The sequence below is a fragment of the Lepisosteus oculatus genome, chromosome 21, assembly GCF_040954835.1.
Source record: "Lepisosteus oculatus isolate fLepOcu1 chromosome 21, fLepOcu1.hap2, whole genome shotgun sequence".
NCBI lineage: Eukaryota > Metazoa > Chordata > Actinopteri > Semionotiformes > Lepisosteidae > Lepisosteus > Lepisosteus oculatus.
The window spans coordinates 10,384,053-10,528,231 of record NC_090716.1 but is presented as its reverse complement, the minus strand read 5'-3'; the positions used below and the strand labels follow the sequence as shown (position 1 = coordinate 10,528,231).

At 34.5% G+C, this 144,179-nt stretch overlaps 1 protein-coding gene and 1 long non-coding RNA gene across 4 annotated transcripts in view; one reads left to right on the top strand and one right to left on the bottom strand.

Moving 5' to 3' along the window:
- The window catches only part of LOC107075812 (uncharacterized), a 157,102-nt gene extending 112,856 nt beyond the window's left edge, over positions 1 to 44,246 (top strand). Inside the window, exon 3 of the long non-coding RNA XR_011182952.1 lies at positions 44,184 to 44,246. This is a non-coding gene — a long non-coding RNA (uncharacterized lncRNA). The remainder of the gene's footprint in view (positions 1 to 44,183) is intronic.
- A 35,910-nt stretch (positions 44,247 to 80,156) lies between these two features.
- On the bottom strand, positions 80,157 to 143,645 carry LOC102690369 (INSC spindle orientation adaptor protein). 3 transcript variants are annotated; one of them, XM_015338088.2, is made up of 14 exons: positions 143,447 to 143,645; positions 129,882 to 129,930; positions 120,468 to 120,562; positions 105,410 to 105,755; positions 102,584 to 102,636; positions 102,025 to 102,148; positions 99,353 to 99,466; positions 94,279 to 94,404; positions 86,823 to 86,994; positions 86,186 to 86,364; positions 83,138 to 83,204; positions 82,201 to 82,356; positions 81,683 to 81,759; positions 80,157 to 80,852 (listed from the first exon to the last, which is right to left on the bottom strand). In XM_015338088.2, exons 3-14 carry the CDS (start codon positions 120,521 to 120,523, stop codon positions 80,724 to 80,726), a joined length of 1,599 nt encoding a protein of 532 aa, XP_015193574.1. In that variant the 5' UTR covers positions 120,524 to 120,562; positions 129,882 to 129,930; positions 143,447 to 143,645; the 3' UTR covers positions 80,157 to 80,723. The 3 variants fall into 3 exon arrangements, with proteins under 3 accessions (XP_015193574.1, XP_015193575.1, XP_006642549.2); XM_015338089.2 differs by having other exon boundaries at positions 129,893 to 129,930; XM_006642486.3 differs by lacking the exons at positions 129,882 to 129,930; positions 143,447 to 143,645 and adding an exon at positions 126,126 to 126,210.
- Positions 143,646 to 144,179: the final 534 nt, after the last annotated feature.

Genomic DNA, 144,179 nt, shown 5'->3' with positions numbered 1-144,179 from the left:
ATGGATTGTGTAAAGTTGGTCATGGAGAGCCTCTATCCAGCAGGCTTTATGGATCACCCTCAAATCATCAATTGACTTTAGAAGCATAGTCTATTATTATTGCTATTATTATTATTATTATTATTATTATAGTTTATTTATCCTTTAGTATTTTAAATACCAAACCCTGTAGTTGCAAAGGAGGAGAATTGTCCATTCATAACTTAATATGAACAATCAACTTGCTATATTGATCATCACCCATCTTTGTTCCAACCCCCAGCGGTACAGGTTTCCAAGATCAGGATTGGACAACCCTGATTTATCAAAATCTGGATCTGTTTAAAAAACTTTTCTTTGCAGGATCACCTTTCTTTACCTTTTTATGAACTTGTTGTGTTAACTTCATAACTGTATTAACTTGAGTTTCAAAATTACTCATTACAATGAGTTTCAAAAGTGCTCATGTAGCACAGTAGCAATACAGGTAGTGCACAGCAGGAATGGAGATCTGTATATTAGCCTTCCTTTTGTACAGTTTTGCACAGTAACACTCAGAAGATAAAGACTAGGACATAGAACCTCTGAACAACTGCTCACCCATACATTAGGGTTCATACAGGCGGTGTGCTGGAAAGGCACTCAGTAATATTCACTAATTCAATTTAATGTCCTTCTTTTTATTCCTCAAGAGAGCATGTCTCTTGAACATAACTGATGCTCACAGTTGTCATGCCTTTCAGTCATATAGGGTTTTATGTGACTCTTAGGGTAACTTACATCCTAAATGACAATGGTCACCAGGAACTGATTCAATGAGTTTTTGCTCTTTAAAAATCAGTCAGTGTTCAAGAGTCACACATACAGTAGCTTTTAAAATCTGTATGTATACTGTATATCTGCATGTCTGTTGGCTATCTGTTGCTGTATATTTAGAGCAACATGTACTGTATGTCTGCTCTTCAAAGCTGAGTTAAAATAATGGCAAGTTTTTTTGTTATTTCTTCCTGGTCTGTCTAACCTTTTCCCTTTTTTATGTGTAGTAAAGTGATGTCATCTGGTTAGTTTTGTTAGATTGATACTGTTTTAGGCAACACCATGGTTTACTTTAGCATAACCCACCTTGTCATTACTTGACAATGCATGCATGAAGGTTATGTATCAAAGCAGCATTTAACCTAAATATTCTTATGTTTAGTTAAAATGCTAAATTTGCGTTCTCTTAAATTGGTCGGCAAAATATCATTACTTTGTGAAACACAGAGTGCCTTAAATCAATATTTAGATGTTTAATTATTTTGTTCGTCTTATTTGAATATATTAGTAGAGCCTAATAGAGCTATTAGGACTATTAGTGATTACCATGGCTGATTCAGGGATAGGTAGCAATTAAGTCAGAAAATCTTCTCGTTTCATAATCTGCTATTAAGAGGAACATAATTTTAGCAATTATTAATCCTTTTAAACACACTGTAAGCTGAATAACTTGTATTAGATGTGTTTTAAATGCAGTTTATTTTGACCACATGTAGCATGCTCTTTTGAGTATGCAAATGCAATCAAAGACACTTGTTTGATTTGCTTAATAATGTCCCCTGAGGGATTTCATCTTATCAAGTGTCACAGTCCTATATATGTACAGCAAACAGTCAAGCAGTATGTTGGCATGCCAGGTGAGTTCAGGTAGCTGCAATTATTGTGAAAAAAGGTGGTAGGCTGTGCTAATTATGTGCTAAAGAATGTTTTTTTTTATGGTAGCCATTTTCAGAATCATGCATGGGCAGAAGCATTTTTATTTGACTGATTTAAAAAATATTTTGTAAACTTGTGTATTTCATTGTTTTTACTCAACAGCTCCAAATTTTGGCTGCAACTATAAAGCAATACCTTTGTGTATTGTTAGATGTATTATTCCTTGCAGCTTTACGAATTGTATCAGTAGATCTTTTTTGCTTGCCTGTAAAGCAAGAAAAGTACATACTTTTATTCTTTGGACTCTAAAAGGACTAGAAAAAAACTACATTATATAAGTAAATATATAATATATAAATATATATTATATAAGGAAATGACAGCAGCACACTCATTAAGACTTTGTAGTATTCCACTTACTTTAACAACAGTAGGAGAAGTTTGAAAGATATCCCATCAGCCATAACAGTGTTTGATTTTCAATTAACCAGTTCGTAAAGAAGAGACGTTCACTTTCCCAAGGAAGGATTTCTGTATAGTTCGATGTAAGTAGACATTTATGCTGCTGTAGCTTTGTGCTGCAGCAGCATGCAGTCTGTCATACATTGTTAAAAAAAACACAGCAACAATGCTAAGAGAGTATTTTGAAAAGTGCTTTAGATTTATTTATTCTCCCATTCTTATACAGTATGAATGACAGCCTTATGGCTTCTCTGCTCAAATGCATGTACCAAACATTTTCCCAAAGTATTTTAAAATAAACAGTATACACTAGCATTTATGGAAGAAGGTCAATACTGTGTAGGAATGCCAAGACTAATAAGGTGCTGGTATTGGGTCCCTTGGTATTAGGTGGGTCTACTAGTACTGGCACGCGCTCTGCATGCAGGATGGACCATAGAGACATGGCGTTGCTGGTTGAATTTAGATGGTCACTAGACAATTGAAATAGTTTTGATCCTGTACCATTGGCCCAGCAGTGTCCTGGGATGAAAACCATGTGGCAGAAACACTGTGGCTTATTGGGGCTTGTGAATTTGAGAGAGATTGAAAGTTGAAAGGGATGTTCTGCTGTTGCTGCTTTAGGCCTCATTGTACAGTACATGTCAGGAGGATGCATATTATCTCTTGTGCTGATGTTGTAACAGATAGTCAAGGTGAATAGTGGTAGATGATTCCAGATAGATCAACATTTAAAACAAAAACAGATTGTTTTGATTTTTTTAAAGAACTGGCAATTCTCCATTAACACATAGATTTTTTTAATCCTAGAATTAGGTTTGAAAATACTTTTCCAGTTGCACTTTATTAAACATATTTTAATTTCAGGTATCAAGTATGGAGATCCTAAACATATTTTAATTTCAGGTATCAAGTATGGAGATCCTAATATCAACATTTGTGTTCCTAGTAGAAGGTTGCATTTTCAGATTCTTGTTTTCTGTGTAGGATGTATACAGTATTTGAAAGACCTTTCCTGGCCTATTACAGTGTTGTATTTCATTATTCAAGTGATGACAAATGTTACTGCAAGGTCTGGCCCATGCTGTAACTTTGGAAGCCTCAGAAAAAGTAAGCAGATATTCTCTAATGGAACACCTGCAAAAGGGAAAGTTATTGCAATAGAGTGCCAGCCATTTTCATTTTTTATGTTAAAACACAGCTAAAGGAATGCTTTCTGTCAGAGCATTTTTTCACTTTTCAGTTCACCCAATGTATATCTCTCAGGCTACAGATACAGTGAAATTGCTGTATACTATAATAGACTCAGGCATTTGGACCAGCATACAATGAATGCTGTTGTAATTTCTGCTGTCACAGGGCAATGAATGTTCCATGTTTTTTTGCTTGTTGCCTATGTGTAGAGAGCAATTTACATGGAGACATTAATGTAACTGTCATGTTCCATCTAAGAGCACTGATGCAGAACTGCTTAGAGACAGCAGCACTGCAGTATTGATGTTCATGGCAGAAGAGATTGAGATACGATAGAAAGTTAATGGAATTAAGTAAAGAATTCCCCAATTTACAACAGAAAAAAACATTTAAATAAGCATTGGTTTGGAAATAAATGGCAAAATAAAACATGCAGAAAACCATCTGAAAATGCAATTTGTTTCTATTGGAGATTTTATATTAAGAATGATAAGTCAGTGTTCTGAAATATCTATATTACATTCTCACTGCAAGTGCTCCTTTAGCTCTTAAGCAGTGGTTCTTGCATTTGCCAAAGTATATTGTTACAAAATGAAGAGGTATGGAATAACAAGACAGTCATCTTTTAAATGAATTGTAATTGTCTTTTGCTGCAGGATATAACTCTTTATATGTACCATTTTGAGAATCATAAAATATTTCATAGAGTAACTTTCATATTTTAATGTAAGCAAACCTCTATGTTTTCTTCTTGTAAACTGAAGCATCAGCTGTTAGAGCTAAAAATATCAGTTACATACAGTATGTGCGCTATAGTGCCTGAAGGCATGCTCTTCCTTCCACGCAAGTGAACAAAGGCCTTCAAATATGAATAGCGTTTAGAGGTAACAGTCTCCATCTGGTTTCCAAAATGTGCTGGAGCTTCTCAGCTAAAAGAAGTGATCTCGTGCTTGAAAGAATGGTTCACTGCAATACTTAACCAAAGTTTGAAGTGTTGGGTTCCAGTGGGCAAACCGTTTACAATGACAACCTGGAGTAACCACTTTACACGGGACATTTACTGAAGTTATTTGAGTGATGTACCTGTACTTTGTACAAGGCTGCAACATCAGAAAGCCTAAACAGTGGACAGGCTACACAAATAAGTACATTAATATTGATTGAACACTTTTCCCATAATTAAAATTTAAATGTTATTAAGATATAAAATACTGTATATTATTAACTTCCATTACTTTTCAAGTGTTATACAACCCATTTGTTTTTATGTGTTTTACCACACTCCCAAGGAACAACATTTGTCTCTGTACTGGCACTCCTTGTAGCAATGCTCAAAACCCAGTAACTGGAATAATAATATATAATGAATAATTACAATAACCTTTCATTCTCTATAGCTGCAGACAATTTAATGTGCAAACATTTCTAAATGTTTTAGGTTAGCAGTTCTGAATGTAAGGGCCAGTGAAATGTTTGTTAAATACCGTTTATGAACCTCTCTGCCAAGACTTGTAAAAGATTAATCACTAGAATTCTGTTTAAATCCTATGGGGGAAACTGATTAAATAACAATGTATATTCACCACAGAAAAAAAATGTCGTACAAGATACTCTGCTATTATTCATTTATCTGGAAGGATAAATGGATTAAATGCTCTATTGTTAATTGAAGTAATGATGTGCTGCTAATTGAGATAATGTGTCAGGTTTTTAATAATATAATAATTTCCATATGATTGCTTAACTTCATTCACACAATTGATTTAGCTGTCCTCATCTTCAGTCTGTGCTGTTATGTAAAGCCCTCCTTATCAAGATAGTGTTTGTTCAGCGCCATGACACTTTGTAAGTTATTGATGTTGTGGTGGTTGAGTGATATGTACAGTAGACCATGTACCCAAGAACACTCAAATTCAATTTTGTTTCTGACCTTTCTGAGAAACTGGGGCAGAAGTTCAGTTTTGTAAAAGTAAAGAGTGCAAAATCCTGTCATGTTAAGAGAAAAATAACATTCGAAACGAGGGCACCCAGAGAAAACTATTGTACAGAAAATTTGATACATTTGCATGGTTTACAAATGACATTAAAAATAAAATTGCAAGTTCCAAAATGCATTTTTGTACTAGTAAAACCTTGCATGGTAATGTACTGTACATGGAATAGAGTAGAAGGTTTGTTATCAAATGACACAAACCCCACCTCAACAAAATGAAGTGTCATTTTGATATACAGTAAAGGTGATTTAATTTTAAATGCAACCTGGACAGATGTTTGCTATACTGTAGGTTACCGATGTGTCTGAACTGTTGAACTGGTGTTAGAGATTCCTGTTTAATAACTTTTCTACTTGTTTTTTAAAAATAAACTCATAAACACCCCTTTCTGAGAAAACACTTATTCTCCCATTAATTATTTCATTTAACTGTATGACTAGCTATCCATCAAAGTAAATTATTCTTATGACTTGTGCATTTCAGTTACATTTCTGAATTCATCAGTCAATTTCTTATTTTGTTGAACAATGTGAATTCTGAAAACAGTTACTGTATGTGTGTGCCTTTGGTACTGTTTGTGTAATGTAGCAGCTTACAACATGAGCTTTTTGTGGAGAGAGCAAATTATTTTCCAGTTACATGTAATCATATAAAAAAAAACAACCAAGCAGCAGTTGAAAAAGCAAGTCAATGATGGGCTTTCTATCAAAGCCAATATTAACTCACATTTAGGAGAGCACACAGGAGGGTACACACATAAAAGCACATGCTTATTGTGTAGTTTCTTAAGTACTGTAGTTGACTGGGGAGCAGCTGAAACATTTTTTAATCCCTTTAGACATTTGAGTGAAGAAAAGGAAGCCTGGCCTTGTATTCTTACATTAAATGTCCATGGCATTGGTTGTTTTCAGGAGGGACGTATGAACATGCTCTAGCAGTAAATGGAATACATGCTGTGGTGGTCTTTTAACAGTGATTAACACTGAGGACAGCCGGCTGGGGGATGGGATTTTCCTCACATTTATGCTTTTCAGAGGAAAAGAAGTGTTGGTAAAATGACTGCATTTGTCTTTTTTAAAGATGTGGAGAGTTTAGAAAAAATGCAGTAGTTTGTTTTGAAGAATACATGACCAGCTTTTTTATTTTTGAAATGCTTTTCATTTTTTATTAATGATACACCTGGAGTATTTCCCTTAAGTTTAAAAGCACGTTTTCGATTTCATTGTGCTCATCCCTTCCTTGCAGTTTTACAGTAGTTTAGACTTGGATTTAACTGTAAGTTAAGTTGGTGAGAAGCAATTGACATTTGAGAAAATTCAATCAATATTTATGAGCACATGGGAAGTTGTGTAAGGCTTTCTCACTTTGTTAATTTGATTGCTGTAATTGTATTTTTTATATATTCAAAGCACTTGCAAAACTTGTTCTATCTGTGTGGATGTTCTCCCTGTGTTGTGCGGGTTTCCTCCAGGTGCTCTGGATTCTGGTGGCTAATTGGCTTCTGGAAAATTAGCCCTGGTGTGAGTACCTCCATGTTTGTGTCTGCAAGGGACTGGCGTCACATCCAGGGTGTATCCTGCCTTGTGCCTGTTGCTTGCTGGGATAGGCTCCGGCTCCCACAAGACCCTGGATTAGATAAAGCAGTTAAAAAATGGATGGATGATGTGCGGGGCTCAACTAACAATTTTTTCAATCAAAATCTTAATTTCATGGCAGTCTTTTCAACTTGTGTTAATGTTTTTTTAAGCATTACTTCAAATTATTGTTCTGAAATAATATTTTGTATGTTTATGTGTACTTTTTGTAAACAATTTTTCTTAAGTGATCTCAATATTGTTAGTGAGTTTGTGTTCTCATCTGCAACTCATATGCTGAATTTATTCCTAGCAAGTGAGTGGAATTTATGTATGTCTTCAATGTATATGGGTGTACAAAGCAATTAACATTGAGAAATGTATTAATGTATGAAATGTCTGAATAATGATTTAAAAAATAATTATTTACTTAATCTGGACAAGGTATCAAGCAGTTGAAAACAAAGTATTTTATTTGTTGAACAATGGAAATATTGACAGATTAATTCTGGAACTAATACAGAATACCAGTTTGGGAAATGCAATAATGTCTCTGCAAATTAAAACTTTGCCCCTGCTTTATGAAGCTAAGCAATGCTTTGCTGTAACGTTAAGTATGTCCAGGTGCCTAGATATATTGTTCTTTCCTGAGTACTTCTAGAAATACACAGTACATGTGGAGTACAGTACTTGTTCTTGTATTCAGTACAAGTACACAATACCAGGAGGGACTTGTTCTGCTTTAATGCAGATTTTAGGCTTGAAGGCTCCAGGGGATATTCTGAGTTTACAGAGTCCAAGCATCAGTACGTTAGGTTTTTGGGTCAACTTTTCCTCCTCCCCAGGAGAGTCTAGATAGCTGTTAACATTGTTATCTGTCTGGTTAACCCTGCTATTACTGCCTCAGCTACACCGGGCAAGTGTCAGGATAATTGCTTGTGTTTATCTTCCTTACTACACCTGTAGGGGTTCAACCTCTATTTTCTGTTGCACCTGGGACCTTCACTTTCAGGAATCGGAGCAAAACCAAGCAGCAGTACTGTGTTTGTACCCTGTGTTTTAGCTCATGTTCTGCTGCAGTTTCTGCATTTGTTTTGTTGTCACAAATTCTGAATTCATCATTTATTTCTGCTGAACGATTTTCTTCAAATTCAGTTTACATTTCAGCTCTGAAACATTTGTAGTGTGGTGTAACCCAGTGACTGAATAACTGTCATTTTAGAAATTTAGAACATTTTATAAATGATTCATATTATCACTAGTAATTCTGCATATTCTGAATCATGTGATGTGTACTATGGCTGAATCAACATTCAGTTTGGATACATTCAGTCGATACATAGGATCACAGTGTCAGAGACAACCAGTAAGTGCTCACATGCCCAAATGGTTTTAACTTAGACTTCCTTTATTAATACAGTACTTAGCTTTATAGAATTCTAAGCTTTTGCCCTGGAACTTTGACAGAAGAGGCTGGTCTGGCAAAAAATACAACTGATATGTGCTGACAGTTTATTTTTTCTGGCCATTTTCGGTATCAGCTGGCTTGGCTAACCTTTCTGAGATAATATTTTGAGAACACTGCATCTACTGTACTCCTGCGGTAACTTCAGTATAAACATTTTCGCAGACATTAGAATAAATAAGACATGAGAGGAGCCAAGTATTACTTCAGGATGAAAAATGTAGCTCTTCACCCTTGGACATTAAACATTTGTGAGGGATCACCTAATTTTGAAGTGATACAAGTTATACTGTACAATGGGTAACGTGTTTGTTATTCATACCTAATTTAGTAGAATCCCATGTTGGAACATCAGAAATGTTTTGTTACAGATGCAAAATCAGTGGCATTTCTTGAATTTTATGATAATCCTGATATTTCCAGTTAGATATTCAAAGTATTCAAAGCAGTTCAGAACACTTCTACAGATGAAATGCACGTTAAATGTGGGTTTGTGCAAAGATGCTTAAGCATATCATTACTAAATGTTATAAGAAAAATGTGCATATTGAGATTGAGTATTATGAAAATAAATAGAATTAAAGGGAAACTGCAATTCTATTTTCATATTTTGGGGTTAGAAAGAATCAGCATTGATGAGTGATTTTCAAACCACAATTAAAGTAAAATATACACAGTAACTTGTAAAACCTCCAATTTACATAGCAAAATTGTCATTTCCAGTATGTGCAGTGCCATGTTCTGTGATTCAGAATAGGGCAACAAAACATCTGGTAACGTGAAGTTGCCCTATTACATTGTAAACGAGCAGGCTTGTGAATACATCTCTTTTAATCCAACAGAAATATTGCTTTCACTTTTGAGGCAGTTTTCTACTTACATGTTAACTCTGCATCCAGATCACGTTGGAACATTTCTGAGGTGAAATGTCTACAGCATAACCTGCTTGTACATCACAGTACAGTAGTCACTATGGAGACTAGTGAACAGGAAGGGTCGCTTCACATCGTATTTCATGGGAACTCGAATGCGAGTTTGTGACAACATGGTGACTTGCAGTACTTTCACAAAGTTCATGTTTTTGTGATTAATTTGCCATTTCTAATTTTTTAATTAGAAATTTCTGGTGTGAGAAATTGGGACTGCAGTTCCCCTTTAACACTTTACCTTTAAGACTGTTTGCATATGTTGTTTCTTTGGATTTCTATTCTTTGTTTAATGAGACCAGTAGTTTGATTTTCACATAATAAATGCCACTGTTTCTTTTCATAGTCTAAAGCTTATTGTACACTGGTTTACAGTATGTTGTAGTTAAGAGCTGATGTAGTCCCTTGTTACACCAATTTGATCATGAATCTTAGTTACCTTTGCGTAACTGGAGGGTAGCATGAATCATGCAGTATTGTGAAAATAGCAAGCAGGAGGTGAAATGGCACATCAACACTTTTTTAGATGTTTCATTAAACTGAATTGCCTTGCACAATAGAAAATGCATTAACCAAAGTGCCAGGCTTGCATGTGGATGGCAAGTGCTGTAACTGGAATGCAGATTACTTAAAGTTCTAAAAAAAGCAAAACTGAATCACTATATTCTGTATCCACCTATTCACACTTGTGCTCTTGTTCTAACTTTCTCATTCTCTGCAGAGTCCTGTAGGTTCAAAAAGTATTACCAGTTCACTTTGCGGTGCATAGGGTATCCTTTCACCCAAAAGTTACAATACTTTGAGGAGTCTTTATAAAACTACAGATGTTACACAATGTCTGAGCAGTGATTGACTGTTCCTCCACAGGTAATTTGAAAAACATTTAATATGTGTTTTATTTTTTATTTTTTCAAATTTATACTAATAGGGTAATCACTTAAGATGCAAAAGAAGATTGTGAAAAGCACCAGTTTTTATAATAAAAGTTGATTTATATTTATAGAGTTCCTTAAGTGGATTTCTTAGGACCTGCAATGAAGAAATTAATAATAGAGACTATATAATGTACCACCTCTCTATAATCATTAAAACATATGTATGAAAACAAATACATAGAAATATTTGTTTTTGTCTTAAAATATGTTTTAATCCATTTTAATCACATGCAGTATAAGTATAATAGCAGTAAGAATCTATTGCAACCATTCATAAAGATGCTATAATTTTGTCTCTAGCTAATAAGCATCTCTGAATCCCATCTGTACTAATCGTTTTCCGGCTTTTAAAATTAATCTGTGCAGTTTCCCTGCCCTGTTATAGATAGGACACGGTTAGTTAAAAGAGGAAAAAGGAAAAAAACACCACCCTTTAAAGTGTCTTGCTTTGAGCACATCACTTAAATGTAATTCAGTGTTTTATATGAGATTTATTCAGAATTAAGCATAATAAACAAAGCATATTTCTCTGTGCATTTCAATAAACCAAATACATGTCACATTCCCCCTCTGACAGATCTGACTTCAAAGGCGTAATGTTGGCAAAAATAAATAAAAAATCTGATTATCATGGCGCTTGGTTTATGTCTTTTGAATATGTGCATAACAACCTCGATCAAATCAGCTAATTAACTATTTCAATACAATGTAACAAAGTGTGTCTCTTTTTAAGCTGTTCCAGGCATCTTACAGTGACACTAATATGTCATAAGAGCGTTTATAATCAAAATTGATTTTGAAGGTGTGAAAAATACTATTAATACCTCCCAATTTCAAAGTGACCAGCTATTTTCCATTAATTATAGTGTGCTTGTTACAGTGATGGTGGAAGGGGGGAGTCATTATGATAATATATTTAAATGCTTAATGTGTCCTGTAAAGTGCATTTTACACTGGATTAATAAGAAAATTGGATTACCAAAAAGGGACAGATAGAAATCTATGATATAATACATTATACATTTTTAATTGATTTGAACGATTAGATTTTTCTATACTGTATATAAATGCTGTAACAAAATGTTGGTTCATTTTCAAGCACTTGTTCTCATTGATTTCACATTAAATTATGTTTTCTGCTGTTTGATTGCATTTAAGACACAATGTTAAATGTCATTTTAGATTTTATTTAAGAAACACTAATCCTTGTTAAATGCTATATACTTTGAATAGAGCTTCAGAAAGGTCCTGCTTTGCTTAAATGTGAAAGATATCAGAAATGGACATGTCCTCCTGTTTCTAACATTACAGTACATTCCAGAAATAGTAACATTTCTCATTGTGCTGAAGTGTTTTATTATTCTAAGGAAGCCATTCTTATGTCTTGTGTTCTAGGGTTCAAGTTTGAAAAAACTGCATATATATATATGATATACTGTAGATAAGATATGTATTTGTCCCTTCCTAGCTTCATAACAATGGAGTCTAACAGCTTTTAATACTCATAATAATCAGATAAATAAATCAGCCTGTATGTTCTTCTGGTACAACTGTTTGTTTTACATTCCTGAGGGCCACATGATCAATTTACAGAATTATTATACTTTTTTTGTATCTGTGCATAGTTGCAGCTCATTCTACTCTGTCTACAGACCTGCAGATTGTTTTTGGTTTATGTTCACACAGTATTACAAAAGCAAAATAAAATGCTGGAGGTACAGTACAATACATTTATTAGTAATACCGTAAGTTATCTACAGTATTTATTAGATTCATGAATAACAGTGATTAGCACAATAAAAAATAAGTTAACCATACAGGATTCTGTTCAGTAGAAAACAAAAAGAATGTCCTCACATGTAGCCTGCATTTCCATTAAATTCTCTACAAAAAGTTGGACATTTGTAAAGTCATAAAACAACTAACTGTTGTTGCAATTAACTGGATCAGTTCGAATCAGCTCTTACCTTAAAGTGAATAAGTTGAATGACAGCACAGCTTCATTTTTCAGTAACAGATGTGTACGTTATGTGCTGAGTGAAATTTTAAAGGAGCATTTAGAGGCTATCAAAAATAGCAGCATCACAGAATGAAGAATGTACTGTATGGGTTGCATCTAACACATTTAACACTTTGTTGAAGACATTGGTCTTCCCACAGGGGCTGATCCTGCATGGTGGTGATAAAGGTGCTTGATATGTTTCATTTTTGTTACAAGCAGTTAAACTTGCAAAATCATTAGCTTACCATCGGCAATGTGTTATAATCTGAATAACACCCAACTAAAAATAGATACGTAAGGGTAGCCTTTTTCTATGATTTAGATCAGGGGTCTGAGACTCACGTTCGTGTTGAGTCCCGCAATTTAATTGTTCATTTACCTGCATAATTGTGATACTTCTTACCAGTTTCCAGGGTGTTTTTTGCTGATTGTACTATTAATAAAGTCTTTTGTGTAATCTACTGTAAACGATCTTAAAACAAATCCCATATATGTCTAATTGAATTGTTAGAAAAATTGTTTAATTGACTGCTCCGGATGGGACAAATCCCAGATGAAGCTAGGCCCCCCAGGAACAGACCTGGAGACCACTTGCTGTAATTCAGTGCAGAATAACCGAGCAGCTCTGAGTCTTTTGTCTCCCCTGCAGGACACATGGAGTAACCACAGCTTTCACTTTTGATATCTGGCAGAGTGTCCATACAAAAATTACCTCTGAGCGACGTAACATTACCAGAGGGCATCAGTTCTAACAAGAGGTGACAGCCTCAAAGCACTTCGGGCAGCCCTAACAATGGAGCCTGCAAACACACACAGGTGGAGATCATTTTCTTTTGTCTCCAGGCTTATATCTAGTTGCAGCCAGATGCAGGTACGGTTTGTGCAAATTATGGCCTAAGGGTATACTTTTTTGCTTCGTGTTCGATGCTGTTTGAAGCTGTCTGACTGGAATTTATGAAATTCCCAGTATCACAGGAGGAGTTTGTTTTTCCCATGAACTGCTTGATACTATCTTAAATTCAAAAGCATTTGCATGGAAAATATATTCTATCTGACACTTTCCATGTGATAAAAATGGTAGCATGTACAGCATTGTTGCAATATGGTCCAGTAAAGATTATGTTGGTTTTGATTTATTACTGATAAAAGCCATTAAAGACAGGTGTATTAAAGTTCCTTTTAAATAAAAATCATTTCAAATTTCAGTTTGAATTTTTTATTTAACTTTTCAGCTGCAGATTGTGTGTATATTTAATAAATGAAGGGTATGATGCTTTAAGTTCTGCTACTCAAAATTAAATCTTGCAGTGTATGTTAATATTTTTAGCTGACTGTCAAATATTCACTGTGCTGTTAAGGAAGCATGCCACTCAAGTATATTACATAATATTTACAAGTAAAAAAACTTGCATTCCAAACTCAGTTTGATGGATTGAAAATAGTACTAATTTTTAAACAAGGTTACTGAATTTGTTTTTGTAGAGCAATTCAAACACTAATTAACTTTCTTTATCTGTCTATGTGCCATTCCTTCTAGTAACCTACTGTATCTACAGACCACCTAAAGGTTCATGATTTGAGTTTTCCATTACTAGTACAACTTAAGGATAATTATACTAGCTTTAGGGCTGGATATTGTAGGAGCTTTTATCTGCAAAATGGGTTATTCACCTGATTGTAAATAATTTGTGTGGGTGTCTCTCCTATTTTCCATGATCTCCTGTTTTCTTACAGGTAATTTATGTATTTACTGCCTTTGAGAAATAGATATTCATATTCTTGTGGATATTTTTAACGTGGATGCTCTTTGCTTGTTCCAAGACTTGCAATCTCAAGTGGAGCTGCCTGGCTTTTCTTTCTTTTTTTAATTACATTTCCCTTCTACCATATGCAACTGTGACCTCCACTGTCCCTGTTAGAGATTGCATAAAAAACATGTAACAGGTATTAATATTTGTCAAGGAATTTGAATGTTACAGACCGGTCTGGGTGGTTAGCACTATTTCCTTGTTCTCTCAGCCCACAAATATTATTATAACTATTACACTTCCCTTCTTCCTGGTGAGTTTCATTTCTCTCCATTCAAGCACAGCTGCAATGCCATTTACCCCATCTGTGTAATACATTGTAGCTAGGCAGTATACCAATATCATCTTATACATGTGCATGGTAGCTGTCAAAGGTCAGCCAAGCAACAAAGGCTGTACAGTATATGAGCAACATGATTTTGTTCATCTTAGTCTTCCATGACTTATTTGCAGAAGGACAATAAATATTTTTAATCATTGTTTAAATATTATAATTAAAATATATAAATGTAATGTATTTACTGAAAAAACAATTAAACAAAAACCATTAATTTTTAACATCTTTAAATACATTTGTTTTAGTATTGGCACAGGTTATTCTTTGTTTTTCACTAACCTACTGTATACAGAGAATCTGCTGATTCCTGAAAATAAAAACTATTACACTGTTAATTAAATTATAGTTTTATTCATTTAGCCTTAGTTTAGTCTTCCATTATAAAGTGTTATTTCTTACAGTTCTTGAACATATTGATTCAAGGTCACTATAATTTGAAATAATAACTGCTCACTTCAGTATTTAAATCCCTTTTTTTTTGTTTTGCTGGAGCAGTCTGGGTAAAGTAATGTGCCTTGCTCAGAGATATGGCTTGGATTGACCCTCAATTTATGTGCAGATCCAGCCATTCAGAAAGGTCGAGGCATAATGCGCCATCAAGCAGAGTCCATACTGCTTTTTACCGCATGGCAATACGCAACACCTTTTTATTATTTCAAATAATCTGTTGCAGGGCTGTACTACATTGTAAAGCCAGCAGGTGGCTCAGTGAATCCTTAACATTGTATGTCTAACATAATGTACAGTATATAGTATTTTTAACAATAAAAATTAAATGTGTATTAATCCATTAATGCTTTCCTGAGTACAGTAAGTGACCGAGTTACAGAGGTTTACAGTATGTAAAAAAAAATTATGAAGAAGGTGAAATACTGTCATGTACCTTATTTTTTTATTTTAAGCTACCACTACCAGCTATATACAGCATATATAATATTTTTAAATTCAGAAATGAATATGGTTTATGACAGTCATTATACTTCTGTTATTTTTATTTTCAGCTACCAAAATATCCACATTGAAATTACATATTAAGTGGATTTAAAGAAAGACAATAGGAAAATAGCTTAAATTAAACAATTGTTTCACTGACAACTGATGCACCAAAGTGCCATCTATCGATCATGTTTAGCCAGTGAACCACACTGCTGCAGCACTTCTGATACAACAATGAGTATTATTACGCGTTCTGAGTGGCTGTCTGCCCCTCTGTCCAAAAGGCATTCTGGACACCTTTTCACACAAGTTTTAGGAGTTTCCAGATATGGTTATAATTTGAGTATGGTTGAAGTTGATTGGTGGGGGAGTTTTCTGTGTTGTTTTTGAAAATTTACAATGAAAGTTCACAAAAAATAAAGTTTGAACGAGTTTCAGGAGCAAGCTTACATTGTATTTATATAAGATGAGAGAAGAGATGTTGTCTTGGACAGAGGTTATGTATTATAATATCCAACTATATACAGTAAATCTTTAAAAGGCTTGTATTTGTATTATTATTGTTGTTGTTAGTATTTGTGTTATTACTGATATTATTTTTCAACACACAGTAACACATTAGCTTTTATATATTTAAAAGCACGCTGTGTTGTGCTTTTATTTTCTTAATTTCTAATATCAGTCAAAACACTGAAACAGCTATTATGCAGCATAGTGTCATTGCTTTGAGTCGCATCAAAACTTTTTTTTATAAAAATGCAGTTGATATCCTACTGTTTGTAGGAGAATGAAACTGAACATTGATGATCCAAATATATATTCAAGTTCTAAATCTACTTGGCATGCTCTACACCTCTCCTTTTTCTGCTATAGGCTCTGCTGGCTATAGCTTGTGGCAGTCCCAGCAGAGTTAGCTCTTTCCACTAACAAAATGCAAAATACAAAATTAATAAAAACACCCTTTGAAACTGACAAATATGCCTTAGGCAAACTATCGGCCCGCCAGCTGGTTAAAATTTAATCAGTATTTTTTTTCCTGAGCCATGCTCATCTTTTTAATAACATGGTACGTAGACTTCATGTGCACAAAGTTTTTATCAAACAAAAATTACATTTTTAATGGGGCCTGACAGTTCATAGACTTTGTCTTCCTAGGGGGGCATTTCACTAATAAAATAAACAGATATTCCTTATCTCTTAACCCCATTTCTTGTCTCTTTAAAATACCTGCAGGTTATGTACCGTATCTTGCAGCCTACATAGTAAAATTAAACACCCTAAGCAAAAGTGTCTGTGTATGGCATTATGGCAAGATTAGCAGACACCTTTCAGCATAGAACAGCAGCGTGTAGGAGTGGTCAGGGCTCTGGGTTCCTAACTGGAAGGTTGTGGGTTCACAGGTGAGACACTGCTGTTGTATCCTTGTGAAACTAGCCTGGCTCCAGTTGCTCCTTAAATACATACTGTAAGCTGCATACATTGGTGCAAATGCAAGTGGATTTAAGTGAAAATATTAACCAGCTAAATTACTATAAATAATAATAATCTCCTGTTTAAAATCAAAATCTTGATTGGAAAAAGGCCCTTAACAGACTAGGCTTAAATAGAATATTTGAATCACTACTAAATCATATCAACTACAGCTTGTTTTGGCCTATACTCTTGCCAGTAGGCTAACATTTGCATTTTATCTCATTTATAATTGAATTATGTTAACATAGATGTCATTAGGGAAGAGGGTGTTATTATTATTTATTTATTTGGCCTAAGCCTTTATCCCAGGCAAAAGAGGAATGCAACAATAAGAAAACACAGTACAATACATTCTGAATACAAATTAACTAATGCATTTTTGATAAATTGCAAAGTTCTGAAGTTTGCATTAGTACCAACCTGAACCTGTACAGCAGCCAATAGGGGTGCAGGAAGCAGGCTGCATGATCAGTAGATACAGTCCATAATACATGTAAAACCATTGGGCCATTATATAAATCCATGATTATTTAATTAAAGAATGCACAATGGCTAATGCCATGTTGAATGATTCCATCTAAATCACTGGAAATGTGTGTTTTTTCCTTAAGCTAAGACAGCTATTCAGCACAAACTTTCTTTCAAAAACCTGAAAAATACCAAAAGGTGCACAATGCTATTCATCCATACATTTTGTAGCCACTTTACCCAGTACAGGGTCTCTTACCTGGATAGGTTCCAGCTTTCCCTGGAGTTGGAACCTATTCTGGTAAGCAACAGGTGCAAGGAGGGATACACACTGGATGGGACGTCAGTCTGTTGCAGGGCACACACAGGCATAGACATGCACACACTGACAACAGGGCAAGTTTTTCCCAGAAGACAATTAACTTTCCAGTATGTCTTCGGACTGACAAGAACACCCAGAGGAAATCCACACAGGGAGATCCCAGGAAGAAAATAGACACTTCATGCAATTGAACCTTGGAGGAAGCAATGCTAACCACATGCACCACTGTGCCACCCCTGAAGAATAGTAATTCTTTAAATTGATCAACTTATGTTTATTATGCTGGTGCATAAACACAGCAGAGAAAAACACAGCAAAGACACAATACCGTGCCAAGGTTTTCAGTGTTAGGAGGAAAGTGCAATTGCACTGTCCAGCCAAAAGGGAAAATACGTACGTGGACATCCTCCAGATGACAAAATCATCAGAGAATGAAATATCCTTGCTTAATTTCCATCCCTCTGAACTGAAGGACAGAAATCTTCACTTTAATTTGTGTAATGTTCTGTTGGAGGCTGTTAAGTAAAATGATTTTCCCTTCTTGTATTAATTCCGTACAAATAAAATGAGGCTACGTTCTCCAGCCCCTGCCACACCCTTTGAAGAATTTAGTTATGGGCTCCAATGTACACTATAAAGAGAGACTACTTCACTTCTTCACTATACTGGTCAACAGGTCATCCTTCAGGCAGCCAGATGTACAGAAGATGCCGTATCTCATCATGATGGAGCCTCAATGCTGTTCTTTCTGGATGATTCCAATCTGACAGCACAGATCAGAAATGTTTCACCCTGGTCCAGAAATCCCCATGTCATCCTTAATTAGGGAGGTTCCTGATTTTTCTGACAGTTTGTCCAGTGACTAATCCAGCCTGTACAAAGTAGCATATAAAACAGAAAGGTGTCACAAAGGTGTAGTTCACAGACTATAGCCTTTGCCTTATTCTAAGACTTTGTTTTTCTCTCACTGTGCATTGTCTTGTTCATATATTTTGTTTCATATTTTAATAATGAAGACATGTCAGTTTGATTTTACAGAAAGACATATACTGTAGTAATAGCCAGGTACATTTAATATGTAATGAAAAAACTATCACACCATAGTGCAGTGATTTTTAGGAGTCTGGATTCTTCAGCATGTGTTTAATTAGACCTATTTTTGTGTTAATACATTTAGAAATTTGTTGTTTAATGTATTTTGTTTGGTTTAAAAACTGATAAAAAAAAGTTAGAGAATTGGCATCACACAGAAGTAGAAGAAAATTACAACTACAGCTAAGTTGGATATGACTGAAAGTTCAGGAAAACTATGTACAGTACATTCTTATTTTTTAATAGAATGAAAACAGTATGCAAAGCTGAAATTGCTAAGATGGGGTGGCACTTTCATGAAAAAACCTTGCAGAAAGTGCCTCATATTACATTTTCTTTTGTGGCAACTTACAAATCAACCACTTTAATCAGAATGTTCTGATTACTCTGACCACAAGTATATAAATATTGTGAAAAATATTCTTTAATGTACTCTTGCAGCACAGACTTGTACTCCATATCAAAGTGTTAGTCCCAATATAAGTTTATTTCCCTACAGTGAAAACATAGAATTATGAAGGAGTGCTTTATATACTTTCAGCATTTTAAGAAGGGCAGTGGAGTGAGCCAAACACCGGTTATTGCTTCTATAAAAGTTGTTCGACTTTTTGTGATATAACAGGTCTAGTAGGAAAGACATTACTGATATTAAACATTTTTAATCAGCAAAATTATGGATGGTTTATTTTAATTTCATAGTATCATCATAGTATTTTATTCAAGTTTTGTTTTTTTTTAATATAATGTGTAGTCCAATACAAATGTATAACTTTAATGTTGTTAATAATAACTGAATTTAATTACTAATAAGGCCTGACTTTCAGCCTGTATCTCCCTCATCAGAGCACTTCTTGCTCATAGGTAAAATTGTCCTTGAAAAAAAATTTTAAAACATCAAACTTTCTTGCACATTTAAAAACCTTCTAGTTTTGTAGCTACTTTCCAGCTTTTTTTAAGTTTCTCATCTCTTAATTGAGATCTTGAAAGTCAAAGCTTTCAGTTCCAGTGTAGCCTGGGACAAGAATTATTTCAAGTTCCTGGGTCATAAATATTAATTTACAATATATTATGCATATCATTCTTTAAATACCACATAAAATGCCTTTTTTGTGACTGATCTTAATTTTGCATATGCTTTTAAGTAATATACATTAAATAATAATTGCCATTAAATTGACAGCAGGAGTAGCTTTAGTTTTGTCAGTCAAGTTCTTTCAAACCTTCTGTGACATTTTCTTCTCCTCATCACTTAGTGTTGTAGGAACATCATTGTTCATCACTCTGTGTTTTTATGTTTTAACCTGAGCAACCCCAGCAGTATTTATGGGCACTTACATTAAAATCTTACAGAGTAATGGAATTACTGAAGTTATCTTTCACTCTAAAGTGTGGCACTCAACTTAAAATGATCAAATCAGGATCAAAACAGTCGTTGAAAAGATGCAGAACACATCCTTTAAACTTTATTTACAATTTATGACTAACATTGTGATTAAAAATATTTAATATTTAACTGAAACAAATTTACAGCTAATTAACGCTTGTAGACTGGAGTGCACTACACCTCTTTTATATTACTTTATGTAGAGCTTCAGAAAAGAATGTTAACAGACCTATTTAAAGTATAGCCTTTTTGATATACAGTAGGACATCTGCTTCTGCTACAGTACCTTTTCGACTGTAATGCAAGCAGATGCACCATTTAATGCAGCTGGGAATGATGGGTGAATATACTAATATTGAATTGAACAAATTAATAACAAAAGAGGAGGAAACATGTCATACCCCCAAGAAAGCACAATGACTACTGCAGAGAATTATACTGTATATTGTAGCCAAGGGTACAAGAGTTTCCATGTTTCCTCTGCTTGCCAGCTTTGCTGTTGCATAGGCAATGCTAAAAGCCTTCTAAAATGTCTATTATCCACATTACCTTTTAAGACCTGAAGGAACATGGGATTATTACAATGGTTGTGATTTATGAAGGTTTTCAGGCACCTAAATCTTTAAGCAAAAGACTTCATTGAGATGAAAGATTTCTAACTAATTATACTGATTGGGTGAAAACAAAGAAAAAACCTACAACAAACACTAAATCTTCTGTATTCAAATTCATTTTCATTCTAGAAAAATACTTCTCATGCTGTTGTGCATTAATAATGCAATACACCTTTAACTATCTTATAATGAAATATTATTACTTGATATACAGTAATTAAGCACTGTTCTCAAGCCTTCTGGTTACAAAAGGTGTTATTAATTACATTGCTTTATCAGTGAAGCTTGTGGTCCTACAGGTTTATAGATCTATAACTATATTCTGTTTCAAGGTAAAGTTTAAATCCTTAAAACCATTCTGAAATTCTGAAGCTTGTTATGTATGGATAGTTAAGATACTGTATAGTTACTGTGATGTTACTAAGCTTGTTAGTAACCTTTCCCTGCAAAGTGCTTAGGTTATCATAGCACTTCCTATGTACAGTATGTAGATCTAAATTGATAGAAATTGAAGTGACAATCATTTGCTAAACAATAGAAATGTAAACATGTACATTTGCATTTTTATAAAATCATTAAGTATTTTTTACACAGTTAAGTACTGTTTGACTATAGTCTGTTATCAGTAAAAACAGTCCATGTACTATATATTTACAGTACATATTAGATGAGGTTCAAGAGTGGTATTTCATTTTTTAAAGCAATAGGTTGTTTCTATTCTGTTCCGGTTTACAACACAAAAGCAAAACATTAATTGATCAACTGGCATTACTCAAAACTTTATCCCAACATTTCTTTAAGTACAGGATTATAGCTGTTATGGTATTCTTGCATTTTTCTATATATAACCAACAACTCAGAAATTTTTATTAAAATTATTTTGCCATAACAGTAATGTATTTACTTGTGTTCCCTTTTTCCTTAATACAAAATTAGCACAAAAACAATACTTTTTACTACCTTCATTGCACAGTTGGGGAGACGGATCCACTGCTGTAGTTGTGGTAATAAAATAACGTAACATTTCATTTTTTTATATGAATCAAACCATTTTTTTGTTGGGCAAGTAACGAATACCTCGTCATACTCCGTTAAGAGACATGATTACTAAGAGGGGATTTCACTCAATGCATTAGGGCTGCGTAGCATTTGGAATCACTGCCCCTCTTTGAGTTCAGATAATGAGCACTTAATTATTGACAGCAGATTAATTTTTAACAAAGGCACAAGTGTTTTACTTCATTGGACTAAGATGGAAAAGCATTAAGAAAGACATGTGGCATACAGTATACAGTATGACCCAGAAATGTACATCTTTTCATGCCAACCACCTACAGTACATACTGTACTTTTGCAATGTGAGTTCGAAAGCAAAGGTGCATTATGGCACATGTCGTGCCCCTGTCTTCACCACACAGTGAGGTAAAGAAGTTGTTTTGTGGAAACCTTCCCCAGAAGTGCCCACAGTTCTTTCTTAATCATGCACTTAGGCTAAATAATACATTGAATATGTCATAACCAGGAGGACACTCTTGATAAAATGTGATTTAACCCCCTTTTTTACTAATGAAGATAATACTTTATTTTATATCTAGGGACTACTTGTCATTTATAATTTCTGAACTAGAGAGATATAATGGACTTACAATGAAACCCAGAAGCCGTGCTGAAGAGCACTGAGAAATGGAGAAAAAGTATGTTTGCCTTCTGTTTCATATATAGTGCATCTATATATATATTTTGAGCAGTATGAGAACTTCCTAATAGTCATGGTGTGGAAACCATTACTCTTTTTAGTAGTGTGTATTGTCTAGTAAGAGAAGCTTGCTGATTAATGCAAGCTGTTGTGTGGAGATTTTTTTCTTGATATCTGTTTCACATGTGTTTTTATTACTCACAGTCTACTGTATAAGAGAAGCTGAAACGTATGTCTGTGATTGCAATCAGAATCAAGCTAAGACTGCTTCATAAACATAAAGACCCATCCACAGGAGAGGCCTATACTCAGTAAAGAGTCTGCAGTGAGAAGAAGCTTGCTGCTATTCCTTCGGCCTGCCCCTGGTGTGCTACACATCTCCGTCTTAGTTCTTGTAACTCACTAAGATGGTACATTAAGAAGCTTGCTCTTCAGAAGGACAGATCCCTAAGATCCAAAATGAATTGCAAAGGCAGGAGATAACAAGATAACATGCCGTGACAGGAAGAAACAGGGTACTGATTTAAGAATGGGTAATGTTTACTTTCCTTTGCCATAAACACTTAACATATTGTAGCTACAATTTACTGCAAAATCACAGTGAAATTATTTAACTCAGATCAGGTTTCAATAGACTGGAACCATTTCCAGAATTTGATATGGAGGAGCTCAATAGTAACTCATCATCATAAAGTCCTGGAATGATGGAAAACAAGTTGGGATTTATATTTTACTGTTTCTTTCTGATTCATGTGTCCCATTGATTTGGGAAGAAAATGAAATGTTCATAATTATTTTACAAAGTGCTGATATGAGATGCAGCAAACTTTTAAAGCAGTTAAAATGTCATTGTTTTACTACGAAATATACAGTACGTTGTAATCTAATGTCAGAAAATGTGCCTCAGTGTCGCTGTGCTGTGGTGTAGCTGTGTGTAGAGGTATATTACATCTTGAAATTCAATTCCAGTACTTCAAGTAACCCACACCAGCTGACATCTTAATTAAAACTACACTGTGTCCTCTTTAACCTTTTTATTAGACAGTGAAAAAATAGTTTTGTTCTGGAAACAGGAAGGTCGTGATCCTCCTTCTCATCCGTATCTGAAGCTATATTGTATCCGTATTTATCCTTTTTGTTTTTATTATGAATGCAACACATTATGCTTTAACACTCCACTTCACTGATACTCTGCCTCTTCTTTTTGTATGATCGTTTATTCATCAGCCAGTTTGAATTTATGGCTCACAAGGGACCCCCTGGAATGCTTTTGACAGTACAGAAATGCCGTTACAGTACTGTACATAATAAATAATGAAATCAGTAACACTAATAACATACTTTGTGCCCAAAATTTAATTAACAGTATTGAAGGTCAGCTAAATGTTTCTAATAAGAAATGGTAAATTTATGCATTTTCCAAGTGTGCCATGCTATAAAACTACATCAGCTGATTAATGTAATTTTATATTTGCAAGTGTAGTAAGATACAACATTTACGTACATTTGTAGGAGAAATTGTGTAATCTAATCAACCCCAAGCCCTGCAATTTTTTGCTTCTATGTTGTGGGGTGTGGTGCAGCATAAAAACTGATGGAATTAAAATTAAGTGAAAAAGGTTTTTGTGTAATTTCTGTCAGTTTTCTGCACACAAATGTAGTCAATTGAAAATGAGTGTTTATGTGCTACAATAAGAGTTAGTAAGATAGCACAGCAATGTTGTCTGCTTGGAGGTCTACTAATTTTGTCTTTTCATACACATCTTTCTTTAGTAAAACAGCAGGAATCAAAGCGTGGGAAAGATGAAAATAAAAAAAATGTCATGCAAATGACTTTTGTTATTGCGCTATGATTTTTATTTAAATTTTAAGTGATCATTCTGCCTTTTAGTTACAGCTGTCACCCCTCATTAATGTGGATTACAAATTGCATCAAACCGCATAAGACTGTGTGTGATTAATTTATACAGCACTTCATATAGGAGTTAGCTGTGCAGGTGCAGTAGTTAGAAAGCTTATGGCTGTTAAGGAGAATTTAATGGCATAGACTATATAAATTGGGTTTCAGCACTGAGGCACTTGTTATATGTTGTGTTTTTATATCTAAATGGCAGTAAAGTTTATTTCTAGGGCTTTGATTAAGAAAGGCCAAAATAAAATGCCTGGGTGCTTTTCTCAGGGGTTTAGAGTAACTATGGGGTTCAAACAATATTTTCCTCCCTTCAGCAATTAATTAGGGACTTCCATTGATTACAGTGAAGCAATCATGCCCTGTATTTTAACCTCCTCTAATTTTTAATCTACATCACTGACCAGGAAGCTTTAATTTCCATATTAGTATATTTTTTGTGTATTTGCAATTAAAACACAACTGGGTTTATGTACGCCTCCCATTACTAGCAAATACTTAATGCTAATATATAAACGGAAGGTTAATTCTTTAATTGGCTGTCAAACAGGTAAGAGACTGTTCTCTGTTAATTGGTCTTTTAAATAAGGACTACATTTAAAAGCTTTAATGATGAGTAATTATTTTGGTGGTTGTGCCAGTTTTTATTCAGGGGGTGTTTCTACAGGAGAAAATGTGAATTAATGATGCAGTCATCACCTCCTTTTAAAAAGAAAGAGTATTCCAAGCCATTTCCTGATGTACTCATCAGTTGTGTTTTATTTTATAACTTGATCTTCAAAAACAGTACAGTGGACAATGTTATTGATTATTGCTTGGCTCATTGAAACATTGTGACCGTTAAAGTGTGTGTATTATATTACATCATATGCTGTATATTATATGATGTTATAATAATAGTTCCACAATTCCATACCATTGTGTAAATGTGAGCCTTAGTAATGAATGTTTGCTCCAGGCTCTGCATGATACACAAGGTCAGACTTCTAGATTGTATTGTGTTTGTGTCTGTTGATATGTTTTGTTTGGTGTTGTGGTTCTTTATGCATTTATGCTATAACTTTTATATTATTTTAATTCGTAGGACTTAGTGTGGTCCTTCATCGCACATTGATTTTTTCCAGTGTTCGGAACTACAGATTAAAAGTAAGGATTTATATACCATATATAGAAATATGGTATTCGTATATACTGTATATACCATATTCAAAATAATGGATTTTGTAGATAAATGATAACCTAATTTAATGTATGACTAAATAGGTAACATGCTTTGCAAAAGTAAAGAGAATTTATTTGGAGACTTGACACCAACAAAAAAAATGAACTGGGCATCTTTATCACTCTATCCATTTTAAAACAATGTGAGACGCAATAGTAAATTTATTGTGCATGTGTTTCATAATGGACTTGCACATGTAAAGTGGAGATTCATTTAAGCAGCATGGTTTAAATAAAATAAATAGGCATGAAAAATTCAATTTACAATAAGGTTACTCAACGCTGCAAATATGCAGCACTAACTAGGTCTTTAAAAGCTCAAGGGGGGCAATAGCAGTAATGGCTGTTATTGTCACTGGGTGTTAGAGGCTCTGTAAAAAATCTTTTGAGCTGCAGAATTTCAGACGTTCAGTTGCTGTTAGACATTTTCTGTCAGTTTTTTGTAACAATTTAATATTCTGGAGCCGGGATTAGGGGTACCTTTTAGAAATATTTATGAAAATATCTACACACTATTTGAAAACATACAAACACTATTGAGTCCAGTGCTCATCTGTTGCATTTTCTCAGTATAATTTTCATATGACATTTTTGCTATGCCCACTACAGAAATCATCACTTCACTGCAGTAGTAACTGGGAAATAAACCTCTGACCTATCCAGGGGGAGCATTAGGTTGGTACCCTTTTCCCAGGTACATTTTGTTTTCATTTTTCATTTTCACAAGATGTACACGAGACATGATGAAGCCGTCCTAATGGAAAGACCATTATTTGAACAGTCTAGAAAAAAAAAACCCAAGAGATTTACTAAAGACCTTTTCTGTGACTGGTGACACAGTGAGCTGGCAAAGACGTAGAGCTGTCGAAAAGAACTGTGTCAGTCAGGTTGAATCCATTGACATCTTTCTTCTCTATTTTCTTGGGGTTATGATCACCATTTTGGCACCAAGAATTCTTGAAAAATCTTATATTCCTTCTATTCATGAATCCACATATTGCCAGGCAGAATGAAATGGGTTAAAGTTATTAAGGTTGGACTACATACAGTACAAATCTGAATTCTTGTGTCCTGGCATGCGCCACTGATTTAGCAAGACAATAGCATTTTTTGACTTGTCAAGCCCTGTAACGAGCCTGGTTAAGACATGGAGGCATTATGCTCATCGCTATCCAACAGCAGCTTAGGAGCACAGTGCTTTATTTCCCCCCTTAGCTTAGTCTTTTCTGTGATGTGAAATAAGAACCTGTGAATGTGCTTTTAAGCGCTAGAGTGCACCAAAGAATGAGATGTTTTCAGCTAACATCAAGCTGCTAATGATTTTAATGAGAGTGCCTTCTAGATTCATATTTTTTTCATTGAATACATCACACTAAAACAAAATCAATGAGCAACATTAATTAGGGTCTTTTTAGACGCCTTCTGTGGTATTTTTTCGTTGAGCAGCGCCAGATGAAGAGCGCTGTGCTTTATTTAAACTAAGTTATTTGACATTTAGATGTAAGAGAAAAAAAGGAAGAAAAATACTAACAAACACAGGAACAATTTTTGACAGTTCTTTGTCATGCAAGAGAGAAGAAAGGGGCTGACTGTGAGATGGTACTTTGAAGCCCTGGAAATTTGTAATGAAAAATTTAAGATACAAGAGAGAGAAAAAAGATGAGCTATTCATTTGGCTCTGCATACATTAGCACTTGTAATTCAAAGGTTTGCTATGTGTTTTTGTAATTTTGACTCTAATAAATATCTTAGAGAATTGCTTTGATATTCCAAGATTGTCTCTGTAGCTTGCATCCATTAAGAAAAAAGGGAAAAATAATCATCAGCCTCCTGGCTCTAATGAGAAGGTCATTGCACTCTAATTATCACAGGCAGTTAAGCTGGAACATTTCAAAGGCACCCATGAATGCACAGGCTGTAGACAATACTGTTTATTCACTTGCCTTTACCTGTCTACCAGCCCTCTATAAAAATGTTACCATTTCTTCTACCTTTCCTCTTAAATTCTTTCTTTAAATATTTTACTACCTTCAGTTTTCCATTTCTGTTTATAAAATGTGTATAGTCTAAAAGGTAAGAGGTTGTGTATACATACAGTACTGTATGTTGCTGTGATTAGATGGCATTTTGGATAGCATAAAAAAAGTGCAAAGCATTGTCTGCATTTATTGTATACACCCACTGTTTTGTTTCGTTTTTCAAAAAACTTTTCTTATAAAAAGAAACTTGGACTCATAAAACCCTTGAAGTTTAATGTAGTTATAGTCCAGTAAGCGTTTAAACAAAAGCTTATAATGTAGTTATATTTTTCAAATGACTGTTTAACAGTTATTTAAAACTGTTGTTAAACGTATATTTTTATGTGTTTTAAATGATCCAGCATTGCACCGATCAGTTAAAAATCCACCATGCTGTTTCCCCCTTATTAGAAATCATCAGTGTGACATACTGTACAGTAGCTAGTATTCACCGGTGAAAACAGAATACAGTACATACTGTATATATTAGAGTACCTTACAGACATTTTCAGCCTCTGCTAATGATGTCCGAGTTTGTTTAATTGAATTGTACAGTATATAGTACACATTTGTTATTTTAACCCTGGTTTCTCAACAACTGAATGATATTATCCTTGAGGTGTTTTAGATACTAACACTCAATGTAATTTGTGAAGTTCTTTTGAAATTTTAAAATTACAGCATGTGTGTGTTCTGGGAGCCTTCTTTGATCATTTTAGGGGTTCATTCATATGGCCAGGCATCATCCCTCAAACCAAGCAAGTTCAGGGAAGTCTGTTACTGTATGTACAGTGCTCCATTATTCATGCTATAATGTGTTTTCATTCTGCAGGGAAGATGGACACTCACTTGCTCCTCCCCTGCCTCATCTTTATGGCTACTTATTGAATAAAACAGACTCATGCGAGATATCACTATGGTTCCTGTAGCAACAGTATGGGATCTATCAGAACTATTGATCATCATATGCCTGTTCAATTATTAAAAGGTTTTTGCAATCTTGACAGTTCCAAGAGTGCATGTTTGGAGCTTGCTTGGGATGCTCTTTTGAGTCTTCCAACTTCATTGTCCAAGTGGCCAGGCCATCGTCTAATAATAACAGACTCTTTACATCATCACAAGATTAGTTTGTCTGTATCATCTGAAATTACAATATGACAGTTTTACCTGTTTGAGGCTTTTAAACACCTATTGATCATGAAAAGTGTTAATTAAGGTGTTCATAGATAGTTCATGGATAACATACTACTATATCTGTAGATATTCTTTGGGCTGACAGTATCCTCTCCTTTTCTGGACTCAGTAGGTATATGGCAGTTGCAGTCCTTGATACTTAATGTCCATGAGTCCTTGATGACTTAATAAAGTTAATAAATTCTAATATTGGGTTTTGGCATGTAATTAGCACAGGACTGTACATTTGCCGAAAACTACAATGATGATTAAAGAACACATTTTTGCATACTTAAATAGAAACCTGAAATATTTATCGAAATATTTTATGTTTATTTTCTCTCTGTGACAGTAACAAAGGTCACTAAATATGGCTATTCTACTGTAGATACCATACAGTAGAAAGAAGCCTCACCCAATTTATTCTGCCAAAGCTGAAGTTGACTCTAGTTATGATGTGACAGATGTGCCCCTGCAAAATGTTGTTTACACATTAAAAAGTCATGTTTTACTGAACCTCCTAAACCACTCAACAGACTTTTGAATCTAGAGCCGCAGATTAAACAGATTTTTCATCACAGTCATTTTGCCATTTCACTAATTATTTACTGGTCATTGACCACCCCTTGCATCAACACCAGCTTCGTTAGGTGTGGATTTTACACTTTCCCCTTTTCTGATAAATGTTTTGTGTCATTTGTAAATGAAAACAGACTTGTTACATTTATGGCACATTTATTTAAAATAATTAAAATATGTGAAAATATGCCTGAATCCTTTGTGCAATGATGCTGAAAAACAAACGATCATTTATTTATAAGGAGGAAAGAGGATTTATAAAATAGCACAATGTTTCATTATTAATGGCATTCTTTAGACAGTCTTAATTTATACATTTCCTTTTCAGACGAGGGCTGCAATGAAAGAAAAGCATTTGTTGTAAAGCTTGTTTTGACACAAACACCTATAAAAATAATTTAAATAATTAAATAAAATAATATAAGGTGCAGTATTGCGAGTATTTGTACTGTATTATATTTGTACTTATTTTAAGTAAATTATTAACTTTAATTGTAATGTCTTATAATGTATGTGAAATATAATTTAGAAGCACAGTTGAAAATGTGGTTTGTTTGAGGAAAAGTGAATATTTTGACCCCTAATCCTAAATTTGTAAAATATTTCTATATGCTGCATCAACTATTGTTAATGCTCATAATGCTTTCCAGCATATTAATATAATTTGACTTTGATGGATTGGATTTCATAGTGAAAATCCCTATCAATCCCACTTTATCAGATAATCTTACTAATAAGGGATAAATTAATATAATTTGAGAATTAAAGTCAGTTTTAAGGAAACTTTAAGCAAAAAAAAAAAACTAACCTGTTCTTAGTGATAGTGTGTTCATATCTGATGCATTAATATACCTGTATTTGGTATGTTTTCATTTTAAAATGAGAGGCACTTGCATTGTTGATAATGCTTGACAGAAAGGCCTAAGTTGTAGGATACCACCTGAAGAATAGACATACTGTACAGTGAGAGACTTCACTAACCTTTTAACTACAGGGTTTCATTTAGTTTTCACTTAAATAATTTGTGCTTCAGCTTGACTCTCAGGGATTCATTGCCTCCATGTATAACCTCTGCAATTGTCACAAGGCACCTGTCACCAGTTTTTGAAAGAGGAAAGGGACTGAATGGATGTACATGGACATTGAACTGCTCTCTCACCCCCTATGAGAACTGCGTGTCCAGTGAGGGTGTACTGTAGATAATGCAGTATACTGCTCAATGGATCAATGAAAAGGGGATATTTTTTGTGGAATTTTGCCTGTGTAACATGCTGAAGAGCACAGGAAAATGCACATTAAAAGTAGCATCCTTGCTTGAAAAGCTTTTAAAATGGAGTAAAGAAAGAAAAACAAAATATTTCCTTCAAACACCCATTCTTGGCTGAGAGTGACAGTTTAGCTACTAAGAGGTAGTGTACACAGAGCAAAGAGAGTTAAAATCTAGAAATAAAAAACATCTGAAGACCCTGCATGTTTTTTTTTTAATCTAAGCTGTAAAATCGCATGGGTGATCATTGTTTTTATTTTATTTCATCATTGTTTCTGTTGTGACACAAAACAATTGGAAAATCTGTTTCTTTAATAATTGAAAAACCAGCAGGGATTCAGTAACGTGCTGTGTGGGCTGTTCATTCACCTCAAAAAGGGAGAGTGTCTTGGATAATGCAATATATGAACATGTCTGTATAAAATACTGTTAATGCCTACCATAATAATTTATTTCATACTGTACATGCTGTATGTCTTTCCATTGCAAATGTTTCATAGCACAGTGATTTATTTAATTAATTTTCATTTGAGGTTCAGCACAAAGCATTCTAATACTTTGGGTGCTACAGGAGGCCATTTTTAATAACCTACTGTATGTAGCAAGTACTTCAGGAATTTAATTCCTGCAAAAATAAAAAACAAACTGCTCACTGTAGTCTCTACTGCCTTCCATAACGCAAGTTATTTTTAAAATTGGTTTCCAGTTGGTTTCAGCCAACAGAAATGGGCTCTATAGGATATTGTTAAATAACATCTGACAAGTGCTGAAAGAGCTACATTTTCATCCCTTGTAGAATAGTTCTGCTTCTGCTTCACTTCCCTAACTACCTTATCAATTGACTCTGCCTTGTTTAGAGGAGCTGTGGCTCATCTGTGTTCATAAATGATGGATTGAAAATGACATTGGTCTTAAGCCAGAGACCCTTCTGCGACCCCAGTTAATAATTTCATCTCTTTGCCGTCTTGCAGTAAGCAGTTATGATAGGTACAGTAGAACAAAGTTTGGAATCAGTTTCATTCTTCTCTGTTTTGTATGTTGCTGATTTCTCAAAAGGCTATTTTTCCACGTATCTACTCAAAATGAAGAGATGATTGCCATTTCCTATCTCAATGGGCATGTTGTTCTGTGAATATTTTGCATTTTGAAATGGCACATAAAAGAATGATCAGCAAAAGGTTTCAAATGGAAGTGAGCTGTATAGAGGTGTTTTTTCAAATGAAACGTACAGCTGAGGGCTCACCTCTTGAAAGCACCTGTAGAACTAGTAGTTTGAGAACAGTATTACATTAATATTTTTGCCTGCTAACATTTATCTTTAATATGCTTCCCAAGATTATTCTTTTCTTAAAGTCATTTTAGAAAGCGTGGCTTGCAGTTGTGAATGACTAATTCTTAGGTTGATATGGTGCTTTTGGACCTATTTGTCTTGTATGTACAGTATTTAGTTCTAAAACTAATTTAACAAGTCATTCCATATATATTTTGTACTTATAACACAAACTTCAATTTTAAAAGTAAACTTCCTTTAAGATTCTGAAATATATTTATTGACATCTTGTTTTGTCTTTTGTCTGCATTCATAGAGCTGTGGAAGGTATTTTACAGCACATGTGCTCATATAAATAAAAAAACCCTATAAGATTGGCTGAGCAATTATTACTGATGATCTACTGTCTGACACGTATAACACATATCTAATGCTGTACAAGTAAAGATGGAGTTTGCCTTTCTGATATGCCGAATAGTTCTTTAGCATTGCAGTTCTTGGAGCAGACTAAATCATTCAAAAACATTTATACTTGCCCTGTTATGGTTTGCAAAAAGGTGATGGGGTTAACTGCTGAAGCATATAATGAGAATGTGCAACACCATATTGTAGACTTTATGGTGCTTCATACTGTATCTTGTCAAGTGCACAGCAAAATGAAATAGTTAAAGTATTGTTCATTCAGCTGGAGCTAGTGACATTCTTTATGCAAGAATGACTCCTGATTAAAGGGTGAGTTTTAATGGAAACTAATTAGCCAACCTCTTTAGACTGGGCATAATGATCAAATGAGCTGTCACATGGTACCTGATACAATGATCCGCTCTCACTTGATATGATATTTTATTCCTTGGCAATTACGCTTCCCCACTGCACTGCGTGTGTTTATTGCCTCAAGCACACATGTCAAATTAAAGAGCAGCTTATGCACCTGATATTTAATTATTGCCTAACTACTGTGCACAATGGGAAAATGTCAAAGCGAGCAATCTAGTACAACAGCAACTAATACTCTTATATTACCGAATGCACACACAAATAAAATATGCATGTGTAAATCAGATTGGAGAACTTTTCTAAGCATCAGAGCTCCTTCACCCCTTTATGTGGTTTATTTTCCTTTGTTGCTATTTATCATAGGATTTCAGCAGATGGTAAAATATACTGGTATCCTATCACTTCTATATGGGACATCACTGCAGTCTGTTATTTTTTTTACTCACAGAAGAGTAAAAAATTGTAAATATTCAGTAAAATAATTTTACTATTTAAATAAGATAATACTGTAGTTCAAATTGTATTGCCTAGATGCTTAGTCCTTTCTTATCAACTGACATATATATACATACAATATACTGTATATCGTATATAATCGCTTATATACAGTATCATATATACCACTTATACTTATAAGTAGGCCGTGGAAAGCATTTGGTAGTGTTCATTTGCTTCTGTATCTGACATCTAATGAATTTCAGTGATTACAGTGTATGTGCTGTATGTGGTATTTCACTGACTTTAATGAAAATCCAGAAAATATGGTGTGCATTCAGGAGACCTCAAATGATTGCTTCAAGGGCTTTTTGGTCTTTGGCATCAACCTTCTGAGATTTGAGATACAGCATCTCTCCCTTCCAAGTCACTCATAGACCTGAAGCAAATCCTTTCCTGCCCCATCAGACGAAGGCAACAAAGCTTGTGGCTGGGAAGAAAGGATCAAATTCAAACCCACAACCCCAGTGAGGGCCGGAGGTAAATTTGAAATCCATTTCTTACATTTTATTACATGTAATTGTTTATTAATTACCAAATTCATACTCTGTGGGTCACAGAAGGTGTGATAATGCATTTAATAATTACTGCAGATGTTTCCTAATACGGTATGTTTTTTGTGTGTAATTTTTATCAAGCTATTAAATTAAAGTTGAAGTGCTTTCCATGGCTGAACCACTGCTTCCTTCTTCTCACACAAATGTCATACTGCACATTGAGGCAAAAAATGTCATGCATACTGTATATATGGTCCTGCTTACATTATGATTATACAGTATATGCATATTATCTTGAGTGTTAAAATATATATGGTTGTGATGACAGCCTTGCATGCCATTGGCTTTAATTAATAGAGCTTAACAATTTATTTTCCAACTTTTCATGCCTTTCTAACAAATTATGAAGAATTGTTTTCCAAACCGTGGCTAAAAGAAATGGTAAATTTTCTTCCAAAGCCCTGAATCTATTTTTGTGGCATGAAATAGTGAAACTGCTTCTCATAACCTTGTAGATCTGTGAACGATTAAGAAATGTTTTCATTAGGTCTTTTAACCTTAGCTAATATGCTTATCGATAAGTGTCCTCCTCCCATTTGGTAACCTTACTTATGTAAGGTCTGTTAAAAAATCTTTGATTGAACATAAGCAAGGATTATGTGTGAAGAAAGATGACACAAATTTAGTGTTATTAGAAAAAAAAATTAAATACGAGAGATATTTTATTACATCCCACTTTAAACCTAATTCTTACTCTCTGACTGAAGCTCAATACTCTCAGCACATACAGTAGAGCTTGGAATGGTAACCAGGCAGTGTGTAATTCTACTTTTCCCTTTGTTTCACAACAGTTTCAGTGTAATTTTGTGTGATGTTTTTACTAGTTACAAAATTATCCTATAGCACCTCCTCCTTGAAAACCGATCACACTAGATTTAAACTATTTTATACATTGTATTTTTGTTATGTTTTATGGACAAGAAATTTACGTTAACACACCGTCAAACAAAAACATCTATATACATTTGTCCAAAAAAAAACAACAAAAAATAAGTCGGCACTGCAGCCTCTAATGACATTAAAGTGTAAACAAGTGTTTTGTCTTGACTGATAATTATTAATAACAAGTCTCCTATGTTTTGTTTTCTCCTAAACTACCTTACAAAAGCTCTCTGCTGTTGAGAGAAATTGCAGAGTGGTGTGCAACATTGTCACTCTTCAGCTAAAGTGGCAATAAGCAAATAAAAAAAAGGGTCATGTAGAAAATTATTCTAACAAAGAGCTAGCTGCTGTGACAGTTCCCTGTATTCTTTGATGGGCCCTCGTACTGTGTGACTGAATCACACTTTGACATAATGTGACAGACCTCCTGCCTATTTTTTAACTGGGGAAAGGTAATTTGACACTGGAATACACAGCAGATGATTGCCTGGTACCCTGTTAGCTTTTCAAATGAAAAGCAAGAAGCTGTTTACTCATCCTTAAAGCAACAGACAGACTGCCTCCTTTCACATTTCTTGGAATAGTAAGCGAAGCTAAGCTGACACTCCTAAGGCCATGTTTCCTGGAAAACGTGCGTTTCATTTAACACTATGAAGGGTTAAAGTTATTCCAGATTTTTAACTTAGCACATTGTCCAAGCCCTTGTGTGCTTCTGTGGGTAGTGTCAAGGCTGACAAGCTTAGACAGTAATCAAAAGGAACTGGATAATACTATATTAACTGTCATATTTGAGTCAGAATTGAATATAGTGGCTTTGAAAAAAAATGGTAAAGACAAAGGTTTGAATTTTTAAAACATTGTTGAAATAGAAGACAGAAGTAGCTTAGAAATAAAGATACAAATTGTATGATTCAATTTTTGGGGATATTGAAAATTTTGGATTGAAACATTAAATGGCTTTAAAGAACCCTGCCTTTTTTATGAAACTGGAATCTTAACAGAGAGCTGAAGAAACTGAATTACATTTACCACTAGCACATGCAGACTATGCAATAATAAAACAATATCTGTATAGCAATAAAATGGCTTTTTAAGAAATGTGGTGTTCTACACCCTGTAAGAAAAACTCCTAATAAAGAAAATACATTTAGTGTAATTTCATCATATTTAATAAGGGATCATTTTCAGGTATGTGATGTCAGCAGCAGAACAGTCTAAACCTTGTAGAGTACTTACAGTATTTCACTGTTATCCATAACCTAAAGCATTCAGTTAAGAAACCTGTAAAATTCTAAAATAAAAATGTTCACATCAAATTCTGATTTTGTTTCGCAACCATATGTTGAAACCTTTCGAACTTGATTACAGTGACAGACACCATCCTTCAGTGGGGCATAAAAACTAAAAATGGCGACTGTTAAAAATGCAGGAGTCTTTATTTCTGAATTGTTTTCAGGTTTTAAATATAAAATGAGTTTCAGAGAAGCCATCTTCTCCCTACTACTAAACTATAGATGTTTTTTAGTCTGGTTCTTACCAATCCAACCACTAGCACTGTGCAAACATTTTTTTTATAACACACCACTGGTTAACCTTATGTTCAGATGTGGATACTAGCCTGTTACCAAAAATCTGATAATTAACAAATTTCCATCCACTGAGCCTATTTACAGTAATCTGAGGCCTTTGGTGGCCTCTAGCAGCCGGTTGGCTGCTGCTGCAATCCACCCATTCCAATGCAACAATCCCATTAGTATTCATTTATTTTTAACACTTATTTTTAACATTTACTTATTTATAACACCATACACAAAATGGAAAAAGTTAGCGACTGTACTGTAATTAGGTTTTAAAGATGCTTTTTACTTTGCATTGTCATTGTTTTTGCACTAGGAAAATGTGATCGAGCCGTACTCCTTTCTATAATGTTCACAAATGCAACCATGGGTGATTTAATCTGCAGTTAGACCTTTTTGCAGAAGACATCATACCTGACAGTTCATAGTAACTCAGGAATCACACAAAACTGGTAAGTTTGGTGATTAGGTATCACAATTCCTTGAATGTACTGTATCTGTGACAGAGAGCAGTGGTGGTTATCTTCAGTGGTGACTGTGACATCTAGGCTGTAGATGTGTAGACGTTTAGAATGGATTTGCTAGGTTTTTTTGGGTGAAGAGAAAGTACAGTCTCTAACAGTGCAATAGTCAGGAGCTTCTTTCAGCTTGTCTGTTTTGTGTCTCTTGCAGAAGTAAATGGAATGGGACTGATTTTAGACACTGGGTGAGATGGTAAAGCAGTGTCCTGTGGTAGCCTGTTGGAGCAAAGGGCTGGGCAGACTCTCATATACTGTACATGCTCAGCCCTTTGCTCCTACAAGATCTGTCCAGCCTGAAAAAACCCAGGAAATGTGTAAAGCCTCCCTCCGATCCTGATACATGTGCAGGCTGTTGTCATCTGAGATGTCAACAGGAGTATGAATATGTCTTGAAAGCTAGGGAGAGCAGGCTGAGAATCCTTCAGTAAAGGGAATTTCTTCCAAATCAGTGGAATAAAGCTTATGAAATTTCAAAAGGCAAACAGTTTTATATCTGAATTTAAGAGCAATAATAGCCTTTAGCTAGAGCATTATAATGAGTTTTGCCATTTAAGAAGAAAGTCAAATTGGAGCTTAATTTTGATTTGTATGAAAAGGGCCACTTTGCAATTAATGAGTTCAGCATCAGAGGGCTGAACTGATCCCTCTCTTGAACAGAAACTCAGGTAGAATTCTGTCTAAACCTATAGATGGAAAGAAGATTTCCATTTACAAATTTCCTGATCTAAGCTATGTCTGTACCAGCTACAGAAGGCTCTACATGTGAATAAAAGCCTTAGAAATTTCCAATCTCCTTAGAGTCAGAAAGTACACCATTATTACTGTCCTTGAATCCCTCAATAGAACATAGCCGTTTGTTTTGTTTGGAGCGCAAGTAATCAACAAAGTATTCAGCATGTTTATCATGGAGATGCTTGTATCCAGAATGCTGGTTTTAAACTGGTGAAGTTTTTAAATTAACTTCTCAGAGTGACTAAATGTATAGCCTTCTGTAAGATTTTGTTGTATTTTCAACCTAAGAAATCCTACAGTATGTAAATTGATTATACAGTATGCATTTTCTAACTGATAAAAAATAAAGAACAAGGGTTAATTTCAGAACTATTTTTAATCTCTAAAAATACTTGTTACTCAAAACCTCACCAGATACATGCTTTAAGGAGGACTCATTCTGAAGTAAGGAGTTCAAATGTGGGAGTTTAACACAAGTGATTCCTGGCACCAGATCACATAATTACAGTCCTAGAGTGTAATCATATATGAAGGGTGGTAGTATACTAAATTTGTGGATTAATTATACTAATGTGCTGTAGCAAACATAGAAAAGCAAAAATACAGTATAGTCAATACAAGATAGTGTTTTTTTGTTTAAACGAGTGTGAATTTTGTATCTAGATGAAAAAGTGTAAAATATTTAAAGCCATTAATGTTTAGCACCATTTAACATTATTTCTCAGTCAGTCAGTCAGAAAGAGGCATACATCTAAATGTTGTGCAAAGTTTGAAATTGTTTAGAGGCAGATGGAAGACACATGCGGAGCCAAGTGGCAAACTGGGTTCAATTTTAGACCTGGGATGCTACAGTATCTGTCACGCCCTCTGCAGCCAGAGGGCGCTCCTACTCTGTCCTGTCCCTAGTTTTCTGTGCTTTGCTGTCCTTCCGGTGTCTCTCTCCCTGGGGCTATATATTTCCGGGTCACTCATTCACCTTCGCTCAGCATTGACGTTCGGATGTCCTGAGACCCGCCTAGCACCAGGGCGCCGCTCCGTCCGCGGCCTGAGGGCACAGGTTTCTTTACGGCATTTCCCGAACTCTTTGCACTGCTGAGCCCGGGCTAACTCCCCGTTCCACCGCTTCGCATAGGGCCTTCTTCCGCTCTCCTGCCATTCCACGGTTCGTCCCTTCCGACATCCGTGACAGTATCTCTGTAGAGTATGTTCTCCCGTTGTTCTTGAGGATTTTCGCCAGGTGCTCTGGATTCCTCCCACAGTCTGAAGATGTACCGGTAGGTTAATGAGCTTCTGGAAAAATGCCCTGGTGTGAGTGTGTGTCTATGTGTCAATCAAATTTGACTAATGATAAGTACAGTATAACTCAGTGTTACCGTTTCTTTGCAGAAACAACTTTCTGTATCAATATTAACATCATTCAGGATTTATATCTTCTTCTCAGCTGCTTCGTCTTTGTTTTATTCAGTGCACAAGAAAGAAGAATGAATTTGATGTTAATTTTGAAATCCAACTTAAGACGAGATTCATCAGAACATTCTTACCTTGTAAATTTGAACACTCAATTCTTAACAGCTATTTAAACAGAGTACTTTCCAGAATGTTATAAACTGTAGTAAATTTAAATTGTAATTTAAAGATTTTTAAAGAACAACAGGAGAAGACCATACTGTTTGTAGCAGAAAACTCTGGTGTCAAGGAGGAGAGAAAGGGTAACAGGTAACACAAGATCATTAGGAAAGAGATGGAAATAAAATATACAGTATATTTAGTCAACCCAGAATAATGTGGTAATACAAACACAACTTTTAGGTGTGATCATTACAATGTAACAAAAAGCTCCTGATGTTAAAACCCAAAGTATAAATGCAATCAAAACAAGAATAAATAACCGAACTACTGTAGATACAGTAGCTAGCAAAAAGAAATGGAAGCCCACAACTCTACAGTGACCCTGTTGCCAGAACAGGACATAATATCAGCTTCAGTAGTTTTAAACCTACAGTAGATGCAAAACACATCCACACAAAATAAATTAACTTCAGATGGGCAGCACCGCAGTAACAGTGGAAAAATTAAGATGATGCAAAAAGATATCACAAGAATTAAAGTAGTATTAATCACACCAGAATAGCAGGGAGCTTACTGCTTCCCTGATTCATTGTCTGTTTTGCAGATAAAGTCATGCACATACTGTAACAGAAGCATTAACCAGAAAAAGAAAGTACAGAATCAAAATGATGTTGTACCTAAAAGTATTTCCTTTTAAGTGTTTAAGCAGATATCTGTTTTAGAAATTCTGACCAATGGAGAAGTATGTCTTCTCCTTTTTGAGGGACTTCTATTTTCAATTTAATAGTAGCCGCACAGTGCAACAAAGACACATGGAAGTAATTATGCTTATAGTAATCAGTGTCACACTAAGTTATCTGTATGAGTGCTGTAATCAAGATTCAAGACTTTGTACATATTAAATTGCATCGTTCCTATGATTATGGAGTTAGTTGGCTGAACGGTATTTCAGCATTGGCAGTAGTGTTAAGTTCACACAACATTTAGATCAATTTCAGTGCAGCCATTTGTAAATTAAGTTTTGAAAATACTGAATAATAACTTTGTCAAGTTTTCAATGGAGGCAGTCTGAAATTTTAAAATAATGTAAATATTATTAGTATAGAAGAAATATATATTTTACAGGTTCTAGAAGCACTCAGGTATTTTCCCAGGATCATAAATACTAAGATTTGGTTTTAATTGGTTGAAGAGATTTTAAATTTGTGTTTGTCTTTGTGTCTATTCGATATTTCGGTGCTGCCATTTTGGTTTCAAAATGTATCATAATTTATAATGAGCCCAGCTGAAGCAGGTGTGGAAACTGATGTCATCTATCACATTTACTGGATTTGATTCTGGTTTCCATCTTGATTGACAGCAGCTGCAGTGTCAATTAGAAAGTGTCTGGGCTGAAACCTGTGAACTTTGAAGTTGTTTGGTTACACACAAAGTTCAAACCATAAACCGTTAGAATGCTACTGTAGCAAATTACCTGAGTGGGTCAGACAACGATATTGGTTTAATGCATAATACAGTGGAAGCTGCCTAATTGAGAAATGCTGATGGATTGCTAAAGTGGAGTGTAGCGAAATAACTGGAATTTAGATTAATTAATTTGTACATCAAGAGAAGCTCACAAAAAACACACTGGAAAAAGTAATCAAAAGTAAAAAAAATATTTATTTTAAATTGTGTAATGGTGTAATGTTGTTTACTCATCATACAGTCCAATCTGACATTATTTGATGTTTACATTGTGTACCCTTTATTCTAAATAAAGTGGTGACAGAAAGAAAAACATAAGGGAATGAGGACAGCGAGTCAGAATAAAAAATAAATTGATGGGTCATCAACACTCTCGTTCTGCATTGTAAAAGAACATAACTTTATCCATCCATCCAGTTCGAACTGCTTTTTCCAGTTCAGGTGTGCAGGGGAGCCAGAGCCTGTCCCAGCAAGCAACAGCTGCAAGGCAGGATACACACTGGACAGGATGTCAGTCCATCGCAGGGCACACACACAGACATACACATTCATACTTAAGGCCATTTTTCCTGGAAGCCAATTAACCTGCTGTTCCAGTATGATTTTTGACTATAGAAGGAAACCAGAACACCAGGAGGAACACCACATAAAAACAAGGAGAACATACAAACTCCACATTTACTGTATAGCACCACGGGACCAGAACTGAACCCAAGACCCCTATGGAGCAAGGCAGAAATGCTAACCATTGTGCCACCTTGCCTCTTGCATATCTTTATGTTTACAAGTTTGAGAAAGTGGGCTTTGAGAGAAAGAGAATTTATTAGAAGTAGAAAACAATAGGATAGATTTGTAATAAGCAGAGAATGGCCGACAACAGTTTGAAGAATTATACTGTAGTTCATGCACAGAACAGTTTAATCTCAAGAGGGTGTAAATCAAAGGCTAGAAAGCAGCAGCACAAATGGTTTAATTGAATATTTAAAGATATAAGGAGAAAGAAAGCACTTACTAAAATTATAAAAAGAAAAGGATCCAGTTAAAGAAGAACATACAGAACTGCAAGCCAAGGTAAAAAAGAAAGGAATATTACGAAACTATAATATAACAACAGTAATAACAGTAAAATAATAAGCAACGGTTACAGAACAATGAAGGGTACAGTGTCTGGGAAGCTTCTCTAGATGATGAAAGTGAAAAGGCTAATGTATTAATGAATACCTGTACTTCTATCGGGTGTTTACCAAGGAAGAGATATATAATATGAAGCTTGGAAGTAGACACACTTTTATTTTTAATATTTGCTTAGAAGATAGGTGTGTTAGAGGTACAAAAACCACCTAAGATAAACAAATCTCAAAAGCCTAATAATATTCTACCTATTTTATGAGAAGAGAGGTGATTCAGAGGCCGTTAACAAAACTCTTCTAGCAGATTTTTAAGACAGGAGCAACACCCATTGCCTGGAAAATTGTAAACCTAATGCCCATCCATAAAAATTATTAAAAAATCAAACCCAGTATACAGTATATAGACTAACAAGTCTCACCTCTTTTACATATAAGGCTATGAAAATAATCATTACAAAGCTAATCTAAAGGATCATCTGCAGGCCATAAGATTCAGGTAAAAGTAGGGATTTAGACAAATTGGATCTTGCTTAACTGAGTTATGTGTGTGAGTTATTGAACAAGCAACTACAATAACAGATACACACAAAGCATATTAAGATTTTCAGAAGGCTTTTAATAATGTTCCAGTAAAAGATTATTCTCAAACTTCAGACACGCAGTAGATACTGTATGGCAATGCATTGAAAACTGGATAATGAATAGAAAACAGAATATAGATAATGGGTTAAATCTCAAACTGGGGTAATAAAGTAAAGTAATTAGTGGAGTACCTCAGGGATATGTATTTGAACCAGTGCTCTTCATAATTTATGCACTGTAATATAGCTGGGTGAACTAATCAAGTGAAGACTAAAAGGTTTGATGGGCTACAGAAAGTGAGATAATGCAGAATTAAACTCTTAATTGTTCAAAACTATCATCAGTTAAACAACCACCGTCTACTTCTGATAACCTTTTATGCCCCGCAGTTTTATTTCAAGTATTTTTTATGTTCAGCCAAGTCTTGTTAAAGATAATTTATTAACAGAAATACCAAGGAAATATTTTGCAGTACATTTTAAATTGTTTCTGACATTACAGTGACCTATATTTCTGTGTATCCATCTTTGCTTGATGTTTTCCGTTCTGTTTTGCCATTCAGTTTTTGCATCCAAGTTCAGTGTGATATTCTGAAATGTAGACATATCATATCATATTCTATGCAACAATGCTGTAGAATTTTGTACTAAATGCAACAGAGCACAAGTGCAGTACATTATATAGAACACCTGTATAGTAAATACAGATATGGAATGCAAGCAGAAGAAGTTACTTAAGCATGCCCTTGATGCCAATATAACACAGATGTCAGAGCCTTGTTCCAAAACCACAATCATAACATATGGTAATTGCTGCAAAATTATTTTCTGGCTAGCCTTAACCCTACTGATAAAATACCAGAGTCAGCTACTGATGCTTCCCAGAATAAATGCCTGCCAAATCTAACTATATAAAATGTCAGTTGCATGAATGAACAGTACCAGGTAAAACCATTAGCAGTGGTGATAGCCATAGAATTCTATGCGGGTAAGGGTGAATTATTTCACAGATGTGCTTTTAAAGACGTTAGTCTCTCTTCACAAAGAGGATTGTTTTTATTTCAGAGAGGAACTGTACTTGGAAATATTTGCTGAATTTAATGGATTTTTTTACATGTATGCATTGAACTATACAAATATTTTACATCCCTTGTGAAACACGTTGCATTTGGCCAACTCCGGTTTGGTATCTCTGTTGAAAAGAAACATTTCTTAAAAATAAAAAAATCCTGTGTCTTTATCATAGTATTTCTGCAATATTCTGTATAGGTCATATACTGTAAAACTAAAGAAATATGTGTCTATTTTCTTTTGTGTCAAACCTACAATTCTTAATGCAAAATGTAAGCTATGTACTGTACTGATAGCTGACAGAATCAGAGCTGAAAAGACACATAAACTGAAAAAAAGATTAATAATCACGGCAGTAAATCACCAAATGATAAAGTTTAAGAAAAATACAGTATTGAAACTATTCTATATTATAGTGAAATGGGCAGGATACAGTAAGTTGGTACTTGGGTGGATTGATTCACAAAAAGAAGCAATGTGGACTAGAGAGAGAAAGGAACTCAAATGAAAACAGACATGCAGTGACTAAGGTCGCTCCACGTACAGGAGAGTGTCCACAGGAGTACCCTTTTACAGACCTCCCTGGGTGTGGTTACAAAAGATGACATAACAGGTGTCACCTGGCAGGAACCAGGTTCCAAAATTCCCACCTTTAGGGACAGCACGCTTTTCTTTGCATTTTGTTTAAATTGTTCATTGTACTGTATCTAATGTAGAGAAAATGCTTCCAATATTTTAATAAACATATTTATTGAAATAAATGAAACAAAATAATATTTCTTTGAAATGTTTATCAGTCATGTTTAAGAGTGTTTTTTTTTGTATAATGTAAATATTTAATTAAGTAAGCACTTTTAAACATAATATTCACTTTCAGGATTTCATTTGCTTGCACTTCATGCTTAAACTACTGGTTAATTTCACATTTGATGGTGTCATTTTGCAGGATATGTGTGTTGCTGCAGCTTGTTGATTGTTTATTTTTGCCATTTTATACACAGTATAATTCCACATATCATTCATCTATGTTTCAGGATCTTTGAAGTGGAGGATCCTGAAAATGACATGTTGCACTTGACTGCTGTTTTTCCTCAAATGTAAGTGTTTTTTAGTATGTATAAAACATAGATTAACCTATGAAAAGTGCAAAAATGTGCTTTATTTATTTAATTACTTTTTTAGCACATCTCCACTTTCAACTTATTTTTTGGCGCCATCATCTGCTCATTTGTGTAAAAGCACTGTTATTCTTCAGTACCGTATGTTATCTTGAATGAGATAAACTAGAATTACTACAGGTACATCCTTTAATTCAGAATTAGTGTTTTCATATACAGGTAGTTTTAGTCTATAATCTGTTTATTTATAATGGTTTTCAGCAAATATGTAATATATATCTGAGTGCAAAATGCAATCCTTTTAATTGAAAAGCTTTTAAAAAGGCATTATTTTCCATTTTGTTGTATTGGTATGTACTGTAGAATTCTACAGTACATTATTTATTATTGTCAAAAAGTAAGCTTTAGTTGCATTTTAATGATTAGCATTTTTTAAAAGAGCATTAATCTTGTCATCCTAAGAGATTCCTGTTTAGTTCATAGTTTAACATTATGGCCTGTGTATTCAAATCAATTCGGAAATATGGAAAAGAAAATTCTATACAGTATGTATATGCCCCTTGATTAAAATTTGTTTTGTTTTCCGTGTCACAAGAATTCCATTCACCAGAAAAGTATTTGTTTAAATATTGTAAACCTTCAAATGTACAAGCATTCAGCAGAAGTTCAGAAAGTTTTTTCCAGTATGCAGTAATTGCACTTTTTCAAACTATTCACTTTTTCATTAAGAATATATAGTGCATTTGGTTATAATTTATCACTGTATAAATGGAGAAGAGCAATTGCAAATTTTTTGATATTGTGAACATACAGTAGATTATTTCTGAATTCATTATCAGTCAGTCATCAGTGATTTAATTATTGCTTTTCAAAAACAGAGTAATACTGTGAAGGAAAGGTGGTGAAAACTACACATCTCACAGCATGTGAGTTAGGTAATAATATAAAAAGGTATAAAAGAGCCATGGAACCTTATTAATATAGATACTTTCAAAATTAGATGAAAATGTAGTGCTTGGCCTTCTCCATTACCCCAGTGGAATTCCAGTATGTCAGAAATCTTTAATGTTCTAGAAACATCTGTTCTATTTAGTGAATTTGATGGCTGTGCCAAGGTGTACATTTTAACCCATTGGGAACAATCACTGTAAAATAATCCAGGTATTGTGATCATCTATTAAGGTAACAGTATTCAAGGAACCTAAACCAACTTAACAGTTTCATGTTCCAGCATCTCTAGCCAATTAGTCTGAAATGCACTTATTTTACTTATTTTAAAGACCTAACTTTTTAAAAAAATGCCGTGCTGTACGAATTTGCAGGGATTTGCTGTGCAGATTTGTTTGACTCATATTGAACATTTTCAAACCTGTTTATTTATTGTACATTTAAAAAGCAAATGAGAATGAGTTTAAGTAAAAAGCCTAGAAAAGGTATAAGAATTTCGTACTGTAAAACTTGAGATCTTTTATTTACAAAGCTCAGATTACACAGCAATGGACATTTCAGAAAGTAGCTGAACAGTACATTTTGTTTTGGAAGTGTCCCTTGTTGAAAATAAGGTCAACGTGACAGGAGTATTCAGTTCATTTGGCTTCTTGCAGTGTGGGCTAGCAGACTGAGGATGGCATGTTTTTAATTTTTAAAAGCCCCGAGTTAAAAAATCAAACATCATTTTCATGTTGTCCATTAACAAATTAGACAAGTTTAACCTGTTTTCTTTTATTATATGTTTTTAACACTAAACAAAATTATTGAATCAGCCTTATTTTTCTCATTTATAGATAACATACACGCAGCTATTTTATCTCAGTTTTAACATGTATTATGTACTATGTGGCAGTTCTTGAGTCCTGAGTAATTGGCTTAACACAGCTATTGATTCACAGTGTACAGAAATGCCATGGAAATGTCAATTGTTAAGGTTATTGATTCAGCAGTAAAGCCCTTGATTTCTTTGGAGGGTTTTAATGTTGCAACAATGTTTGTTAAATACAAAATTCATCCAATACTTAAAGAAACTGAAAAAAAAACTCACATTACAATGCAATAGGGTAAGACTCCTAAGGATACAAGTACTGTATCATTGATTTGGGGAAATGAGTCGGACATCTTCCCATTAGGGCTAGGCTTTGAAAAGGGGTTGTTTTCTCACATCTGTAACTTGCCATGAAAAAGTTAATCCTGTTTGCGAAGGTCTGTGATGTGTGCTCATGTACAGTACAGTAAAAACAGATTCATAGTCTTTTCTGGATCTGTTGCATTTTAAATCTACAATCTTGGTGTTAATCCTATCAGATGAAAAGTTACTTGAGAATAAAAGATCATGACTAATCATGTGTAAACAGACTGGTAACAGCTAGATTCATACCACCCATTCATGCCAATATTACAGTACATTTTACTTTTTCAAGTCTTAATTCAATGTTTTCTGGAAACTTTTCACAATTCCCAATCACAAATAACATTTTTAGGTTATTGTTAAACTGAAAGACCCATCATTTTATGATCATGCATTTTGTGTGGCTGAATTAGACTGTCGGTCTTTTTTCAACAAAAGGTTCATTTTTATACTTAAATTTGTTTTTATATTTTCACATTTTTATAAGTATATATCATTTCACAACAGAAGCTTTTTTTTTACATTTGGAGTTCTCAGGAATCAAAGGAATAAAATGGAAAGCTGTTCCTCTAAAGTGCTTTCTGTCATGTGCAATTCCCTGGTTACAGCTGCAGCACAGTGACCTCTGAACAAAAAATGTGTAATCTGTAAACTCGGTGTCAATCCTTCTGTCAATAGACACAACAAATAGATTTCTGGTCAGATAAGAGGTGTACAAACAAGAAAGGGAATTACATTCAAAACGTTATCTAAGCACCTTTATTTAAATCTTTTACAGATGTGAAAACAGACTGAAATACTCTTTATACACCACAGCAGAATATTAAAGTTACTGAAGGCTGCAGGTTCTGCACAAGGCATTTTCAAGTGTGTAATGAATAATAATTTTATCTGCGATAGCAGATACAGGATCTTCCTAATACCCATTTTCACTGGTTCCTGTCATTTATTTTTGTGTGCATTCAAAGTAAAATTGGACTTTAGTTATTATTTTAATTAAATTATGTGCCAGGTGTCACTTTGTACATTTATAGACAGTTACTGTCTGACATCTAAGACTTTTTTTATTTAGAGTAGGTTGGTAAATGAAAGAAAATTAACTGTATTTTCCTTCACATCATACATTGCAATCCTTATTCGTTTTTAGCACATTATCCCCTTTACTGAAAATGTTGTGAAGCAATGTACTGTACATCAACATCTGAAATATATGACAGTAAAAACTATACAGTGTATAAATTATATATGATATGTAATTATTTCCAATGTTCTTGAGACATTCTTTATTTATTTTTATTTTTTAGTACACTATCACACTGCTTGTTTTCAAACTTCAGACAGATAATGCAATTGTTACAGCCATAACTTAATTAAAAGAGTTGATCATTTTGTTTAAAAAAGTATGTTTTCCTTAGATATGCTAATTGTATTAATATTTATAGCTCACTGGCAAACACTATTTTGGTTAAAGGGATGAATTATGTACATGTTTTGTCTTGGTCCTACGCCTGAAAAAGAAGAGTGTGGTGGGTTACTCTGTTCTTGTTGTCTGCACTGACTATGTGGGCTTTCATTGAGCTAACATAAGTCAGTACATCTGGAGGGGAATATTAAACATTTATGAATGACTGTAATGAAAAAGAGGATTACAGTAGGTCTATCCAGGGCAGGGACAATTTTGTCTAACACAAAGCACGTGCTAAGTAATGAGAAACAGTTGAAAGGTATTTGAAGATTTTAATAGTACATAGAACATGTATGTTTTTGAGAATCCTTAGGGTAGTTTTATCTCTTTGAGGATTTAATACTGTGTTTATTATGTAATGCTGTATTTTTCCTTCATTATGCAGGTTTTGTAATCAGGCTTATATTACAGATGTTTTCATAAAGCATTATCATTTTTATGATGACCAAATCCACTGTTAAAAAAACGTTTAGCTGTAGAATTTGTTACTCTGGGCTGATACAGTTACTGTATGTTCTCTGGTAAAAAGTAGACTGTCAGGTAGTAAAGCATTCGGATATTCTCAGAATGGAACTCAGTATATTCTTTTAATTAAATAACTGCTCACACATTGTTTTATTGCTTTCCTGTCTATGGTATCCTTCCAAAAAATTTTTGTCATCATGTCATAATTGACAGTGTGCAGCCTTAGTGTTGTTAGATGCTGGCTGAGACTTATCTGTGAGACCCTCTTCCTGCCACTTCAGTAATAAAACAGAGTGAAACAGTTAAGCATTTGGTGAAGAAAAAACAAATAGAAGCAAATAAAATACTTGTTAAGTAAGCTTCATAATTCCATATTTTGTTCTTTGAAAACTCTGAAAAGCTGAAATACGTTACACTTTTCTAGAAATAATTTATAGCACATTGTAAACCAAAGAAATATGGACAGAATGTGGTCTTCAAAATCAATGACTTGAGGTCCACAATGGAGATGAATTGAATGGAACAGTAATATGTGGTCCATTTGCAGTACATAAAACAATTACACAATTATGTCTTTATGTCATTGGTTCAGTTGTGGATTTCTTATGAGTGGGCTCCTCCTTGCATGAAATATGTGAAGCCTCAAACTCTAACAGCATGGAGGCTGTGTCTTCCAGACAAAAAAAGCTTAGGTCTCAGCAGGCCACAAAGACTTCCTCCTGATGGGCATTTTTTCCATGACGTTCAAAGGTTAACTAAAGATACACTGTATACATATCACATATCTGAGATCAGTTCAACTATTGGCATCACCTAGCAAGGGGATCAAGATGGATCTCTGCTGCAAACAGACCATGGCTTCTTCAAAATTATTCTTTAGTCTGTTACCAGCAGTGCCACAGAATCACAAAATCACCTCTTATTCCTACTGTCAAAATAGCGCATTGTAATATTATTTACCTTAAAGTGTAGAAGATTATTCTGTGAGATTTAAAAGGAAGCCTTTGGCCTCCATGCAGTTTATGACCTTTGCTGCATCCAGGAGATTCTCAGAGAGAGAAGCAGAGAGTGGTAGAATAGATCATCTTTCAGAAGAAGTATTAAACTGAGGTATAGTGTTACTCTATAGGCCCATGTTTTATTGTTTCATGACAATGGGGAATTTAAACTAAGCCAGGAGCTGTACTTTAATCAAATTGAAGAAAATAAAATCCACCCTGCTTTACTACTGTAGTTTGATTGATTCAGGTGTCAGTTTCATCTTTCATTCCCCAGTGTTTTGTGTAACAGCTTTTTGCATTAAACAGTACATCCAAAGCATTAAATTAATCTGAAAACAGTCCAGCTGAAGCGCAGTGTACTTTGCAAAATAACACTAGACCAGGGCTCTCAAGAAAAAAATCCTGGAGGGCCATGTGTCTTATAGTTTTTGGTACATAGTGAACCAACAATTAAATTATTAGCCAAATTATTTTTATAGTTTTAAAAATATCTAGCATTTTTTTCACAAGGCTTTTTACAATTGATATTTCAGAACATTAATTTTATTAAAGTTGTTTTACAAGTCTGTAAAACACTTTAGCACCTGGTTAGAAGCTAAGTAGTTAATTAAATTATCCAACTGTGTAACAGAGCTAGGGGAACACCATGCAGAAAAAAGTAGCCCACCAGGAACTGAATCTGAGACCCTAGCACTAGTCTATGAGTGGTTTAATTGCACTGCAAAAGAAATGTGGCAAGGCAAAGAGCTGCCCCACCTTTAATTAGATAATTAGATTAATGAATTAATTACATTTGTAGCTGAGGCGTCCCTAAAGTTGTCTAACGGGCAGATTGAACTGCATGAAAGTGTAAGCAAGTCTCATTCTCATTTCATAGTCAACCAGCCAATCAATCAGTAAATCTAATAATAATGATAAAAAATAGTTCCTTACACTTATACAGTATAGCACTTTTCTAGGGCTTTACAGGTAATGGGGACTCCTCTCCACCAATGTTTAGTCCCCACAGGAATGAATGGATGGAACCTATAGTGCTCCAGTATGCTCACCACACATCAGCCACACATCCAGAGGAGGAGAACAGAGTGATTAAGCCAGTTCAGAGATGGGGATTATTAGGTGGCCAGGACTGGTAAATGCCAGGGGGAAATTTGGCCAGGACACCGGGGTAACAACCCTACTCTTTTCGAGAAATGCCCTGGGATTTTTAATGACCACAAAGATTTTATGACTCATCCGGAGGACGGCAACGTTTTTTACAGTATCACAAGCTTTGTTTATTTCTATAAAATTGTATGAGTCTGTTGTTGATTTGCTATTGTTGAGGAATTATGTTAATAAAAAAACAAAGCAAACAGCTGCTCTCTTACAGTACCTTGTTGTTTGTGTCATACAGTAGGTGTTCCATTGTGACAGTCTGTTTGTACTGTACAGTAGCTCTACTTGAGATCCACAGGGTATGTGGATGAAATATATGCTTGAAATGGGAAATTGAATTAAACGTGGACTTTTGGGCTTTTCCTAGCTAGCTAGTATCTCAGGTACTGCAGTTGTTTTCTTTGCTTAGTTGTAAATGGCAGTTTTTGTTTGTTTTGAAGAACATATTGGTTTTCCTCCACCACCACATGCTACTACAGTATCTCATTCTGATATTAAAGTACTCTCTTTTCTGTAAATGTCAAAAGTCAAGCAGAAAGCCCCCGAAAAATCTTATACTTTTTAAATGGTTGAACATTGAACACTTCCTTTTTTTGTGATTGCTTTCTCATAACTGAAATATCTCTTGATGGTTATGTAAATTCACTACAATAGATGAAATCCTCAGCGTTTGACTTTGTGCCATGTTGGAAATGTTTTCTTAGAAATAATATGCTTACTGCTTTTTGTAAGAAAACATCACCTTAGAAAAGTCTCTCCACATGAATATTCCTTGTTAGAAAAACCTAATTAAAAAAAAAACATGATGTATAATTTTCCATTTCTCAGATTTTAAATGAGCTTTAGGACTACTTTTATTAATTTATTTTTATTTAATTACACCTAAATACATTGTCTTGTAACAAAATAAATGTTGTCTTTGTTGTTTTACAAGTCTACTTACAGTATTTTTGTGTTGTCTGCGTTTACTTTCCCGTTGTTGTTAATACTGTGGAGATCCTGTCACAGGGGCTTTGAGGGGTTTCATAGCTCTGTCACAATTTCTGCCTCTGGGACTAAGTCTAAGGAGAACTGAAATTAGGCTTCATTTCAGGAAGCACCATAGGCACAAAATAAGGGTGTGAAATTCGGTTTGCTGCAGAAATGTAAAGGACAGAATGATAATTTGAATTTGGGTGATAAGAGGTTAGAAGTTTGATTTGAGGACTGTGTGGAAAATCCTACTTTTGAGACAATATTTTCAATGCATACAGTATAATTATTTTTTTTATTACTATTCACTGATATTTTCTGCCTTGGAATATACCAAATGATTCTAGATTTTGCAAAAATGAGTGTCAACCAATACTCCCCCTGAAGTGCTGTGTACAATTATTCAGTTTGAAATTGATTGATCGTTCTCTGTTACCCTGGTTTTCTGAAGGAAAGAGTAGAGTAGAGTAGAGTATGTGTTGCTACTTACCAGGGGAGATATGTCTTGTATTTAAAGTACTGCATAAACTTTTATTAATAATTAAAAAATACCTGTGCAGTTTTCTCTGTAAAGAATTAAAAAGAGTGGAAAATACCTACACATGGTCCAGAATTTATGTATATTAATGTGTCTTTTTCAACAACAAAAAAATAGATTGTTTAAAATGTTTTTTTAATGTACTGAACAGTGCAAAGTAGTCAATTTCATTATCTTAAAGCACAGAGCAGTGCCAACTTTAAAAAGAAACAATGACAATAATTACATTCAGCTTTGTACGTGTGCTTCTTTTGTGGTATCTGTGCAATTCATTTACATTCCACTTTGAAGAGATTGTCATTTGTTTGCTTGTTCATTTTGTCTGGCAGATACTTCCATTTTTTTAGGTTCATTCACAATCCTCTGCATATATACACTACATAGTATCAAAAGAAAATTGATTTATACATGCATGTGTTTACAAAGATAAAGTATAAGATTTTGGATATTGATAACTTGTTAGCATTATTTTGGTTAATACACTTGACTGATTTTGATTGTTGTATAAACATTAAACATATTAATGAGCAAGCTGATTAGGCACAGGTGAGGAGGCAAGTTAACCTGTTAGAAGTCAAGCATAATAACTAGTATGTCCAGTATAACTAGTATGTCCAGTATGTCCTCTTGAGTCTTGAGTCTTTAGTCTTTAGCATTGAAGACCACAGTAATCAATATCAGTGACTGTTGCAGAGGCATGCAGAATTATGCTCTAATTGTTGTGTGTACAACAGATCGATGGATTGGGAGGGCCAAGTATGATGGTGTGGGCAGAAGACTCTCATCACAACAACTTCACTGGTAGTGATAAATGGCAGCCTGACCACACCTATCTCTATTGATCGAGCGCTGGATCCTTGCCTGCTGCCCTCCTTTTGGGCTCAACCTAACTTGACAATATTCCAGCCGAGCAACACATGTCCTCATGCCGCTCATGTGACAATGTCTTTTAAATTAGAATGTCTCTCTGGAAGCCCTGCATCCAGAAAAAAAGCTCCATTGAACATTTGTAAGAAGAGAGGGAATTACATAGATTTTAAGATTCAAAGAACTGTAAATTGACCCATGCTTGTCCAGTCAATACAAGAAAATGGGACACAGTCCCACAAGACAACATTTGTCAAAGTATGTGTCAAAGATATGTAGTCTGTATTGCTTCCAGTAGTGGGCACACAGCTATATTAGACCGTTGCTTTTCAGTCTCCCACTTGATCACCTTTGTTGATGACAAACGTTAATCAGCATTATGAATTTACAGTATCTACAGTATGTTCAGTAAAATACCAGTGCATCTTCTGTAAGAAAGGTTATTTTCCTGATAATTTTGTGAATGTTGCCGCAGTTATAGGAAATTTGAGAATAGGCTTCTATATTTTATACAGTATTTGCCTGTTAGACACCATCAGTATCAGTAAACTGCTCTTTTCTAGGTACTATTCTGCAGCACTTAAAAAAGTAGGTGCAGGTCATGTGAGGAAAACTGCAAATTATTTAATGTACAGTAATTTTTATCATAGGTAAGCCTTGATTAACTCTTAAATATTAATGCTTTTCTCCAAGGAGAAAAAGTTAACATAATGAAAGATATTTGAGCATGCATGATTTCTTGGAAGTCGCACCTAAGGTATCAATTAAAATTAAACAAAAGCATTATACTGTAGATATTGTTGATGAAATGTCACCCATTACATGGAAATATGAACTAAACATGGATAAGACGGGTCTTAAAGGACAGAAAAATTGAACATGGATGGAGTAGAATGACATTAAAGCAGTCAAGACTTGCAGGGTTCCTCATAAGAGACAAGCTTTGCCAGGAGAAAAGCCAGTGAAAAAAGCTGAGAGACAGACAGATTAAATAATTATAGCCGTACAACAAGGTTTATGTGAAGTGGGAGGAATGAAACTGTCACCTCCTGCTGTCTCAGCTTTAATATGCATAGGATATCGCCAACAACACTTTCTCCTTTGGTAAGGAAAGATGTCCTGTAAAATGAAGACTTCTTTCTCATAATGGATAAGTAAGCAAGAGACAACAGAAGGCATCTTCAGTAAAGGAAACCAGTTGAGAGCAATTCAGATGGAAACACCATTGCAAAGTAATTGAATTGTACAGTACATACTGTATAGTAACGTATTATTAAAATGCTCAATAATCTTATCTGTAATACTTTTACATGTTGGGTTTTTTTTATAATCTGTTTAGGTGTAGTGAAATTTGAAACTGTAGTTTTGTCATTTTAATAACTGTTTTGATTTACTGTATAAATCTGTGCAGTCAGAAGAGCAAATATACTGTATGTTTGTTTTTCATGTCTCAGTAGCCATAGATCCTCTTATAATGAGGTACATTTTTCATGATTTCTAATTAATCCTTCAATCCAGGTGACCATCCTTGCCTGACCAACAGCAATCCAAGTTCTTGAGAGATAGTGAGCTGCTACTTCACCTTGTTGAGGAAAACCGATATAGCAGGCAGGTGGAGGTTGGAAAACAGAGAGTTTAAAAGGTGTAACAAGTTTGATTGCTTAATGTAACTTTAAAAATCCCTTTCTGACCATTCATCACGTGTGTTTTTAATCGTAAACAAATGAGATTTATTTATATAGCTGGTGTATTGTCCATATAATACTGTAGATATATTTCAAAAAGAGAATTGAATGCACATTTTTGTTCTTTTTGTGAATTTATAGCTTGAATCATCACTTCAGGTCAGCCACCTGTCTGCTGAGTGCCTGAGAATCACATTGAGCATAATATTGTTTTCCCACAAAGCACTAGGCCAAGGGCAAGGCATATACTGAAGCTGGTTTTAAGATAGTGAATTCAGATAGTGAATGAAAGAACCACCAAGCATTGAGTCAACAATGGCAGTAACCTTTATTGGACATTCTAACAGTTTTGACATACTGTACATGTACATGGCCTACAGTATTTTCAATATCCATCTCTTTTTCATGAACTTTTGCTGAGTTTATTTTTCCTCAAGAAAATATATATACAGTACATTATAATTTTATATAGTGCTCCACTAATGTTAGCCAAATTAGTAAAATTATGCTGGCCCAATTAAAACATTGACATTGTTTGCTGGCTATCTGGAGAATTATTGTATTTTGTCTTAAATAATGCTATGTGTAGAAAACTGAAATGACTTTCTTTTTTCTTAAATGTTTCCTAATATTATTAATTGATCTGTGGCATTGTAGAACAAACTTGTTTTTGTCCAAAATATACGTCAAGGCGTACAGTATATACAGCTAGGCACCTAACAATATAAAACAGCTGAAATATAATTTGGACTGTGTGTACAGTTTGAAAGGAAATACATGCATAGGTCAAGAGAAAATTTGGCATCCAAGACCAAAATATTTCCAGTGAGAAATACAGTACTTGTTGATGTTGAGTCTTAAAATATTATCCTGACATGACTGGTGTTTGATGAGCCCTTAGAAATACACTGCATTATTGTATTGGTGTGATCACATTTAGCTACAGTTACCTGATATTGGCTAAAATATTAATTAAACGTAAACACATAGATACTGTATCTGTTCAGAAAAGTTGACCATCAGATCAGAAAAAAAATGTCTGCAATGTTTTCAAAGACTGCCATGTTAGCATTTAATAACAATCAGAGAGGACTCCAAAGACACATGGGAATAATTATCATTATAATAACCATTGTCACACTAAGTGATCAATGCAATGTTATATTGATGGAATTTAAGTGATATAGTGTATACTGTGAGACATTAGATTTTTTTGCATTAATAGTGCATTTTAGTTTAGAAATCCTTATCTAAATGTGTTTAAATGATTATAATTACAGTATACTTACTGATCTTGGAGTTAATTTGTTAAACAGTTTTCCAGCAACAGTAGTTTGTTTACTCTGTTTTGATCATTTGTCATGCAAGCAATTGTAACATAGGGAACTAGATACTGAGGTTTGAGTCGTTTTCTGCATGGATGATTCCTGAAAAAAACTGACTTTACGATGTGCACTAATTATTAATGAAAGCAGTCAAAAGTAACTGGAATGACAGAATAACCCAGTGGTCAAGCAGTAACCAATCTTGGTGTAGGCAAGTATATTTTTGTCCATGGGTAATATAAACTAAGATGTGCAATTGAGTACCAGGTAGAAAAACCCCCAAAATATTGCAGAAATCAACAATACCCACAACCTTCTCATTTGATAGACACATTGTAAGCACTTTATTTCATGAGTTTCATGGGCCCATTTAAAATATAAATATTAAAATATAGGCCACTAAGCTAAACAGAGTTTCCATAACTTTTAACAGTATTGCTATGTGAACTAAGCCTCACTGTTGGCCAAAGAAGAATGCAAGATGATGAATTTATGATGGCATCCTGTAATTAATTAAATAATTCTAATCCTGCTCTCATGATCAGAGGTGATGAATTTTAAAAAAATGGCTTTAGTAGGAAAAACATTCTTGCTATTATAGTTCTGGACATTTTATAGTCTCCACACTGCTTTAAGAAGTTCTGTTACCTTTTTAGGAAAAAAAACCTCTTGCATTAACTTTCATAAATGATCTCATGTCTGGTTGTCCAAAATAATTGTAAAAAATGCAGTCTTGTTGTCAAAATCCCTGTACTGTATCTGTCTTAATCAGTCTTTATGAAGAGCTGTCTTGGCAAACAAAGTTGGTTTTCTGAAAGCATGTTCTTCCAAATATGATTGTTATGTCTTTATTTTAAGACAAAGTTAGAACAAAATGACTTTTCAGTTGAATATCTAATTCATGATTCTTGTATGTTTGTGAGAATGTATATTCCTATGAGTTATTATACTAATTGATGATGTTATCAGATGCTTTGCTCTTAGTAATGATACAGGTAAGTAAAAGTGGTATACGTGCACAGATCCATTATTTTAAGAGTAATTGAGTTATTTAAGAGTTGTTTCATTCTCACTGTAGAGTGAGGAAAAATGTGAAATGCCTTAATTATTATATGCCTTAATAAGATAGGGCATTTTCCATATGCTTTTCTCATGATTCTTAACACATCAATATTCATTACAATTGTTGTGGTAACATTACTTGTTAAAACCATTTTTGTTGATATTTTTATCTTTAAACAGAATACAAAACAAGTTAATCATGTATTTCAGCCATCTTGCTGTTTTTAACAGAAATCCCTTTGATGCAGTTACATTTTTAAACCCTTTATGAGAATCAAAGTGTATATTATTTTGTCCTACAACTATTCATTTCCTCATTGGTCAATATATCTTAACTGTACAGTATGTAGTATCCTATTTAGTGTGTCTATTCTTAATTTTCACTTTATAAAGCGTTTTCTTAAACTTCATAATTAATTGGCAGTTTGTGCAGTGCTTAATGTCTTCAGTTTTCCCACATGTACATGAATTAAACACTTTTGTCTAATTACATTGTAACATAAAATGATAATCAGGAATTGCCTTTTTGTTATGTGCATTGATGTAAATATAAAGAGCCTTCACATAATAAATTGTCATTAAATTTAATGAAAATCAGAAGGTTTTAGTTCCTTGGTTAAAAATGAATATGATGACACCACCCACTATTCATTTCAGATATTTTACCATAATAAAGGAGCTTAGTCTGAATATTTTTAATGTGCACTTGTGCAGTAGGGGCTGCTTATTGACGTGAACTTGAAATTGGAAGTTTTCAATCTCTGTTTAATAATTCATAGCAGCAGTGTCTCCTGAGGTTTTCTCAAATGAGTAAATAAATACCATTGTACTGCATGGTTGTCCTGCCCCACTGTTAAATAAGACTGAGTTCTCCCATTAAAAACAAAATATTTTAAGCTTTGAAGATAATTAGCAAACATATCCCTGAATGTTGCTTGCAGTTCTCAGGTACTTTTGATCAGTGGAGCTATGTACAGTCTGTGTTGACAAGGGTGGGGGGTGGGAAACGTTGACTCCTCACGTAACGGTTATCATTTTAGCATTTTTAACTCAAGTACAAAAGAGATTTCCAAATGAATGACTATATGTCTGTGTAACCATTATGAAACGATTTTGTGCTGTCTTGAAGGGACTTACAAAATAAACTGTTTCTTTAGCACAAATATTTCACCATAATACAGAATCAAGATCATGAATAACCCTTGAGTTCATTTTCTCTTGTTATTTTTCCAATTTTAATTATCTTTTATTCAAATGATGGTTATAAGTAAATGAGATGCAGAAAATGCGTAATTTGATCTCTTTTGAAGGTCACTGAACACAGTACTGATCAGGCGACCTATTGAAACAATTAAAATATTTTGTAAAACTGTATCACAAACAGTTTTAAATAAGGAAATGAGGTAAAGAAATTAAGTTAAGCATAGAGTAAAGGCACATCACAGAAATTATCCTCACTGAAAGGATCTGTGGAAAAATATTCTTAAACATCCGATTTCAATAAATTATTTATGTCATTGTGTGAAGGCTTTCGACGGTGACATAAAAGCACAATGAAGCCTAATTAAACTAGTTATGTGAAAGCTAATTTGCCAAACCCAGAAGCATAGTTCATATATAAATGCTAATATTTGAAAGTCAAATTAAAGTTGAAAAGGCTTGTAATAACTGTTAATTAACAGTTGTTTTGTTTTTTCCCCTACAAACTTGAACTGACTGAAATATTGCTCAGCTCATCTTTAACATTTCGGACCACAAAGATAAATTTCAAAGCTTTGAGATAAGCCTTTGATGTTGGTATTCTCCGCAGATTAGATATTATTTTAAGATCCCTTTGTTTAAAAATTCATTTTTATTATCCCTGCATGAAATGCATGACAATTCCCCAAATAACTAACCATCAGGGCAATTAACATCTTCGATCGGGACCATATTCTTGATAATTAATACAGACTTTGTACCTCCCCTGTGATAGCTGCAAGGGTTTGATTTTTTTCAGAGCAACTGTTCATTTACAGAATCAGTTTCATCCTAATGAAAATGGATTGTAAAACTTTAATGAACAAGACTTTACTGTCATAATAATAAAGACTTTGAAACAACACCAAGGCCAACTCAACGAGCATCTGACTAAACTCATGTAATGACATCAAAGCAATTAAGCTTGATGATGAATATTAACACACGTGGATATTCAAAAAACGTGGCTTAAAATCATAACTGTAAACAAGTGTTTTACCAGAAGATACCATCATTAAAAGCATGTTCCTTGTAGTGTGGAACACTGGTCAACAGTAGAAAAGCAAAAAACAAATTAAACAAACTGTCTAATAGGTTATTTTGTTTTAGAAAGCAGTTACTATTGAAACTCGCTTTGAGCAAGAAATAAAAAATGTCAAAATGCACAAGTAACTTTTCTCGTGTGAATACAGTTAACAGTAGTTCAGCTGGCTGATGACTTGAACAGTGATAAAACAATTTAGCTAGTACTTAGTTTATAGTTAAGTGTTTAAGTGATAAACTATAGAATAATAAAGAGAGTTAAGAAATAAGGCAGAATGAATAAGTGTATTTCTTTCACCCAGCCAGTTCAAAGCCCTCATTAATTCTATATAGGGCCTCCAGACCAATAGAAGTGGAATTAATTACTGTACGTACAGTACTATACAAAATCAATATTAAGAGAGTGGAATGCTGGAAATAATGTGAATACAAATATGAATGCAAGTCAGACCAAAGGTAGCGTACAATACTTTTGTTTCCTGTAATGCATTTTATTTTACTTTTGCGATGCATCCATTCTTAAGTGCTTTTCCCTCAATGCTCGAAGCATAAGTAATAATGCATTAACAGGTAATTATGACACAAGGAATAACTGAAACATGACTAGGGGAAGACCGTACTGATGAATGGGAAGTGAATAGGCAGGTACTGTCTAAAAAAAAGTCAAGTTCAGAATGGAAATTAGAGAGCAGAGGCAGTTTTAAATTCTGTATGGGTTAAACAGGAAAATAAAAATTCTAACAGTAGGTGTATGTCATGGGCACGGGCCCTACAGTACTTGTGAAGTAAGATGAAAAGTAAGGGTTCACTTTTTCACACTTAATTATGATATTGCCAAAGGAAATTGGGCTTCTTACCCAAGTTTGTAACACTATTTTTTAAATCCTAAGAGCATATTCTTCTATAAACCACATAAGCCCAAATGTAGGAGATTGTGTCTTAAACTGGATAATTTGAAGGAACTTAACACTCTAAGAAAAAGGCTCAAGATTTAAAAACAAAAGAAGTATGCAAAGCTGCAGGCACAGCTGAAACAAATAAAATAAAATCACCGTGATACACAAAATAATATTGTAGCAGAAGCATGAAAAATATGCCAAGCATTATCTCAGCACTATAACGGCAAAATAAAAACATAAGAGTTGAAGTTTGTGAGACAGTAGGAACTTGATAATAGAAGATGAAAAAGAAATTTAGTAAACATGCTGAATGAATACTTCACAAGTTTTTACAATTGAAGGTGTCAATAACATTAACGTGTTTTGTAAGTCTTTGCATCAGAATTGAATTATTTTATCATAACAGACACTGAAGTTCCACAAGGGCTACAACAGCTTAAAACGAATAAATTCCCAAGGCTTGATGGCATCTTCCCAGTTGTACTTTAGAAAAATAAGGCATATTATTCGTAGACCCTTAACTGGAATATGTAAACTCTTTAAGGACGGGAGCTGTGCCCACAAACTGGAAATTTGCCACTATAACACAAGATTAGAAAATGGGGGGACAAAACTGAGTCGTGAAACTGGTGACAAGCACTAACATCAGCAGCACTTTCTAATTTTCATTCCTTCTAAAGTTCATATCTATACTGTCGACTGATTAAGGCCCTGCTGCCTTACAAATCATTCTGATTCTTTTACTTTATAACAAGATTGACAATTCAAACTTGCATTTCTTTTTTTTAAAAACTACTCTTATTTTTAAAGTGTATTAATGTTTCTTTTTCCAGACTGTCTCCCAAAGTGTCTATTTACACTTAATATACAGTAGCAAAAATAAGGAGAAAAAGTTTTTCTCTGAACTCTTTTTTTCCCCTTTAATTCTTCAAGGTATTTGTGCAAATTCAAATCATTTGTGGCTTTAGCTCTTAGACCCGCAGCAAACAAAACCGATTCTTCATCTTCTGAGAAATCACACAGCGTAATCCTCAGGGATATCTGTGGAAGATATTTTCTCCAGCATCTTAAGTAACTTATGAAAGAAAAGGCAAGTGTTTCTAAAAGGAACCACTAAAACTGAGTTCAGATGATCTGTCTGACAGACAGGAGATGTCATTTACACATGAACATGAAGACTTTGGGTTCCCTGAGGTACTGAAGTGTTTTCAAAACCTTCTGTGCATCCAAGCAGTATTTCAGAAATATTACTAAGGCTAGATGACAGACAGAGAGATTTGAGATCCAGTGCATAAACAAATAGTGGAAAGATCCCACGAGGACCTTGAATGCTGCCGAACATTTTAGCTCCACTGTTGATCCAAAATTGCTACAGTATGTTCATCAGGCAAGATCGGTGAAAGTTAATCTGTCACCGGAAGCCTGTATTTCTCGTTTAGGAGATGAACTGTTTATTTTTCTTCTCCCTGACAAAAAAAACAACAGACTTGTATGGTAGTTTATGTTGCATGCATAGATCTAGTGGGAGGATCTGTGAGAGACAGGCTAAACAGTGGATTCTTTTTCCATAAGGCTTTAAAGTAATGACACACTTAAAGACCAATCCGTGTAAGGATTTGACTGTACAAAAAAGCCCAAAAAAGAAAGAAAACAGTCCCTTTCAAACTGCATGTCTAAACTGTCTGCTCCAATAAAAAGGATCTAACACTAACTTCTAAAATCTAACAGTACTTCAACAGACTAGAATATTCTTTGACATAGGTGCATGGTTAGATTCACTGTAGCCTACAAATTCTTTCCTTTTCCTTGTTTTGTGCTAGAAAATTTGTGATGTTCCACTGCTGCTTACTCTGTAAAAATAAGGTAACATTTGGTTAATTATTTGACCTGCAAATTAATGTAGTTTATTTTGACTGCCATTAATTAAAATGACTCTAACCCTGTGTCTTGTTTCCTAAATTAAGTTATATAGACATATACGTCAGTATTAATTTGCATCTGTTGATCTTGTTTTTGCCTACTTCAGAAGATGTTCGCAGATCCCAGTAATTCAGTTGGGATAAATAAAGTACTTTTATTGATATACTTGGTTTTAACCTGCTTGGTTTGAGAGATGACAACATTTACATACAGATGAGTAAGTCATGGTGGATGGTAGAGTGTTGTTAGAGTGATGAATGCTGAAAAAAATGGTCTAAAAGCCTGTATTTTTGACATACTGTATAGAGCTGGTGAATAAGAGATAAGATAATATCACTTTATTGGCCAAATACAATTTCTTGTATTAGGAATTTGTCTTTTCGCATACCCCAGCTTGCTCTCCAAGAGACACAGACAGGGAGAGAAGCTTGGGGTCAGAGCGCAGGGTCAGCCATTTATACAGCGCCCCTGGAGCAGTTGGGGTTAAGGGCCTTGCTCAGGGGCCCAACGTAGTAGGATTCCTCTGCCTGCCGCGGGGATACGAACCGGCAACCTCCGAGCCACAGGCGCAGATCTTTAGCCACAGGGAGTGAGAATTGATGTTCAGTGTTCTTCTCCAGAACTTTCATTAGGTACTCCAATATCACAGTATCTTTTTATGGAGTCCTTGTATTCAGGTCTACTACTGTATGAGTTGTATCACAATGTACTATATAATGAAATAACGAAATACTGAAATGTGGGCGTGTCAAGAAAGAATCCCATCCTCTACCACCTGTTGTTGAAATAATTTGATGACTTATCTCTTTTTGGACTTTGGATTATCTCCTGATGAAAACAGAAATCATTTTTGTAGCACAAACATTCTTGTCTGGTTTAATTGGTCTTTATCAAAGGGTACAATTCATTTACAGGCCAGGAAGAATAAAATAGATTCAGCGATTTACACTTGAAGAAGGATGACTAATTCACATCAGCATAAAGGTGTTTTATTGCAGAATTATCAAGAGGTAATTGTTTTCTTCCATGATTTAACGATAATGAGGTTTTCTTGTTAGACATTCCAATGATGGGATCTTATGTACTAATCAATTTACAGAGCTTCTCTGAATGCAAATTCTGTTATGCAATGGCAGAAAAATATCAATGCAATTTTGTTCCAATTCTAAAGCTATTCCTGGCTTTCTTTTAAACTATGTGTACATTAAAAATAAACTAATAGCGCTGTGTATTTTTTAAGCCATTACTTTCCATGGTTTTTAGAAATGGTGGTAAACAGACATACAATTTGAGATGAAGTGTGCAGTTTACCCTTTGACAAGGTTTGATCACCACCTGCCTGTTATCTTCTATTTCCAAACCATTCAGTTCCCATTTTAGTGCAGGCGTGAATTATTCCACCCTACACTCTGTCAGATTTCCTAGGGGCAGCATCAGTGCGCCAGGCACAACTACTGCAAAAGTCCCGTGTTACACTCACCCCCTGAGTGTACAATAGTGACATCACACTACTGTAGCAAATAGCTTGTCTCCCATTGACATTCAATCACCTTGTCTCAGTCACCTCCCTGGGTTTGGGTGTGTGTCTCAAACCATGTAGCACCTTTTCACTCAAAAAATGTGTGAATTCCATTATGAAAATGGGGAAGCCCCCATTCTCTAGAGAATTCAATACTTTTATGTTTTTCAGGGGACTGTAACACTATAACATGTTCATGACCCTTGATCACATCAGAATTTCAATCCCTCTGTTACTTGTTACTTCCCTCTGTCCAGTTTGAACCTATTATAATCTTAATAACATGTATTATTGATCATGAATTATTGGCATGTGGTTTGATGTTTGAATTCAAGACAAAACTGTTGAACTTCAGTAATTAATTCAGAGTTCTTAGAGAATTAGTCTCAGAGTTCTTCTTGGGTCAGACTTATAAAAATTAATTCAAATGGCATAGTGTTATAGAAGTATGTTACAGATCACCTACTGTAATTCATCATCAATTATAGGGCTTTCTTATAGAACAAAATCTTGGGTAAATGTGTAAAGGAAGAAAAGATTTTCATGGAAGATTTCAGCTTCCCTCACATAGATTGGGAAAAATCAATAGGAATGCCAGCAGCTGAAATTGACGTGGTATACATGGATAATGCCTGCTTACTTAATCCGTTTGTCAGAGTACCTAGTAGAGGGAATACCTGAATTGATCTACAGTAGTCTTCCGAAGCAATGAACACAGAGTGAGGAAATCAAAGGTGAGAGAACCATTAGAGAATAGTACTGTATGCTTTGAAGTATAATTTGAAAATAAAGTATACAGATAGAGTTTAAAAAAAAGTTTGACAGGTTTACAATTTCAGGAAATCAGAAAATGGAGGACAAAGCTTAAGAGAAGTAATGTGGGACAGAATAAATATGGTACTGTGATTGAAACACGGAGTAAATCAGTGTCAGGAAAGCAGTGGCAAATTGGTTAAGATAGTCAAAAAGAATATAAGGTGAAAGCAAGCACTTTAAAGAATGTTAAAAAAAGAACAGGAAAATAGTATAATGAAATTGAAGCTCAGATTATGTTGCAATGGAGGTTAAACATAATAAAACAGTTTTTTCACTATTACAACAGAAAACCAATTGTAAAGGATGGGGTAAAGTATCTCAGAGATGCCATTTCACTCTAGTGTTTACCAAGGAGGAAAAGGGCAACATACCTCAAGATAAGCAAATTAAGTGAAATGAGCAGTGGAAAGCTCCGTATGATATCAAGATAGATCAGGATCCAGGGATGCAAGATGGGAGAATACAGAAGCACTCAACATAGCACCAGAATCTTTTTAGGTGCAGTCAAAGAAGCCCATCAGAACATTTTCTTCCTCGGCATGAAGCCCAGATTAGACTCGCAATCTATAGTGCTGTAGGAGCAGTGTGAGTGAGAAAAAGGAATGGCCATTTTAAAATAGATGAAGAAGAATAAACCTGTTACCAAAACTGCACTTTACAATCCCAAAACATGTAAAAATGATGCCTGGAGCTCGTCATGAACAGAGAATGTACAATGACTAGGACTAAGGAGTAGCTTCATTTGATTTACAAGGGGTCAAATACTCTCAGAAAGAAAAAGGTTAAATGGATCATTCAGTGATTGGAGGCATGAAAGACAGACAGCTCTGATCACTTCATCAGTTCATGTTCAGCCCAAGTTCACCTTACCTCATCTCATCTTGTTTTTCTCCAAGGAATCATGCCAGGGCCTGAAATAATTTAATTCAATTATTTAATGAAGCAGGAACAACGCAGGCAACCTTTCTGACTTTTTTCTACCACTGCAGTATAAAAAGACTCTCATTTACAACATACTTTGTTTATTAGCTGCGTTAAAATTCAAAGCAGAATTTTTCCACCTTAACCACTGCATGAATACTGTTTCATTGTCGTTGTTCATATGGAGTTTTTTTCCATAACATATTTAAAGTCTGTTATATAAAACATTAATTAAAGTTCGAGTTGGAGCTTTAAATCCTATTGCTATGTTTATTTAAAGAACTGATAATGTTATGAATATAAGCAAGCTGCTTGTTAAATTTAATGTTTTGCCTAGAAGAACATGCATATGTGGGTTTGGTGGAAGATTTGCAACAGAAGTCCTTATTTAGTAAAAGAAGGCAGAGTTTTACTTTTTGAAATGGATATTTTTGTGGCATCAAGGAAAAAAAAAGAAGATTCTTTAAGTTGAAAGTAATGTCAGAGACGGATCAAATATTAATTTTAACAGGGGAATCAAAGAATTTGAAACACTTCATGGGCACATAAGAAATGATCTCACAACTATTAAATAAATCCCAATTGGTATTAATGTCCAGTAAAAGATTAATAGGTTTTACATGATTCTGATTTTGTGGACCTTGGTCAGGTCCACTAAAGTATAATTGTACTTTGCAGGGTATACTGTATAATACAAGTCCCATGGACAGTGAATACCATACAGTACCTCACTAAAATGTACTGTTGAAAACATGAAGTAGAACTTTACCTATCAATGGATGTTTCTTGAGATACCAAACAACTGAGAACACTTTTGTGATGTCTGTGATAGGAGAAATAAACAGCTTAACAAATGTCTGTTTATATTTTGCTTGAAGATACCTCTATACTTTCTTATTTTCTTCTAAAAACTTCCGAAAAGTTCTCAGACGCTAAAAATCCTTTTAAACTTGAAACCATCCCTGAAATTGCAGGGAACCTGTCAATTAGTCATTCATAAATACTAGAAATGCAAGAAAATTCTCTACCTTTAAGTCTCTTTTGGAGTAGGGAAGCTGTTCCCCATTTCTGTAGTGTGTTCTAGAAATATGTGGTCAAAACGTAGATGTGCTAAATATAGTAAGGGTTTAATATAAATATAATCTTACCTTAGCGATGGCATTGGTTTCAGTATGAGCTGCTTTGTGTGGAGTACACGTGGGGTAAAATTAGGAGGAAATAGAAATTACAAATACAGTTGGCCAATGGAGAATAGCTACAGTATGTGAATGGTGCTGTTTCACTAGTATTTATTTGTATCAATGTCATGATGTCCAGACATTCAACACTCATTATCATCTACAAAACTGCAAAGAATAGGCTGATGTTTAGTATATTGCAGAATAATCTGTAAATAATGAACAGATAAAACACAAATATAAACTCTGTCACATCACATCAATGTCACATTGATACGTATGCTGTCTGTAGGCCATTTTGTTTGGCTTGTTAACAACTTATACTCATAGTAATAGTATGAGAAATAAGTGAATTAATTAGCAACAAGTGTTTCTCAGGCTCATACTCAGGGTGCCTCCTTTCAATCTAGAAGTAAAATGTTTCTGCAGACTAGAACCCACAGTTTCAATGAAGTAAGGACCTCCTTATCAGTGGCCATACAAAAATTAATTAATTTCATCATGGAAGTACTGTACACTACTCTGCCACCAAACAGTATCTTTATACAGAGATTGTATTTATATAATGTGATCTTAATGAAGACTCTAAAAGATAACATAAGCTTTGTTTTTTTTAAGAAAACTTTATCAAGTTATTTATTCAATAAATATTCTTGCTTGAATGTCACAAAATACTGTCACAACAAATGATTTGTGCAAGTATTCTCACATGTAGTGAGACAGGGATTTCCATATCTTAGATTTATTTTACCTTTTAAAGTTAAGCAGTGCATGTAAACTAGGTTACTGAAGGTTTTATTTTAAGTTGATCATTCCCCAAAAACATTAAAGTTCTCTTTTCAACACTCTGAAGAGTGACATTTATTTTGTAAATAAATCTCTGAACTTCCCTCCCCACGCCACCAAAAAAATCCAACAAATTATTAATTTTTTGCCTCTGCTTGTCAAGCATTAACTTAAGTGGATGGGGTCCTGTTTACTTTGTACCTCAGTTCAGAGAGAAAACCTGGGAATCGATGTACAGTGTTGTTGTCTTTAAATTGATCAAATAATAATGACCTGTGTCTTTGGGGTTCGGCCAGCTTCTTCTGATCATAGGACTTTATTGCGAATAAAGTCCATCATTGGCATACCAACTTGAAACTTCATCAAAGTAACACCAGTAGAGAAAACTGCATTTTCAGGGTCATGTGGGTTGAATTCATAAGTGATGTAGAAATTTGAAATTGTGTTTTTTAAAGAATCAGTGTTCTGCAATACAAAACTGGTACTGTGTTTTAATAACACGTTTATTCAGTCATTGTTGTTTGCCAAATACTCAGCAGCCTGACCCCATCAGTTTTTTCATGTTGTAATCCTGTAACAGGGAAAATGTACAGATTCATTTGTCCAATATTCGTGGAGCAAAAATACTTTTAATCAATTTATATTTTTTTAAAGTAGCACCCCACGATCTAAGCTAATAGGAAGTCCAGAACATATACAAGAAATGTACGTTGGAAATTGCAACCTAATTCAGGAACCAATGTGAAAAAATATGGATTTTTAACATGAGCATTTAATATCAGTGCTTTTTAATGGGGTTTGGTGTTTAATAATCTATACGTCTCTGCAATTCAAAAAGGACCTTCAAACCCAAACTTGAGAACTGGCATGTAATTTAATAATACATTACATGTGGCAATTATTTTAGTTACAGTGAGGCAGAGAAATCAATAATCATGGGATCAAATCAGTGACTGAAGGGCTCCTGTCTTTTCTCCCTCTTGCGACCAATTACATCATCACAGCTTGAACACCTACAGTATCTCAATCTTTACTGAACGTTTTGGATATAGTTTCATGGGGAATTTTGGAAATGAAAAAAACAATGATTTTTTAGATTTGGGTCATTTCTGAAAAGTTCTATTAAGTTCAGTCACAATCAGTTGCATGGGGTTTTATAGGAGAAATCATGTCAGCATGAATTATAAATTCATGCAGAAGTGATGTTGTATCTTTAATTAACTTTACTATATGATACAACAGGAAATGCAAACACATAACAAATACTACCAAGATCCTTGAATTATACATCACTGTATTGCTTTAAGCTGTATCTTTTGCATGACAAAACAGATCTTGATATGAGATAATTAGAGTGTAATGGAATTTCACACAAGTATCATAGAAAGCACATGAGGGATTTAGGCAATAAGATGGTCTGTTTATATTGTTAAGATAATGTACTTTGGTTTAAAATATTCAACATTTCTAAAAACTTAAATATCGTGTCTCATTAAATCCTGATGCACCTTGTGGGTGAAAAGAACACTGGTAACATCAAAGACTTATGTCCAGTGAATACTAATAAATACTGTGCCTCTGGAGTGTCGTCTTTCTCAAATTACATTACACTGTATTCTCACACTGGAGTGAAAAGCTTTACACTTCCTGCTGTTCCTTTGTATGAGCTGAAACCAATTTGTCAAAAAATCTTAAACCTACATTCTTTTTTGACGAATGTACTGTATCTATTGGTCGTTCCTATTTTAAATATTGCTAAAACTTGATACAGGGAAACAGAGGGCTAGCATTCACTTTAACAAACATCTTACACTTGCTCACTGCATTAATGGTAAGGTAAACCAACAGCTCTACACTTGAAAAGTGAAAAGATCCCTTAAAAAACAGTCCATTTAAAATGGCAAAAATCTGGCCAGAATACATACAGTACTTGCAATTCAAATTTACATATCATCTTATCTCTCCACCCTTTTTTTAACAGATAATCATGTATATACTTCAAAGATACTGCTAGAGTCCATGAAAACAGGCTTAACTACCATCCAGCATCATTAATACTGATGTTAAAATAATTAGTAAAAGTGTTGCATCAAGGTTGCATACAGGCCAGCTGTATTCTTGAAAGCAGATACTCATCAGATAATACTGGAGATTTCTTTAGTGTTATTTCATGTGTTTGGTGAGGAAATATGAAATACTTTGTATAAGGTTTTTGATAGGGTAAATTGTTGAACTATTTTTGTTATTTTTATTCTTGTTGGTATTTTGATTCAGGAAAAAATATTCTTGGCAGTGAGCTTTACACAGCTCCCTCATACTATGGGAATCATTGAAGGAGTAATTTATTAGTTAAAAATTGGAAAGGGTTATGAGGTGAAGGTACAATATAACCATGCTCACTCCTTTTGGTTTGATTTTTTGTGATTCAGTTGAATTTTGTAAACTGTGTCTATAAACGTACAGTATAGCATAAATGATGTTATACAGCATACTGTTAACTCTATATTGCACTATTTAGAGTCCTGATATATCTCTACCATCTGTTGATATGAGATTTGGTCAGTCTTGTCGATTTGGAGAAGCAGAACAAAGACTGGCTCTGGAAGAGAACAGAGAGGAGTTCTCTGACAAAAATCAGGTGATTCTGACAGTGACATTGGTGTACCAATAGGTGGCACCCTTCTCTCTCTACCAAAACCTCCATGTTACAGCATAGACAGAGAATTTCATTTGAATGGGACATTAAACCTCTATTTCTGGCATGTTGTGGACCTTAAAGATCCTATGGCATTGTTCAATTTAATGGTTAAACTAAACTAATTGTGTACTTCTCCACTTTATCTGACATGTTTCGAGCTACTGGTTTGGAACAGCTGCTATACTTCACTAAAGGCTCCTGCATTTCATTAGTGAAAGAAGAAAAGTGCTATTAAAAATGCAAGAAATTTGTATTATTAATTGGACTAAATATGGAATCATGCAACCTGGCAAAGGAGTGAAACATTAGACTCTCCCTCTCGAGTGGTCTCTTAGAATTCAGCTTATTAACTTATTAATTAATAGAGCTATACCTGGTCGTTTTACAAACTTCTGACATGAAAAGAAGTTTCATTTTAAAAAATACTGTATTAAGACCTTGAAAACTGTTGTATCATTCAAATAATCTGTATCAGGTGCCTAGCATAAACTGTACAATTATTTTGTAAGATATTGTAAGGAGCCATAAAATATTTTCAGGGTTACACATAACAAATCTCATGTATGTATATGCTTGTAGGTATTTCTTCCAATTGCTCAGGATCTGATTTTTTTAACAACTTTCTTATGGGATTTTTAAAAAAATGAAACAACAAAACCCCCAAATAAAAAAGAAACTAAGGGAACCTTGGCTAATTAACCTGATGATGACAGCTACAGTTTTAAATTTGCATTGGAATGTTATTTTAAGTTCTTTTAAAACGTTTGACCGTTTCAGAAAAAGACAATTGAAAGATCATAATTAGAGAAATCATGGGTTCAGCATAATCAGGAACTCATCTTAAACACAAAGCAGCAGACACTGATGCCAGCACTAGGATTTGGAGACCTTGCTTGTTACAGTTCGGGCCATGAAGTATGCAGTGACCCCTAGTGTTCTCTCTGAACAGTTCCCAGCTAATTAAACTAAAACTAGGATTATTTAACACTTAATAATTTATTTAGTTTAATTGCATAAACATATATTTTTATTTATGAAAGTTAAAAAAAGGAACACTTAAGATGTTCTGCTTACCAGAAAATGAATAAAGGACAACAGTAGCATTGTGGTGAATTATCATGGATGGTCATTAAGTCATTATGTTTTGTCCTTATAACGTATATGCTTTTTCATAAATATAAATATTTAAAGTAGTTTTATTATTAAGAAGACCAGTAGTAAATGTTTTTAACATTGTATTTGATAATAGCTTAAATATTTTAATTTACAATCTAAGAACACTTCACTAAGAATGTATGTTAGCAGTTTGGAAAGGAAAAATAAGATGTTGCAAAATAGTTTAAATATCCCAAAACCAATTATCGAAAGATATCCATAAATCATTGCTGAGATTATTAATTCATTTACAGTTATCTCTAAATGAGTACAACTGGGACTTGATACAAATTCCTAGAATTAGCAAACAGTTTCAGCTTAGTTTAAGAGGGAGGCCATTCTGCTGTGTCAGCCAAAATGCACTACAAAATACAGTTTCAGAAGAAAGCACCTTGTAAGGACTCATATAATCATAATTTTATCATGTAGAAAAATATGTTTCTTTGATTTTTTTTTCTTTAATTTGCTCTGTACTTCTGTTAGATATTAAAAGCCAAGCATACAGTATTAGGATATATATTTAACTCAACATCAAGATATATTTGTTTTTTTTTCATTACATATTCCTCCTGATGAAAGGTTTCATATACAGTACATATGCCTAAATATTCAGTTGGCGCTTACATACAGTATGCTTACATACGTATGCTTTTTTAATAGTATTATAATCTCTTACATATTCTTATCTGTTTTGTCACTTGCAGGGATTAAAAACCTCATAAAACCACACATTTAAATCAGAAGTGATATTTTAACTTAAATCAATTATCTCTATCCTCCTGGGCAAACACTCATTTACTCAGAACCTGATACCAATCTTTGTCCAGAGATTCTTGGTTTTACCTTCTGGGGACCTGTTATCATGTACTGGTCATTCCCAAAACCAATTATCATTTGTAATGATTGTTGGTTTAGCATTTTGGCTTGGTATGGGCCTTTCTCTCCTTTATTATGCTGCTGTGTATTATATTAATGGGGCATCACATCCATAATGTGCCTGTAGGCAGGGCAAGGCGACACCAGGAGTTTTGTAACATTTTATTTATATTTATTTACCCCCATCTGCATGGGGAGTTTCAGGACTTGATCAGTGTGGTGTTATGCAGTCAGGTTGCCATCAGTCACTATAAAATGGAGCCTAGGCTATCACAATTGGATCTACCCATGGTTTGTTCTGTTATTCACAACAATTAGCATGTAGTTCTGCATGTCTGCTAACGCCCATCTCTAAAAACAACTTGTCTCCTCCACTGGTGGTTCCACCTACTGTAACATGACTGAGGGTTTGTTTTCATCTAAGAGACAGCACAGAACCTTTGTTCTATACTGTAGTATGGAATATGGGTTCTTTCCTGTGTTTTCCATTCTTGATTTTCACCAGGCTTCACAATCAACAGGTCAAATCACCTAATCACTTGTCCCAAATCAGCCCTCTCATTGGGGTCTTTCAATGTTTATTCAATATTGAAAAATTTATTGTGTGCCATGAACACAAGATTACTCAAGTAATCAAAAAGATACCAAAAACATTTAATCAATATACATACTGTAAATGAAATAATAATGTATTTTGATGATACATATACAGTACCTATAGTTTTGTCAGAACTAAATTAATTAATTGTACAGTATAGTCCGTAATAGCTATCGCCTTTTTAATGTTTTTGAGAATCTGTACACTCAGGTTTAGAAGTACAGATGGATCATAACGTTGCTCTAAACAAACCTGTACTTTATTACATTCCTGAAAAATGCTGAAATAAGCATAGGCCTGTTTAAGAGAAATATATACGTAAAGGTGTGAAGATAAAACAGAAGAAGCATTGAAAAATGAATCTGAGAAATGTAGCTTTTAAAATGGAAAAGGGCATGCAAACATTGCTGCTGAGCGAATACGTCCAGAACTGTATATTTTCATAGCAAGCTGTCATCAGTTTCTAGCTGACTCTACTGGTCTGTTCTGTTTGGCAGGAAAAAGAGATGACAGGATTGAAGACAATCTCGTCTCATTGCACTCCTGAATTTTAAGCAGAAATATTATGCATGTATAGTGCCCTTGCAGAATAAAGTCAACACCCCTGAAAATGATGACTTCCCATTGCCCATGCTGCCTTGCAATGCATTTTGAATGCCGCACAAAATTGGTGTCTGTGATATTTCAACCTGTATGAGTGATCGTGTAGTAGGTGGCTTTCAATGTGCTCAGAGTGAGAGAGTAATTCCACAAGCTCTTGGCCTGTCAAATTCTTGTATGCATGCCACTATCACACAATTTAATGATAACAACATTACAACTGTCAGCCATCACCCTGGATGATTGTCAAACATTACGCACTGCTACGAAGGGGCACAGACCAGGTCAATTCAAAAAGATCACCAGAATGTTTCGAAACAATGAGCATGAGCTTTAAATATACTTCATTTAATTCTATACAGTTTTTCAAATCGTGCACCCCAAGCCATGCAGTTAGTAAAAAGCATGTGAGTACAGCATATGTAAGATGGGGATTTTCCTGAAATATTAAAAGCTGACTTCATTCAGTAGGGTTTAGGAAGATAGCACTCTTCTTTGATGATTCCTGAATTCAGTAATACAGCTCCAACCATCCACCCATTTTGCTTTTGGCTGTTTAAATTCAATTAGCTACTGTACATAAGTATTCTACAGAAGCACCTCCGCCCACTATTCTATGGAGTTGTTTTAAAGTCTCAGGAAATAGTACCTCTTGCCACACAGCCAAAATGAATACATTCATTCATCATATTTATTCATTCATCAATTTTAGTGTCATACAATGTCTTTTAATGCACCTAGTTCTGCCAACATATATAAACAATATTTACTGTCTTTTGGGTGTATATTTATGTTTTAACAGGTCATACAATTGCCACTCACTGTTTAAAGAACAATAAACAAGTAAAAAATTGAATCTAAATGTTATTAGATTCTTCTTAATGTAAGAAAACTGTCTATATTATCTTTATGCATCCACACTGCCAATGACCCTCCAACGTTACACATACAGTACACAAATTGAATGTATGTTATCATTAATTTGTTGTAACAGCAAAGCTAGAAATAAGCTTAACAAATTTGACAATTAACAATACAAAAAGCCTTCTTAAACTCCACATTGGAACCCAGGCCATCTAATGTAGGAGATTAATGCTTTATTACTAATTGCCTGGGTATTGTGGCGTACTGCAGGGACAGACAGGCCCTGTGTGGTACGTATAAAGTAAATATATATTCATGGAGTGCCTGCAAATGGCACTGAGGGGAGCTTATTCCCATGGACATTGACAGTAGAAAATGAGCACAGAGCAGGTCCGTGCATCTGTTCGTTCCATGTTCTTCCACACATTCAAGCCAGCAAAGACTAAATGGCAGCCACGACAAGCCTAGGAGAGCACACTTCAGTGGGTATTGCTGTTGTCTACAGTAACATGCTCCCCACAGCTACTCCTGTATTTATGCTAAATTCCTTCACTCAACAAAGTACAATGTTATACCTAGTTTCTGCTTTTTTTGTGACAGAATCATTCATTTAATTGAAGAAATGACTCATTAATTGGGTAAAATACTTCATCTTTCCAACAGAGTAGCTTCAGCTAGATCCACTTATGCCAGAGTGGCAACCTGCAGCTGCCCAGTCTAAACCTGTAAGGCAGGCATCTTTAACCTGGTCCTGGAGAGCCTGATCCGAGAGGGTTTTATCAAGCCACTTCTATTCATTAATTTCTGAAGACATGGAACAGTTGAACTGTCCCTCATCTTTAAATAACAGGTCATGTGGACCCTGTAAGGCTCAATGCATTGGGGCTCTCCAGGACTGGGACTGTTGACCCCTGATGCAAGGACATTGCTAGGGTAATTTCTTATACTGATGCACATAAACATGAACTTGTATCTAATGGATTTAGTAACAGATTTTAAATAGTGATATAAAGAAAAAATGGCTTGTAGGAAGGAAAAAAGCTGTTGGTTTAATGGCCCCATGGATATATCAGTGAGCAGTAAGCTTCCCCACAATAGGCACCAGAGGTATTCTTGTGTTAAAGGAAATTCCTCTCCAAATCATCACAATTCAATACATCTTAAACAATACAACAGTCAGCATAGGGCTCATCGAAAGGCCACAAAAATGTGGTCTTCCCTCATATTTCTGCAGGGCAAAATGATATTTGTCAATGAATAAATTCCACCACCATTCTCTCTCCAGCTACCTCCGTTTTTATAGGGAGGTAGCTCCCTGTTATCAACATGTTATCCCCAAACGAAAAGTCGTTCTGCTGATTTGCAGGTTACAGTATGTCCTCCTGGAAATTCTCATTCTGTAGCCACAGCAGGCTGACACCAATGGGTCAGACAGATGTGAAGAGCCATGGTCCAGTGTGGTGACCTGTGCCTCACTAAGCTTTTTTCCAGGTTTCTCTGAGCACTGATTGTTGAAGCAGGCAGGGTCTTGTTATCTAGATATTATCTACAGTACCTTGGCTGTACGTTCGTCTTTGGCGTCTGGGGGTCCTCTTTCCTTCACTAATGCTGACAGCAACCAGGTAATCTTTATCACTTATGCAGGCCAAGGCTGCATCTTTCGATGTTTTTGCCCTATTTAAAATCTGTTGTTGAATAGCTGTTTATATGAGATTTTTAACTAATTTTGACAAACATAACTCAAAACTCAAATACTGAACACCAAGTACCTGGCAGTTTTAGAAAATCATATCACTTGAATACAGTATTTTAGCCCTGAGACCAACACTAATACTCAAGCAACCACCTTGTCCACTCACTTAAACATTTTTATTTTAAAATATAAATAACACACATACTGTATTCTCAATGGGCCATTAAGTTAAACTTTAGTCTTTTGAAATTTCAGTGTGCATCAGTATACAAATTCAAAAACACCAATGATAATAACTTGACCATATGGATATTACAGACCATAACATCTACCAAAATAAATTTCTATAAAGGGATTTTTAAGATCTAAAGGGGAAATACATTAAACTTACATCACCTCAATTAAGAATTAAGCCACATGATGTTAATCATGAACACATTTTTAACAGGCCCCCAAGAGATGTCTTAAGAAAACAAAGCAGGCAGTCATGTGAAAGAGATATTCGTAAATTATTAACCCGACACTCAGGAGAAAATTATTTCTTTGCAACCAAAAGTACCTGAAAATTTCACAAGGAAGTCCTTGTTGAGATTTTCTCTTTAAACTTTAAAACATGGAAAAACAAAGGCTGCAAATGATCCCCATCAGAAAGGTGGAAGATACCGTATCTCTGCGATGGGCCAGGGTGGTGAACCATGGAGAAGAAAAGCAGGGTGCTCATAAAATAAAAATAATTGAGAGAGCTGCTACACTCCGCTGCTGTGATATGGAGAGAGAGAAAAAGGCATTGGAGAGAGTTTTAGAGAAGGTTAAAACATCCACAGGCTACTTCGATGAAGACATGCACAACCAAAGGACTTAACATCAAAAGACCTGTGTTTTCAGCTATTCTGTATGGTGCGTACGCTTTGCATATTTTATGGAATCGGGTACAGATCTATGCTTTTCTCCCATTGATATGTGCAGAAACCTGGTTACATAGCCCAGTGAACTAAAAGAGATTTAAAGTTTCTTGCATCTGTTTGGAAACTCTGTAGAATTTCAATTGTCTGAAACTTGTGGGATAACATATTAGCAACTGGACTCATCATTTTATAATAGCATAGGTACCCTCAGGTGAAACAAAAGAAGGCTGGATATACAAAACTATTATTCCTATTGAACAAGCTTTAATTAAAAGGGATGACAATGTAGCAGAAACACATGATCTTCAAGCTCAAAACCCTTTTGCATGGATGTTAAACACGCAACAGAGCAGATAGCCCTCTGATGTCTGTGACCTCACAGTTCAAAGCTTTTCATGGACCTCTGGACTTCACTGTACAGTATATGCCTCTGCCAAAAGCTTTGTTCATGTGTTCTTTGTTCATAATAAAATAAAACTCCAACATTGTTCCTCAGAGATATGTAGTGCCTGCATAACAGCAAAAAAAACCTGCATGGAATAACAAAGACTTTTTTCCCTCTAGATGTGATTCCAAACTTCAAAACAATGCAACAGATTAATACTGTCACCTAATTTATATGGAACATACTAAAGATAAGAGACCTTTTGAAGTTTTAGGACATCTTTTATGTCCATTTTCCACTTATAATTCTACATCTTATTTTTCTGTTGTTGCTGCTGCTGATGTAACTTTAAGGTACAGTATACTGTATACAACTGTATTACCAGAAACAATCAACCAAATGATTAGAGCGTATATTTACACTATACTGATTGTTTCCATTAATAAAAATATATTTCTTTCTGATCTAAAATAGTCTTATTTTATTATCCAGCTACTGTACCTCCAGCACCATCTTAAAAAGTGCCTCAAATACTGTACAAACACTCCTCTTCCTTGTTTTTTATTTTAAACACATTTTAAATTCATTATTCATTATTTACAATCATAAAGCTCACTTATCAGACAATACATGTTTGTGTTTTTAAGAAATGTTCATTTGTAGGGATTGCAGGGAATAAATGTTCAGTTTATCTATGTAAGCAACTGGGAAAAGATCCGTGTTTGTCATGAAACCAAAAAGAAGAGTTCTAACAGTACTCAGTGATGTTTCTAATATTGTGGAGAAAAAAATAATGGCTTGTCAAGACTTAAGATACTGGGTAAGTTTAAAAATGCTTGCGAGTGCCTTTTTTCAGCACATTCTTCGTATTCTTCTTGGTATATAAATTCTCAGATGGAATTCAAGTCAGGTATCCTTTCTTTGACAGTTTTTTATGGCAGCAATAAATATTGCAAACAAGAAATTACAAATACTCTTTGCAAGTTATAACTGATGATAATGTATTCTTTAGTCATTTCTCTTATACTTTTAAAAAGCCATTTCAATAAATTTGCAGGGCGGTATAAAGAGTTACCCTTCAGTTTCTGTTCCATGCACATTTATAGTGGTTGCCTTTTTAAAAAAATCTCAGTTTAATTTTAAAAAATAACTTCCTTTTGAAAGATAAACCAGATTTTCCAACTCCTGAACAATAACAGAAAAGAATAAGACTGTGTAATATCATAAATCAATTCTAAAATGTATATTCTAATCTAAAAGCATAATTACAGTGGTAACATCAAATATTTTTAAAATAAATACTTTATCTTTTCAAGTGCACTGGTTTTCAAGTGCTCTGGTTATTAAATAGTACTGTAAATTAGTACCATACATTTTTTAAATTACAAAGAAAATACAGTATAGTTGAATGTAAATTCCATCCCTAACATAAATATTTTGCAATCATTCAAAACATTTAAGTGAGTAAATTAAAGTAAATCAAGCAATTTTAAATGTATTAAAATGTGCACGTGGATCATGCTCAAATCGTTGATAATCACACAACAAATTTGAAAGCTTTATTTTTTTCAACATTGAGTTCCTAAAATTGTATTACTGTACCTTAGTATTCAGCAAATTGTTTAAACTTGTAGTCTTTTAAATCCTTGCCAAGTAAATATTACAGATCTTTAAAATGAACGGAAATGCCTTGTTTTTTTATATACATTATCTAAACTCTACTGCTGCTTTAAAATTAAAATTTTGGAATTTACATCACCACCATATGTACATTAGTATACATATTGAACACTGTTGTGACTTCCTGTTGCAGTAAAAAGGATTTGGCCATTAGATATTGCTACCTTCTATTCATGAGTTTGTGTGTATTTTTCCTCATCATAAAAAATGCAGTAACTTAATTTATTGTTCCTAATGGAACTAATTCCTACAAGCCCATATATTGAAATGGGAATGTATTTGGAAAAGGGGAATTTCAAATTGGTTACCAGTTCTTGTAGTAACAGGTAAACCAGTAAGACACAGAGAGGAGAAGGCCGCATTGTATATGTACTGTACAGGAATCCAAACCATCAGGACTCTGAGGGGTTTGCCTCGGGTAATAGTTAGACATGTCAAAGAGTGGAGAAGGGAGGCTGAGATTCACTAGCTAGGCTAGTGGTACTCACGTATCACAGGGGACATAAGGGCATGGTGTTTTTTGAAGTTAAAAGTGTGGCTGGAAGACAATACAGAAAAATTGTGATCCACAAAATCTCTGGAGTGCTTTCTGAAACATAAGGTAGGACTGAGAGACAGCTCATAGTGTTTTCATTGCATAGAGCATAACTGAACTGCACTCCCAGAATTAAACCTATAGAGAAGTGGTTAATATTTTTTTTATTTTCTGTTTTCAATACATGTGTCATATATAGTATATATATATATTGGAGCTTGTTCTCAGTATAGTGTAGGGTAGTGTAGTGTAAATGACAAATTAAATATTTCATTTAGCAAGAGAACAAATGTGGACTTGCAGTAGAGGATTTTTAAAGTGCCCCCCAGTGAAGTAAAACATAAGATCAATTGCAAAAAGATTAACTTATAAATTAAATGGTGTATTCCAAATGGTTTTCAATAAATATAAAAACATTGCAGTTTCTCATCTAATACTAATTAATGTCTGATAAGTGAATGTGATCCTGGGATCAATAGCCTCAAATGGTAATGTAGGAATCAAAAGAGATAGTTAAAGCAGGTTGAAGAGTGAATTTTGGGTAAGGTTATTCAGCTCATCTGCCTTCACATTTGCTTGAAGTTCCAAGAAAATAATTTAATATTCCACAATATCCTCCTTGGGTAAAGATTGTTAGCAACACTCCAAGTTCCTGTTGGTATGGTAATGAGCAGCTTTAACATTTAGCATTTTTTTAACATGTGGCTGTGGCTGTTCTATACCAGTAATATAGGTTGGAAAAAATAAAAACTATTAATTGAAAGTACTTCTGTTAAGCTAAGGAGCATATCATGTGGATACACAATGGAAAATATAAGAATGTGAATAAAGTGCAGTAGCACTGTCTTCAAGGAAAAAACATCTTCAACAACTTTATTTTCTTAAAGCTGAAATAGATTGTTCAGTGACAGAGAAAACTGTGGTGTATGCACTGTTTATTTAGTTACCAGGTAACATGACATAGCATGATATTAAAACATTTTTTCCTCATCTGAAAAACAAAATTGATGAGGAAGCATAACATAATCTTTATAAAAAAACAGCATCTTTGTTGTACAAACCATTGATGGTTTTTCTGGTTTTGAATTCATAGTACAAAAATGAAATATACAATACCACAGTGTCATAAAGCGTATGCTGGACATTCATCGTATCTCTGACTGTATGTATTGTATGTAGATATCATGGACTCAAAGATAATGTGTTATATAAGGAATTAAGAGATTCAATTCTTTTTTTTAAATAGTAACGGATGAAAAGAACATTAAAGTGTTGATACCCTGGTAGATACTAACCTTGACTAAATATTATGCTATAAACAAAAGTCAGGTTTTTCTCCTGTATAAATGCTTTATCAATGAATAAATGAGTGCAAATATCTTCTCTGTTTTATTTTTACAAAGTGCCATTTGCCACCCCTAAAGTAATACTGAATCAAATAAAATCTTTCTCTGTACTTCCACCGAGCTTGTCCGAGACCCCCTGCTACACAAAACTTTCTTCCATGTTGGAGCAAAGCAGAAACGAGTCCACAAGTCTTGGTTTTATGAGCTGCTGGTAGTCGATGTCTTCAATGCTTTCTGGGCACCCAGCCGCCAGTCTCCTCAGGGCAGCCTGCAAATCGGGGCAAGAGGAGCCACTCATGAGAGAGCAGGCGCGGACACTGTTTTGCGCGATGAGAGTTCTATTGTTTTAATTGATGAGACGTGCATGCTCCCAGAAGAGGCCTTTTCTGCCCTCTTTGTAACGTGTCAAGTGCAGATTGGCAGAAGGCTGTGGTCAATTGTACTTTTTACATTTCCTGTAATTTGTTTCAGTAGGACAGTACTACATGGGACAGAATGGAAAGTGAAATTGCCTAGAGAAATCAGGATTGTGATTTCTATTTCTTGTGTGATTTCAAAATCTGAAACTGACATATGTTTTTCATGAGTAGTTGTGATTGATGCAATATGTTTTAGTCTGGATAATAACCGAGTGGATGCAGATGCATATTCTCAATAAAGGAAATGAAAAAAAGATACTGAATGATCTACAAAAAGTCTCATTGTTGAAATCATGGTGTAAGCTATAAGATACTGCATGACTAGTAGTACTGTACTTAACCATATAATAAAACAGACAAATACTGTTAAAAACAAAAACACTGCAGGTTAGACCTGCATCTTTACTACAATTTAGCACTCAGGGCACTGACAAAACCTTTGTGATACATGATAATATAAAATGCAGCTGCATTTACACTAATGAACTCTGATTATACAGCAAAAGAAGAAAATTGGCTAAGTCTAGGATTTTACAGTGACATGATTTGGAAGTGTAGTTCGGCTATTCTATGAGCATCTGTTCATTCTCTAAATATGAAAATCTGCCAATGTTATATACTGTAGGTGGAATATCCACAAAATCAGATGAAATTTCTATAGAGAGATGTAAAAACCTACCAGACAGGCAACTAACACAGAATCACTGCTGTTTCTCTTGGCAGGTGAACGGCAGAGCTCTATTAGACGAGGGATACCTGAAAATAAAACGTTTCTACAAGTTACAGCTCTGAACGATAAAGACTACTTGTATATTATTTTATATTATGTTTATACATAAGCCATAATGAAAAACACTGAAAGCTGTACAATATGTACTAGATAAATACAGGCTTAATAATGTGATGAAAGCAAAGTGAAGTTTATGACATTTCTCTCTTAATTTCCAATCAACTGGCATACTGTATGAACAAAATCACAGAAATCATTCTGTTTCTTTATGATTTTAAATTATTTTTACTCTTTGATAGCAAACACAGTTTAATTGATCCTCATAAGACAAACAGTATCTGCAATGTCTAAGCAGAATTAAAGTTAGAACTGTTATTTTTCTTCTCTCTTTTCATTTAGTCTACACTATGTACAGTATAGCAACCTTTCCCGTATTTGTAATAAGAAAACACAGTACTGCAGCTCACAGTTGAGTTGTATGGCAGTCTGGACTACATCATTATCCCTGCTTAGACGGGCCAGAGTAACAGCAGCTTTCTGCTGCACTCGCTCGCAGGCAGCGCCCTCTGCTGGACTGGAAGAGGAAGGTTTTTCAGACAGGAGTAGGAGCAGATGCTCAATCCCTACACATAAAATAGAAAAACAGGTCTTTGTCCTTTCATTCTCTCAAAAGTAATCTGAATAAATTAAGACATTCTGATGCATGCATAATTAGTAACATTAATGAACATAACAATATTCTAGTCCTCTATGCCTACTGATTATTGTAATTTGTTAATTACTGCTAATACAGTAATTTACATTAATACATTTAAAAAGGAAATTTTGGATTGCTATTGTGATAAACTGAATAAGCAATTATAGCCAAACATGAAAATTTTAAATTTTATAATAATTATGAAAGATCCAGTGGAATCCTTCCTGTGAAAAACCACATTATGCAAGGTTTGGCAGGTAATGAATGAAATTGTACAGCTCTGGATTTGTGTTTAATTGCACTGTATTGAATCTTTCCATTCAAGGAACAAATGGTTTTGTGCAAATGCAATCTAAAGTAGATAGTGCAGAACAAGGACTACTGGACCTTTATAAGAGAATCTAATAATGTTAACCACTGACCCTGACAATCATTCTTATGAATAAAATATTTAATTTGTAACACATGTGCAAATATTGAATAAGCTTGGTGAAACAGGTCTTTTGTTTTGAACATTTCTGACAGTGTTTCTGACTGGAAAGGAAGTGGGAGAAATCCATAGTTCTTTGTCACCATCTTGAGGTACATAGAAAAATTGCAAGCACAGTTAACACCTTAGCATTGCACCTTATTCATTATTACTGGATGAATAACACTGTAGTAGTCTGAGAGCACAAAAAGGTATGTGAATACCATACAGTACATACCTTTTTCTTGCAAGACCTCTGATGAAGCCTGCTCAAGAACAGATATATTTGCCAGTATTGTCACAACCTGATGAAAGAGAAGACACAAAAAGAAAGGTTTAAAAGCTCGGGTAACATAGGCACAAAACAGGTGTCCACACTTCTCAACAGAGCTTGATTTTAAAATGTAAAGGTGGAAGCTTTGCTCTAGTTCTCACATACTGTATAAGCAGTGATACTCAGGTGTTTTCAAGAGCAAGCTCCATTTCATATAAAATTAATTCTGTATCTGTAGTCAACAGTTAATCTTCCCCTCTTTCAGCATGCTCAGCCTGTGTGTTGATCTAGCCCTCACTGCATAATTGTGAAGAGTGCTCATTAACACTGCTTTATTGCCTATCCTTTTTGTCATTTATGGCCAACGACAAGGAAAGGCAATTATAAGTCTTTGCAATATTGTTCTGTTAATCTCCACTGTTGAGTCAGTTCCAAAAGGCATTACTGCGCACAGTTCCATTAACTTCATCAGTAATTGCATTTGTGCAATTACAAACAATATTACCCTGGACACAGTAATTGTTTGTCTGAGAGGAAAGTAAAACTACACAACGAACTCTCAGACATAATAGTGTAAAAATTTGATGTCTTTCCATTAGACATCTGACATTTCCTGACCCCAAAACATCAGTGTACCCAGGACATATTCTCCTGATTGTTGGACAGATGCACAGACGTGTCCTTGGGCACTGCACTCCATATGTGCTGTATTACTGTATGTGGTGAATTACCCTTCTGCTGTCAGTCTGAACTTCAAATGATCTCTGTCACAGCTGCCTGGTTTTGTGATGTCATGGCCATATGAATTGAGATTAAGACTTAGTGCCAGAGATCAGCTGGAACCAGGCCTCCATACACCAACTCAAAACTTAAGTGTTTTCTGGATTTCTCTCTAGATTATATCCTTACATGCACTAGCAAGATAGGCTGAATAGTCTCCTCCCTTTTTGCAACTTTTATTATGGTCTAAAAGCTCAGTTATTTAATTAAGACTTTCATCAAACTGAAATTAATTTAATTTTAAGTAATTTATAAACATTTGTGACAAAATATCCAACTGAGAAGTGCAAATAATTCAAAATAACCCATTGGAATGGAGTTTCAAAGATCCAGTTTAGAAATTCCTCACATGGAGAACAATTTGGTTTCATTTTGCTACTGGAATATACTGTATATTCGCAGAAATATCTCTTTGCCAGCTAACAACTGTTGACTGCAGTGCATCTAGCTAGTGTGCAAACATACTGCACCTCAGTTTTCATTCCATGTACAAGCATGGTAAAACATTAACACCCATCTGCAGGTTTATCATATTTTCCTGCAACATCTGTGCTTCAAAGATATTTATTTACAATTTTCGCAGTACTGTACTCTCAATGGCTTTGACATGCACTGTTAACTAGAGCAGCAATTTGTGCATAGAATACCGCTTCGTGATAGTGAATCAGTCGTTTGATTTTGAAGTTGCAAAGATACAGCCTATGAAGCTTTCACTTAGCAGATCATGCACAGTACAGTATATCAAGGAACCAAACACATCCGAAATATATGATTATGACCTTGTTAGGTACAGTACTTCAGTCAAACATACTGTATGGTTAGATGGAGTAGAGGAATTTGTTTTCTTGGCTTAAGTGAGTGAAAGACTATCCAGCTATGAGGAAGGCTGTTGGAATCCCTTTCTATATAAGGCATAAACCAAGAAGCTGCCACAAGGGTAAAGTTGGGGTGGAGGGAGGGATGCAAAACAAACCGTGCAAGTGGGTAAAATGGAAATGTAATATTTATACATACAGTAGGTAAATGGAAGCCAAATGGACCAAAATATTCGTTTAAAGCTCCATAAATCAAGTAAGAATAAAATAAAAAGAAAATCATTTTTCAAGTCCCCGTGAGAAAAACGCTAAAAACTTAAATCTTCATAGGGACAAAATAAGGTAGCTAAACCATGATTTTCTTTTTTTTTCCTTCCTTGAATCATATATTAATGTTGATTCTGATTGATGTTTTCCTCCTTAAATAATGAAAGAGTTTGAAAGAACAAGCGAGCATACACAACATGGAGTGCTCCATGAATGATTTATTACTTTCAAAGAAAAATAACATTTGACAAAAATGCAAAAGCCTTAAATGGAAAGGTCAAACAGAAATAAGAAAACTCGCAACCCCAAAAGGGATTTCAAGTGTTGTATAATGTCTCACAATGCTGAGAGTAAAAAATCTCACTTCACTGTGGAAGAGACAAAAGACCGTTTGTGAATGGTTGTCTCATAATATGACTACCTCCTTAAAAGCTAACCTTCGGCATTTTGGAGATCTATATTGTGGATTATTTTCCTCTCAACGTGGCAATAAAAGGGTGATTTTCTGAGTGTGTTAATGCTTGCCAATTTCACTAAATTACAGTAGTTTATAGTGATGGGTTTATTTTCATTTGTCACATAACTGTTTTTTTACATTTAATTTAATGATCCAGAAAGAAAAGTGTATTCAAATCTTGTTTGTGGAGAATGTAAAAATGAAATAGGGCCCTTTTAAGATATTGAAGTTACTTTAAAGGACATAAATGTCTTAAACTAGAAAACTTTTATATGTGTTGCTTTGTTGTATGCCATTCATCCACTTTAGTCATTAAAATAAAAAAGAAGCAGCTTTGTGATTCAGCGCCATTTAAGTACAGTAATTGACTGTATTAATGCAACCCCATTAAGTTTAAATTAATTAATACAATGTTTTTAATGCATATTTTAAAATGTTCTATTTAAACATAATTTAAAGTAAGAATTAAAAGTGTATATACAATATAAAGTTATGTTAGCACAAAAGATAAGAAAATGTATATATTATTATTATTAATGTTATATTATTCTACATTATTATATTATGTTAAGAGATAAATGTGAGTTCCACATATACTTATTATGTGTGACACAGATACTGTAGTTTTACGTTACCTTGTAAGCATTCCAGAGAATGGGGAGAAAAGTTATTTCCGTGACGATGTCTTTTTACCTGGTCTTTCGAGTAAGGTGTATCTACTCTCTTGCGATCACGACAAGCTTCAAACAGGATTCGAACAGCATTCAGCTGCATGAGAATTTCACAGGCCATGGTATCGAAGAAGGTAATGTTAGCCAAAGCTGCAGATGCTAATAAGAACACCTCTCCAGAGGATGCATTCTGGCAAAGTTCTGGAACAGAAACAAATCAATCATTTTATTAGTTCTGTTAAAATATTCTATGACTCTAATTTGTCTTAATCTAGTAAAGTGCCACACACTTGATTTCTCAATAATAATAATAATAATAATAATAATAATAATAATTATTATTATTATTATTATTATTATTATTATTAATATTATTATTAGTAGTAGTAGTTGTAGTAGTAGTAGTTGTAGTTGTAATTGTAGTAGTACTGGTGCCATAATAATAATAATAATTCTTTCTATGTGCTTTATTTGTGTGATCGAAAAAATCTTAAACACCACTAAAAGTTTCTTGAGATAATAATAAAATATTTTACGTACATTTAGGCAGAACAGCACTTCATAAATCTAACCTTACACCTTGCAAAACAAAGTTTGCAAGCATGCAATAATCGGGGCAGAAAAAAAAAAAAAGAATGAGTCCAGAGCTGCGAACTCACTGATGAGTGCCGTCACAATGTCTTCCATGTTCTCCAGAAAGCTGCTGAGATGCTGTGTGAAAGTGTGATGTGGAGACGTAATCTGAGCCACTACAGCAGCAGCTTCAGCACGTGCTGCTTCAGCATTGCTCTCATCTGTGAGGATATCAGCCAAACACAAGATTCCATCCACCTGCACAACAGATGTGTTCAACACTTCATCAGTCACTCGACTGGGAAAGTCATAACAAACTGTCCGTTTCACACGTTTACATTAGAATCAATCACTAAATAAAATGTTTTTACAAACACAAAAAAAAGAAAACACCAACTTTCACAACACAGCAGTTTTCCCTTTTTGCTCGCTAAAGCGTTCTGTACACATATAATACTGCTGTAGCTCTGTTACTGATTTATGTTCATTTTTCTATGTTGGAAAAGCGTGCAAGTGCAATTTCAAGTAAAAAGACCTAATTCTGTCATGCAAATATCACCTCCTATAGCAACATTATTTTTTACCTTTGTAGATCTGTAACAGGTTTGTTAGCAAATCCACAAATTCGATAAGTTAAGTAATACTGTAACTGTAAAGAGGAGGGCCTGACAGCCACAGCACGTGAGGTCTACTGGTTCTTCAGTCGACCACTGATCTTAATTACTTAATTGAACTAATTGTTTGGGTTCTATGCCAAATCACTTCTTTTTTCTACATGTCTTATTGCTTTGAAAAAGAAACCAAAATCCATTTGGGTTGTACAGACAAGTTTACAGACACATTTTCATGTTATAATGTTCCTCTGTTCTCTATCAGCACATCAGGGTTGCTTTTATACTTTACTACACTGTGGTTAAAAATACAAATGAGTAAGAAACACAAGAAAAAAGACACCAAAGAAGACACACCCAAAACACTAAATATTAAGAAGGGGTTGGGAACTTTTTTAAGAAATTACCTTCCTTTTAATAATTTATACAAAGTATCTGTAAAACCTGTAAGTATATGGGACTTGAAATCTGAAATTGTCCAACTCTGGTCCAATTCATGGAATATTTAAACAGAATATTGTATATTTTTATAGATTATGAATCCTTAAAGAATGCATTAAACAATGGATTATTGGAGTAGGAAAAGAATATTTTTTCCTGAACAGGCAGAATGTCTAAAACACATCCTGCTTCCATGCTTATAAAATAGAACTTCAGTGGAAGCAGAATTGTTGCACATAGGCTTATGTGAATCAAAATCTTGGTACCACATTACAATACTTCAGTTATGCTGTTAGGGCATAACCTATGGGTCATGAAAAATGGGTCGTTCAGTTACAGGAAATGCAGCTTTTTGAAAGCAAACCACTCTTTGGAGGGAAACATTCAGAAAAAATTCAAGTGAAGCTAGCTCAAGAGAAGCATGTGTCACTGTGTATCTGTTTTTTCTATTATCTGTATACACGGAGATGAATTGTACATACTGTACTTATTCAGGACCATACAGTACATACTGTAAGGCAAAAATGAGCTAAGTGCAATAACAATGCAATAGCACAATTCAACACATAATACATATAGTACAGTATATTTTTACAATCATATAGTTTCTTACTTAATTGTGATTTTCTTGATAATAATTATATTTAGAAAAATGCTGTAACATGATATTTGTGAAACAAAAATGTAAGCGACCAACTTATTACATTGGGGAGACTCACATGTTGATGAAATTTTGGGTACATCCAAAGTGCTTGCTGTCATTGTTCTGGCAAATGGCCGACATCTTTAATTGTCTCATGATATATTTAAGTAAGACAGCAATGTAATCTAATAAAAACTGTTTTATAGCTCCAGAGAAATTGCTGTTACAAGCGTTTTTATAATTACTAACTCAATGAAAAGAACTCTGGAAGCATGCCAGCCTTTTATTTTAATTCTGATTGAACATCATTTAAAATGTCAGAAGGACAAGGGACAAACCTGGCATCAGGTACTGCAAGACAGTTCACTGGGGATGACAACCCGTTTTTGATTAATTGCATTCAAGATGACAAGCAGAGTTTTTATATCTTAAATTCAATACAATAGCTTAACTAATCTATTTGATTTCTTAGGAATGTATAGGAATTCTTCTTGTGTCGTATCTAAACTTTGATTGCAGCCAAAAGAGCTGTACATTAGCCTCCAGTACTAATCCAAATAGAAAACCTAACATGCACCCCACACAAAAGTGAGACTAGTCAGCAGTAGGGCCTTCTTCAGGTGTGTGGGAGAATGGAGGAAGGAGCACGGATATGAGGCTTAGGGGTAGATAAGAAACACAAGAGAAAAAGAATGTGAAAATGGGTAAAGATGGTGATATGGACTGTCCAAATGAATTAGAAATCTGGGAGGCAAGTTCCAGGGGAAATATGTAAAAGTGTTTATAAATTCGGAGAGAAATGAGCTGATACAGTACATTTACAAAAGGCCAGCAAATTATGCATTATGCAAAGTGCGACAGCAATGCAGGTACTACAGCATACAAAACGAAACAGTAAACAGTGTACAGACTACTGTATACAGGCAGTGTAGACCACCAAGCAGCACTGAAGGAAACCCTGCTGGGCTGCACTCAATGTCTGGAATTACCTGTAAACCTGTATGTACAGTAAGCTGTAAACCAAAGGATCTAAGCTAACTTTGTCTTACAAAGTCTCCAGCACTGCCAATCTGAGAGTCAAGGGCACACTAAAGAATACAATACAACCTGAGAGAAATGAGAAGTGATATAACAGAAAAAGTGAGACATTGAATTCTAAAATAAATAGCTAAATCCCGATAGGAAGTTTGAATAAAGATGAGGAGGTGGATGTGACAATAAGAAAACATGCAGTGTACTCTATAGTGTTAATTTGTATGTAATGAACAAGTTTCTTTATAGAGAACTTTTTTACCATCTTTTTCACATGATGGCAGTGTTGTACAGCACAACAAAAGAACGGAAGCTGACGGTTATGAGTGAATAATGCACACCAGAATATGCTCTACATCATAAAAGGGTATAGTAACAGAATAGCAGAAACATTTTTTAACTACAACACTAAAGAAATGTAACATTGTACCACAATGGAATTTTCAGTAGTACACTTACAGTACTGTAGTACACCGTATGAAAAAGCTTCAATGTATTGTAACTCCCAAAGGCAGGTTTTAAGAAACAATTAACAGCACCAGTTTCTCATCATCATGCCTCATGGGTATTTTTCTCATTTGCCAGCCTTTGTATTTTGAATAATCTTAATTCTGAATAATGTTCAGCCTTGTGTTTATAAAATAGTGCATAATGGAATGAAATTTGTAGTGGTTATATTATTCTATTATGTCTCTATCAGCACAAAAGTTATTATGCATTTTTAGCATTCCACTTTACCAGAAATTCTGCTAATGAAAATTATTGTGTTTTAGGGTTTCTGTTTAGTTTTCTTACTGTACCAGATTCCATTGTTTGTTGACAGGCTGACAGCTACAGATTTATGTGGGGAGGATGTAAAAAAGAGCCAATTCTAAAACAGATATTTTTTTCTCTTTCACATAAAAAAATAAATATATAACTGTTTTTAAGCTGCATTTTGCATCCTTATCCATGGGGCGGTGTGGTGGCTCTGTGGCTAAGGATCTGCGCCTGTGGCTGGGAGGTTGCTGGTTCGTATCCTGCAGCTGGCAGAGGAATCCTACTACGTTGGGCCCCTGAGCAAGGCCCTCAACCCCAACTGCTCCAGGGGTGCTGTACAATGGCTGACCCTGCGCTCTGACTCCAAGCTTCTCTCCCTGTCTGTGTGTCTCATGGAGAGCAAGCTGGGGTATGGGAAAAGATAATTCCTAATGCAAGAAATTGTAAAGGGTTAATAAAGTGATGATATTATTAACTTATCATGTTAAGGAATAGAATTTAAGAATAGTAGGGGATTTTTTCTAACTTTCTTATATAAAAAGATTCATTAAAAACAGAATTTGAAAAAAGTACTTTTTTTCATTACTGAAGTAATTACTATACTTATTGAAAATTAAATTCTAAGCTACTCAAGGCTGTTAGATTATCTGGCTAGGTTTATTTGACTTGCACACACCTCGGGCTAGTATTTCATTGAAACCACTCTGGATTGTTTTCAGTACAGTACATCATCTGATTCTCAAACCCTGGAGAATTTGTCATAAAATGGAATTAAAGAAACTTGCTACCCCTCTTCAAAAGGCATGATTACTTACTTGAAGACTCATTTTTTTCTGTTATTGAACTTCTATAAGAACTTTGATATGTAAATTTCTTTCATACAATATTTATTTTTTATTTCAACAACATATACTGTATATTTATCTACATATTTCCATGTTTTGAACATGCTATGTACAGTAGCTGAGGAACATAGGTTTTAGCTATGCAATATCCCTACCAAAACAAAATTATATCATTCATATACCATTAAAATTCATGTTATGTTGTAAAACACAAATCAGTAATTCATCAATAAATAAAAAGTCAGTAATAAATTACAGAAATACCTATCAAATCATACACACCTTATCTGCCTACATACATTTGCCTTCAGTAAAGGAATTAGGCAGAACATAATTATTAGTTATGTTTATACAGTACAATAATGTTTCGGTAATTTTGTTTGTGTATGCAACATAAATTTTAGCAAACAGAGACAGCTAGGGAGTTTTAATTCAGTGAACTGAAAAAGAGAAGAATCAGTCATTTTAATTTTATTACCTCATCCGTTGCCCTACCTGCTATTTTTTTTTCCTCACAGACAGGTGTTTTTATCAAGGCTCATTGATCACTTATGTTCTACTTGTAGCCTTCTCTAACAGTTTCTCCTGAGACGGTTTTGTGCAAAGTTCTTTAAAGAAGCAGCATTGTGTTATTTCATTTTTTATAACTACATGGCTGCCTGAAGCTGTAAGGTTCTGACACACGTTATTGTAACAAGAAGCTTCAGTAAGAGAAAATCATCTTAGTCGTTAAATATAAGGTGTTTGGCCTTCCCCATTTCCCTCTTTCTTGTCATACGTTAGCGTGTGTAAAATTAAACCACCAGTGGGGAAAGGTACTTCTATAATCCAATACAGTTAGAATCAACTTGCTTAAGGATTATTATTTTAAATTAATACAGAGTTGGAGGAAATTGCTTTTAAGAGGTAATGTATTATACAGTAACTTTGTACAGCTATACTGTACATGCTTTATAGATTACTGTCAGATCTAAGTCCTTTGTTTTCCTTTTTCTGGAGAAACAAAAAATCTAGGAAAAGATTAATGGAATATCCAAATATAACAGACAACCTTTTTCCAGTTGTACAGATCTGATTCTTAAATCATGTTTACATTTTTAAAATACTCCACAGAGAAGTGCCCTAATAGTTCCTTATTAAATGAAGCAGATATGTCTGTGCAGTTCCATCATTCACTACTTTTATTTGCATAACATTCAAATGTCAGTTAGAAAGTTTTTTACACTAATCGTGTAAATTGGGGCAACTAAGACAATGTACACACAATACTGTATGTTTGACAAATATTTATTGTAATACATACAGTAGACAAAACAAATGTAAGGGATTTAACAACTTTTAAGAGCTGTTGTCATGCTGTATTACTACATACTGTAGGGAACTTCCTTTTAAAAAAACTAATTTCAATGGCAGGCTACACTAGAACACTGAAATGTGAATTGTGAAATATCTCAATTGAAATATCTGATAACTATACTGTAAATGGTAAATCAATATTGTTTTTTCTTTTGTGTGGTGTGATAAGCTTTTATGTGAAAGCTATTTCAAGTGCCTCTTGTCAGTGATTCATTATATTTTCTGAGTGGTATAATAAAAGCCAGATTCAGATCTTTCATGTGAAAAATATGTGCCATGCTTTAAAAAAATATTAAGGCTTTTATTTTCTAGTCACTAGTCACAAACAAGGCGTAATGGAATTCATAGCTAGGCTTAGTGTTTATGATTTGAAAGAAATCTTTAGGATAGTGTCAGTTGTAATTTATTAAGCAATTGAATTTGTGTGTATTTTATTTTAAAATGACTGCCACATATTTCAGTTTTAAAAATCTCATGCCAATTGAGTTTTTGGTGCTGTAGTACCATTCTTTTTTATTTGCTTTGGCATTAGAATACCCAGAGCACTGAAGCATACTTTTTAGCCATATGTATCAAAACACAATAGTATATTTTCTCTTGTAAATGCCCCTAAAGTCCGATAAAGAACAAAGCTATGAATGCAGCAATATTAAAAAAAAATGTTTGTGTACATAACATATCATGGGAATTTTCCTTCTTGGCAGGCACTGTTTGAAATACAATCCACAGAGAATTCCTCCACTTGATTCCTTTCACAAAATTAACATTAAATTGTATCCAATTATAGCTACTTGTGAGAAAACAGAGAGGCACAGGAAAACAATCATTTGCCTTGAGAAGCTGTGCTGATTTTTAAAAAGTTTCTAGATTAATCTGACAGCGTCAGATGCGACTGAAAATACCCCAATATTCTTGTTGTGATCAAGTTCTTGCCTAAGAATATTTTTCAAAACAAAAGTCACAGGGCTTAAAGCCTGCTAACAAAACATGATAAGATCTCCTTTGACTGGAAATCTCCTGTAATGCACCAACATACCATTACAGAAAATACCATGTGATTGTCATGAAAATATTCATGACAATCACAGAAAGCTTAAGGAGTAAAGCTGAAGTATTTGTAATTTCACTTACACAGATATATGCAATGTCTATGACATTGTCTATGACTATTACATTAACCATGAATAAACTTTATCCTAGAAAATTATGTTATTGATTCATCAAAATGTTGAGACATTACAATTTGACAGTAGTACTGTTGAATATTGAATTCTGTTTTATTTTTAGTGTGCTTGTAAAACAGGTAAGGTGATGATGCTTTAATTCTTCTCATCCTTCACCTTAACATCCACACTGAAATCCTCATGCCTGAGCACAGACATCAAGGAATTCCTATGGGACTCTAATAAGCACTCTACACTAGGACCTGAAAGACGTAGTCCACTGCGGGCTAACATGAACTCATGAAATTAGTTTTACTTGCAATGCAAAGCAAGCCACTCAGGACAGAGATGCCACTAAACCTGATATTACTACAGTCACAATTTACAGCTGCAGGTTATGTACTTATGAACATATGATAAGATGTACTTGTCAGAAATCTAGAAAAAATACGGTTAAATTTGCTCTTTGATTGATATATTTGATTGATATATTTGCACTCTTTCTATGGGGTTTACTGATGACATCAAAGAAATAAGAGTAAAATAATTTAATTCGAAACATCATTATCCTCTCTAAAGATATATTTATCAGTTTTAAGATACTGTAGAAATCAGCTCTTACACTCACCATCAATGACTATGATAAATCACCTATAAATCCCTATGTAGAGTTGTGTCTGACATTCCAGTACCTTTTCCAGCTGGTTTATTCCTTCTTCCACACAACAGATAGATGCCAGTGTTCTCAAAGCATGTGCATAGAGACAGCTAAAGCAGTCTTGCCTGCAGATCTTAAAAAGGGCAACCACGGCTCCTTCCTATAGTGAGACAAACAGGATCAAGAAATTAAAAAAGCAGCCATGCAAAACGGTCTTTTCAGTCAATAATACATTACATTCTCTGCTTAATGTTTTTACAGCTCTGGTTTCTCCGTTTGGAATGTTACGGTTACAGTATGTTTTAAAAGCAAAAGTTGAATTAATACAGCTGTTCCCTGGAAGTGCCACAGGGGTGCAGTGGTTAGGCCTGCTACCTTGCAGTGCTGGGGCCCTGGGTTCAATACCTGGGGTGCTATATGTGTGGAGTTTGTATGCTCACCCTGTGTTCATGTGAGTTTCCTCAAGACCAAAAACAAAAAAATACAATTTTATCAACTATCATCCCAGTATTTACAACGCTCACCTAATAAAAAAGAACTATTTTGTAGACTTTCCTTTCTTTGTGCTAAATTTCAGAAATACCAAGTTGGTAATGTTGACACAATTTTGGCCTTGTATTATGAGTATCTATTTTTGTAAATAAATGTAATTGAGATTCATTTTTCTAGGTGTCTGAGTTTTTTATATCCTCAGTTCAACAGGTAAAAACTATATCTGGAGAGATGCCCCAATATCACAGGACTTGCTGATAAAATGTCCCTCTGTGTTTGGTTTGGTTGAATTACCCATAACATGAGGTAACTACTATCATTATCTTAATATGATCCATTATTCAGCTGACAGAGCCCACACAGACAGAGATTATAGGGTATAAGAATGGAATGGCTAATGGTTAGACTCTGCTTTGTAGTGTTTTTGAGTTAATTCTACTCTGCCCACACAATACCTGACCTTGAATCCGATGCGAAACCCAGCTCAGCAGCTTTGTGATCTAGATTCTCCATAAAATGTCACTGTCTGCATTTTCTAAATAAGCATTCTGAATCTAAAATCAAATTAAGGAATACTTTTGCAAACAAAAACTCTTTATAATCTGTGGTAGAAGGAAGACTCTTTTTTTATCCTGAAGAAAGATTTCTCCCATTTCCTTCTTACTAACAATGCTGTAGGCTGGCTCATAGGGCACTGTCAGAACTGTGCAGAGGCTATATCATTAATACACACAATCCAGCATTAAAATAAACCAGGCTTATATGGTAGATAGCCCGGTTTATTTTAATGCTCTTTCACCATGAAAGAGTGACAGGCTTGGGGACAGAATTATTGCTATGTGCTCTACTTGTTCTACCTGTTGGCCAGTGGTTTCCCTTCATTAAAAAACATGCTCCGATTCTCATTGGAGTTACAGTCAAATATTGAAGAGCATTTATTCAATAATATAGAAAATAGAAAAAGTATTGATTGCATCTGAAGCAATAGAATCTCATCAATTAATAGAACAAACAAAACTATGAATTTAACTCACTTCTTATCCTGTGAATCATTTCTTATCCTGTAATGTTTTTTTTTTAATTTTCTAAAATTGTCAAAAACAACAACTCACAAGGCAAAGTTCAAGCTAGATGAGCCCTATGGCCGCCTCTGTTTTGTAACATTTGTTATATAAAAGCAATAGCAGCAATGCGATTGTACAAATGTGGAATTGTGTGGAAGCTGGAGGCAGGCATTGCTTCTTATCTGTTTCCCACTTCTGTAAAACAGGGAAAAAGTGCCTACTATTCATTCCTTTTACAGTGCCACAGGAAGTCATAAAGAGCTGTCACACAGTCAGGCATCACCAAATCTGCCTAAATTGTGTCTGACACTCCTGGGGTTAACAGTTAGCCAATGGGATCTCATTACAGAAGTGTTTTTTTTTGTCTTTGTGAGGAAAGTGTAGTGATGTTTTTCTTAGCTCATTCTTTGAAGACCATTGCTTTTGATTGTATAACACAATTTGTCGGTACATTATTTATATACCCTCAATGCCTTATATATGTACTGTATATATGACATGTGGAATACTAAAATATAGGCAGCATGAAACTTGAGCTCTTCTTGTTGTGCTTCTTGTCTGAGAAATATGTTTAACAAACTCAAGAAACTCATTGATTACATGAACAGCACACACAACTTCAGCTTCCCTTGGGGGGGAGGAATCTTTTTTTCAGGTATTGGCATTTTCTTTCTCTGTAGAGCAATGAATAAATTATTTATAGGAAAGTCTGCTCTTATTAGCTTGACTGAATGACATTTTTCTCAAAATGATTCAGATTGTCATGTGCAGTTCAAGTGATGTGCCTTAGAAGCATACTGTACCTAGAAGTCTGTGTTCTGCCTGCTGAAGAATTTCCTAGCCCAGTAAAAATCTCAAGACTAAATTTTATAGTTTGATGCAATACTTCAATACTGAGTGGCAGGGCAAATTGATTGTTAGCCACTGTTTACCGTCTTTTGCCAGAAAAGATTATTTTTAAACCCATAGATTTTCAATGTGAAGGAAAGGGGCTTGTTTTCCCTTTGAAAGCATTATCTTACAGATATTTTTTTTGATGGTATAACACTTGTACCAATAACAATGTAATCACAAAAGAATTGCTTGACATATAAAAATGCACAGATATCTGAAACATTAATTTTTATTCTTGTTTTGATGCATTAGGTCTCTCACAGGCTATGTACAGTACTATATACAGAAAACATTTTCTGTTTGCAGTTTTCAACTCTCATATCAGAAAGCTCTGCAAAAGCTCAGTTGACTAAGATCTAATAAGAAAAGAAAAACAAGTAAACCCAGTGAAACCACAAAATAGAAATACAGTATCATTTCACTTTATATCCTTGAAGCAATTTTAATCACAACTTACTGTATGTCTTATTGATAACTTTTTTTTTCAAAAGCAAATGTTTGGTCTCCTTCCTTCATCTAACATAATCTACAGTAATTAATAGAAGAAGCAATTATTTTCAATGTTACTTGTTTCCATTCAAAATACATAGTTTAATGGAAAACCTAAAAACTCTGAACCTAGATATGTGGAAAAATGACAAAAGAAAGTGGCTCTCCAGCACAAATATAGATTTGTTTTTAGCCAGCTAGCTTGTTCTCACTCGGCTGAATTGTTACTTGAAAAATTCACACTGCTTTTGCCCCTCGTCACTTATTAACTTCAGAGGGCACTGGTGATTGTCTTTCCATGGGTCTTTAACTGCAAGACTTCCTAACTTCTTCGTTGAACTCTCTGTTTAAGAAAATATTTCACGTCATACATGTTCATTTCAATCTGTTCACTTTAGATAATGAAACCGGAAAACGTGCTCGAAATATAGAAGACATCTAAAATGATTATGTATCACCAATGCATAAAACATCCACAAGACTGAAAAAGGTGAATACTGTAGATCTTTATGACATCACCCCTAGCATGTTTCAAAGTGCATGATAGCATTACAATCATTAACATATTTGTAAAACATTTTAGTTTTTACACATTCGACATGTTTTAAATTTATATATATAAGACAGTATATATACAGTTTAAGACGTTTTTATTTCACAGACAATCCCAGCCACTGCCACGTCTCTTACATTATTTTGATAAAGAAGTGACTGTATGCCAGTCTAGAACTCAGTATCCTTAGTAATTATATTTTAGTGTTATTTCCCAGCTGATCTTTCATGCAATGACTGACTAAGGTATTGTTAATTTATTATCTTTCCAAAAGTTAATCCCTCAAAATTTGCAGATACATTAGTGTAACAGTCAATGTGTTACTTACTGTCAGGGAACAACAGGTTTATAGGTATCTACTTGCTTTTCACAAATATGGAGTTATGGTAGTGCCACCATTTTTGTATCAGCAGTTCTTTGGCTAGAAGAATGGAAACTGTCTGTCCTAGCTTCCTGTGTTTCCTCATTATTATGATTTTGCCCATATCCCCCTCTGTTTACCTCCTGCACTTCAGAATGTGGAATATAATCAGCGTATCCACAACCAAGGATATACCCATTTTAAAATCTTGAGACCCAATTATGTCTCTTGGAAGCAGTTTGTTATGTGTGCTGTTGATAGGGTTATTTTCACCTGACCTCATTTTATAATATTATCTTGCTGCAGGACTTCATCTAGTGCTTTTTATACAGCACACCACAAGCTGCAAGCAAAGCTGTCAAGAAGAGTATAAAGACATACTGTAAATATCTTATTTCACTCAAGCATAAAAATCTCAGCTCCGATATTATACAGTACTGCTAAAAATGTAAAGATATTAATGTACAGAAAATACATTGGTGACGAAGATGTGAAATATAAGAACTGTTTAAATAATTTTTAAATACATTTAAAATGCACCAAATCCAAATGTTCCTAGTGATGCATTCAAAAAGCGGTCTAAGGAGGGAACCTACTAATTTAATAATAAAATCCTGCAAAACCAGTGTTACAGGTTAGTCCCCTGCCCCATATATAGTAAATGGCAGATTTCAAGTGCTCCGAAATGTTTTACTTCCATTATGAATTTAGTTCACACACCATTTTTGCTTGAACACTCATTTGTGCAAAACAAATTAGTCCCTTAAGGTCTAAGGCTTTTAGCCCGAAACAAAACTTTTAAGCCAGCTTCCTTGCTAATACAAAATAAGTACAAATAACAACTTAAGTGACTGCAAGGCAAAGAAGTCATGATCTGAGGATCAATGGCAGCAGACCTTATATTCATTTACCCTAAAGGCAAAACAGTTCTGATTTGAGCATGCCTAATGGGACTGACTCTTATTGATTTGGTGGTGAATGTGTGGGGTGTTTGATGACAACAAGGAAAGAATCTTATTATTCGTGTAGAGAGATGGGAGCTTGTACTTTAATTGCATTACATCCCTCTGTCTGTATGAAACAGAAGCTTTCTTGAAAGTTCCATTTAAACAGGGAAGTGATGTAATCCCTGCCTGCTGTGCTTTATGCCCCTGCTATTAGGGGCACCATCAACAAAAAGAGCAATTAAATAGGACAGTTCATGGCAGAGAGCACATTAAGAAGTAAGGGAAAGGACTGCTTTCAGTAAACTCACCTTTGCTATGAGGCTGCACAACTGGACACCGTCCTGCGTAAGAGTGAGCAGACTGCTGATTGCCGAACCTATGGTGTATATGTTATCTGAAGATTCTATTTGTCTCACCAAGATCTGTAAAGGCAAACAGATGTGTTAATTAAATAAATCCTTGCATCCAAATAAACAGCAATAAATAGCATTGGATCGATTCTCTCCTACTGACCTTATGCTTCCATCAGTCAGAAAACTGGGAAGTTTTAATCATTACTGAGACGCTGTGGTATATTTCAAGTATTAATACCTTTTAAAGGACAGAATATAAAATACATTTTTTTCAAGTTAACATAAAAGAATGATAAAATTCAAGTTAGTTATAGTCATCTAGATTCACAACTAAATTGATCATTCTTACTAAACTAAATTCTGTAGTATATCTCTTGTATATTTCCAAAGTTCTTCAAATTCATAATGGTGAAAAGTCAACGAAATACTATTCAACAAAGTGAAGGCAAAGATTAAGTAGTAAGACCTGGAAAATTACGTAAATGGAATCTAATTTAATTCCAAATAATGTCAAGTGTAAACTGCTGTTACCAGATCAGAATTCACTCAAGGACAAAACTAAACAGGCCAGCTGCAGAAACATTCCAGGTAACAAAATTAATAAACTCAACATCTTAGGTTTCAAATTAATAGAGTATTCATATCTTGAGTAATATGATTTTCAAACTAAATATAGAAATCAGCCACCTTACATTATGTTCCAGATCTCCAATAACTGCATTTTTAAAACTCAGTTGGAAGGTTTACCTAAGAATAGCTTTTAATTAAATTATAAAGAATTTTAGAAGCTATCACGTGATTTTAACAATTTAAAACTGGTGTTGTTCTATTATATAAAAGTAGTCTTTTATTTTTTTAACAAACAACAGAAAAGCATGTATGACACCAAGTAATCTTGCTGTTTTAAAGGGTAATCAGTGTCACTATGTAATCAAAGTGACAAAGTAATTTATCTAGTCATTTATTGAAATAAGGTTTACAACTTATTCTTAGAATATAAAGTACAAATGTCTTTAAATGGCAGTACAAATGATAGCAATATGTATGTATATGTACAGTATGTATACTACTTACAATATTAAGATAACTTAATTGCCACTCATTTGTATGGAAAGACTAATGCTGTAATTTTATCAAAATACTGTTACTCTACTATTTCTAAAAAAACATTATTGCTCTATTCATAAATTGGCTTAAATTTCCAAAAGCAAAAGAGACTAAAGCTTTAATTACCCTGTGTTTTAGATAAAAATAAATGCTCTTATGAGCCTGACCATTTTCAATTTCAGCAGAGTGTACTTGAGGTCTCAGTGTTGAATACACACCACAAACCTACTAATGCAACAGAGAATTCTAATGTAAACAATTTCTTTGATCTCATCTACAGTATATTATCTCATGCTTTCTAGTGTGTCTAGATAATGATTTACAGTACGTGAGACCTGGTAAGTGTCTAAGAAATTGTACCCAGGCAAAAGGGAAAAGGTGAAACAGCAGACGTTTTAATGTATTTTAATACTGTATGTATTATGGGTGATTTTGTTATCTTTCTTAATTAGACATTGTACAAAGTTGGAAAACATATTCTTCCTAACAATATATTTTCTAAGAAAAAGGTAAGAGACAGCAGGAGACTGTATGGCCAGAGTTCTAGTCTTTAGTTTTTCATCCATGGACACCACCAAGAGACTTATGAATGACCTTTTAATAATATAGCCTAATGGTGGGGTGGCTTGTTACATTTTTCTGTATTACCACAACCCTTTCCAAAGCTTTGACATTTTTGCACCGCGTTTCTTTTTTTCTGAAACACTTCATATGACAATCCAAGATTAAATTAAAATTAAAAATAAAATGAGAATTGGAACACGTATGGAACACAAATTATTAAACAATTGTTACTTGTGAACCTCAGGATTGCAAATCAAATAGGATCTTGTAGAATAATCTACATTTTAGGAACTAAAAAAGATTTAAACAATTTATTTAAATGAAACCTTTTAATCCAGACATACCATATCACCCATGTAAAGTATATTACCTATGTCTATAACATTCAGTCCTTCATTTTCAGCTCATGGTTTTCTACTTGCTGATTTAATAAAACATGTTTGTGTTTGACTGTGAAATAGAGAATGGTATTTTTGTTATTATACATGTACATATTAGAAATGGAAGCAGAAATTTATAGTGTTTTTTTCAATCTCTGATTCATTTTATTGACTCTAGCTGGCATATCTAGAAAACATAACATGATATTTATTTTAAATGCATTATCTGTTCTGAATAAAGGAAATAGAATATACAGTAGCTCAACTGATGAATGTTTAGTACTTGTACTAACGTAGAGGATGTCCATTAACTCTGCACCAGATGTACTCTGTCACCACAGCCATTGCAAACATAGAAACCACAGCATAATAACCATTGATTTAATATGGGCTCCAGTGTCTAGTACACATTTCATTCAGGTACCTTCACTTGTGCATTAATAGAAGAGGATGGAAATATGAATTGTAACATGCAGGAAAAATTAATACCTTGTAAAAGAAAACGAATACAATAATGTAGGAAACACTTAATATTGTCACAGCATCCAAACAAAGGCGGTGGTCATTTTTACTGACCTGTATCTCATTAGCTAAGACCAAATCAATCATTTGGCTGAAGGATTCACTGACATCTGTCAGTATTTCATGGACGGCTTCTTTCATAGACTTTAAAAAAAAATCATCTTCGGTGTGTATGCACCTTTGGAAGAAAGTAAATCCAATTATTTTGTTGTAATTATACAGGACACTGAAAATGTGTCTATACAGTATGTAGATACAAGTACTGTGCAAGTAGACTGTGTACAAGCAGGCTTTAGTATCTTGCTGCAACTCAAGAGTAGCCATCTAAAAAAGTTGCCTCGGTTTATGTTAAACTTAATCATTCCTTTTCATGTTGTTTGTCTTCAAATGTTAAATGCATTATATCTTTTGAACTGTTACCCTTCAAAAATGCATTTTATGTATTTACTATCCTACCTATAAAACAGTATATTTCCTTAAAATAAATCCAGCTCCTACTTCTCATCAAGGTGCACAGAGCTACAGTATTTACTGTCATTTTCTGGGAGTTATTAACAGCATTAAGATTGCAGTTGCAGTGTACAGTTTTCACCTTTTGTCAGAAAGAAAATACCTCTCTGTGATGGTTGTCAGCTCCATGCACTTCTCCAACAGGGTTTTTTCATACTAAAGGGAAAGAAATAGGGAAAACCTACAATAAATATAATCTGTGCAACTAAACATAATAATATACTGTAGATATGTGGTCACTTTTGGAGACAGGACAGAACATCATGGACTTTAAAAATGAACTGATATTGAAATAGCTGAAATAAAACAAACATACAAATTAGAGAGGGCTCTACTCTTGCGCTTATGAGTCCCTGGTGGATAGGACCATCCATTTCACATTAACCACTTAGTCCAATTCAAGGCCACATTGAGCTGTAGCCTAACTTAGTAGACAATGTGTGCAATGCAAAATATACTCTGGACAAGACTGCTGTGCATCACAGGCATACACACATACTGTACAGTACAATTATTGAGATCCAATTAGAGTTGGAAGTTTAATGTGTAATATTGTATTAAAGCACTTCTACTGAGGCTCACATTTCTTTTTTATTTTTAAAGAAGTAAAAGGAAAACTGACACAGAGCAGAAATTCAATTTACATGTTTTTTTTCTAAAATTGCTTGAGGGTTTGAATGCATTTTCTATATTTAAACCAAATAAGAGGTAAAATAAAATCTAAATATTTAAATCTGCTCAAGACCATTGAAAAACACTTGTTCCGAGAAAAGTAAGGTCAGACTGAACATAATGCATTTTTTAAATGTATCCATATTCAATCATATGTTAACTAATTGTGTGACTCATTTAAGTAATCATTTCAGTTTTACAGTACATAAGTAAATGTCTTCTATGTATGTGGCATAAGAAAACATCAATGTTCTAGCTAGAAGCTAGCTAGAACTTGGTCCTACAAAACTGCTACAGTACATTGAAAAATAGAAAAACCCAGTTTCTGTCATGTGGATGGGAAATTAAAACAAAAAAATCGAGAATATCAGGTGTGCCAACAACATGTAAAGTTATTCCCATAGTGCTGACAAAATGAAATGTGTGGCCCGTAATGTGACTTCCAAAACACAACACAGAGACTGCCTTACCTTCAAAGCTTTAGTAATGGTGTGAATTATTGACCAATAAAATAAAATGACCTTTTTGCACCAGCTGAAAAAATGTCACAATGTAACTGTACAGTAACAAACAGAGTAAATTACTGTTGACTCTTAATGCTACACTGCTTCTATTATAGAGACCCGTACATAACAATTTCCAAGCTCCTACTGCAATTCCTCTATGGCACTGTGTTCAGAGATAAAAAACAACTGACTGTTCTTCATATAGTATCCATCACATCTCTTTACTTTTGGCTCATAAGAACAAGAGAACAAATCTCCACTGCTACAATACTGTATGTAGTCAAAGCTACACAATATGCAAGGAACTGTTGATACCTCTTCTGTTTCTCTGTCTCTAAAACTCTGTGAATTGCAGTCCTCTGTTTCTTAATTGTTTCCATTCAGAGATAGCATTCAGTGGGTGTTTTTGAGGTCCCTATGCTGCTCTGTTAAAATGCTTTTTGGCTACAACAGATTCTTCCAAACTTCCTGTGTTCATTAGATCAATTGCTCACCACTCTGTACAAACAGAAACCTCTTTGCCACACACAAAACGTCAATTTATCACAAGACAAATTCTGACTTCATGTGACATCTAAGTGATTATATAGTAGACCTCATTTCCACTGCTGAGCTCTAACCTTTGAAGCACAAAATGTCTAATTGAATTTGCTATGATGTTGATATTTTAGAAATATACTGTATAATTCTCTGTTTAAATATAATTATCATTATACTGTATGATGTCATGCATGTGCTTTCAGTCTAAAGGGAAGAAAAAGTTATAAATGTAAGCTTCTTTCTCCTTTAGAATTACATATATTTGGAAGATTGCTCATCGGGGCAATTGTCCACACAAAGCAAAATAATGCTCGTAATGTTGTAGAATATTCCAAGCATTCCTAATTGTATTGAGAATATAAGTAATAACATTATCCAATTAGAAAATGCCTTTAGGAATGTTAAGTGGGAACTTAGACAAGGCAGTCAGGGCTCCCTTGCAGAGTGGGGTGAAACCAAGGGGTATCTGCAAAGGTAGAGGAGGGTTGCAGGAAGATGAATGCAAGAAGAGAGAGCTGAACTATAGTATACAGGTATATGACTTTTCAGGAAGTGCGGTCATGGAGGATTACAAGATAGACCTCAGAGATAAAGGAGACTTTGGTGACTTTCATCCCTCCTGAAGTTCGGTTCAAAAGTTTTGTGTTCAAGTAAAGAAAACTATATCTTCATTGTTTCATTACTTCAGATGTGTTTGCATTGTGAAATTAATTAAACATACTTTAACACAAAGCAAGCTGTTTACAATGAAAGATAATACACAACAATTTTGTTTGAAAAACTGGGAGAATCAAATTAGAATATTACAAGTATGTGATGTTCTTTTTATACTGTTTTTTTAAACAATGATGTTTTTAATCAGACAGCTAAATAAGTATTTGTTCAGGAAACTTTGTATTAAACTTTTGCACTCCATGCAAGATGTAATCTTTCATTCTTGTAGGAAATACTCTGGGGGAAATTGTGATTAATGTATGCCATTTTTTTCTCCTCCATTTCATAGCTTATTGATATTACAACATGAGTTACTGAAGGGTGATGGATAAACTATGAGTCACTTTGTCAATTGAATGGTTCATGAGTTCAGCAAATTCAAAATGCTGATTTACTGTATTAGATTTAAGTTTTAAGTAAAAAGTAAAAGAAACGTATTTTGTGTTTATTTTGGTGCTTGTCTTCTTTCTCAAACTAATTGTGGCAGAAAAGGTTACCTTCTGTATTTCTGCTGGGGAGTTCCTAGCAAAGGTGTTGTACTCGTTGACCAGAGAGCGGACGTGGCAGTTGGCTCTCACAGCTGTGCTGTGCACTCTCTGCCACCTGTTCTTCTCCAGCTTTTGGGACATCTTGCTTAGCTCCGTGCTGATGATGAAAGCTCTCTTCAGAAGTGTCTGGAGATTGTCCCGCACCACGTGTTCCGGGTTGATGATCAGCTCGCTGTGGACATCCTCGTCCACGCTGATGGGCTTCGACTGGAGAATGCACATGCACTCCACTTCGGTCATGTACCTCAAGTCTTCCATCCAGCGCTGCACAGAATCAATCTGGATGAGGTGCATTCTAAAATAACACAGAGACATGATGATATGATTCACCAAGCACTGTGAAACTGTCCTCCTCATGTGAATTGTTTTAGAGAAGAATTGAAACTTTGCATGCCTAAGATCAAGCAAACTAAATCAGCAAAATGTGTATCATTTGTTTAAATCTTAGTGGGAAGTATTTTCTATATTGGCAATATTTTTTTACCTCTTTATTTTAAACAACCTATTTTTACTAAACTCAATCATTGGACAGTAATGAGTGACTTAAAAATTGCAGGAGTGGTTGAACCAGTAAAAAAGCTGGGAGACGCAATTTGAATTCTATTGTCTGGATATGACATGTCACAAGCAGGATTTCTGTAAATCCTTATGCCGAAATTTTGACAAGATTATCTAAAAGGTTTATGACATATAAACACATCTACCAAGCATCTACTATGCACATGGATAACACAGCATTATAGTTGTAATAACTGTATTAAGTACTATTATATTAAAAATATTAATATTAATTAATATTAACTATATTAAAAATTATAGTAACATTTGGATGTGCTAAGAGACTCTCATTTTGTTATCTTTGTCTTTGCTGTATACAGTATATACAGTATACAGTCCCTATCACTGTCATTATGAATAGATTTGAAAAGTTTAATATTTTTCTAGTTGTAGAGCAAATATTAGAAATTAGAGTTAAAATGCTGGAAAATAGCTGTTGTTCATTTTTTACCAAACATGTTCAGTTTAAATACCTTCATTTTTTATGACATTTACTTGGAAGGCTTATAGCTAGAAATTCAACCACCAGGAAGACAATCCTGAAGAATGTTGAACTAATAACAAAGAAAAAAGCCTCTAAAAAGAATTGAAAACTTGAAATCCTTTGTCAATACATCTAAGGTTATTTGAAGGTACTTCATTGAGGACAGGACAAAGGAGCAAATATTTTTAACTGAAGACCCATTTGAATCACAAAAGCAAACACTGGGAACCAAAGGAGCAATCCTACAGGGGTTACCACGGTAAACATACCTTCTAGAAAAGACTGAACTAAACAAGTTAAAGGTTTAATTAAGATTTGATCCACTGTCAAAGATCAATTTCCTGAATAGATGGTAGCAAATCACAGGAATATATATATATATTATCAGTAAAGAGACAAACAGAGCCTTCCATCAATGAAGAAGACAGATATAGTAAATAAGAATTCTGACAAGTGAATCTATAATTTATAAACTCAAATGTTTCATTAGTAATAAATAGAAAAAAGGTTATCAAAGAACTTAAATATTATCATTGTGCTCCTGAAATATACAGTAAGTCCTACAGTACCATTCAACATTTAGGAGACTGAATGGAGTCTCCTGAATGGATGTTCCTCAGTACAATCCTTCAATTTAAAAATATCTTTACAGTATAATCTTGAATAGACAACAGTATCCTCTTTTATTATGTGCTACAGACATGGACTTAAGTAGATCAAATTCTGAACATCCTCATCTAGGTAAGCTGAACAACTAATAAATCATCATAATGACTTAGTAATAGCTGTGTGGCAGTACCTTAAAGAAGTACTTTAAACAATTATTATTCATATTGCAGATAATATTATATGCCCTTTTCCAGGTAATTTACATAAAATAAACACTGAACAAAGAACAATTTATACATAAATATACTGAAAAAGACTGGAAAGGATAAGTTGACTTCCTGCATGCAGCGTATGGACCAGAAAACAGAAAAGTTAATGACAGCTGCAAAGAATAAGATGTATTTACCGTACGTAAACACTATAAGCATAATAGCTCTTATAGGACTTTTAATCATTTCAGAATGGAAAAGAAAAACTATGTGTTTATCAAGGAAGACAATTATTGTCTCTGATATCACAATGCAACCAGCTCTGGAGTAGCATATGGGAATCCTTGTGTGTTCCACACTGTAGTTTGACAAGCTTGATTAGCTTTTCATCTGAGAATTTTTAACAGAACAGGGAATTTGTAAAACCTGAATTTCACAGACCACTGCTTTTAAAGAGAATCTTTTTTCTTCTTTCCCAGTACTCTGAAAAAAGTCTAAAGGCAGCACTTTGTGCCTCAGTTTTAAGTGAACTCTCAATGGTAACAACTCCTGAAGCACATGTTTATCATAACTCTGGGCACATTGTGGATTTAGGATTTATGGTTGAGGGGGAGCATTTCAACTACCCGAGATGACATACTGCAGCACATGATCAATTAGCCCAGAAAGTACAAGAAATGGTTATTATATAATCACTTAGATGTCACATAAAGAAGCAAAAGAAAAACTCTTTTATGAAATAAAATACAGTATAGTAGATCCACCATAGTGGTATATATAGCATATAAGTGATTATATATGGTACCATTATCAGTCTTATTACAGTATAATATGTAGTATAAAGACAAAGATGCTATGCTGTTTTGTGGTGTTTGTTTTGAATACTAGTGCCAATCAAGGAAATAGTAGTCCTTTACATTATTCATGGGAAGCACATTGCACATTGCAGGGACTTTTAAGTGGTCTTTGAAAACAATTTGTTGTAAATGGAATCCATTGCATTCTAGACAATTACTATTATGAAACTGAAAAAACTCCACACTAGTTAATACCAGTAGGGAGCTTGGGGGATCATATTCTTTTCATAGTGTTTATATTAATCTTAAAGGCTGAGATACTAAGTTACATCTTCTAAATTACAAATTCCTTGCTTGCCAAACTTTCAGGATTGAGTTGAACCTAAAACTTAAGAAGAAAATAATAAACTTGTATTTCCAACACATATACTGTATAAGTTGTTGCATTTATTATGATTGACAACACTACTCTTGGAAAAGCAACTATCTGTATCTAACACAAAAGTCATAAAAACAGTACTTGGTAAACAATTAAATGGCTAAATTCTGTTATTTCATACTGCAAACCATGGCCTTTCTTCAGTGGATATCAATGTGCTATTTCTTCTTTATCACAGAAATGACCTCATGTATTTGTGAAATGAGTTATGACCATTGTACTGTAGGTGCAATGTTTTAATAACCTAGAGGAACAAACATAGATCCCTTATTTTTATCTACAAACATTTTAGCTATTCAATTACAGCTTTTAAAGAGGAGCTGGCAACACATGGTATTTTGAATTGTTTTTAACACTTACAGGCTGTATTTGGTCAAAGTGGCTTCAAGCTACAATAGGCTGTTTGATGTCTTGGGAGGTCTAATCTTTACTTCGCAGTGTAAAGTAAAGATATCTTTAGCAAATGAATAGAACGAAAAACATGTCAAAGTTATTTCAAAGCTGGAAACAGGGGTGGAGAGGTGGTGCAGGGGTTAGCACTGCTGCTGTGTCACAGCTCTGTGGCCCTGGGTTCAACTGTGAGCCTGGGATCCTATCTACAGTGTGTGGAGTTTATTTATCTCCCCATGTTCACATGGGTTTCCTCCCACAGTCTATACATACTGGTGGGTTAACCGGTTTCTGGTCCTAGGGTGTCCATGTTTGTGTCTGTGTCTGTGTGTGCCCGGTGATTGACTGGTGTTCTGTCCAGGGTATGGGGCACCTTGATCCCATTGCTTGCCACAATACACCCCATCTCCCCTGCGACCCTGAATTGGAAGAGGTTAGAAAATGGATGGATGCTTGAAAAAATTGGATTTCCATAGAGTTACTAGACAGAAAGCATTTTATAAATATACAAACCTCTAGATGAATATGAACATATAGAATAATGGACATATCAGTAAATTAAGTTCTATAAAAACACTTTAAAAGACATTCTATTAATGAGTGGTGTACTATAACCAGAGCTTCTTGTAAAGTATCTGTAGAACTACAGTGGTAATCTCCTCACTTCTGTGTATCTATGGATTCTTGATTTATACTGTACAGAACCTTGTTTATAGAAAAAGTATTAAACATTATTTCTACCACTTATTTTAAAATGTGAAGTAAAATGTTATATACTGCATATAAATACAGACTGTATATAAAATGCATATAAACATAGCAGAGGACACTGAAGACAGAGAAGAAAAAAATCACTATTTGCCCATTTGTTTAAATTCACTTACTGTACCATTACAACCCTTCCTCTCCCACATTCAGGTCTGTGATTTAATAAATGAGTGAGTCAATAGAACCTTACTAAAGAGGTCAAACTGCAACTCTCACTTGTGCTGTGACCTCAGGGAAGCTATACCCAATACTTTTAAAAACCATTTTTGTTTCTAAACACTGCTGTGTTTATTAGCCTAGTGTGACTGAGTAATCAGCTCTAACAAGGTGCCCTCTGATCTGTGCCTCTTTCCTTATTTAACAGTTATCTCATTTAGAAAGGTACAGTAACAGCAAAAGGTGGCCGTACTTATATCTGACAGTGAAAAACACACTGTAGACTGAAGATGTCTTAACACAGAAAAAGTGTACTTTTTGAATATAAATTATCTTCTATTTTTAAAAATGCAGTCTGGATTGTTGTGTGACAGTCCCGTGTGTCTTTATGTCTTCTTGTGGACACTTACATGTATCTTAAAAAATGCAGAAAGCTAAAGTACTGTATAAGAATATATATAAACAAAATCCATTTCCTGCTTTTATTTGAAAAGCATTATTTTTACATTTTCCACACCTAATTATGAAGTAGAGAGGAGACAGTGTCAATTAAATCAGATACGTTGTACTGTATATCAAAATTAATAGTCTAAGGAAAGATACCTGTATTTCATGTTCAGCACGGATCATGAGAGATGTTTAAAATGTTCCTGATGGAAAACATAAGGCACTGTCAGATACACAAGACTGTAAAAGTATGCTGTTGTAAATGTATGATTAAGTTTTCAGCAACGATTTAAAAAAAGAAATGAAACTCCATTCATGGTTAAATTAGAGACACAGAAAAGCTCATATTAAAAAGATCTGCTGTATAATCCATAAAATAACTACTTTGATTCTGAATTAAAAAAGATAGAGGTGAAAGTTTCATCACATGTTCTACCTCTGTGTTGATATTTTCAATATCTCTCAAGAGCTTACAAACAGGCTAACTGCATAAAAGGCTGCTATTTTCACTTTTCATGCCATGTGTGATACATGACCCAAACAAACACAAAAAATGAAATTGACCAGACATTAGTCAACAGATCCATCTCAAAGCTACTCTTTTGGATGCACTGAATAGGATGACACTATGGTGCTATTCATTGCTTTTCATTTACCAAGAGCTGTGTGAGGGTGACACTCAGAACACTTCTGATTTAAATGTTGATGTGAAATACCTGATATATGATTCACAGGGGCATTCTGGTTCAAAGGTTCAAATACAGTACCTATTCCACAAACTCCTACTCTGTATTGTTGGCTGAAAAATATCCAATTAAAAAAGAACAATGGGACCACTGAAATATTAAAATAATTATACCTATTGAGGAGGAAGTCATACATTATAACCTTCAGTTAATTGTGATCTTTTATAATAAAATAAAAACATGTTAAACTAGCGTCATTGCCACTGTTTAGATTTGTGAGTGAATGAAGTTTGTAGAAAACTTGTCTTTTAAGTGGATTTTATATTATGTTGTAGCCCACATAGTTGCAGCTGTTAAAGGTTGTGATTTTAAATCGATTTTGTTCTATTACAGTATTTTTAGCTAGTATAATTTCCATTTCAAGCACCTTATTTATTCTTCATTAGAATGCTACACAAAATCATAACAAAGATATTAAATTATTGAATACCACAATTGTTAGGAAAACGCAGGGTATCGTAACAGCATTAAAAATCTGCATTTACTTGATGGGTTACCGGCTGGCACCTGTTTGTTTTATTTCTATTTTAAATTCTAGATCTTTCACTTGTTACACTATACAGATAATTTGTTTTGGGTTACAGCTCATTATTTGTTTTATTAATTGAATAAGAGAATCCATAATTTCTCGGTAGCTTAATTGTTTGAAATAATTTGTTTTTTGTATCAAATTATTTAGATAACACTCCAATATTAAACATAGGTCTAGTAGGCAGTATTTAACCCCAGATTAAAGGCTTTAGTAGGAATAATACTATATTGATATTTGTGTATGGAAATCATTTGAAAATAGTTTCAGAATAGAGATCTGCTTATTTTTTAGTATAATGTTAGCATCATTTACTGTAATAAGAACTGAAAATGGCTTTAGGAAATGGGTAGAGCTTAGAGAACAAACACCTGAGCAATGATGTAGAAACAGCAAAGAAAGTCTTTCCAAACACATTAAATGCGAGGCATCTTTATTTTCCTTATGCGTTTCAGTGTTGTTTCATTAATGAGAAACATGAGAAGCACTCAGACAGTGCTTGAAAAAAGTGATACCTGAGACTGTTCAATTAGAAGAATGTATTATCCTTTGAATGTTGGTCATACTTTATTTATAAAGAATAACGTTTGCATTCGGTGTATCAAAGATCTTCCTAAAAATGATTAAAATATGATTTTGTTTCAAAGTATTAAACCCACAGAAAAGAATACAGTAATTAGAGTATGGACGGCTAAGAATATGAAAACAAAGTGATGCTTGCTGATGGAACCACTGACAAGAGCTTGACAATTTATTCCCAAGAGGCAGATGATGCAGCAGCCAGAGTGATTATAATTGTCTCTTGCTCTGCTGGCGCGGACTGTGTTTTTGCACAAGAACCAAAGACCAGTAATTGCTAAAAGCCAACTACCTATGTCTACCTGCAGTGCTCAAGTGATAGGGGCCAATGCATCTCACCCTACAATGAAAACTAATTACTTTATTATCCAGGCTGGAGGATGCTAAAGTTCATGTGTCTTAATTGCCTATCATTTGTTGCACATTCTCTAGCCAGGGCTCATTCCATTTAATGACTTTCACTGGTAACAAGCCAAGTTAGGGTAATTTGTAAAGGTAATGATGTAACCATGCAAAACAGACACCAGGAATTTCTTGTTTTAAAAGGTTCTGAAGATCTAAGCAATAGCAATTACAAAATTTCCTAGGAATTTAAAATAGTTTTCATACTGTATGTTCACTCATTCAGAACATGTCATGTTTTCTTAGTTGTAAATAGTATTTGTAAATGTATATATTAAATAAATCCACTAAAATATATTAATAGCACTCATATAATGTATATTAATAGTATAACGGTTTTAATAGAAAATTTAAATTATTATTGATTTTATTAAGGAAATGCATTTTATTCCAGAGCTACAACAGATGGGTTTAATTATAAAGCAGTGGATTGAATTAATGTGGAAAAAACACTACATTATATGAGTAACAGTGACATACAGTATTGTACGCTAAGAAAGTTTCCAAATTGTGAGGTCAAATACTGTAACATGACTGCTATGTAGAATTTGTTATCCAGCAGGTGGCAGTGTCCCCTATGTTACATTAATGACTGTGTGTGTGATTGCATAAACATAATTATCAGAGATAGACCACTTTTCCACTTATTTGTTCATTTTTCCACCAAAACAGTATCACACAGTAGGTCTATCTCCAGAGGGAAGGAAGTACATTGCAATAACTGATACATTTTTGTAATTAAAATTTTGACTTTCAGCAGCTGCACTTATCTTAAATGCCCTTTAACAGTTAATAGAAATGAGTTATACACCATACGCTACCACTTAAAAATCAGGCTTTGAAAGTTGTCATTGCTTTAATGTAACAAACCCTTTTTCCTAGCTGTTGATCTGCCAGCAGCATATTAAAGCAATCTGACACAATAACAGAGAACCAGATCTCTGTTGTGATGTGGAATGAGCCAACACACTGACTAAACCGGTCTATTTAAACAACTTTCCCTGTTTCATGCAATGCAGATGCAAAAGTCATTTTTTGCATGTCTTGTGATTACAATAAACACCTTCTCCACAATTCCCAAAAGAATACTAAGTAAACTTTCACGTCTGATGTAAACTACAAGTGAACTTCTGTTGAAATGTTAGCCATATTGTTTTATAATATATAAGTTCTGGATACAGTAGCTCTGTGTTATGTAATTAAAAAAATATATATTTTTGCAGCTTTATCATTGTGTAGAGAGGAGTGAATTATGTTAAAAACAAGGAATAACCTCAACATTAGTCAGCTAGATTTGATTGGCAAAAATGCGCTATCTAGATTAATTGGTATTTTGAAATAATCCCTGTATTTGTGTGTGTGTCCTGCTATAGACTGATGTCCTGTCATGGGTGTAGTCCTGCTTTGTGCCACATTCTTCTGGAATAGGCACAGGGTTGTCAAAATTCTTAATAGTAATAACAATCTTTGTTTTAAAAGTAGAAAACTCAAGTGTAGTCTTTGCGTAAACTGAAAGAGCATATAGCCTACAGTATGTAACATATATTTTAAAGGGATTTAGCACAGCGGTGTAGACTACCTAGAAAGAACTGGCATTTTCAATCTCAATATACTATAATATAATAGGGATGGGATTATTAAAGTCAAAATTAAGATGAAATATAGGAATTGTGGAAAATTTTGCTTTTGTAGACCCATACCACCAAAACACTCTTTTAGACTAGGATGTAAATTTTCACCATACACTACTGTAGAAACATAAAGAAATCACAAGTAAAGGAACATTGGGAAAATCATATTGTAGTTGAAAGAATACTGTACAATCTGCTTACAACATCTCCGAAACATCCTTCAAAACAAGAATTAAAAATATAAATGCCAGTATAGTTTTACTGTGATGCAGGAAACATCCACTGAGCATGAAATCCCCGATAGTTTACAGACATGAAACTGCTGAAAAGTCTATGAGGACACATGCAGAGTGACCACCTGTCATTACTCATGCAGAATGCCTGCTGTGTGCGCTAGGAATGTTAATAGTTGTTTATATTTAGTGACACATTTGCATTTCCTCATGAATGTAAATTTGTTTACTGTCACACAACAACCAGAAGTAAAACTGAAATCCCAACTGGACTTACTCGGTCTTAAAAAATGCAGTAAGACTCCTGCATTTCAGAAACGGAATGAAAAGGTTTCCTCTCTTACTGCAGTTTCTTCTAACAGCAGACAAGATAAATACACCTGAAAATGCACCACATGGATCAATTCCTTGTACTTCCTTTTCAGAAAAAAAACCCAACTTATTTACAGATGATAATGTTCATGTAGTAAATGTTACACACAGTGGGAATTCTTCTTCAGTAAAAGCAAGTACACTGTAGGAAGCAGAAAAACATTAAAATGCCTTTCAGAGTAAACCTTAGAAAAATGAAAACAATCAATAACTGATCAAACATGTGAAAGGGATTGTTGTCTACACATAATTGTAAAGGGTATTAGATCAGTCCCCTCTTAGATTAATAAAACATACTCCTTTGAGTTCTCTGTGAAATTCATACATTTGTATTTGACATTCTTAAAGAACATCACTAGTGCACTGGCTAGCATAGCTGCCTTACAGTGCTGGGGCCCTGGGTCCAGTTCTGGATCTGGGGGGCTCTCTGTGTAGAGTTTATATGTTCTCCCTGTGCTCATGGGGTTTTTTTCTGGGAGTTCTGGTGTCCTTCCACAGTCCAAAGACACTGGTAGGTTAATTGGGTTCTGGGAAATGGGCTCTAATCTAAGTGTGTGGGTCAGCGGGTCCTGCAGTGAACTGGTGCCCCATCCAGGGTGTACCCCACCTTGTGCCCATTGCTTGCCAAGATCTGTCTCTCCTGCGACCCTGAACTGGATTAAGCGGTAAAAAAATGTACAAATGGATGGAAAAACATCAATCCTTAGAGAAAGAGAAGAAGAAGCTTAATAAAATTAACCTTTATTTACCTTAAGAAAGAATTCCTTGTTTTTTTAGGTTTAAGCAAATGTATTCATCATACTAGCCTTTGTTAAACATAAGCCTTTGGATCAATTTAATTTGAAATGTCTACTTTTTATAAGGTTGAGCTGACGTCTTTTATCTGGTTACAAGCCAAAGCGCCCATTTCATTTACTATAAACAGACAAGCAGCAAAAAAAGACCAATGTGAAAAATTGTTTTTTTATAACTCAGTAAGTCTTATTTAAGGAAAGAGGTAAATATAGTGTTTTATATTCTGCTGCTTATCTCAGCAAGATTCTGACACTAATATATTTGCCATTAATTGAACTTGAATGCCTTTTACAGCAATCTGAAGCAATGATTCAATGAAAGCAGTGATAAGAAGACCTGCCTTATTGTGCAGTCACTTTAATTAACTCTTCTGCACTTGTTAAAACAGCATTGTAATGGGACCTTAATCTCAACACCTTTAGGATATAGGAGTACTAAGAGCATTTTATGTTTTGTATTAGGTATTTCAATAGATCATTACAAGACAAATGTGTGGTGGCCTGATGGTTCAGTGGTTTCCATTGCTCCCTCACAATGCTGGGACCCTAAGTTCAATGTCAGACCTGGGGTGTGATCTGCGTGGAGTTTGTATGTTCTCTTGGTGTCCGTGTGGGTTTCCTACAGGTGTTCCAGTCCAACGGCCTATTGGAAGGTGAACTGACTCCTTGGAAAATTGGCCCTGAGTGTGTGCGTGTTTGTATCTGCGCATGCCCCGCAATGGACTGGCTCCCTGTCCAGTGTGTATGCTTTGCCGAACTTTTTTGCCTCGATTGGCTCCACCTCCCCTGCAACTTGAATTGTAAAAGAAAAAACTGATGGATTTGGGAAATGAATAGAGTACAATAGCAAAACCACATCAATAAGTTCAAGGCAGGAGATGGTTGTATGTAGTGTAACCATATATAAATAAAATATGTTATTTATCATCCATTTGTACATTTAAACTACAGTATATGTAAAAAATACCTATGTTCTGTATTGATAAGTCATTGAAGCCTGCAGTGTTTTCTAACTTTAATATTAATACTTTTTCAATATTTGAATTACAGAAAATATTTTCTTAGTTTTCTTCATTTCAATTGGTTTAATTTATCCTTCAGGTTATTAGCAATTAACACAGTGCTAACAGTAGAATTACTCTGATAAGTCTCCAATCTGATTCAATGAAGCACTCTGTCATAACAGCATTTACTGTCCCATTTATCATTGTGAAAGTCTTTATGAATAGAAGACAAATATAACTGTGACAGTTTCTAAAACGTTTGAGCCATTGTAACATTTAAAGTAACACATCATGTGTCTCTAGCAATTTGAGTGAAGGCAGTTATGAAGACTGTCCCTCTGTAGAAGTTAAAAGGACCAGAATCAAGTCTATGCATTCATCAGGCATATAAATACTCTGCACTAAAATAATGAGTCTAATTTAATTAATGGTAAAAGTGATTCTCATAAAAGTGATCAAAATGAAAATGCACAGCTGTCTGAAAATAGCTGTGATCCAATGCATGTTTATCACAGGAATGTCAGTTATTACATAAAATTACAGCATTGTAACAAATTAAGGTCATAATCATACATAAAAAACCAAACCGATATTCAGACTCTGCTAGGAAGTCTCACAATGTAGTTACAGTGCTTACTGCCATTATAATTATTGAAGAACTTTCCTAGTAAATATTCCTTTTAACCTTTCTTCCTATTAATTTCTGTCTACTTTTTTGGATACCTTAATATAATGTAAATAGTATTATACATGCCTGATGGCACCTACAGTTCACATAATAGTGAACACACCCACAGTATCTGGGTGTCTGAAGATAACAATGATACAATGAGAAAAAGATAGCATGGGCTCATCTAATGGCTGGATGAATTAAATATCTCAAAAGAAAAAGCATATTACTTTAAGGACCACTATTAAATAATGCTTTTGGATTCCTGGAAAAGAAGTGAGGCAAATACCTTCTAATGGAAATTCAGATGGGTGTAGGTTTTGGACTGAGGATTAAAGTGCTCTGGTGATGTAGTGCTGAGCCATTACTGAGATAGAATAATTAATTAATCAACATTCATTTAACAGTATGTTCAATGTTTCCATATACCTAATATTGAACCATGCAAACAATGTAAAAAAAACAAAATTGAAGGACGTTCTTCTAGTAATTATGAAGAAAGCTGAAGTCGGTAAATTCAGAAAATTAGTAACTCATATGTTGCCTCTTCATTGTATTTACTGTTCAGATCAGGAGATCTGACATATTATTATATATTATGTACAGTATATAATATACATAATCTAATATATTATGTAGATAATGTGTACATGTCTACATTTTAGTGATATCACTTGATAACACAGCAGGCATAGACAAATTAGCAAATTAGAGCAAGGTCGTCCAATCTTGGTGCTGGAGGGCTGTGTCTTCAAGTGTTTCAGGTCTACTATATTTAAAGCTGTTGCAGCTGAAGAGCTGGATGAAAGTATTAAATCGGTCCACTTAAGACAGCAGTTACCTGATTTAGCTTTTGTTAAGAGCTGAGTTGGAAAGCAACCAAAAGTTGGAAAGACACCCTGAGACTAGGACTGGACAGCACTGTATTAGAGCCTTTAAATTACATCTATGAATTCTTTATAGGCCATAGTATACAGTATTAACAGAGCATTGGCTGAGTGTCAATAACTGACCTCTGCTAATGGTGATATGCACGTTTATTAACAAAAGTCATATTGATCTTAGAAATAATACTACTGCATAATAAATAGCTTGGTTGTAATCTATTCATGATGTTATTTAGAACCTCTAAACTTAAGTGTTAACCTATTTCTTATAGGTTAATAACCTAATTATTTATTCATAACTAAAAAATAAGGAGGCCTATAAACATAGAGAATTACAGTACCATCAAAACATTTTTTTCATTTAACAAATGGATGACACACACTATTAACTACTGTTTCTGAACGATACACAATTTCTGGTTTGTGTATTTGTGCTCATATTTCTTATTTTATCGCATCTTACATATTTTGATTAACTGAAGTAATACAAATCATAGGAAATAAAACAGTTTCAATGTAAAACCTGTTAATAATCTCTGTTTTGAACCATTCCAAGAAGCACCATATTATTCTCACTATCACAAGTAGAACAGGGGTTTTTGTTATTAATTAACAAGTTCAATGATAATAGAATGTCACAAAGTTTAAAACTGTGATAGTTGCAAAGTTGTGATATACTGTATGTAGCCGTTTAACTTCTTATATGTAGAAACTTACAGTATGGAGCAGAATGTTCTTTTAGCAAAAACAGTACGTTTTCCCAAAGGAAACAACTTCAGTTTGAATGTTAAAAACTGGAAGAAGTTTCAGTTTTAGATCTCACACTTGGAAGCAGAAAAACATCTGATGTCCAGATGTTCTTTTATCCCTTGTGAGGACCCAACAGGTCTACCACATATGAATCAGTGTCTGTCTTGCTTTTTTCGTTATTTTATTCTCTGCTTCATCTTAAAATCCTTTCTTAGCTTCTGTAATTGCCTATGTGGTTTTACTCCCTTAATGTTGGTACAGTACTTACTCATTGGAGAGAGAAGGTCCTGCAGTAGGCCATGAAAAGATGACAAGGCAAGAAAGAAAAGGGCAATTTCTAATGTTCTTTCCTAATGTTGTAAGCTAGGTATGTACGACATAAAAGAAGAGAAAAGATCCATAATTTATAGAATCCTAGATTAAAGTGAAAACCACAATAAGATTTAGGATGGCTTTCACTGGAATGACATATACAGTGGATAAGTGTATAGTCCTTCAAATATACAGTATGTTTTGTCCTTCTACCTACAATGAAAGTGCAAAAAACAAACCATTAAACATATAACCACCTGCAACATAATTGGAACATTGTTGTACATTATCAAGACAACTATTTTATTACAGTTTTCTTTACTAGAAAGTAGTAGCCAGCAATTTTCCTCCTCTAATGGTCTTCTCATTCAGGACTTAAGGGCAGCTTTTGTTATTTTCAATCAGAGCACATTTTTTAATTACATGCGAAATTATCTATAGATCACTAATGTTCTTTAATTGGTTTGGCTCCTATTTGACAATGAAGAGTTTGTTGCACTTACTTGGGATGTTCCACAGGGTTCTGTTTTGGGACCTTTACTTTTTAATATTTACATGTTGCCTCTTGGTCAGATAATTTGCCAGATCATTTGGGTTTGGCGGCTAATGACTCAGATATAGTAGACTAAATCACATATTACTGCTATAGTTTCTGTTCTTTCTAGATACAGACAGCTGTTTTTTCATCACCACTACCAACATCATCATCAGCACCAACAGCACAGGACAGCTGTCTTACTAACTTTTTACTAGTGAAACAGATACATATATAGTACATGACGGACAGTACTTGTCTATCCTGGTCACACCTTTTAGGGTTTTGATGTGAAATGGACAAAGCAAGTAGTATTTACATTAATGTACAGTACATACAGGTATGGTAACTGACAACCGAAAGGACATTTTACTAAATCTAAACAGCTGGAAAAGGATTTTTGTCCAAGTCATCCTCAAAAAAATTATTCTTAATCGTTTCAACCTTGTATATACAAAAACATCCTTTTCTCATTCATTAATTTATTTGTGCAATGCTGTTAAACCAGCTCTTAAAACCCAAGTATATATTTTGAATATAAATTCCTGACTGGCTTCACTGACTGTCACAACCACTTCCATGAATGTGTGTTATGCATCATTTTAACAAGATGGAAGTCAATTTTTAATGCTGTTCAGTTATTATCAGAGAACATTTTTTGCATGCATGCAGTCTGCTGGTAAAAGTGAAGTGCATTACAACTTACCTCTGAGTTGGTGATGAAAGAGAATTAATACGACTACTGCTGTGGGAAGCTGCCATGCTTTCTGTGTGTAGACCAGTTTAACATAGTACCTAGAACTGAAAAGATTGACACTATCAATGGCAGTGGCATTATTAGAAACTATTGATGCACACACAGCACAAGTCCAAAAGGTGTTTTGTATATCCAAGCTGACTAATTCTGTGCATAAACTTTCCCTGTCACAATCATTTTTCTTGTGTGATTGTAGTTAGCATGCATTCTTTATTTCTTTAACATACAACAGATTTAAATTTAGGATTTAATGTTACAGTTCAAAGACACAAAAAAGAAGAATTTGAGTTCATGTGACCACTGAAGTGTTTCAGCATTAATATTTTTAAGGAGATATTTAACTACTTTTAAAAAATGTTTTCAAAAGTCCTGTGACAAGAGTAAGAGGAGGTTATTTTAGCACCTCAGCTATAACACAGGATGCCAGTTTTAATATACAATATATTAATTATACAGAAAATATACCAGATACTACAAATTCCTGCCACAGACATTTTGTAATACAAAAGTTATTAAAATAAAGTCTCTTCACTGTTCTTCTGAACAACTAATTGGGATTTTTATAAGAACAAATAAATAATTAATAGACCAAAAACATTCACACACAAATATAACATCACAAAATACATAAAAGGGACACAATAATTATTGTTCTGCACACTTATTAGACAATAAAGATAATTATATGGTGCATGATTTACTACTTATAATAAATATTTGATATCAAAATATCTTGTGTAGCCTTTAGAAGAACAGTAATAGAATATACTGTACATGTATTTACTGGAACGGTGCTGCCTTATCGTAATCCAGACAAGAACAACCAGTAAATGTTATGAGGTGTTTAGGATAGGCCTTACCACAGCTTATGAATGCTGACAACAGATTGCAAACCAAAATGGCAATATACAGAGTTGTGCTGTCCTGTGATACATACAAGTTATTAAAAGCATAAAAATTTAAACAAGGCATCCACTAATGGCCACTTTAATGCTTTCAAACATTGTGTCTAGCTTTTCAAAAAAAATGAACTCAGACCTCCTCAAATACTATATGCCTTCAAAGGAATTTCCTTTGGGCCTGGGACAAACCAAGACTTTCTGAGTCTGCAAATGTATAGGTCCTTTGTACTACGTCTTTTGCAAACTACCCAGGATTGTTTTTGTATGTTTATGTAGATGGGAAATTTGGCATAATGTTTTTTTTATTTTAAAAGCTTACATCTTCTACCCATTATAAAAAAGCCCAAATGTTTTTAAAAACACTTTCTCAAATTAATTGAATTTATTTTTTAGATTTTTTTTTGTACACAAACACTATGATCATCCTGTTTACAGTAAGTGGACAATAGGAGCCTTCAACATATCTACCCAGATTAATAAGCTATAATGATGTGCCTTAAAATGTGATCATCTACAAGGTGATGGCAGCGTGCTGTACTGATAGTGGGGACAAACCACATGCTGCAATTTGAGACACTATAGATTGAAGAGCACAGCCACACCCCTTTAGTATTTACTGTGACTACACAGTGTATGAAGTGAATTCACATAATTTAAGGGTCACTAAAACAACACCCTTATAAAAAACCCTTATAAAACCCTTATAAAAAACAACAGAAATTAATAGTCATATAAGATGAATGACTTCTAAAATGCCAAATTACTGTTCTATACCATAAAACTTGCCCTGATGAGGGTGTTTTTCAGAAGAAGTGATTGATAAGGACTTTCAATCTTCAGGTTCATGAGGAGGTTGAGGCAACTCATATGTGGCGACAAAAAATAAATAATAATAATGTGAAAAATAGTCTTTTCTAAATATCATATCTGAGGTATTGTGAAATTTATTAGAGGATTAACAAAAATGACTAACCTGTCAATTAGTTCAAAATGTCAGGTAACTAATGGAAAACTAAGGGAATTCATCTGAAAAATAATTAAGCAGACACCATGGCAGCTATTGGCTGTTTGTAAAAATTAACCCCAGCAATGAGGTACAATTAATATATTCCCATTGGACTGCCATGTGCAGCCCAACATTGAGAGGATCCTGTTGTTTGATGTCATCATTAAATCAGTGTATCATCACAGTGCAGATTACATTGCCAGTGTGCAAAGAGGCTTTCTTAACAAGTTGGAAGTCTGTGACAGATCAGGTGAGGACACTATTTTGCAGCTAGTTCAACATTCCGCAGAAAATGCCAGGGTGCACAAGCACTGGAACTGCCAGGCTGACCACTTATCAAAACATGTTCCCTGGGAACGGAAAAGGCTCAGACACAGCTGTTGATGAATTCTCTTTAAGACTTTACCATTCTTTTAATAACAGCCTACAGTATACTGAGACAAATGTTGATCAGATGGTGTGTTACAGAATTTCACTGTACACTTCAGAAATGTGAACAGACATACAGAGAGTCCTACATATAGAGCATGGTTTGAAATAGGGATTTTTCAATGTTTAAGGGTAATTTAAATACTCATTATCCTACTAATTAATTCATTTTCAAATATTATAACCCTATATAGTGGGCAGATGAATAAATACACAGTACTGTATCACCATGTACAGCCGCTATTTAAAATGCAAGCCTTTTTTTAAAATTACCTCTAATAATACAAAATGCTGAGGATTCCCCACATGAGATATACTGAACATCTTCCATGAGGTGTGTCAGGAAGGTCTATTCTTGTTTTTTTCTTCCAGTTCAATTATTAATAAGCCTTTCTTAAATAGTTACAGCAAGTGTCTAACAAGTCAGTGTAATCTTATTTCTTATCTTCTAATTTCTTGGACAACTGCCATTCAATGACTGTACACTTCGAAAAAAGGCTTGACACTCTTAAGTGCCTGTGACTTTTTTCAACATTCTTTATTGATGAGTCCCATTTAGATTATCTCATTTTAAAACCTCAAAAGCATTAGGGATGTGACTTATTCTCATCCATTTAGCTAATGATTCCCTGCAGTGGTGAAACTAAATGATTACTATTTACAGTAAAATATTCAATTAGCATATAGGAGCATAGTAACTAACTTTTCAATTAACAACATAGGGATATAAAACTTTTTGTGTTCTCTTTTGGAATACCTTTTCATTTGGCAAATATACAGTATATAGAGCAAATGAATATATAGTGCAAGAACCAGGCAAGACAATTACAGCACATTCGCAAAATAGTAAAACACTTTAGAAATGTACTGTAACTTATTCAGTATGGATTGTACATTTTATTGGGGGAATATATTTAGATACCATTCATTACCATTTTGGTGACAATTTATTGGAATATTGCTGCATATACAGTACAGTAAGCTTATATACCTTCATAACTGTGAGGCAGGATGTTCTAACAGCATGCACAATGTTTATAGGGATATCCACAAATGACATAACGTGTGTATAAGAGGTCATGACATTTATTTTAGCATTGTTTCTAGCACATGGTGTGATACGCATTCCTGATTGATTGATCAGCCATTTGTATCACAGCAGAATGAATGTCCTGTATATTCAGTTTTGGATGGTTAATTATAGTCTTCATCTGGCAAAATGTCTAGTGAATGAATATACTGTATAGTGCAAGAACCAAGCAAGAACACTTCTAGCATTTTATTGTTCCTATTTCACATAACGCACTCTTGGAATTTACTGTTGCAATCTCTCTTTGCTTCAATAAATACAAACCATCATCTGTCGTTGTTTTTTGAACACCTCTGTTTACACATATCACAAAATATATTTGTCTGCACTAATCTTTCTTCCATTGTGATAGATAGACGTTCACACACTTTAGATTTACAATAGTGTCAGTCATAATTTTCTTCCTTCTGACTACAATTGGTTTTATGTCCTATTTTAATTTTTCACGTGTTACCTATAGAAGACAAACCTACAGAAGAACTGTAGGTGGAGATCTGCTTGGTGTTTTGGTTATGATTCACTGTTTCAGCTGTGTTGACTGTGCTGTGTCTAGCTAAATGAAATAAAAAATACTGCATGTAAGAAGTCTGAACAAATGGAAATCTACCAGTATCGTAAAATTACTTTTATGAGGGCAAATTACAGTATACTGTATGGTACAGTACATAAATGCCATCTGCTTTGCCTTAACACAATACAAACATCTGGATTTGCAATAACACTCAGAAAGCTTATAACCATATAAAAATGCAAATCATCTTTTCTTTAAGCAAACCCAACAGCAACATTATTTTCCACATACCGTTGTGGAGTAGACATAGTGCTTATGGAGTACTGGAGGCCATTACACTTGGCTGCACTTATCTTTTGAAACCAGTGTCTTGACTTTGTTGACTTAATGTTTTGCAAATGTTGCCAAAATCTATGGTGGGCAAAAATGGTTTTAAAAATAATACTCAGAAAACTATTTTCAATTATATATATACTGTATATATTTGTCCTTTTGAAATTTTATGTGTTTTTCCTGAGTGCAGTGCTGCTTTAAATTATTTTCTTGGTATAGTGGTTTACATTTGATTTTAAAAAGATTAAAATTAATGGCACCCATTAAATCATAGAGGTTAGTTTTCAAAAGACAGCACAATTACAAATAAATCATAAAATATGTAGAAAATAGTAAATAAAATATTTTGCTTATGTATAAATTGTATGATCTGGAATTTAAAAAAACTGATGTGCTTCTGTCAAGCAATTCAGATCTAACAAGAATGACAAGTATTTTCGCAAAAACATCAAACATTATCAAAGAAGATTCATTGTTACAGTTCAAAGTAGTTGCTTTATTGCAGACCTGACAAGGTCTTTATCCTCTCACAGGGATTTGAAGTCTCCTAAACCAGAAAATCATCAGAAGCTAAAATTATTCTGAAAAGCGTTCACACCTTCACTCGGTTCTCGATGATAGAGTGAAATCCTAATAATTCTGTTAATTAATTTATACATTTTTACTTTCCACACTTCCCCTGGAATTTCCATCTGTCAGGAAAATCTCTCATATTTCCATCTCTGTAGTCACCTTTCCCACTCCCTTACCCATCCTCACATCGTCTGGCAGCGTGCCCCTTTGTTTCATATTTCTCTCTCTCCTTCACCCCTATCTTCAGGTGTCGGGGCTCAACAGCCAAAACATTTTTTTCCTTCTACTTTCCAACACAAACCTCTGCCTGTTCCTTTGCAGCCTACACACTGATATAGCTCTCCACTAAAGCCAGTTTTAAATATGACTTCATTTGGTGAGCTTTGAAGTGTGCATCCATTATGATTGCATATGATCAATTGTTTAGGTGGCCTTTTTCTCATCTATGTTACAAATCACAATCAGTCAGATACTGTGCTGCATATCAGAGTAGCTATCAAAGGAAGTTAATTAATTCACTGTAATGTGAAATCTTTAATTGAAAGGCTCCTGAACCAAATACTTTCCAGATAACCTTTCTGGTCTTCCACTTATAAGTCTGGTTACAGTTACATTATAATCTCAGACATTCATACAAATTAATTCTGCATTATGTAGATCCATTAATAATTCTCTTTTATAGGTGACAGATCTGTGGAAGAGCAAATTACTCCAGCTACACAGAAAAAAAACAACATAATGAATATGTATTTGACTTACTCACCAGTGTTTGCAGCAAAACATTTCAAATGCTGAAAATCATCAAGCTTGTATCGTGTTATGAAACAAAGGATGAAGTGATGTCAGAGTACTGTAGGTCTACTTGCAAAATTACAGTTGTCCTTTAAGAAACTATAGGTTTTATCTTTCTTCCTGCACTCCACCCTGCTGTTTTGCTTTAATTAAAGTGTCTGCTACCCACTATCAAATTACAGCAAAATTCAATCCACTTAGTGGTAAATCAGCAGTCAGATTTCTAAATTCTTGAAGCACTGGTAAACAAATCTTATTTTTCTTCCCTTGAACTTCAAAGCACAATAACCTTGATTTTGGGAGCTTGGAAAAAAAGGACAAACAAAATTCTTCTGTTCACCTTAGTTTGACTTTTTCCTGAAAACTGTAGTAGCTCAAACAACAAGGCTTAATCCAGTATGAAAATTAATGGTTCATATTAATGGGTTTCAAAGCAAATTAAGGTTAAATACTAATAAATAGCGAGGCCCTCATGGTATTCATAGACAGCCAGCTATGGTTTGGAAGAAACCCAATCCAGGAAACTAAAAATCAATATTATTTCTGTTAACTGTAAGCATATTGAAAAAACAGCTAAATAAGAAGAATAATTATATAATAGTGATACTATATGTCAAGAGACCATCAACATTTAGAAAGGAAAGGTGGTGTTTAATTCCTTTTCTAGAATTCTTCAGAAAAGCAACAAGCATTGTAGACAACAGTGTGTAGACGTACTGTACTTTATACAGTATATATTTCCATAAAACGTTTGATAATATGCCTCACAAAAGGTCTTAATACTAAAAAGCAATACAAATCCAAGATAATGTACAGTATGCATATATATATCAAGTACTGGTTAACAAGCAGGAAATGAAACAGATGTAATCAGAGGTGTGCATCAGGTATCCATTTTAGGAACTTTGCTCTGCCTGATCAATATTAATTATATAAATTCTGGCGTAATAAGTAAATTAATTCCATTTCCAGATGACACAAAAAATAGGGGACAGCAAACAGAAACAGTTAGCAAGGAAATAAGAAAGACAAAACTGTGGATTTGGTAGCACTTGGCAAGAGGAATTTTACAAGTATACATATAAGTACAAAGTCCAAAATAAGTGCAAACAGATCCATATAGGAAGTATAGACATTCACTATACGTGGCTAGGTTGCAGAATGTACAATTTAGGGATTTAAGATAATGTAGGTCTACTATTATAATGCTTAGGTATATAGCAAAAAGCATAGAATACAAATACATACTTATGCTCACGATTTTTAATGTTCTAATAAATCTTCAAACAGAATATGATATTCAGTTTTAATCAGCATACCACACAAAGGATATTGTAGCTTTAGGATTGTCATGTACAAATGCCTTAAGGAAGCTACTGTAACTTGCTTCAGCCTATAGCAAAAAACATTGAAGGGAGATTTAATCTAAAATAAAATAAATATATATTTATATATCTTTCATATAAAATCCCTGGGAGCTGTTTCACACTCAGTAGTGAAAATAACAAACTGTCACAATATGAAATTATTGTAGAATACACAGTTTTCACTGAATATTTGGATATCTGAAAGTAGCTTCTCCACTGTCACGCCCCGCACTCACCCTCGCAAACGCCATTACATTCCCAAACCCACTGCTTCATGATCTCATTCCTGACTGAACCCATCACATTCTCACAGGCACCAGATTCCACAGATTCTCTCTCCAATTGACCAATTATCCAACCATGTTCCTCTCCCTTCGCTATTTAAAGTTCCCTCACGCACCAAACCTTCCTCACTATTGAAAAGCCTCCTTTAGAGTTCTCTAGTGCGCGTTATTTTCTTGTTGGATTTCCCGGTTTTTGGACTTAACTTTTCCCTTTTCACCTCGTCTCTTGGATTTCGCCTTTTGGATTGTCTTCTCGGTTTGTCTCGGCTCTTTCTGGTTAACTGATCTCTAGCTTCTCCTATCGTCCTTGCTTCTGGATTATGATTTTGGATTGTTTGCCTCCGCATCCCACAGAGTTCACGGCTACGCACAGGATCCTCGGAGAACTACCTGCCGGACCATCAACATGGTGGTTGAGGCCTAAATCCTGGGCTATTTGAGGATACAGCTGGATGAAATATTAGCTTTACCTTCTGTAGCTACTAAAGAACCAAATGAGCAAGATGGTTTTGAGTGCCCAACTTTTAGAAAGAAAAGGATTGGCAAAAAGCATTACATTTGCATCAATAAGCTATCTAGCTTTTGTATTTATTTCTCAAGAAGCCCCCTTTGTTTTCTATTCATTAATTATGTCCTATATCTTGTAGGATCTTATGGAGCACTGAAATTATAAATCAAATTGAAAGCAGATACAAAGTAATGTACAATATCCCAGATGCCAAGTACAAAATATTAAAACCAGAGATTTTGCTGACCATCTATTGGCAAGATGCATTTCACTTTGGCAGTAACTGAAAACAGACTGAAGCAAACAAACTAACCTAAATATTTTGCTCATGCAAGCACAAAAGTACAAAGGTTTCACACTAGCCAAATCTGTGATGGCAGAAAGTACAAATAAGACATCTCGGTAAAAAAAACAATGTTGCCAACTAGTTCAAGATAGTTTACAGGGCTAAATATTTGCAGAGAGGCAGTGAACAAAGTTTAATGTACAGTAGTTCCAGACAATACATGAGACATTACATTGTCCGTGGTCAATTTAAGTGCTCATGTTAGAAAGCAAGGTTTAAAATACATTTTAATAAGATAGGGCAATATATTGTAGAGTAGTTTTACAGGCCCTTGTAAATTATTGCCTAGGCACAGAACTCTTATTCAAAAAATACAAGTGAAAAAAGTAAAGCTCTATTTTTAACATTTGGTTCTCAAATGCAATAAAGTGACAGCTCACAAAATGCAAATGGAATATTACATGGAATAGAGACGACACAAAGCAACTCACCACCCAGTAGCTCCCCCTCCCCCTTAGATGAGAACGTACTGTATTTTTCACATTCACTATGGGGCAGTAAGTGCAGTGCAGTAAAATCAACTATTAGCCTAAAATGCCCACTAAAACTGTTAAAACTCAGATCACCTTTTTTCTGATACTGAAAAAAGCCATTCACACACAGCTGATATGAAAAGTGAGTCTGTACTGTATGTGCTGAAAGAGCTAACTAACTAAAGGAATTTTCCATAAAAAAATGGTAAGTTGTTTTAAACCTGCAATGCAGTGAGATTAAGTAAAAGTGCACTCTCATTCATCTGTTATTAGCACCCCAGGAATTAATTAACTAATTAGCCTACCAGAATCTCTTCAGCCAGTGGGAGAAAACCAGAGTACGCAGAGGAATCCCATGTGAACATGGGGAGAACATACGAACCCCACACAGATAGCATGCCAGGACTTGAGCCCAGGGTCCCCGCATTGCGAGACAGATATACTAACCATTATGCCACCATGTTGTTTTTTTGTATATTTGTTTGTAATTCAACTTGAACAGACATTTATGAAACTATATTGTTTAATTATATATTGCCTATATAGTGTAATTAAATTATGTACAATACTATATTTTCTGAGTCTATGCAATTACACACTGGATTAAATTGGTATGGAAAAGGACTTTTATAGTAAATCTATATATTTCATCTCACACTGTGTTTTTTGGATTTGCGTTCTATCCAGGTTAGGTTTGTCTCAGATGAACTGGTTAGCTTTACCATTGTCACAGGATGTACATTACTCACCCTTTCCTCACCTTCTTATGTTTTCAGCTTGGTTCAAGCTCTACAGGACCTGGCAAAGAGAAGCAAAGAGAAACCTCATTGTTAGATTGTTCATTGCAAAAGATAGACACTGCACGTCATCTCTCCAAGGCTTGCAAACGTAGCGTAGACAGACGCCAGAGCCTCTCATCACAATGCACAGGACCGAGGTGTTGTCTCCAGATCCCTTTCAGGGCTTGAAGTCTACGTTGGACCATTTTTAAAAAGCCAGTAAAATCCTCGTGTCTGGGAGGAGGGAGGAAATTGGTTTACCAGGGGAAAACTCACTAGTACAGAAAATATTTCTTATCTGGAACAACAAATAATACAAAGACATACGAACTTCTCTTATGTCGCCAGTGAACTTTCCTCTGGGTTAATATTAATTTAGTTGATTTATCCCATAAGTTGACCGAAGAGGTAATTCCCAAAGTTGCAGTGAAAACTAGTGCAGTTCCACAGAAGTGGGCTGACATACAGAAGCACTGTTCTCAGTCTCAGTCAGTACATAATTAGAGTTAACTGAGAGTGTGAGAAGAAGCCAGTTGAATGTATAGGAAACAATGCTCATGTTCAGCATTCCAATCCTACACATTTCAGATAGGCTGAATGTTGGCACTGTCTTCATAGCAGCCAGAAGTCAGCCTTTCCACATGCTAGGAGAGATCTGCATTAGACAGAAACTCAAGTATAATCACTGCCTCCCTCAACAGCTCTCGACAGCACGCTGTTTAAAGAGTCCACGCAAATAAACAAAAAAACCCTCTTCTCAATAATGATAATTAAAATCCTGTCAATACTGAAAATGTCAGGAAACTTAAATTACATACTGTAGGCCTGAAAAGCCCTGCAAGAAAGCAACAGTAGCAAATTAAGAATGTTTTCACCTCAGCATTTATGGCTCTTAATAAAATAGCTTCTAAAGTTTGAAATTCAGATGCTGACAGATTGAGCAACACCAAATAAAAACAAATTAAATAAAACAATATAAATATTATACTAAGGTGAAACCGGTCTTTCCAGCATAGCACAATTCCAGTGTTATTTTAATGAATACAGTCAATCTTCTTCGAGAATATTAGTGATTGTTAGCATATTTATTGGTATACTTACTTGTACTGTATCATTTACTTAATCAACTGATGAATTTATCCAAAATAATGTACATTTGTATTCATTTATAGTATACAGCTGGGTGTTTTACTAGAGCAATCTGACTCAAGGGTAGAACTTGAGTGTCCCTCCCAGGAGTTGAACTCACAACTTGCAATTTCAGAGTACAGCACAACACCTAACCCAGTCAAGCTAGCACAGTGTCGATGACATCATAAATCTGGAAACCTTTACATTACAATAAGAAGGTCAGCCAGCCATGACATATCAAAAACCAAATACAGCTTATGAATGAATTAGAGGAAAATTTCCTGATTACAGGAAATGTTAATCACTTAATCAAGTGCCCAACAAAAAATCTGTGACATTTTAAAGAATGTAAAGACCTCCCCAAGCATAAACAGCAGTTATGTCAAACAATGCTTGTTCCCTGTTTCAATATCATGTAATGTTTTTTTAAAATATCAATTATATTATATGACTGCAGCCTGCATAAAAAACAATGACAAATCTTCACTAGCAATCTCTGGAATCGGCTTCCTTCCTCATCTTTAGTTCCACTCTTAATGTTATTGTTTTCATTTTAAAAAGTGGCCGTCCAAAAAAAACAATACACGAAATGGATTTTAAGATGTATCATAAACACTCAAAATTAATTGAACTCAGGTTAAATGATGTGTAGGTTTCCACACAAAATACCCACTCCTCCAAATTCACTGTATTATAAAATTGGCATTAAAATAGCAGCAATAGTATGTTTTATTTATTTTTAACCACCCACCACTTGTCTTGAAGTCAGGTTGTCATAAAAAAATAAAAGAGCAACTCAATCATTTCAGACATCACTGTGGAAGAGGATGGTTACATTTGGAAAAGATGACAGCATACAGACACAGAAAACATATAAAATGTTTTTTTTAACCATACGCTGAAGTAGATAATAGTCTAATTAAAAAACATTTAGATATGTTCACATGAGAATGATGTTTGATTATTTAATAGCCATCACTATAATCTAAGGCCAGTCTTGCTTCAATCAAAAACTGGTTGTTGCTGGCCTGAAATTATGTAAACATTTCTGAGTATTGTTTGTGGTCAATGAGAACTGATCTATTATGTCAGATTCTGAGAATCCAGGACATGACAAAAATTGCTCAGATAAACTAGAAACGTTTTAAAACAATTACACAGTATGTACAACGCTGAGAGTGCTTAGACAAGGATGGACTGTTTGTCTTCCATTAGCTACAGCTGTTAAATCACTGAAAACTAGGGGAATAAAACTCACCAGAAGCAGAAAGGAGACAAAGTAACATGAAATGAATCACTGCAATGAGTGCAGAGAGGTTAATTAACAAATCCTTTTACACAGTAAGGTGCACTTCAACCATAGGAAAGGAGAACATACTGTAGTGCAATGCAGCAAACATCAGGGCTAGATGCTGAAGAATATGATGTTGGTGGGTATAAAAGCTAAAGATAATGAGAAAAACAGAAAGAAGTGAGAATAGTAGTGACATACTGAAAGGGAATGCCTTGTACAGGTGTATATATATTTTAAAGGAAAAGTTATAATGTAGGAGCATAAAATGGGAGTGAATTGTGAAATATAAGGGTCTAGGAAGCCCAAAGAAAACTGTTTTAAAGGCATAATGTATAGAAGGGAAAGAAAATAAACCATAAAAACAACAAAGTTAAAAATGCAAGAGGTGTGAAGATGCAGAAAACAGAGAGAGAGGGATGGACAGAAAATATTCAGTAACTTATGAAAATTAATAAAACGATGAGGTAGGAAACTAGAGCAACAATGAAATTCATGTGGTTGAAATGTCAGTGTCAATGTCATTCATTAGAGCCAGAAAATTAGAGTTGTATGTTACTGGACACTAGCAGAGAGAAAGCTCTTAATTCAACTGGCTCTCTAATTGTAATTAGAGAAAGGAAGACACAATTTAGAAAGTTTTTTATCATATTTTTTTCCTTATATACAACATAAACCCAAGCATGGTTATTATGTCCAGAGCTTGCTTAGCAAGAACAGTACAGTAATGGACAAAATGTATTGTTAACGAATTAATACATGCCCACAGTCCATTCCCCAGAGGCTTAAATGATGAGACTGGTAACGCGTGACAGTACAGCTCACCACCTCCATCGTTCCCCTGTCATTAGACCTCTGTCCACCCACTTCTGGGTCATCAATACATACCCTGCAGTTTATTCAGCTCTTTTTAACAAGATCTTTGTACTTCTCTCACATCAAACTATTTCACAACAAGAGTCTCCAAAATCAACAGAGGTGGGAATTCCAATACAAACTGCAATCAATTGCGTATGTCAAGTTGAAAGTGGAACATGAAACTTTTTTGCTTTTCACTGCTTGTGGTACGATACTGTTATATTTTCATAAGCCATTTGGGTAAAGATGTTCACAAGCCAGGTTCTCTAAATACAGTACCAGAAATGCTTATTATATAATAGCATGAGAAGAGAAAACTTACGGAAGCTCCATTCTCTGCAGAATACATGAACACAAGAAACCTCTATTTCTGGGATGAAGTACTATTTACACAGACACCACAGTGATTTATTTCTTGTGCTACTGAAACAATAATTTGAGAATCACCTTTATAAGCAGGAGGTTCTAAAAATACAACCTCAAAGCCCATATTTCCTACAAAAAAAATTATCGATCAAATATCTCAATTCAGCTTATAAAAAAGTGTAATAAGTGTTTTTTTTTTAAGAATGGTACAATCAACATCCTGCAGAAAAGATGCATAGTAAAGCCCTTTCCACACACAGTGGCTTCAAAAAGGAAACCAAAATACTTGCTGTATCTCTCTCACATTTAACATGTACCAGTCTTAGAGGTGGCAGAGGACGAAAACAATTAAACCAAGTAAGGATATCAACTTGTAAAACCCCACAATTTGTATGCCATCTTTCAATTTATAATATTATCATAGTAGTTTAAAGCCCAGATGTTTATCCAATAATCAGCAGAAGGAATTATAACAGTAACAGTAACAGTTGCAAAAATATAGGAATGTACAAGACCTCACAACATCCCTATGTAGTGACAAAGACTAAAACCCAACTGGATTTTGTATGAGCTGCAGAAGATAATCATTTTCCTACCACTTTATACAAGTAAATAGAGCAAGAGAAATAGTCCTCACATGCAGTAAGGTCCCTGGAAGAAGTCACACACTTCGTAGACAAAAAAAAGACTTTAATAAAATCACTAATTTAATCCTCTCCATAGACCTTGTAGCTCAAAAAGACTGCTGTTGGCTAGTAACAATTTTAAGTAAAGGTAAGGCTACCCACTCTGCAGGTTAATCCAATGGCTCTCTGCCTTGTAAAGTGATAGTATGGTTATCTGACACTGATCTCCTCCTGGGAATGCTAGTAAACTATTCAAGGAGCTGTTGAATAATAAAGGATTAGAAAGAAAAACCATCTTGCATGTGTCCAGGTATGTGTCTCAGATCATTTTTCATATTAAAGCCATTAATCATCTGTAATAAGAAAATATGTGTTTTTAAAAAGTGTACAACTGTCTTAGCAAGCAAAACAATAATGAATAACAATAATAATACTCTTATAAGGTTATTTCTACCATGACACAAAAATGAATATTTATTGTCACAATGAAAAGCCTTGTAAATCCTGTACTTATGAAGCTAGAAGATGGCAAATCCTTCATTTAAAATGACCTTTCATTTACAGTATATGTACTGTAGGTCTGCCTTCTAGACAGTGTCCATAGCCCAGACATCCCATGTGAAATAAATCATAGCCTGAAGAAAAACCCTGAAAATGGATACATGTATTATACTGTATCTATCCATAATAACTGGTTTGATGTAAAAAAGATAACTGTATACTTTCCAGTTTACATCATGAGACGTTTTCCACTGTTTGATGGATGTCTTGATACACTACTCTTTATACATTTTTACAACATAGCAATCACTACATTTAACCATTTTTCTTTAGCATGCTCACTTAATTGATCCCATTTTACTGAGTATGGCTTTAACAAATGATTAAAAAATCTATTTTTCAATCATTTAGGTTTAAAGTACAATATAATGGTGTTCATGAATGTCTTTAAATTTCTGTACTGCAAACCATGAAAGAAAAACTTAGTCCCAACACTGACATACTGTACATACTGACTTAAAATGACATCCAACTGAAAATATTAGAATACACCTCTTCCTTTCAAATACTTTGAAATATACATACAGCTTTTGAAAACTTCATTTAAATCAGTTATGAGCATGTCTTTTCAGTTAATTGACAAAACGTCGAGTATGCCCTACCCAATGTAAACTACATGTATCCAGGATAAAACAAAACATGTGAGGTATTTATAAGTAACTATATGCACAGTAATCATTCTTTTTATATTGACAAATAGTCAAAGGATTTTGTCTCCCATATGTCCTCCCCTTCCTGCCATTTACTTCCTTCTTATTTGCACATCATAATATTAGCCAGTTCCCTGAGTTTTTACTCAGCAACAGAGCTGCCTTCCTAATGGGAGTAAGCACTAGAAACCAAACAATGGAGGTATTTATTGGTTGTTAGGTATATATAAATTGTTGAAACTCATGAAAGGATTCCCAAGGATTTCTCTGAAAGACCTCAGATAAGGAATCCGCTGGATCCACCTGAGGAAGTGACTACAGCACCACAGCATCTGCTTAGAAAGGCAGGCACACCTACAGTATCCTGTGTTGACTAGAAAAGCATATGGTTAGAATTAAAGGTGAATTTCTGTCATTTAATACCCTTTGGCTTAATTTTCTGCCAGATTCTGAGCTCTTTCGCATGAAAAAAAATGAAACTTCAGAAAAGTACAGAATTCCTGCAGTTTGTTTCTAAAATGTTATTGTACACTACAGCACCAAAGGAAGAAAATGCAGATCTGTCTGATAATTCTGGGGGTTTAAGAAAAACGCTGCATTTCACAAACTAAGAGTGACTTAGATTGAGATTTTTTTTTCATAATTACAGGGGTGTTTAGTAGAAATCTAGGCCTACGAACATAATTGGGCATATCAGATTTCAGTCTATTCCTTTATTACAGTCTGGTTTGCTTCAAATATTTTGTAGTGAAAATCTTAGATATTCTGTAAGACTATATGCATAACGGTAAATTAAATGAAGTCCTCTTAATGTAAGTAAACAAACCACAGAGACTAAGGATCATTTTTATCTATACATATTTAATCTTCTTCTGGATTTAAGTGTCTTTAAATCAGTTTCTTCCATTTTCACTGTTATGATGCCAACTTTTGAAGTTTGATGTGATTTTCACCTTTAATTAAAAAGGCAGTGGAGAGCATCTGAAATTAAAACTAGTCCAGCGATTATAAAAAGAAAGACAGAAATCCATGTTCCTCACCACTCCCCTAGTTTAAGTTTCCTTAAAAACATAAGTAACTAAGATCGTAAACGAAAGATCAAAAGTTGTATGAAATTAAGAATGAATCATCACAAACAGCCTTTAACAAATGAATTCAGTGCTGGAAGAAGGCTTACACTAGATTATTCCAATGAACTGTCACTGGCACCCCTTATCCAGCTTACTCATACAGACCTATTGATTAAATCATGCCACTTAATGAGGTGCCCTCTTTTTGAACACTTTTTTGTCCTTTGAGATTCATTTCAGAACTTCTTTCACTCTCTCCTTTTCGTCTTTTTGTCAGTGGCATTTTAGTCTCTTCTCTTACTTTCACGTCTTCCAGTTGGTTTGATCTCTAGCTCATTCATTTCGTCTTCTGCCTCTTCTAGTTACTCCAAGCATGCACCTTTCCATGCTTCCTGTGTGCAACTTTTATTCAACAGCAATGCCATCCTTATGTTCCCACACATACAGTATGTCTCTCTCCGTCGCAGATTGGTATGGAGATGAGTCCGGCTGTCTCACAGCACCAGAGTTCTGGGTTTGATTGTCTGGTTTAGCCACGGTTTCTCCCATCTCATAAAGACCCCCTCTCCCCATATCCCGCACTCCTCAATAGCCCTCCCATCTAGTGAGAGGGATTTGCAGGCTCCTTTTCCTGCCTTATACCCTATGCTTGTAGGATATCCTCAGGCTTACCATCTCCCTCTCTGGGATAACAAGCTTACTGATAACTCAAGGATGACACACATGTGCTTTCCCCTTTTAATATCATACTTCAACTCCCAAAAGCACTCCAGTCCATTGCTTTTTTGGGGGGTTTTCAGCTGATAATATTCCATCCCTGGCAAAAACCTATGCAAAGATAGGTAGAATACACAAACTCCATGCAGATAGCCCCCCAGGTCTACCAGAGCATCAATGCTAACCACTGGGGCACTATGTTGCCTGCTGAGGATTTTAACTGGCCCACATAAATATTGAGCTCTGCTAGCTTTATACCATGTACTGTACTTCAAAACTAAGTATCCCTGTAGTTCCATTAGTTTTTCTGTAACTTTATTGTTTGTATTTAACGATCAGATTTGTATTTATGATATAGACTGTTACAAAACTCTAAAAATCACCACAGAGCATATGTTTTGAACTTTTTACTGAGAATGTCTAAGGGAAAAGGCTTTTCCACCAACAGTAAAATGAAATTGACACACACATCTGTATTGCTCCCCAGAGGGCTGGAATGGATGCGAACAAATTGAAATAATTTTGTACTTGTTATGGAAGCAAGTAAAACACAGATAACACAGGAAGCCAAGGTAGATAGGTCAAAATAATGAGAACTGTTAATTTGGCAATTAGAGTATATAAGAGCATCCACCCTGTTGCAGAGGAGCTGCAGTTTTGACACATTTAAAATAGCACATACAGTATAGCACTGACCAAGCTGATAAGCTTGAACAATTTGCATCACATGTTGTCATCCTGCCCCTTGGTAAGTTTTAATTCATGACATCTATCAACACTTCACTATCATCGTTGAAATGCAAAGTTCAAACTTCCTACAAGGCTGAATTCTAGAGAATGTGCTTTATATCAATGACACAGTACTGTATATTTGGTTTGTGTCCTTGAAATAATTTAAAGGAAGAGATAACTTGGCACGTGACATCCCGTGTCTCTAATGCCTTTTCTTTGGCATTGATTATTTTGCTCTATCCCCCTCATGAGAAACACTGCCATTTCCACTCTTCCTACACAAAAATTTATATATGTGTTTTCAAAACCGAACACTGTAAAGTTCAGTGGTTAAGGCACTGACATGCTGCCTGACCTCAATTATTTTCAGCAGTATATCTTTGGACAAAGATTTCCAATGTTTTGGAATTCCATTTAATTTGCCTTAAACTGCAACTCTACAACCGCTGGGCTGATTAGCATATTTTGTAGGTTTCTTATTACACATACTGTAAGTAGGTTCGGTGTTCATTTTGTCAATCCAAGATGGATGGACAAGCAAAAATCAGATATCAAAATACTTTTTCAGAATTTGAGAAAGTCCTATGCAGACCTGTATCTGAGTGAACATCATGCTATTGGGTCACATGGTATGACTGCCATTTTGGATTCTGGTAATATGTTGAAGGTTTTCAAGGCTTTTCTTAGCATAAATGGTAAAAAGTACAGTTGTGAAACTTCGTGTACATAATCCATTTTCCATTTTTGGTAAAAAGGTAGGTTATATATGTTGCATCTATGTTGTATTTTGTATTATACACCAAAATGGAAAAGAATCTTGATATGTACTAAATTTGTACTATTTGCTACTAGTGTTATTTAGAAAACTGAATACAGTACATTAAAAATTACTGCCACCAACAGCTAATCAAATTGCAGCTTTCTATACTGTCTATTGTTCTCCAGTGGAGTGTTATTTTCTCATATTTCAGGATGATTGAGGCTTTAGGAATATTTGGATTGTGAAAGCAAGAATGATACTGTAGGTCTTGATGGTCATATCTGATAGTTGTAACCTACAAAATAGTACAATTATACAAGTGGTTAATCATCATTTACAAAATACTACAAAATGTAATTAATATTTTTAAGAATGCTAATTAACAAAATGTTCAAATAATTTTCTGTTTCCACGAGTGAAACCATACCTTGCTGTGCTGTGATGGCATGGAAGCATTAATAGACTTTTGGTCTATTATTATTGTACTAATAAATTCCAGCATGCTTTGGTGAATTATGCAGTGCTGGACTTTAACCTGTGGTCCTACTTACGTCAGTTGAGTGGCAAAAGCCCAAATTTTACAGGTGTTTCTTCTGTCACTAACACGCAATTATTGATTCAAAAGTGTCCTTAAACTCAAATACACCATTATCACTGACACTAATTTCCAGAGTAATCAGACCCAACATTGCAACCTGGAAGACTTGGTAATTGTGTGTATCTCACACACACACACATAAAAAACTCCACTATTTCATTAGAGTCTGCTGATTAGTTGACAGTTGGTGACAGAATCTAAGCATCTTTCAAACCAATCCGAAATAAACAAAACACTTTAATCATTCAAATTCTGGACACCCTGCGTTGTGGTCTTGTCTGACAGGGACGTTTACCCGACAGTGCTAACGACAGTTGCTTTCATCTTCTTGACAGCTTTCACTTCATCAAGAACAGCTTTTGTAGTGTCCAGTCCTTGACTTCAAAATCAGTAAAGTGCCAAAATAAAGGACACATGAAGTGATGTCACTAGAGCTGTTTGTTGTTGTGATACAGAACATCATCTCTAGTTCTGTAGTTATAAGATGCATTGCGGGATCCAACCTTTGTTTTCCGTGCTCCAAGTCTGAAGCATAATTGCTGTCAGAAGCTGGATTCCACTTCCTCTTGAAGCAGCATTTTGGGTTATATTCCATGTCGACAGCAACGCACTCATTACTGTGTAACACACTGTCTCTGTTTCGGCGTTCAGGTCCCAGGTGTTAGTGGGTTCTTCTTTAAAAGATCAGTTTTATTCACTTAGAATGAAACAGACATTTTAAAAAAACCCAAGCTAGGAAAACAGCATGGACAGAGCGCAATTCTACTTCAAGCTGCTTGAAACTTTGGTTGGGTAACATCCAATGAACCAAGGCATATGTGCAACGTTTATTATTTGTTTAGCCTGCTCTGTTTGCAGATTAAAATGTGAATTATATATATATGAACAGTATATCTATCTAACTTAAAAACAAGTATATGTTCAATAATCTTGTGCCGTTATATACAGTAAGTGGTGAGGCACACACCTAAATCCATGAGATAGGTCATAAAAGTGATTGATCTTATGTGATATGCTTTCTGGTATTCCAAAAGGTGCAGTTTTTGGAATTTCTTTTTTGTCTCTTCTGTTTCCTGTTGTGCCATGTATTTATTTAAAAAAAACTGTATTTAAACACAACTGATCTAAAAAATTAATATGCTTACAATTATAGTTCCCTTTTAATCTAGGTGCTACCACACCTGCTGCAATAATAAACAGTAAAGGACTTGACTCCTGTCTTGAAATGAGCTAAATCCGGATCACCAGTAAATGTACAGTACCTGAATGCCACTGTTCTACAGATCAGTGTCCAAAGTAAAAGTACAGAAGCTCATGAGTGAGTATAAAGCTCACATAATGTGCTTTAAAAACTGCATGAGGTGCCCCAAGGAAGTTAAAAATTATTTTGTCTAAATTTAAAAACTTTCAACGTGAAGGGAATGTCTCTGTATGCAGTATGCAATTAAGCCATACCTCTAGACCAAACCTCACTTTGTTTAATAAATCATTAGCTGAATTATAATACACCTCTGTTCTCAAGTATTATGTTATGTAGCTCTTCCTGTTATGAGGGTCAACAGCTGTGAGTCTGCGTACCGTGACTACTGGCTGTGGATGTTGCTATGGTAATACAGAAAGGAATGTTTTTGAAACTGTCGCAGAATGTGTTATTAATCATTTTAAACCAGCCTAAACGTGCTTTCCTGCAATTCTGACTAGCTCAGTCAGCGGGAATTTGAAATCCTTTCCGTGGAACATTTCTTGTACAGTTTTTCATTGCATTAAATAGTCATATTTCTATTCAGAATCGAAGAGGCAAAGTAAATTCAGGAAGCAGTAAGCAGCAAATTCCTTTTAACTAAATAGACAAAGACTTTGTGGACACCTACACATTTTTTTAATATTTAGTGCTAGTCCACACATAAATATTACTTCTTATCTGTTGAAATGAACTTGATCCACATTTCCTCACTCTGAGATGCTAAGATTAGGGAATCAAGAACAACTTGAGAGTCGTGGACATTTTGGAACTATCTTTGTTCTAAAAATAATACTTCTAAAAACTTAAATCTACTGGTCTAAACTGAAAACAAATCTCACTACACCAAAATATGATTCTCCTACTGTTAAAGAAGGAACTTCTGTTGACATTACAGGTTTATACTGTATACAGTATCTGTGCTGTGTAATGGACTTAGTTGCATATACTGTACACCACTGTTGACATCAATGGTTTATATTTTTTATGTGTACTGATCTACAGTGCATATACAAAGCTATGGAGATGCGCCTTTCGCACATACTGTATTTCTGTTTTGTTGCTGAAAATTAGCCAAAGCTATAAAAGTATGCATTAGCCTCCAGACTACTATTACTGCCAAAGCACCTCATGGTTCAGCCTTGACAGTCTAATAACGTGGAGTGGTCATTGGGGTGCTGCATTAATTTGTGGAAATGCACAGCTAAACAGCGAACACTATTTAAATCAAATTGGCATTCCTAGAGAATGGGACTGGTGGCTCTATGAAGGGAAGAACTGTAGCCTGCCTCAGATCATTTAGAACGAATATTGTCAGTCAAAAGACAGAGCTTAGCAGTGCTTTATGGGTGAGTAAAAATAAACAGTTTAATTGAGGAGGTCCTTAATTTAATGCCCTGCAGAAAATGTATAATTTAACAATACGCCATAACAGGACTGGATGCCAAGATGTGGCACATAATGGTGCCTTTTAAATGTGAACTTCCCAGCTGCTTGCAACATGCGACAAAGCAAAGAACTGTCAAACAGCAGAGCTCTGTAGAGAACGTGGCCACACAGCTCTGCAGGTGAGAATTTAAGCCTCGCAGAAACATCAGTTTGCAGGGACCAATGCGGCAAATAGGATTTTTATATATTTAAGGAAAAACATTGTTGCCCAACCAGAAGCAAGTCTCGTACTAAGCTGCAGAATGAAAAACAAAGAGTCTTTCTCAATGAACACAAAAGGGAAACCAGATACCACGAGCTCTTTTCATGCATATGCTCAGCTGTAAGCCGCAAACAGTGCTGTATTCAGAGAGGACCGGCTCTCCTCCCATCTAGATTTCAACCACTTCAGCACATGTCATTAGTGGTGTATCTTTATTCCAGGACATTTACTGTAAGGGAGTGCCACATACACAAACAAGTTTCCAGGCATCTGCAACTTTAGCAGGACTTTTAATTGTTTCTGAATGACTACATGATAATGAAGCAGAACGTCTTGCAACCTGTGCATGTAAGCACAAGGTGATATCATAATGCAGAGACAACTGCAGGTAACCAGACAACCGTAGTCACAACAACAACAAAAACTGCAGTCACTTCTCTTTGAATAGAAACTCAATTGCCTTGTGCTTTGTGAAGAGCATGCATCGCATTTATGTTTTCAAAGAAGCAAATGTTTACAAATCCCAATGCAAATGGAGACTGGCTGTGTAGTATTTTGGGTTTGGGTTTATTGTTTTGTGTAAAACAAAGCCAAATAGAATGAACAAGGACACCAGAGACTATTAAATATTTACTTCCATCATATTGGGCACTTGTACTGTACAGTATGTTCATCTTGCAGTTTCTATCATTTTTGCAGCTTTCCTATTCTTATACCATGTACAGTATACCATACATTCCTTTGCTTTATTATCAATCAGCTTTGGTTTTACATTGGCAGACTTTTGTTGAAAGTAAACCTTGTACTGTTAATGAGACAAAATGTTGAGTATTATTTTAATGTATCAGAAATAAACAATCATGCTTACATTTGAATATTTTATTTTCATCCAAGAATTGAGAGTATTTCATTAAAGCAGACAATATTTTCTGACAGACTGCATAAAACCCTTAGCCACAATGAGATAGCAGTTACTTTAAATCAAGGTATCATGTGGTGCAAGATTGATTTACAGGAAATCTGAACATAAGCTATTTAAGTCAACTCTACAGTAGTATAATTACTATTAAAAATTGCCATAACACATCACAAACCTCACTTTCTGAGTATTTACAGTTAGTGTTGGCAGCTTATAGCAAGCACCTGATTTTATGTGTACAGTGTACACAAATGATGTAGTAGTTTCTGGCCCAGAAAGAAAGGCATTTAAAAAAAGACAAAAATCCAAAATGTTTTAAAAGAACACAGGTTTTTAGACAAAACAAGAACATTTGGTAAACTTACCTAAAGAACCGCCCTGGTTTCACAGATTAAATGTTCCCATTCGTGTCATGATACAGTAGCCACGCAAACCTAGCTTAGCACAGTCATTTTTCTGCAGATCCGTCTGATTTCTCTAACATACTGGAGTTTACTTAAAGTCTAAAATGACCTTAGGATTTTTCTTTTGAGAAAAGACCACATCCTTCTGTCAGTCAAGCAGTGCATAGTTTCAGCTGGGCTGCCGTCCAAACAGACATGAAACTATTCTATTTTTGTCAACCATCTGAGTAGTAAGACGGTATTTTTAAAGATTCTGTTTTCAAGCATGTAATTGCACAGTGACCAGTTATGGTCAAGTGTAATTGTAGACTTCATCGGATCTAAGTAAGTTGCCAAAAGTGCAAGGTAAATAACTTTAAAGTGTAAAAAAAGAACAAACCACATAAATAATTTTGAAACTAAAATCCAGATGTGGAACAGAAGGGGGAGAAAATGCAGAAATGCCACCACAGCAGATCTTAAGCGTGAATTATATTGCTGTGAAAAAGTACTGAACCTCTTCTACAGAACAAAACTTTAAAGAAGTTTGGTCACTAAACTGTTTTATTATTATTTTCACCCATGAGTATCAGGGTGTATTATTTCAGGGCAGTCCTGAAAACGGCTATCTTTTAAAAAACTGAAGGAGCTGAAACTTCTGTTTGTGGTTTGAATTACTCAGAAATACATGAAGTGTTTAAGGGGGTGGCATTGA

Excerpts from the sequence above, each read along its gene's own strand:
- LOC102690369 (XM_015338088.2), bottom strand. The coding sequence starts at position 120,523 with ATGGCAGCTTCCCACAGCAGTAGTCGTATTAATTCTCTTTCATCACCA. Across the intron at positions 99,467-102,024 it reads TCTTAGCTAATGAGATACAG|ATCTTGGTGAGACAAATAGA; the intron begins GTCAGTAAAAAT and ends TTGCCTTTACAG. Across the intron at positions 80,853-81,682 it reads CTGTGTTAGTTGCCTGTCTG|GCTGCCCTGAGGAGACTGGC; the intron begins GTAGGTTTTTAC and ends CCCGATTTGCAG.